General features: G+C 44.6%; 2 protein-coding genes across 8 annotated transcripts in view; one reads left to right on the top strand and one right to left on the bottom strand.

The window, feature by feature from the left end:
* TP53INP2 (tumor protein p53 inducible nuclear protein 2) overlaps window positions 1–44068 on the top strand; it is a 45291-nt gene extending 1223 nt beyond the window's left edge. The window contains exons 2-5 of one of the 3 annotated variants that reach the window (XM_077832253.1): window positions 20931–21110; window positions 27034–27409; window positions 39039–39174; window positions 43690–44068. In XM_077832253.1, coding sequence (XP_077688379.1) covers window positions 27286–27409; window positions 39039–39174; window positions 43690–43939 — 510 coding nt within the window. In that variant the 5' untranslated portion in view covers window positions 20931–21110; window positions 27034–27285 and the 3' untranslated portion in view covers window positions 43940–44068. Of the gene's footprint in view, window positions 1–20930; window positions 21111–27033; window positions 27410–38828; window positions 39175–43689 lie in introns of all 3 variants that reach the window. The other 2 variants (XM_077832251.1, XM_077832252.1) reach the window with 2 other exon arrangements.
* A 14512-nt stretch (window positions 44069–58580) lies between these two features.
* NCOA6 (nuclear receptor coactivator 6) lies at window positions 58581–130958 on the bottom strand. Of its 5 annotated transcripts, none has more exons than XM_077831876.1 (16): window positions 130820–130958; window positions 121676–121793; window positions 112384–112538; window positions 111109–111387; window positions 106884–107039; window positions 105783–105905; window positions 102210–102338; window positions 98250–99065; window positions 94195–94341; window positions 92131–93238; window positions 84430–84551; window positions 80153–83095; window positions 77245–77313; window positions 74685–74721; window positions 62590–62738; window positions 58581–59163 (listed from the first exon to the last, which is right to left on the bottom strand). In XM_077831876.1, the coding sequence occupies exons 4-16, from the start codon at window positions 111341–111343 to the stop codon at window positions 59117–59119; spliced, it is 6081 nt and encodes a 2026-aa protein (XP_077688002.1). In that variant the 5' UTR covers window positions 111344–111387; window positions 112384–112538; window positions 121676–121793; window positions 130820–130958; the 3' UTR covers window positions 58581–59116. The 5 variants fall into 5 exon arrangements, with proteins under 5 accessions (XP_077688002.1, XP_077688006.1, XP_077688003.1 ...); XM_077831880.1 differs by having other exon boundaries at window positions 80630–83095; XM_077831877.1 differs by lacking the exon at window positions 121676–121793 and having other exon boundaries at window positions 130820–130933.
* Window positions 130959–144179: the final 13221 nt, after the last annotated feature.

The raw sequence follows: 144179 nt of genomic DNA, 5'->3' as shown, positions 1-144179 counted from the left end.
AAGAGAAGGGGAGGGGAGCAGAGAGCCCGTTTAGGTCATAGCAGGCGAGTGGGAAGTGTACACCCCAATCAACTGCAGGTCAGAGGGGTGACGTGCTGCGGCTGCTGCTTTGGCTCAAGCTGTTTCTCCGAGCCAGAGACAGCGGCTTATGCTGAGACGATCCAAATCGGGCCTGTCTCTGTTCGGCTAATACACTTCTCTCCCGCAGGCGTTTACAGTGGATGGGCAAAGCGAAGTTGGTGTCTGGCTTGTTTCCTGATCGATTTCCCATTTCTTCCCTCCCCCCGCCCCCTGCTTCACTGCAGTTAGCATTGCTCGCTTGCATGCACAAGAGAGCGCGAATTGCACCAGATCCGCTCGGGTTTTGGCAACCAAGCCTGCCTAGGGAAGGACAGAGGCTTTCCAGAGCCGTGGTATGGGCACCACGGGGCTGGGTGTTTGTCCAACCCTTCTTTGGAAACTGGCAGTGGTGCCAAGGAGGGTGGCTCCTGGCTCGCCTCCTCCTCGAGAACATAAACAGGAACAAAGCCCCGGCTCCTGGAAGGGGGCAGATTTCTCCACCCCCCGTCCCCCCCCCTCCCCCGCGTCTGCAGAAAAAAACAACTGGTGGCCAGTTGCACCGCTCCAGTCAATACCCCCTTGTCTCTATTTGTTGTTTGTTTCTCCACCAACGGATTAAGATTAAAGGCGGATCTCTATTCCCATTGGCTGGAAGCCTGTGGTGACGTGCGCGTGATTTGCATATGACATTGGAACCCAGCCCTCCTCCACAACACATACTGAAGTTGTCCTCTTTTGACCTGTGCTGAGGGATGTAATGTCCTCAGTGCTGGTTTGCAGAACATTCCTTTGACAGCTTTGTAGGCAAAAGACAGTGGGTAATATTTTTATCTTTGCCTTACCGAGCAAGGCAAGGTCAGGCTGCTCAACTGAATAAGGCTGAGCAAGGGGGGAGGGGGGGGAGATATTAATGCTCACCTTTGATCTAGGAAGTTATCCTTAGCACTAGCTACACTGCTAGCCAGAACTCAGAGGTTGCTTCACTGAGCTATATTAATGGCTATATATAATTTGGTACTGTCATTGGCAGATTAGCAAACCTAACCTATTTTTTTTCATACCATTAAGATGACAAAATGTTCACCTATGCCATAGTACTTGAGTGAAATGAAACGCTACGGCTGGATAAAAATGTTCCACATTAAATATCCTTTAATACCTAATCAGTAATGCAGATCCTAGATTGCTCCATTAACTAGAAAAAATAAATAGGAAAGTTATTTTAGTGGTATGGCGGCTCCATAAATATAGCTAATACGGGAGGGGAGTGAGAAAATACTTTAAAAACATTATTTGCAGCTGCTTGAGTAGGTCTGAAACTCAAAAACTTTTTGAGATCAAACAACTTTCAAATGGATCCCATGCAAAACTGGTGTAATCCCTTTCTTATAAGTTATTTGGGCTGGAAATGCTGCCATCATGAAATGCTAGTTATAGATTTATTTAAGCTAAATCCTGTACATCCCATATTATTGAAGTTTTGACTAGTTAGATTTTTAGACCCCGATTCAGCAAAGCACTTAAGCGCATGCATGAAGTCTTATTAACTTCAGTGGGATTTAGGCATAGGCTTAAATGCTCTGCTGAAGGCCCTGGTGTCTTTCATGTTAGGCCTTAGCAGATTGACCGATGCAAATACCAGCACTGGCCCATTGAAGTGTATGCTACAAACCTCTCTGCACTATGGAAGTTTACAGAAACAGCCACAAATCTCACTGTTCAGCTGAACTTGTTTAGATGCACATTAGCCCTACGGCAGGCAAATTCTGGCTGCTGGACTTGTTCTTACCACTTGCTTTTCAGGTGGTTAGAAGTCATTAGATCATCGTCTACTCTAGGGGCCAGATTTTCATAAGGGCTTAGCAGTCAGCAGCTTCCTTTAAGTCACCTACATTATTAACTGGCCAGAGCAATAGAAGCTGCGAGATGCTGAGCCCTTGAAAATCTGGCTCTAGTTGTGGGTTCTTAGCAATGGGGAAAGGGAGTTTAGCTTCGGTTCAGCAGTGCTAGAACTAGTAGAAGCCCTGGGGTCAGAAGTGTGGGGGGGAATCATTTTGTAAATTTCCCTATTGTAGACAGAATCTAAGGGCTAGATACATCCCCCACCCACTCAGAGCCCAAACCAAGGGCTAGATGCCATTTAAGCATAGGGAGATTAAAGCACTGTCCCCGCTACAAGAAATACCCACTGCTGACCAGGGATGTCAATAATGGGCACAGCTGAACAGGTATTGACCATGGTTTTCTGCAAGCGTAGACAAGGACATGCTCTGTATCAGAAGCCGTGATTAAAATTTCTGTGGGGCTTTGTGTTCTGCCCAGGGGCGAGTTTCACCCTAGTCCTTCCCTTCCTTAAAAAGCTCTCCTTTTCCACAATACCTACAAACAAAAAACTTGACAATGGTTAGGCCACTGGTGCACTGGGACCACAGCCCATCAAACTAACCAATATTGTCATCGTGTTTCCTTGTGTTCCCCCATCAGCTGGTGTCCATCTGTTGGATCATATTTCGATTGTAAACTCTTTGGGGCAGGGATTGTCTTTTTGTTCTGTTTGTACAGCACTTCACACAGTGGGGACCTGGTTCATGACCAGGGCGCCTAGGTGTTCCAGTAATAGAGTAATCTAGTTTATAATTCTGCCACATTTAGTCTCAGATGTATTAAAAAAACAAACAAAAACACAGCAACTTTGCCCTTCAGTAAGTTCCCCCCCACCCTTCTTCCCAATAGCAGCAGAGACCTGCTTAAAAAAAAAAATTCCAATTGTCACAGTAAACATTCCATGGTTTACATCAAAATCACTGAATATCTGAATGAATGTATGAGATGCCAGCAGTTTTTCTTTAAGGAATAATTTTGCACTAACATCTAGTGCTTGCCACCAAGAGTAAAGACATCTGAGTTATAATAAACCATGCACCCACAGAGCCCTACTTGGGTGCTATGCAGATACAGGGCTCCAAGCCCATGGTACTCATTGCAGGATTGAGACCTTTGTATCTTGAAAGTAAAATGTTCCAGATAAGCATTCAGGCTTATGCTTTTACATAAAAATGAGCTATTGGCTTGTTCATCCCTTGCTATACATATACACAGGTACTCCTATTAATATTGTTACATATCTGCATCAAAAGGAGACCAAGGTGGCTTCCAAAAATCCACACGCTAAACCATGGTGCTTTTAGAAAAGGAGGACTTGTGGCACCTTAGAGACTAACCATTTATTTGAGCATAAGCTTTCGTGAGCTACAGCTCACTTCATCGGATGCATTCAGTGGAAAATACAGTGGGGAGATTTATATACATAGAGAACATGAACCAATGGGTGTTACCATACACACTGTAAGAAGAGTGATCACTTAAGGTGAGCTATTACCAGCAGGAGAGCGGGGGCGGGGGGAGGGGAACCTTTTATAGTGATAATCAAGGTGGGCCATTTCCAGCAGTTGACAAGAACGTCTGAGGAACAGTGGGGGGTGGGAATAAACATGGGGAAATAGTTTTACTTTGTGTAATGACCCATCCACTCCCAGTCTCTATTCAAGCCTAAGTTAATCGTATCCAGTTTGCAAATTAATTCAAATTCAGCAGTCTCTCATTGGAGTCTGATTTTGAAGTTTTTTTGTTGAAGAATTGCAACTTTTAGGTCTATAATCGAGTGACCAAAGAGATTGAGGTGTTCTCCGACTGGTTTTTGAATGTTATAATTCTTGACGTCTAATTTGTGTCCATTTATTCTTTTACATAGAGACTGTCCAGTTTGACCAATGTACATGGCAGAGGGGCATTGCTGGCACATGATGGTATATATCACATTGGAAGATGTGCAGGTGAACAAGCCTCTGATAGTGTGGCTGATGTGATTAGGCCCTACAATGGTGTCCCCTGAATAGATATATGGACATAGTTGGCAACAGGCTTTGTTGCAAGGATAGGTTCCTGGGTTAGTGGTTCTGTTATATGGTGTGTGGTTGCTGGTATTTGCTTCAGGTTGGGGGGCTGTCTGTAAGCAAGGACTGGCCTGTCTCCCAAGATCTGTGAGAGTGATGAATTGTCCTTCAGGATAGGTTGTAGATCCTTGATGATGCGTTGGAGAGGTTTTAGTTGGGGGCTGAAGGTGATGGCTAGTGGCGTTCTGTTATTTTCTTTGTTGGGCCTGTCCTGTAGTAGGTGACTTCTGGGTACTCTTCTGGCTCTATCAATCTGTTTCTTCACTTCAGCAGGTGGGTATTGTAGTTGTAAGAACGCTTGATAGAGATCTTGTAGGTGTTTGTCTCTGTCTGAGGGGTTGGAGCAAATGCGGTTGTATCATAGAGCTTGGCTGTAGACAATGGATCGTGTGGTGTGGTCTGGATGAAAGCTGGAGTCATGTAGGTAAATACAGCGGTCAGTAGGTTTCCGGTATAGGGTGGTGGTTATGTGACCATCGCTTATTAGCACTGTAGTGTCCAGGAAGTGGTTCTCTTGTGTGGACTGGACCAGGCTGAGGCTGATGGTGGGATGGAAATTGTTGAAATCATGGTGGAATTCCTCAAGGGCTTCTTTTCCATGGGTCCAGATGATGAAGATGTCATCAATGTAGCGCAAGTAGAGCAGGGGCATTAGGGGATGAGAGCTGAGGAAGCGTTGTTCTAAGTCAGCCATAAAAATGTTGGCATACTGTGGGGCCATGCGGGTACCCATAGCAGTGCCGCTGATTTGAAGGTATAAATTGTCCCCAAATGTGAAATAGTTATGGGTGAGGACAAAGTCACAAAGTTCAGCCACCAGGTTTGCTGTGACATTATTGGGGATACTGTTCCTGATGGCTTGTAGTCCATCTTTGTGTGGAATATTGGTGTAGAGGGCTTCTACATCCATAGTGGTCAGGATGGTGTTATCAGGAAGATCACCGATGGATTGTAGTTTCCTCAGGAAGTCAGTGGTGTCTCGAAGATAGCTGGGAGTGCTGGTAGCGTAGGGCCTGAGGAGGGAGTCTACATAGCCAGACAATCCTGCTGTCAGGGTGCCAATGCCTGAGATGATGGGGCGTCCAGGATTTCCAGGTTTATGGATCTTGGGTAGTAGATAGAATACCCCAGGTCGGGGTTCCAGGGGTGTGTCTGTGTGAATTTGTTCTTGTGCTTTTTCAGGAAGTTTTTTGAGCAAATGGTGTAGTTTTTTTGGTAACCCTCAGCGGAATCAGAGGGTAATGGCTTGTAAAAAGTGTTGGAGAGCTGCCGAGCAGCCTCTTGTTCATATTCCGACCTATTCATGATGACGACAGCACCTCCTTTGTCAGCCTTTTTGATTATGATGTCAGAGTTGTTTCTGAGGCCGTGGATGGCATTGTGTTCTGCACGGCTGAGAATATGGGGCAAGTGATGCTGTTTTTCCACAATTTCAGCCCGTGCACATCAGCGGAAGCACTCTATGTAGAAGTCCAGTCTGTTGTTTTGACCTTCAGGAGGAGTCCACCCAGAATCCTTCTTTTTGTAGTCTTGGTAGGAAGGTCTCTGTGGATTAGTATGTTGTTCAGAGGTGTGTTGGAAATATTCCTTGAGTCAGAGACGTCGAAAATAGGATTCTAGGTCACCACAGAACTGTATCATGTTCGTGGGGGTGGAGGGGCAGAAGGAGAGGCCCTGAGATAGGACAGATTCTTCTGCTGGGCGAAGAGTATAGTTGGATAGATTAACAATATTGCTGGGTGGGTTAAGGGAACCACTGTTGTGGCCCCTTGTGGCATGTAGTAGTTTAGAGAGCTTAGTGTCCTTTTTCTTTTGTAGAGAAGCAAAGTGTGTGTTGTAAATGGCTTGTCTAGTTTTTGTAAAGTCCAGCCATGAGGAAGTTTGTGTGGAAGGTTGTTTTTTTCTGAGAGTATCCAGTTTTGAGAGCTCATTCTTAAACTTTCCCTGTTTGCTGTAGAGGATGTTGATCATGTGGTTCCTCAGTTTCTTTGAGAGCTTGTGGCACAAGCTGTCAGCATAGTCTGTGTGGTATGTAGATTGTAATGGATTTTTTACCTTCAGTCCTTTTGGTATGATGTCCATCTGTTTGCATTTGGAAAGGAAGAGGATGTCTGTCTGTATCTGTACGAGTTTTTTCATGAAATTGATAGATTTCCACTCCATACGGCTAAATTCAGTGTCTTGCATAATGACAGGTTTCAGAGTAGCAGCCGTATTAGTCTGTATTCGCAAAAAGAAAAGGAGGACTTGTGACACCTTAGAGACTAACCAATTTATTTGAGCATAAGCTTTCGTGAACTACAGCTCACTTCATCGGATGCATACTGTGGAAAATAGAGTGGGGAGATTAATATACACAGAGAACATGAAACAATGGGTGTTACCATACACACTGTAAGGAGAGCGATCACTTAAGGTGAGCTATTACCAGCAGGAGAGCGGGGGGTGGGGTGGGGGGGACCTTTTGTAGTGATAATCAAGTTGGGCCATTTCCAACAGTTGACAAGAACGTCTGAGGAACAGTGGGGGGTGGGGGTGGGGGGAATAAAGATGGGGAAATAATTTTACTTTGTGTAATGACACATCCACTCCCAGTCTCTATCCCAGCCTGTTGAAGAAACCCCAGACTTCTGGGTAATAACTTGAAGTCCACTGTTGACTTTTCTCTACATACAGCATGTAATGCATTAAATTTATCCTCCGTGAAGTGCCACTGACTCCAGTGGATTTATATCAGGGACAAATTTGACCCATTGGGTGTTGCTTTCAGCAAAGCTGTTTTCACTGTGGGAGTTGCAGTGTATTTGTGTGCCCAGGGTTTGTACTTCCCTCAACTTCTCACCCACAAGGGTGAGAATACCCCTGTGCCCACTTCAGTGACAGAACAAAATCTATCAACTTCAGCGAGGTGTTGGGACAGGATTCTTAAAGGGATGCTGCCAAGCATGACATTTCTGGGGAGGGTGTAAAACCCCCCACACCTTTCTTTCCCTCCACCACAAGTTATTTAGAGTGGTTATTTTGTCACTTGAAATAGCTATAAAACTCATGTATGATGTTTGTTTGCGTTCTGCATTTCACTCAGCTTGGGGAAAAACTCAATAGTTTCATTTTTCTGGTTCTCCTGCACAATGCCAGAGTGTCTTGGTCCACAGTATGTGAGCGATCAAAGCAAAAGTGGTCTTCTCCACTGAATGTAAAACTTACTGATAAAAAACATTTTTCTTCATATTAGATTTCCCAACTTCAGAGCATCTCTTCAGCATTTAATAACTGATAAGGCCCCGAGCCTGAATTCAATCTTCACAGACTGACCCTTGAGCCCAAGTGACATGCCACTGGAGTCGATGGCTCTACATAGATCCTAATCCTGAAATTGGCTAACTTTGGGCATCAATTAACATGGACAAAGTTCCCTTTGGGAAATGCATTAGTGGATTTAGTTCACTGTTAGTTGGCAGCCACTTATGGACACTGAGGTTGAGCTGCAGAGATTTTTTAAATAATGATGGACTAAATGCACTAACCCAGCCTTGCAAAGCTGCTCTGAAAACTTACGAGCCCAGGAACAAGGTCTTCTCCCCCACCCTTTGCTGTGAAGACTGATGCTAATGAAGATATTGATATGTCACTCACCCGTCCAAAAAACTTATTACTGTCTGGGTGACCACAGTGCTGGAAGGCGGCATAGAGCTCCTCACCCTATCTCGTTTGCTAGAGCAATAAACGTAAAGTATGTATTGCATCCCCCTTCAGCGGCTATTAGCCTTACTGCTGTTGCCATATAATGGAGTTTTTCCTTTAGCTAGTGGTGTTTAGAGGTGTGTGCCATGGCATCAAAGGTCCCATGCTCAAGTGCTGCTGCTGACCTACGGGTGAGGGCAATTACTCAAGCACATAAAACACAGGTGTGGTCTTGAAGAGCTATGGGGTTAATATAGTTCCCAAAACCATCTGCTTAAGAATCCTGTTCTAGTTAAATGTCACAATCCCAAGATGTTCTTTCATGGCATAGCATTTTGATCTCCAAGAATAGGACGATTATAGGCACCAAAGGGAAGAATTATTTGTGTGTCTTTTTTTGTAGACATAGCTGAAAACAGCATTTCCCAAGAGCATCATAGGCATGCACTCGATTGGTGCCTCCAATGCATTATACCGACGACTGTACGGGGTATTCTTAGCTCAGCTTCGGAAGAATGTAGTGTTTGTCGTCAGTCCCTGTCCTGCTGTGTAGTATTTATGGAAAGTTTCTGGGATCCTGGTGCCATTTTCTGAATAGTATTACAGCCTGCCATTCGAAATCTGCTGCCCCTGTTAGCTACGAAGAAACAGACTCCCACTCCTAGCTTCAGCAGCATTCCTATGCATCATAGGTCTTTGTTGCCATTCCTTTCTCCTATTCTTAGCTTCTAGGGCTATTTGCAGAGACAGTGATTCACAAAACAAAGCTAATTATGTATGCAGATCTACGGGAAAAAATAAAGCCTATAAACAAGCTCTTATCTGAATCTGTTTAAGTGCTTAAAAATATGGAATGGTTAGAGTTTTCAGAAGAGTGATGACAAATGTAACCCTTAAGAAGCAAGTTTAACCTTCAGGGGGTGTCATTTGAAGACTGCTTATTTTCCGCGATGGGTCTGACCACTGGGAATTGCTGTGGCAGGGAAGAGGTAGCCTCTTGGTGCTGGAAACCGAGGGCGGGCCAGGATTCAGAATTCTGACTGGTCCTCTTCCTTCTGTTGGGGCCACTCCAGTTGGCCCACCTTCCTTTGCTGCCAGTTCCTGAGTCAGTCTTAAGGGTAAGGGCCAACCTAGGGAAAAGGCAGTACTGACTGGAGAACAACCTATACAAAACTGTGGAAAATTCTGCATGGGATTAGCAGAGTGGCACGTGGAGAGGAGAAAAACCCAGAGGAATTTATAATCCTTTGAGGGCAGATAAGGGTTAAGGTAGGTCAGGTCGTATCTTGTGCCTTGAGACCACAATAACAGTCTCCCGCCTCCGGAGCCCCAGCCAAAACCAAGTGTCAGCCAAAATGTTGTACCACAGTGATTGTACTTGCTCGTATACAGGGGAGAATGGGGTGTTTCTTCTGCATACAGTGAGTTGCCGCTCTGAGGCTTGAGGTCGATGTCTCACAGATGGCACCTTGTATCACACAGAACTTGGTGGCACCAGCCCCATCTGTGTTTGGTTTTTTCCCCCCTCTCTCTCCAGACCAAACACAACGAAGATTTTGTCCATTCACCCTTAACTGTCAGACTGTGAGCAGATGTCCCCTACCCAGGGTCATCCACAGATAGTCTGAACTGTCACTCCATGGCTAGCTTCCTTTGCAGCTGGGAAGGGGGAGTAGATTTATGTACTCCAGTCCCTACTTCACACTATGACACTTTGCTCCTAGACTCGAGGAAGCGATGCACAGGCAGGGCCAAGGCTGGACTGCTCACCTAGCCAAGTGATGGGATGCTGTCCCAAGCCTACAGGAGTCTGCAAACCTGTGCGGTTTCTTGGAGGAGTTTTCCCTGGGTGCCCTACACAGTGCTCCACAAAGCAGCTGTGGAGTTCTGTTAAGAGAGAAGAGTTTGTGGGGAGTTTATCACTGTCTTTTACACTGTGCTAAACACTAGAACTGGTTGGAAAGAATTAGGGGAGGAGTCTTTCCCCTGTGGAAAAAGTTTGACTTTTTTTCCCAATCAAAAGTCAAAAATTGGAACTGTCCATTTAGGAATGCCATCATAGTGCCTCTTGGAAGTTGTAGTTCATTCTCCCATTCTCCTCTGTATGCTGGCCTCAGTGATACGACTGCATCTCCCACAATATGCCAAAAAGTGTGTCCCCTTTTAGGGAAGTTTCCACACACCCACCTTTAATTTCAGTTAGATGGATGTAGGTTTTGCAGTTGCCAAATGCTGTTAAACCATGTTGTACCCCAGAATTAGCTGCATTTCACCGGTGGGTGAACTGATTCCTGCGTATCTATTTGGAGACAAGAGACTGTCGTTACTCTGAACACTGGAGTGGACAAAGCATCTAAGGCCATCTACATTACAAGAACGAACTTTGGGGACCTAGTTACAACAGATGCATCTTAGTGTAGACAGGACCCAGCAGCGTCTCCACAACTGCGATAAAAACCCAGACAGCAGAAGAGCTGAAAACCAGCTCCCTTTGACAGAAGAGAGTATTTTTTTCAGCCATACTGGCAACCGAGCCCCACTCTGGCAGCTCCTCTGGCACGGCTATACCATCCCCAGCCCTGCTATGCAGCTGCATCTTCTGAGTCCTGTCCGGGGTCTGTACAGCAGCCCCGCCGGAGGACAGGGCTCGGGGGGAGGGGAAGTGGTACAGCTGTGCCAGAGGAGCTGCCGGCATGTGGTTCTGCTCCTTTCGCCGCTGCGGTTCCCAGGATCGCCCTGAACCGCAGGCCTCTCCTGGGAACTGCGGGCCAAAGGAGCAGAACGTGGGACTGCTGGGTGGCTGCACGCCAGTAGCTCCTCTGGTGGGGCTGCTGTACAGACCCCGGACAGGACTCAGGAGACACAGCTGTGTGGAAGCCCCACCCGGCAGCCCCATGTTCTGCTGCTCCTTGTCTTTCCGGTACGCCGTACCGGCTGTAAATAACTTATTGGTACAGCAAACTGCACTACCCTACTTGCACCACTGGTGGGCTGTACTGGCAAAAGTGCAAGAATCACACACGACACAAACATGCCCGGAAGCGTCCTTCACTAAGCATGACCCTTGTGCATTCTTTACAGTCAACCTTGAATGACCAAGCTTGGCATCAGCTATGCCTGATGTTGCAATAGGAGTTAAAAAAAACAAACAAAAAAACCCGCTGTTTTGGCCAAGGACACCCAAGCAACCCTATCTCTTATGACAGGTCTTTCAGGCTCTTATCTCTCTGTGCAGGAGAGATAAGGACCTCAGTTTGAGGTTTCACTTAAGAGATCATCAACTAGATGGAATTCAGTTTCTCTGCCTTGGAAGGCTGCCTCTGAAAGCCCAAACCTGAGATTCCAGGGCATTTCAAACCTGATCCCTAGGCAACTGAGCCACCCAAGTCATTCTGCATTATCTTGTAGGGCATCCCCTGGATTACACTATGTAAGATTGGCAGGCCACTCAGGAGGTCTTCACATAAAGTGGAACCTGTTGCTGTAAGTGCCTTTTGTTAACTACTTCCCCCTTCCATTCATTGTGGAGGTTCATAGATGGGGGTAGGGAGCAGGAAATGAAAGGAACCTGCTCACCCATAAAGTAGTAACTAGTCTGCTCACGGTGGGCATGTCTTCACTGCAGAAGTAACCCTGATGGCTGGCACCTGGTTAACTGAGCTTAGGTGTGAGCAGCCATACTGTCAGGTTCTACCCAGGTTACCAGTACTGCACTCCCCCCATGTGTCATTAGGACTCCTGGGGACAGGGCTGATGAAAGGGGGACAACTTTACTAGGGCCCCAAGCTAAACAGCCCCCCCCCCGAACATCTCAGGTCTGTGTAAATAAAGTGGGGGAAGTGGGCCCCAGATTTCTCTCGATGGGCTTGTCTGGGGGCATATCCCATGGGTCTTTGCACTACAATAAGCTTAGCAGCTGAATTCCTGGTGAATTGTCAGATAACTAGTCTGTTTGCCTGGGCCCAGGTGGAATTGTGGAAGGCTCTGGAGGACAATCATAACTTAAGTGATTTAATTTGTGTCCTCAATGCTAGGTGATCCAGTTACCAGCCTAAGTGAAAGCAGCACCTAGGTTTTAGTTTACAGCTCCAGCTGGGCCAAAAGCACCACCAAATCTGGGCAAGAGGATGGCGTGTGGGGAAGGAGGAGGGCTCAGCAGCAACTCCCAGGTTTACTTTGCAGTGAAGACAAACCTTGTGTGTGTAGAAGTGGCCGTACTAGTGCCCCATCTTCTCTCCTTGTGTTTATTTTGCTTTAGGCTCAGGTAATTGTAACAAACCATGTGGGTCTAATTCCTTCAGGCAAGGAGCTGAGACCTACTCACCAGGGGGGATTCCCTGACTCTATGGGAGAAAGGAGCAAGTTGGAGGACTTAAGTGTTAAACTCTAGCTTGGAAAAGTGCAGCACTCAGAATCCCCTCCACCAGGTGCATCACCAGGGTTTTTAAGGCCCCTTTACAGACAAACTGAGGAAACAATTTGCTGCTCTTTCTTTAGCATCCAGTGGTTCAGAATAAAACACTTGGTGAGGGAGCGAGGCGGGGCACAGTCACTTTAAGACACAAGTAGCATGTTACTGCTATCCCATCTTCCCCAAAGGGGGAACCAGTCGACAGCAATTTCTGAGGGTGTTGCTTAGTTGGTGTCAGTATGGGCAGGTTCCATAAGAATAAGCCAAAGGCCACCCCACTTTCCCTTTTGCCTTGAGCCAGGCCTGGTGACTATCCTCACACAACCACTTATTTCACACTAGCAAGACCCCCCGTCAAGCCAGTCTACAGTTAATACCATGGGGGCCAATTCATCAGCTGGTTTAAGTCAGGAGAGCTCCATTGAAGTCAGTGGCACTATACTGATTTACAACAGCTGGAGATTTGGCCCAGAGTCTGCATTCCCATTAGTAAGAACCCCTTGTGCCCTTACTGAAATCGGTCTTCCACTGGACACACTGACTGGTTTGTTGTTCCAGGATTGCTCAGAAACATGATTGCCTACACAGGTTTGTTATTGTAGGGTTGCTCATGGCAAGCACTGGGCTACTGATAATTATTAAACACTTAAGACATCGTTCCATGGCCTTTAACAACGGATAAGAAAAAGCAATTTTGGGGCCTACTAGACCTAATTGTAGCTGCCTAGCTGGCAAAGGCAATAGCTTCAGGAATATAGAGCCTTAGACAGTGGCTAAAGCAGGGGTCCGGGAACCAAGAATTTTAGTGTCCGACTCTGCCAAACTCACTGTGTAACTTTGGACATCCAACTTAACCTATCTGTGCCTTGTTCCCCCCCCCACCCCCCAAACTGAGAAATAGGGATACCACTTCCCTGCTTGGAGGAAGGTTGAGCATCAGTTAAAGTCTATATTCCAGAGTGTTGGGGTTTTTTTTGTGGGGTTGGTTTTTTTTTGGGGGGGGCATAGAGGGAAATGAGATTTCCATTATATACTCAGATGGCCTAGTTTATAACTCAGCCCTAAAATTCACACAGGCAAGAAACTTGCTATCTTGGGGGGCAAATCTCTGAGCAAAATGCAGACTTTAGAGCAACAAAAGAGAAGGTCTGTGCTTTCAAACACTCTTCCGTTCTAGGATCTCAGAAAACTCCTAGGTTCTTTAAACCAGAATGCTTTGGGCTATTCGTCTGGTGTTTCCAGAGAGGCCATGTAGAGCTGTGTTGCATCTTACAAAAACCTGGACAAGATTGCCCCTTCACCATGGTATCCAAGTGCATTTCGTTTTTATTCCAGTGATGGACTGATTTTAGATGCATTTCACATGGCTGTAAATTATAAGACAAAAGACTGCCTCCTACTTTGGGCCCCGATTCAGCAATGTACTTAAGCACCTGCTAAGCTTTACAAATATGCTCAAGCCCATCCCTATTTAGCAAAATGCTTCAGCCCATGTTTAAGTTCTGCTGAAGCCAATGAACATGCTTCTGTGCTTTGCAGAAGTAGGGCCCTTGTAAATTAACTCGTAGAGGACCACCAGACTCTTCCTCTTCACAGACTCGACCTAGCTCTCCATCCCCATCTTCCTTTTGCAGGACCAGTCAGTGTGCAGTAGATTGCAGAATGGGCTAGACGTTAAGTTTGCATGTTGTTCTGCAGCAAACATCAGTTAAAAAAAATAACCTATGGCTGCAATTCAATATGGGACAACTGCCAAGGGAAGTCCACGTGTAGGCCTAAAAGATTGTCAGTGACCTTATAACTTAGGCCATTTTCACAAGCAGTGCAATTTAAGGACACAGCAACCCCTGTGGCCTTGGTTATCAACCAAATTCAACCCCGGTGTAACACCTCTGAAAGTAATGGAGTTACACCAGGGATCAGTTTGGATTTAGAAGTATACTCGTGTACAAACACCATGTTGTTTAACAGTTAAGGCGGCTCAAGATAAACAGCCAGCAACATAAGCAGAAAAGAACCTAAGCAACCAACAGTTACCTTCTGTTGTATAGTCAACAAAACACCGAACCTGTGACAATTGATAGAAGGCATATGACCAGGTCCTCATCCTGCTTAAACCAACTGAGGATCTGGCCCATAACCCTTAACCAAGCCTTTCAACATATTTGTTTTAGATCTTCTCTCCTGATCAGTTTTGTTAATTAGAAGGAAAAATCTTAAGATTTAGAGGGCAATTTAATTGGAGTGATAGAGAGAGAGAGAATTCTCTCTCACACACACCTATCCATCACTAGGGTTGCCAATCCTCCAGGTTTGTCCTGGAGTCTCCAGGAATGAAAGATTATCATGTGATGAAGCCTCCAGGAATACATCCAACCTAAACTGGCAACCCTACGTTCACATCGGGCCACAGATTGGGCTGTGTTAGTTCTAAACTTTCTGTACAACTTGCTCACATGACAGAGGACATGCAAAAAGACATGATAAAGTTTCAGTGCTATATTGCTAGAAGGCAGGGCACAGTTCCATGGTAAAATTCAACTGACTTCTGCTCTTGGCAACATGTGCCTTTAGCAAACGTAGACATGTTCATGAGCCTTCAGATGACTTGCTGATGGAATCTAGTACCTGCCATGCTGTAAAGAGGAGCCACCCGCATTAAGCCATTGTAACAAAACCATGGCAACTCAGGAATGATCACTTAGATCTTCCAATGCTGCTGTTGATGGGACCTTAGATCCTCCTGCTGCAAAAGCAAGCTGCACTGCGCTTGGTCTACCCTGCACACTTTTGTCAGTATAACTACGTCCACTCCCCCACCCCACAAGGGACACAACTATACTGACCAAACTCCCTATGTAGGCAGTGGTACGTCATCAGGTGGGCACTGCCCATTGACATAGCTATCGCTTCTCAGGGAGGTGGAACACCTACACCCATGGGAGAAGCATTAGATAGAGTAGTCATCAAGCTCTACTGCAACTTGTATGTGTAAACAAGCCCTAAAGCAGGGTTGGATTAAAGCAATCTGGCATCCTAGGTACACCCCTTGCCACACCCCTGTTTGGGCTCCTACTCGCAAGCCATCTGATGGGTTGGTGGGATGGGGTGGGCAGGTTGCCACATCATCTCCTTTGGGGGCCTGCTGGGTCTCCCTGGACCACCCAGGCATCAGGGAGTTCGGGTCTGTCAGGAAGGAGGGGGAATTTGTGCCCCAGCCACCCACAGGCCTGTGTGGTGTGTGAGGGCTCCGGCAAATACCAACCTAGTACAGCCAGGATGGAGTGGTGGTAACAAGGGACCCCTGGAAAAACCCCAATACCACTCACCTCATTCTCTGCTGGGGCAGTGTTGTTAGGGCTCCTTAGAGCAGCACCTCTGAAATCAACACCGTGGAGACACATAGGGTAGGACACACCTCAGAGCTTTTTTCCAGGCTTCCAGCGCAGTCAAGCAGGCAGCTCTATATCAGTTACGCTCAGGTTGTGTTTTCAGGCTTGTCTTCGCCTCCATGAGAACTAGTCGTTTTCTCCTTTCACCTGAAAGCCGGGAGTCAGACATTGCCTGACTCCATGGCACTCTGCATAGCCTTGTGCCTCAACCCAGCTCTGCATGAAGGAGCTGGACAGGGGATAGCATGCAGATCACCGTTCTCAGACTAACTACAGACATCTCTTGCTGGTGGGCAAGATGCTTCCAGGCTGTGTCCTTGGTCCACTCAGCCTCCCTCCCACTCTGGCAGGGCCTCCTTCACTTTGCTGGCTGCTGTAGCCACTGCATGTGGAAGAGGAGTTGAGGAGCCACTGCTCCTTTCCCTGGGTGTGTGGATGCGGAGCCATGCTGAGGAGCAGCCAGGAGCCACTGAGGAAAGAGCCAAAGGAGAAAGGGAACCAGAGTGAGGAGAGGTGGCTGGATGGGAAAGACTGAGGGGCTAAATAGGAAAGGAGAAGAGAATGAGACATTTTTAGGGGAGGTCCTGGAGAAAGATGCACTTCCCTCTTTCCCTGCACTGAGCTAGACGGAGGGAAAGAGAGAGGAGTGAAAGAAAACCAAACACTAGCTAGGAAGGACGCACCATGGTAGGAGCAGAAGGAAGGAGTGGGGTGAAGGCTGGGAAAGCAGGTATAATGCAGGATATAGAGTAAACTCAGTTTAAAACAAATTATTCACTAGACACTCAGCAATGTGATATTAGACCCAGGGCATGTGGAACTGCAGACAGCATGTGGAGCTATCTGCCTCTGGAGTGTAGCAGATTGGACCAATGCCACACATCACAAAAACAAGAGTCCAGGGAGCAGCTTACAAGCTTTATTTCGTCCTGCCTCCTACACCCTGCAACTTACTAAAATACTGTGGCTGGACTGCTTGGACCTGCCTGTGTCCCATGGACTCACCAGGGGGCTGGCAGCTGCCCCTCTGATCTCCTGACTGGAAGCAGGAGTGCTACAGGCCTGTCCCAAGAAGGGGAGAGCCCTCTTAAGTCAAGCCTCTTTTGGGGCCTGACCCTTTGCCCATTGATGTTAATGGTGCAAGATCATACCCAGGCGGCAGCAGGGGTCTGCCACACACCCCTAGAAGTCAGGGGAAGACTCCCATTGATTTCAGAGGCTTTGGATCAGGCTCTAAGTCTGTGTGCGCTCAAAAGCAAGGAACCAGCAACCCAAAGTAGGTGGCTCCTCTGAAGGTGGATAAATGCCGGTAGCGTTGAAGCCTGATTAAAGGAACAACTGCCTGAACTGACAGCACTAGTAACTGACTCAGCGTTAAGCTCTTAGACTTTCTGGGGCCAGTGTGAGGGCACTGGGGTGTAATCAGAGGCAATGTTCTAGACGCCCTGCCCCCCATGCCAATGTTCACACTGCAGAACCACTATGGGGACACCTATAAGAACAGACAAAGGGTGCTGGATTTTTCCACCACTCTTTGGTTGGAAGGAGCCAGTCTCATGAACAAGCTGGATTCATAGGAGTCCAGCGTCAGTCTAGTCCACTCAGAAGCGTGGAGGCTCACAAGCCAAAATGCAATAGGTTGGTCTTATTTCCACCCTGAGCAGCTTGGCATGTTCCCTTTCAAGGGCTGGTTATGTGCCAGCTCTGAAGTCCACAGGAGCCCACCATGAACAGCCTCTGTCGTCTGCATCAGGTCAGAATGGGTCAGTTCCTTACCTCTCATGGAAATGGCTTCCCCTTCTCCCCCAGCCAGGCCAAGCACTGTGGGAGAGCCACGTTCAGTTGCATCCCACTCTGCTCAGGAAGTTGGTAGCCAAGGCCTCTCTATAATGTGAACCACAGATCCTATTCCAACCCTCCCTATGCCCTTCAGAGGAGCTCTGTGCTCCGGACAGGTGCCAACTGCGTTACCCAAGTTGCTACTTCCAGCCCAGTCCACACCATGGCACGAACGCAGCTCCTCCCTCCATCGCCTTTTCCAGGGTCACTAAGTAATGGTGTCAGGAGGGAGTTGCTGACTGGACTAAGGGCTTAAAATCCTTCACTGCCCTTAATAAGGGCCCAGCTGGGCTCGTTGTAAGCAATTTCAAAGGCTGGGATAGAGCAGGTTTTAAAGAGACTCAGAGACTCAGAGAAGAGTCATTTCACTCACCAACATCCTTTCCTCCCAGCCCCCCTCATTGCTGATCTGAGCTGTCAACAACTGTCACTTCTGATCCAGAACAGTGCTCTGCAGTTATCTAGTGACCTCCAGCTTCAGACATGGGGAGTGGAGGGGGAATTCATCCCAGGGCAGAGGGCCCATACAAGCAACAAGTCACTGCTTACGCCCTGCCCCATGCTGAGGCCTGTTCTGGTGCAGGTTTCACTCTTGAGAGGGCGCTCACTTCTTCCCCCTTGCCCCTTCTTTACAGATGGGGATATGTGTGTGTGGGGCAGGGGGGTTATGCCAATATTTTCAGAAGTGGCCATTGATTTGGGGCATCTGAGTGCTCAGCTTGTGCCCCCTGGGAGGTGGTTTGCAGAGCTGTGGAGCACCCACAGCTCCTCTTCAAGTCAGTGGGAGCTAAAGATGCTGAGAACCTCTGCACATCAAGCCCAAACTGTGTCTTAACACCCAACACCTGAGCTGCTCCCCCAGAATCTCCCCCCCCTTTGGAGGACTCAGCAATAAGTGACTTGCCCAAGGTTGCACAGAACCCAGCTCTCCTGACTCATGGACCAATGCGTTCACTGCTGAACCAGCCTTTGCTCTTCCTGCAGCCTCTGCCCAGTTCACCTACCAATGCCATGTGCCTCTGTATGTGGTCATCATGATTGCCTCCCTCACAGTGCTGCACTCTCTGGGCTTTCATTATGCCCCATCATGTCCATATAAAGCACCAGCAGACACTTGACTGACGGGTTTAAGAGGCAGGAGATGGCTCATTGTAAACAAGGAAGTGTTTCTTTTCGGGCTGAATCTTGCCATTGTTCCATGGAAACCCTACGAAGGCAGCAAGAGTTTGTGGGATCAGCCACTAGTGATGGGAAAAGCCAGGAAGACACCAAGTCAGGGACATCTGGGTCAAGTATTAATCTATTTCTGAACGGTTGCCAGAGCGAGATGGTGGTTCTTCCATTGGCCTGGGAATGAGAGCTGGGTTCTCTAATGCTAAGTCCCTGTACGAAGCTGGGTTGGCACTTTCTGTCTCGGCCTCACAATACCCTTATATAGGATTGGTAGATTCACGCTTCTGAAGGACTGTACTGTCTGCATTTGCAGAGTAAACTCACAGAGTGATAATCCTGGGGCTGATCCTGCAGCATGAGCTCATGGGAGTAATCCCGTACATGTCAGTGGGCCTATTCTGGATAGAGCTCCATGCAAGGAATGTTATATGGATTCTCCTCTTCTCAGTACATGGAGGGACTCCACAATTTAAATGAGACGCTCTAATGGTTTGTAACATGCAGAGGGCTGCTACAGGAACCCTAACAGGGGCAGCTTGAGTGCATGTGTATTGAGATCAGGAACTAACGTAGACCAAACGTGTAGAATCAGGCATGTGACGGTTGGAGATACCAGCAGCTTTGTAGACGAGAGAAGATGGCCCTCTTCTCATAGGGAGAATGACATTGTTACTGGAGTGATGCGACCCTCCTTCTTCCCTAGCTCTACAACCCCATTTCTCAAATTCTGTAAGACTTCAAGCACAACTTTTTTCTAATTGAAAGCTGAGTTCCACCCATCTCTTGTGTCCTCTCCACGTCGCCTGCATAGCCGTTCCCATCAAGGTGTTTACGTGCCATATTGATTAGCTTTGATGCTGCCAGTTACACAGTGTTCTCCAGCCTTTCATAAACAACGGAGCAAGTCATTAAAGTGCTCCATTGTGCTAGTTAAATAGACTGTGCTTAAGCCGTGCCCCTATCTGGAGACCAGGCCTGAAGGGCATTTGTAGCCAGTGAATGGAAAGCTTCCTGAATGCTTTTTTAGAATAGTTGAATGCAAAAAAGTCCAGCTTTACTGCAGCACCAGGGATCAAGTGCTCCATGGTCAGCAGTTCAGGTGGTTCATATGACCACGTCATGCCTCTGCAGTATTTTTTGTTCCTCTGTGTTAAGTGTGAGCTGTAAGATGTCTATCAGGTTATTAAATAGGATGAGGTTTAAAGCCCTAGATTTGCAGAAGGCTGAATGTCAACATTTGTGTTGACACAAACCTGGAAAGTGTCAGGTGGCTTTACACCCAGAATGAGTTTATAGACCAAATGCCCACAAACAGGGATGCCAGACCTTAGCCTTCCCAAGGAATGCAGCCCAGAGCCTACGGCGGGGGTCAGGGCAGATTTAAGGGCCAGTCTATACTCCAAAGTGGAACCATGTCAAACAGAGAAACCATATTGTAACTAGCTCCCCCAAAGCAATTACATCTGCACTGGAGATTGGTACTACCAGGGCACAGCAGGCCTTTGCAGCAGATAAGAGGAAGCAGAGTGCAGTGGGCTAAATCCTGGCCCATGGCTCTATCCCCTCTGGACACACAGAGAAGATGGAAAGTGGCTCTAACCGGGCAGCTGGACCTTCATAAGAATAGCCATACTGGGTCAGACCAAAGATCCATCTCGCCCAGTATCCTGTCTTCCAACAGTGGTCAATGCCAAGTGCCTCAAAGGAAATGAGCGGAACAGGTAATCACCAAGTGATCCACGTCCTGTCACTCATTCCCAGCTTCTGGCAAACAAAGGCTAGGGACACCATCCCTGCCCATCCTGGCTATCCACTGATGGACCTATCCTCCATGAACTTATCTAGTTCTTTTTTGAACCCTGTTATAGTCTTGGCCTTCACAACATCCTCTGGCAAGGAGTTCCACAGGTTGACTCTGCATTGTGTGAAAAAATACTTCCTTTTGTTTGTTATAAAATGATGAGGAGCAGGTTTAAATATATAGTTGGGATTATATTTTTCAATGTGCATTACTTTGTCAGGTAGTCTGCTGTACACTATGTTACTTGATTTACTGGACCTGGGAGAGGTGTGCATACATGGGTCTAAACCTGGGACTCAGCCTAAGGTCCTGTGGCCACAGCATTTGCCCGAGAGCTGTGCTTCAGTCTCTCAGCTTTGTTATGTTTCTAGCCCTCATAGTTGAGAAGAAAGCCTTGAAAGCGTGAACTGAGTGTAACTGGTGCAATATTATCTTTCTGAGCCTGCAAGATTCACCACAATGACCTAGAAGTCCGTGTACAAAAATCCACATTTGATTTTTTTTTTTTTAAAGAGAGATGAGGCTAGTCTAAAACAAGTTGAATTTACTAACACAAGAGGTCCTGCCTTCTTCATTTCCATGCTTAGTACATTAAGCCTCTGTTTGTAAATATTTAGATGAAGTGCTGCAGAATTTCCAGCCTGCTGCTCCAGAGCACCTCAGAATCCTGGAATCTTGTTACATCTAGATTTAGCTCATCTCAGACTACCCCGGTACTTACTGCATGCTCGGTGGTTTCATGTGGGCCAACAATCCACCTCTAAGAAAGCACTGCACCCTGCAATAGCTCAGTCCAGGTTGGTACCATAACCCCCCACCCCCATAAATGTACAAATATATCAAACCATGGCCACAGATTCTCCATTGTTGGTGAGCCTTAAATACAGAACCTTAGCACCACACACTCCAGCCCCTACCACATGAGGTAGAAAGCCAGCTTGTAGGAGAGTCACAGTTCACTGAACCTCATTACGGACCTGATCCAGAGCCCATGAAGGTCAATGGAAGTCTCTCAGTGGTCTTTGAATCAGGATGCTTAAGAGGAGAGGCAATGCAGTGTTAGTGGAGGTTGCTCAGGTGAAGGGACAGCTCACCTGGGGTTTGACTGTGCAGGAGAGGTCATAAGCGTGGAACGAGAAAAGCACTGAGCTGCTGCCCAGTTGCTCTTGCAGCCCCAACTCTGGCTGCACATGCTCAGGAAGAGGCTCTGAAGAGCTGCTTTGCAGGCAGGGCAGGCTGTAAGTAACAAGTTCTGGGGCCAGACACTAGCAAGGGACAGGGACACCATCAGGCCAGCGTGTTACACAAAGCTGTTGTGGGATGGCTGGTTACACAAGCCAGTTACCACTTCTGTCCCCCAGATCTTTGTGTTAGCAGCTTTCAGGTCACTCTGCCTCAGAAGGGATAAGGGCCAGTGCCTCACCTTCACCTGCTTAGAGTACCCACTTTCCTTCAGGTCCACCATCTCCCTCGGCAGAATGGGTGGGTTGGTGCACTGGGATCTCTGGTTATTTCATAAGCTCCCCTTCGCAGGGATGCGGGGGTGGGGCGCAAGGAACAAGAGAGTTCACACAAGGTATAGAAACAAGTTCTGTCACTTGCTGTCATGGCCTCAGTGGTCTGTCTGGCCCTCTTCAGACCCAAATGTCTATCACCTGAGGGGCACTGGTTTAGTCCTTGGCCTCTCAATGCGAGGACTCCCCATGCCTCAGGGCTGGGCTGCCATTCTGCTCAAGAGTCCTTCTCACCCTCTCCCCTGCCTCAACAGTCCCTCAGCCCCGGATGAGAAGCTCCAACAAGTCACTCTGCAGGCAGGGGTCCCTCACAGCCTTCTCCCTAGGCCTGTAATCCGTCCACCACCCTTGGCCAGCGTTGTCTACTCACCCCTCCAGGAGGCACAACTGAAGGTGCAGGGGAGTCTGCTCCCTCCCTCTACACCAGGCTCCAGCTCTGAGGCCCTAAATAAGGGAACAGCCATCTACTCCAAAGTCTTCCATCCCCACAACTGTCCCCTCAGGTCTGCTTCCCACACTGCGCAGGTGGGGCCTCTTTGGCGTTTACTTCAGGCCTTCTTCCCTCCACACTTCCCTAAGTCTGCCCCAGACCCTTCCTGGCTAAGCCCCCGTCACGTTCTGCCCTCAGGTCTCTCTCCACAGAAATGGGGGGGGGGTTAGACCAGGCAGCATTTTTAATAGCAAGAACGGCATCCAGCCCGATCATCAGACCCAGCCACGTGACCCCACTCCTATGCGGGATTCAGGGAACCCCAAACACAAGGGACCCAATTCCCTTTGAGGGGCAGCTCACCCTATGACAGCCACCTTCTCAAACTAGAGTCCTCACTTGCACAAACATATGCATGCAAAGCAGGGAAATACATGCAGAACTGTGTCTTGTGGATGCAACTTCAATTTCCCAAAATCTAGCCCCGACGTGGTTTTAAATTAACTTTTAATCCCTGTTTTTGTCTCATTTGAATGTTTTTTTCCTATTAATACGTCACACCTCCCTTCTGTAGGTCTTCAAGATCTTTATTGACAATAATAAAGTTCACCTCACCCCCCTCTCCAAGTTAGAGAATTAGTTTCCCCATCAGTAAAATTGGGATGATAACAAGGCATAATATGGTGAAATGCCCTGCCCAGGGCTAGAGGCAGGAACTGAACAATGATTGCCTGGCTCTGAACACTATGCTGTAATCACTAGACAATGCTTCCTCCCAGATCTAGAAAGAGACAGACAAACTCAAGTATTCAGCATTGGAGTGTAACTCTGTTTATTTGACCTTCTCTCCCCTTTAACGTAATGGAGTTGTCAGAGGTCGTTCTGAAGGAGCCAATTCTATGCTGTGCCCCCAGGAGATGCAGCCACGGGGAAGAGGCAAGGGAAAGGTGGCATTAAGTCATCTTTACACTCTCTGAACTCTGTGGTGTTCAAAGGATTCAAATGACCCCTGATATAAATGAGAGCAGCCCCAGCTGTTTAAGTTATCGCAGTCCTTGAGCTGCCTATAGACTGTAGTGCACCCCAGAGTCCCTGGAGCATTACAGGCCTGGCCGAGTCTCATTCCTAAGCTGTTCTCTCACCTTCTTTTGTCTTTCCGTTCAGTTTGTCTCCTCCTAAAACCATCACATGCAAAAAAAACCAAACCACCAGGATAGTCCCACAAGTTCCATCAGGACATTGACAAACCACCACTCATTTCTCTCTGCTTGGGCATTAGACCCTTTCCCCTAGCCCCTTTGTCTTGTTTATTTAAATGATAAGCTGCTTGGGGCAGGGATGGGACTACTTTGTTTGTCCTAGTACAATGGGGCATTGATCATGGCTGGTCTCAAGGCACTACCATAATAGACAATATCCCAGGGTTTGGCACAGGGGCATATTGGGGCTGCTTATGGCAGGCCAGTTCTTGCCCAGCCACCTGGGACACATTAACTGGCCCTTTGCTCTGCCAGAGGAGCCAGATCTTGTCTCAGTTGTTCATAGAGTAGCCGAGACTCTGCTCTATTCTGCTACGTAGTTTATTGATTTGGGAAGAATATGTACGACAAGGTTTGTATTACACACCAAGGTCGTTGTAGAACTTGACTATAACATCACTGTAACGAACTAGCTCATGGGCTTTTTGTCGGGTTATTTTCTTCTTACTACTATACAGAATTCTAATTACATGCACAAAACCGCATTACAAGAGTGGTATTAAAGTAGCATAGCCAAGATTGCAGTAGCTAGGAAATGCCAGGCATTGCCTATGCATTTCCTGTCACCTCCTCATAGCCTGGGAAGGTGCTGCAACTCCCCTGCCTTAGTTTCCCTTCACTCAGAGCTCCTCAAATACTCCACACAGGCCAGAGGTATCAAAACAAAAAGTGTCTCCCTTCTGGGGTCCTCCCCCAGTCAAGGGATCCCACAGCCCTCCACCAGAGGCTGTCCTCTGCTCCAGGCCACCTTCTTCCAGTTGGCCCCTCTATCTTCCTCTACTCCAGCTCCCCCTGGCCCTACACAAGCAGCAGAGACTCACAAAATAAGCTCAAAAGGAAGAGTCCTCACCCAGCGTCTAGCTAGCAGAGCCTCTCCTTCCCAAGGGTCTGTCTTCCTGCTCGCCAGCAGCAACTCCTCAACTTCACCCACAGAAACCTTCTTCCTCTCTATAGCCATCTGGTAGCCCAGGCCTCTTCCTTATCCACCAGAGACCTGATCCAGTGTGGTGGCCCACAGGTCACATGACTTGGTTAATTTTCCCAACCTGGGGAGGAGAGTTGGCCCCCAGTCTCCTTGCCCAGCTAGTCCCAGTTCCTTTCTTCCTTCCTGGTTCCTTGTCCAATCGCTCTCTTTCCCTCCTCTGGCCTCCAATCTCCCCCACCATGTTCTCCACCTCCACAGGCTCCTGGTCCCAGTCTCACCCTCCAATCTCAGTGTGCCTCTTCCCGGCCACTCCCATTTCTCCCCCTGTGCCCCAGCTCATCAGCAGATCCATCTCAACCCCTCCTTCCTCCACCCCACAGGTTCTCAGTCCTAGTCTCCATGCCAGGCAGTCTGACTCTTTCCTCTGGATCCTTATCCGGTCTCCGTCTCCACCCCACCCCAAGCTCTCTCTTTGATCTCCCCAGCTCCCAGGCCTAGTCTCCTTGCCCAGCCAGACCCAGCCTTCTTGTCTGATTCCCACTCCCAGTTTCCCTCCCACCCCAGGCCCCAGTTTCTCACTCAGCCCTGCCAACCTGTATTTAGTCTCCCCCTTCCCCCAGCTCCTTGGCCCACCTCCCCCCCGACATTGAATGAGGCAGCTTCCTCTTCCACACTGTTCCTTTCTGTCCAAGGTATGAATGCAAATGCAATGGAGATGGGCCAGCACACACATGCTTTTGGTTCTGCAAAACCCCATTGGTTCATTTTCTTTCCAAACCCAGGGTGTCTTGGATGTGGGTCCAATTTATATCAGCCTGAAAAATCTGGGCAAGAGGGTGGTCAGATTAGTGGCTATGCCATGTTTTCTGCACTCCAGCAGGGAAAGGACTGCTTTGAGGGCATGGAGCAATGAAACACTTTTCCTGCAATCTTTCATTACTCATTGTTCCCAGGGTAGATAAATATTAAATTAAAACCCGACCTCATCCCTTAGCACAGCCATTGGTAGAGGTAGTTAGCTCTTGGGCAGCAGCCTATCCAGTGGAGAGAGCAATGGACTAGGAATTGGGAAGTCTGTTCTCACTTCTGTCACTTAGCAGCTCTATGCCTCAGTTTCCCCAGCTGTAAAATGGGGATAATGATACACAGCTTTGCAAAGTGTTTTGAGGTCTAAATATTTATTAGAACTGGACAGAACTGGTGGACTGACTCAACACATTTCAGTGAAAAATGGGGAGAACATGGCTATTTGTAGTTGCTATTTATTATTTCCTTGTGTGAAGCTACTTCTCTGTCTGCAAAAGAGACATTTAGCCAGTTTAACAATCCTGCCGGCTGAGATTTACAGGCCAGGAGTTGCCTGTCAGTAGATGCCTGCTCCAGGTGTATATATTTAGTGTCTCGTCTGTTTCCTCTTGATAAGAGGTGAATTCTGTTGACCAAACCCCAAGACCTAATTCTAATCAGCTTCCCAATAGGATCATGCCGTTATGTCCTTTCAAATCCCTTTCCAGTTTTTCATCTGCTGCCACAGATTCTGCTGTGTAAATCTGGAGTAACTCCATTGAAATCAACAGGCTCCAGATTTATGCCAGGTGGATGGAGATCAGAACCTGGCTCAGGGTCTAATTTCCACCACTGTAATTAAGATTTATTGGACCCCCCTCCCTCCAACACCTCCAACTCTCACCCAAGTAGGAGCACACAGTGGGAAGACACGAGGATGTGCATGACTCAAGGGGTGACTATCCCCCCCAATAGCTGTGAACCAAACCTTAAGCCTTGTTTGGTTAACTCACCGTGGGGGAAAGGGATAGAGGGTGGCCTGGTCATTTTCACTGCCTTTTGGCTTCCTGCTGCTGCACAGAGGAAGCAGCACTGACATAATACAGGAAAGTCTGTTCTCATGCGTTTTCCAGCCCAGCTCTGCAGTTAGGACTGCATCATGTGCTCCATGTGACCATCTGAACTCTTGAGTGTTTGTCCAGTCCAGCCCCTTTGCCCATTCCTAGCTTTTCATAATGATAATATTTGCCACGATATCATACTTTTCACCCCTAGATCTCACAACACTTTTCACAGATGGGCAAGTGTCAACAGCCCCATTTTACAGAGGGAACTGAGGCACAGCAAGGGAAAGTGACTTGCCCGAGGTCACACAGCAGATCAGTGGCATGGCGAGTATTAGAACCCAGGTCTCCTGACTTACAGTCTGCTCATCGCTTATTCCTTATATAGTGCCAGAGAGCTAGACTGCACTTTGCAAACTCTGTGTGAGCACCAGTACTAGGCTGGTTTGTTTGCTTTCGAGGAAAATAGGTCAAAATGAATAAAAGCAAAAGGGAGTAAGGGGAAGGTTATTGCTTGAGGCACGGGGAGGGGAAGGGGAACGCTGAGTGAACTCGGCATTGCAGGAGGTGTCTGGGTGGTAAAAGGGTGATGCTATCAGAGAACAAGGGGCTGCAGCGACTTGTCCTTGAGATCCACATCAGGGTTTCTTCTCCCTCCTCCCTGCAGCCCATCTGAATCCCTCGTGATGCAGGAAGCTTTGGCTTTCCACAGGGCATGAATGAATTTCTCCTTTCTTCGCAGGCCTTTGCACTGAAGCCAAGTGAAGAACCTCATGATTGCACTATACATAACTAGACTCAGCTAAGCTTTCGCTAGGAAGGAAGGGGTTCCTGCCCTTCGGAAGGACTCGCCCACCCAGACAGGACTCTTAAGCGTCACTCTCCCACCCGGCACCACCAGCAACGTCCATCTCCATCTCTGAGGCAGGCACTGGACACTGGGTTTTCCCTCTCTCTTCCCATCAAAGCTCACCTTGGAAACCATTCCCCAGCCATGTTCCAACGCCTCACCAGCCTCTTCTTCAGTGACAGCAGCACACCCGAGGGCCTGGAGGAACCCAAACCCTTTGTCTCTGAGGAGGAAGAAGAGGATGGATGGCTCATTATTGACCTTCCAGGTGAGAAAAGCAGAGGGCGGGAGAGTGGGGGGCACCACTTAAGAGGCCTCTTGTTTCACCATAGGCCTAATAATGAGTGAACAACTTCAGATAATATCCATCCCTTCCCACCCCTGCCTCTGAAGCTTTCACCCAAGCCCCAGCTGAACCTCCAAGGTTCTGAAGGGTCTGGTTAACTACCCCCATGCCCCATTATTATCTTTCATCCTTACTCTTCCTCTGGCCATGGCAGGTCCCACTTCCAGGTCAGTGAGAGGAAGGGTGGTTCAGTGGTTAGAGTGCTAGTGTAGGATTTGGGAGGTCTGGGTTCAAGCCCCTGCACCCCAACAGACTTCCTGCGTGACCTTGAGCAAGTCACTTAGTCTCTCTGTGCCTCAGGCTGCCAGGGGTGTTGCGGGGCTAGCTAAATATTATGAGATGCTGTGGTGATGGAGACCACGCATGTACAGGAGAGAGCTGATGGGCAGTGAAGGGGTAGCTTGCCCTGCTGCTATCTGGGCTACATATGGAAAAGCAAAGCACCTCATGGCAAAAGTACTTTAGGTTGGTACCGCGGTCGTTCCCAGCCCTACAGCTCACAGTAGTGACGCTGCAGCCCTTGGGGCTGTAGTAACCCTGCGGACTTTGAGGATTACACAGCTGTGAGTGCCGGACCTTGCGACATGTCTCTTTTGCAGTGCCTGGAGGGGGTGTTTGAAGGAGACAAGAAGAACGAGGGGAATTTCACCCAACACATGTGCTCTGAGTATGCGGAGAGAATGTGGGTTTCTCTCCCTATCTGCCCTGCCCCACTATCCCTCTGCTGGTTATAAATCATCTGGAGGCTAGTGCTGCAGGAGTTACCTCCAAGGGGTGTGAGGAGAGGAGACCTTGAGGATCTTGAGAGCAGCTGGGAGCCTGGGATCAACCCCACTAAAGCTGACAGTGCCACACACCACCTGCTCCTGGTTTGTTTGCTTGGAGAGTTCCTAGCACGGCAGTGAATTGCAAAGCAAGAGGCTGGAGTTACGCTTCTAACTTCACTGCCAAGCCAAACACGGTGAATCTGGAATCACTCATTCGATCGCTCTCCTAAACTGACCCAATCAAGAGCAACAGTCTGGGTTGGACACTCTGCAGCTGGGTCATTCAGGATTGCGCAAGAGAAAGCTACAAGCTCCCGGTGGCATTACTATCACAGAGAGCGAGAGCATGCAGGCAAAGTGCCAAGGGATCTCTCACCCGCGCTGGGGATGCCCAGAAAGCATTTTCAGTTTAGCATCTTGCCTGAAGGATGAATATCCAAAGGATTCTGAAACCCATCCAGAAATCGAGGCCCCCGCTAATTCACATACAAATCAATTGGGCAAAGGTTCTGAGGTATTAACTTTACCTGTACGATGAGCCCTCTGTTGGGTGTAATCTGATTTAAAAGGTTACCGAAGATCTCTTTATGTTCGTTTAATCAAAGAGTATTTTACCCTGGTGACCTAACACAAACTCATTTGGCACTTGTTTGTGGACTGTTCTCCCAGAGTTGGGAACAGACATGAAGGATACGGAGAATGCCCATCCTCTCCCATGACCCTTTTAAAAACCAGTGTCTTATTGAAAGCTAATGTTTCCCAGGCCTTTCATTTCTTATTGCTTTGTTCATTTAATAAGAAACAAATTTTAAGATTGGAAAATACTGTTGTTTTTGCCAATATGTTTGGTTTTTTACCCTATTTTCATTTTCCAAGCCATTGGGAGCGAAGCATGATTTAAGAACAGATAGCAAGTTTGGCTGCACCCCACAGTTAGAATTTATATATTTTATCCAAGCCTCTTAATTAAATTGTTGTGCCCAGAGCAAACTGTGAACACAAATGAGTAGTGTGTAAACACTTATCTGCCAAATTTGGGGGTACAAATGGGTGTCTTAGAGCTGCCAGCTGCCCAGGTAGTTTGTTGTGGGCAAAACGTTGTGATCAAAGTTCGTGGGCCAAGTTGCTCCTGGGACAACAAATGATTCTATCTCTGACCAGAGACTCTATCAACTCAAAGTCACAGATCTGAGTCTTCTTAATTTCGTGACATATTGCTCTATAGTATCATCAGTTTTTGCATGCATGTAAAAAAATGGTCTCTCTCAAAGGTTTTATTCCTTTTTGGCATGCAATGTTCCTCAGATTTAGTCAGTATTTTATTTAACTCCATGCTTTAACCATCTTCAAACATTCATTTGTGGCATTAAAGCCAATGTGTTAAGAGAGAGACTGCTCTGTGAAGGAGATTTAACTTTAGAAAAATTCTCCAGATATGCAGGGCAGCAGAAGCTGTGAAAGCACAAGCTAAAGAGCTGGATTCACCAGAAGAGGTGATCCATGTATTAAGTACAAAAGAATATAGCTAGAATAGGTCAAATCAGAAAGTGGAACTACTTGTTATGAAAACCACTGCTAGGGGGAAGACTGGGTACAAACTGTCATGTGGAAGGTGTGGATCACAGCATGGCCCCAAATAGTGTGTTGCCTTTGGGAAATTCTGTCATAAATGTGGGGCAAATAATCATTTTGCAAAATGCTGCAGATGCCAAATGCAGAAAGCATTCGGTTGAAGACAACATGGTTGAGGAATTTTTCATAAACATACTGAAATCAAGCAAGCCTGATGAAAGGGACTGGATACTGCCTATGACAGTGAATGGAACGATTATTCCACTGAAACTGGACACAGGAGCTCAGGTTAACATTCCGTCTGAACAAGATCATGAGAGACTGAAGATGAGGCCAAAACTGGAACCAACAAAAATAAAAGTAGCTGGTTATTCTGGAACAAATATACCAGTGAAGGGGAGGTGCATTGCTAGCATCAACCATAAAAACACCACGTACTGGCTCCCATTCATTGTTGTGCCAAAGGAGGTGACACCAGTTTTAGGCCTGGCTGAGGTTGAAAAACTCAGTCTGACAAAACAGGTGCTCTCACTACATGATCGTACCGTACCTGGCTAGGAGGCACTCTTTTGGAAATACCATGATCTGTTCCAAGAGCTGGGCTGCTTGCAGGGTGAACATACAATTCGGATAAACAAGGAGGTCCCTCCAGTTGTCCATCCATGTAGAAAAGTGCCATTTGCACTCTGTGATAAACTCAAGATTGAGCTTGCAAGGATGGAAGCAACGCAAGTAAGACAAAAAATTGAGGAGCCAACAGAATGGGTGAGCTCGCTGGACATTGTGGAGAAAAGGAATGGCCACCTACGCATATGCTTAGAACCTAGAGCCCTCAAAAAGGCTATAATAAGAGAACATTTCAAACTACCAACCAGAGAAGAGATTATGGCTCAATTTGCAAATGCACAATATTTCAGCAGAGGGGGCTGGAATAAGTTGTATAGTGGGGGTGCTGAGAGCCATTGAACCAAACTGTAAACCCTGTATATGATGGAAACCACTTCAAGCCTGGGGGTGCAACAGCACTCCCAGCACCCCTAGTTCCAGCACCTATGTTTCAGTAAATTGGATGCATCCTCAGGATTTTGGCAGCTAAAATTAACTGAAGAACGCTCAAAATTATGCACATTTAATACCCCATTTGGAAGATATACATTCTTACGCTTACCCTTTAGCAAAGCTTCAGCCCCAGAAGTGTACCACAAAACCATACGTATGATCTATGAATGTATTAATGGTGTTGACACCTCAATGGATGATGTCATCATCATCTGGGGCTCAGCGTAAAAGGACTTTGGGAAGTACTGGATGCAACTGCAGCTGCAAACCTCAAACTAAACAGGGAGAAATGTGTTTTAGGGGTTACAGAACTGACTTTTGTTGGGGATGTTATTTCCAATGAAGGTATAAAACTTGATAAGAGGAAGATTTCAGCCATTGAAATGATGCCACATCCCCAGTTGAAGAAAGATGTCCAGCAGTTCTTGGGAATGGTGAATTATCATGGAAAGTTCATACCTAACCTATCTACAAAAGCAGCAGCTTTGAGAAAACTCCTAGAGAATAAAAATGAATGGTGTTGGGGTGCAGAACAGGAGGAATCATGGGAAGGTTTAAAACAACAACTGATACAAAAACCAGTGTTGAAATTCTATGCACCAGAAAGCCCTGTTAAAATCTCAGCAGATGCTTCACAATCTGGGTTAGGTGCCATGATTTTACAGAAGTATGAGGATTGTTGGCAACCAGTGGCATATGCATCCCAATCACAGACTGAGGCAGAAACCAGATATGCACAGATTGAGAGGGAGCTTTTAGAAATATTGTTTGCCTGTGAGAGATTCAATCAGTATATTTATGGACAGACAGTGGAAGTTGAAATGGACCATAAGCCCTTGATAGAGTTATTTAGTGAACCGCTAAATGATTGTACCTTAAGGATTCAAAGAATGATGGTAAAGCTGCAAAAGTATGATTTGATTGTGACCTACATGCCCAGTAAATTCACGTTCACTGCAGATGCACTTTCCAGAGCAGTGCCTCCCACGAAACCAGAGAAGACTTTAGAGACAGAGATACAAATCTATGTAGATCTGATTATAAAGTCAGTTCCCGCAGCTAACAGGAAACTGCGCCAAATAAGAGGGGAAACAGAGAAAGATGAATCACTGGGGCTAATAAAAGAAGTGATCGTTAAAGAGTGGCCTGAAAAAGTAAGGCATTGCTGTCCAAGTATGAGGGACTATTGAAATGGCAGACATGAACATCCTCTGATAGATGGCGTGATTTTCAAGGGCAGTAAGGTCGTAATTCCAATGAACCGCCAAAAAGAAATGCTACAGAAGATCCACGAGGGTCATTTATGAATTGTTAAGTGCAAACAACGAGCACAAGAAGTGCTGTATTGGCCGTGGATCAATCACGGCATTACTAATTTGGTAGGAAACTGCTTTTCCTGCTTGAAATACAAGCCATGTCAACCAGCAGAGCCTCCGAGACCTCATCCAGTTCCACAAAGGCCTTATGAGAAGGTTGGCGCTGACTTATTTACCTGGCAATTAAAGGATTATTTAATAATCCCAGATTATTATTCTCTGTATCCAGAAATTCACTCACTGCACCGTACTAATAGTAAGTCAGTGATAGTCAGCATGAAGGGAATCTTCTCCAGACATGGATTCCAGATGAAATCTTTAGTGATAATAGGCTGCAATTTTCCAGGGCAGATTTTAGGCAATTTTGTCATAAATTGGAATTTTCATCACAAAACATCAAGTCCAAACGATCCCCCATCAGACGGACTTGTGGAAAGGTCTATATGGACAGTAAAGAACCTTATGAAAAAGATTTTTAACAGTGGGGGTAATTTGTATAAAGCTGTACTGGTTTACTGAAGTACACCTCTGGAGAATGGCTTTTCTCCAGTTCAACGGTTAACGGGAAGAAGGATCAGACCTAATTTACCAATCACTGATAACTTGCTGAAATCTCATAACAATGAAACCATATGGAAGGTGAAAGAAAATCATAAATGGAAGCAGATATTTTATTTTGACAAAAGGGTCTGTGACCTCCCCTCTCCTAACCCAGGTGATAGAATGTGCCTGAGGAATCACACCTCTATTGGGGCCAAAGAGGTAACATTAAAGAACAGCTGCATCCAAGGTCTTAGGTGTTCCAGACAGACTAGGAGGACACATTTCGACAGTAATCGAAGGGATCTAAGACTAATCCCAGAAAGTTCCAAGACATTGACAGTCAATGTGGACTTTGGCATTTCCCAACTGACTGATCATTTATCATCAATGGGAGAAGGAGAAACGGGCTGGAAGCAAGAGAACAACTCAGCCTCTAATGAAAGGCTGATACTGAGAAGATCAGAGAAGGAGATTAAACATCCTGAAAGACTCAGAGACTTGCCAACCTGTCAGGAGAAGGGGTATTTGAGGAAAGTGAGTGGTAAAGACTCACTCCAGAGTGATGTGCTGGTAATCTCTTCTCTCTAGATAGTTGACATATTGGTTTATGGAAATGTACTAGATGGGCTGCGAATTTAATGCATGTGTTATTAGATAGTCGTTAACTGTTTATATATATGGATAGAAGAGCTAATTGGGCTTTTTTAAGAGGGAAGATGTAGAGATATGTTTGTGGAAGATTATAATTTAGAGACACTCCCTTATAAGGGACAGTATTATGAATAGAGGAATTTAGAGACGTGCCCTGGAAGCTGGGGTTGAGAACCCAGTGCAGCTGTGCACAGCAGTTCACCACAGAAGTTCTCTAGTTTATTTGATTCCTTTTTCATTCACTGGTTTGTTGTTTAATGAACCCCAAGCTCATTACATGCATCAGCTGATCTCTGTCGGGATGGTGCACAATGGAGGCTCTCAGAAATCATGCTTCCCCTCCCCCGGAAGCTCTGGCACTGCCCACAGGTTACTGGGCTAGATGGACCATTGGTCCAACCCAATATGGCACTTCTTGTGCGCTTATGAAGGCAGTTTTGTTTGTCTAGAAGTGAAACTATTCCCAACACCGCTTCAGGCCGCACGATGGCTGGCAGTCCTTTGCAGCAGTGATTGGGAATAGTTTCACTTCTAAGGCCATTTTGTTCCCCTAGAAGTGAAAGTGAAACTATTCTCAACACAGCTTCAGGCCACGCTGCCGTGTCTAGGTGATAACACTGAGTCCCACTTAGAGATTGCTATTTAAGGTTTACCATTTTCAGCCCTGACCTTGCCCACAGCAGTTGTCAGCAGCAGGTCCAGGGAGACGGGGCTTCTCCATCTTAATTAAAATGGTTTGTGCCTTTTCATTTTGGCGGTAGATCAGCTCACTCAGCCATTTGCAATGACTGCTTAGGACCGTTTGCACAACTTAAGCAGAGAACTTGAGAAACAACCCTCTGTGCACTGCCTTTCTATTCCTGCCGCTGCCTCAGCAGCCTCTTTATTACCAGAGTTACTCTTCCTTTTCAGATATTTTTAGATATCCTGGAAAGAGACTAAGAATAAAGCTACCAACTGGCACAAAGAGCAAGTCCTGGTTGTCTTATCATCAGGGCACCCTTTGCTTGATGGAAGGAGACTGAAGAGAGCTAGTCTCTCTAACCGTGAGCTAGACCCCTGGGATCAGGTGTTGCCCCTCCCTCAGAAGTATTGGGCTGGCCTCGCTCTTATGAAAGTGCCCAGGTGGTGGTGATGGGTCTAAAAGCCACAGCACGGATGAGACTTTAACCTTCCCTCCCAGTTTTTTAGCAAGCACTGACATTTGACACCAGAAACAAGCTGGAACAGGGCGACCAGATTTTTCCAAGTGAGAAACTGGGCTACATGTCTTGGGAAGGAGGAGACAGTGCAGTGCATGGCTCGGAGAGCGTTCCTGGGGAATCAAGAGGGTGTACATGGGACTGCGGTGGGCAAGGACTGACTGGGAGGCTGGTCTGGCCTGCAAATGCCCGATGATTCCTTGGTTCTGTGGGATGTCTGATGACTCATTGGGTGGAGGAGGTGAGGTCTGCAGCATGTGGGGAGGTCTCTGAGGCAACCAGGCTCAGCCACCCTGCTGTGAGTGTCTCTGGCTCAGCGAACCAGAAGCTCCTTCAGGTAGCCTAAGCCTGTGATGGTTTACAGGGATGGGGAGAGGAATGGGGAACATCAGATTTTGTCAAACTGACAGAAACTCCAGGACAGGCCCTGAATGCCCACGTGTCAGGTGCATGCACGCATCCTAAACAGTCCCCTTAACAACCAGCAGTTGATGTCGTGCAGGCCACAGCCTTCTTGCTAGAACCCCACCAATGGGCCCCTGAATATAAATCCATGGTACACCCATATCTTCAATACTTCATTCAGATGTGGTCACCCCATCTCAAAAACGATATATTGGAATTGGAAAAGGTTCAGAAAGGGGCAACAAAAATTATTACGGGTATGGAACAGCTGCCATATGAGGAGAGATTAATAAGACTGGGACTTTTCAGCTTGGAAAAGAGACAACTAAGGGAGGATATGATTGAAGTGTATGAAATCATGACTGGTGTAAAGAAAGTTCTTATACATCAAAGGCTGATGAGCTTTTCCTCTGCATTCTGCCTGCCTGTCAGGGATAAATTTATTCCAGCCCTCTTTTGGAGCCTGGAGTTATTCAAAACACTTGAAGGCTAAGCTGGCCAGGTCCACCCTATGAGCTAAAACTGTAAGGACAAAGGCCCAATAAGCCACCTACATAGGGTTAAACGTTACTCACGTCTTTGTCCCTTGCTCACTGCCTCGTTTCTGTGTGCCGAGTCACTTAGCTAAATCATTTCAAATGGGTCCCTCCTTTCCTTCTCCAGCCCCAACCTGGGCTTCGCTTTGTGAGACCCTCACACAACTGATGAACCACTTGGACCCTGAGGGTCCAGGCCCAGCTTTCAGAGGGGGTTGGGTGTAGCAGCCAGTAGCGAATTGGGGCAGACCAGGAGAGCAGCAGTAGGCAGCTTGAGCCGGGATGGACAGAAGCATCTTCAAGCTTCAGTGGGGGTAGGATGGGGAAGAAGAGTCTATTGGGATAGGTGGAGAGAGGGGAAAGTTATGTGGCTGGGTATGCTGCCTCCTAAGCACTCCTTGTGGCCCAGAGTGGCTCTGCCGCATCCTGCCTAAGTTTCCCCTTCTGCTCAGGACCCCTTAAGAACTCCACACAATCCAAAAGGTTTAAGACAAAATTCCTCTGCTCAGCTTCTACTTTGCTGAGCCCAAATAAACTCTTTTCCACGCAGACGCCAGCTGCGCCCAGTTCCCCCTACTGGAGGGTCTGTTGTCTGTAGTTCTCCACCATCACTCCCCATTGAGGCATGTCACAGGCCTTCTCCCCCAAGCTATGCAGATTCACATAGGTTCCTGATCCTGGAGAGGAGCCTTCTTCACCCCAACATCAGAGGCTGCCTCTTCCTGCTCTCTGAGCTGCTGGAGGTCACACCCCACATCTTCCCTCTTCTCCAGCTTCTGACTGTCTCCCCCTGGCTCTGTTTGTCTAACCCTCCCATCCTGGTTTAATCACGTGACCGTCTCTCACATGACTGAATTCATTCTCTCCACCTGGGGCAGCAAATCAGTGGTGTCACAGGTGGGCTGAGCCCTTTCTCCCTTTAAAGGGCCAGCCCCCCTGTCCCAGGCTGGGAAAGGAGGCAGGAAGAGTCTGTGCAAAAAGCAGAGTCCTACATGCCCGTGACCTGGCAGGATCACGCACATGGTGCTGGTTGCCCAGCCTGAATGCCTGAGTACCACAAGCGCAAAACCAGAGGCCAGTCTGACCTATGTGCCCAGTGGAAACTGCAGCTCACCTGGGAATTTTCGGTTCCTCTTCCACTTCCTGTCACAGTTACACTTATTGCCTGTCTGGAAGGAAGCCTCCATGGGAACCCAAGTGCTTGGGGGATCAGAGGGTTGTTTAGCCAGGATCCTCCCCTCTCCTCTCAGTTACACAACTGGTTTGAGCAGTAGAGGTTCCAAGAAGAAAAGAAAAACAAGCAACCCGAACCACTCCAAACTTATCTTTACGTCTCTAAATAATCTCCAGACAGGCCTCTCGGCAGCTATTAATAGCCCAATATCCAGGGACCGAGAGAATGACTCCCTGCTGCATGGAAGTCTAATTCTGGACCAGCGTAAGCCCTTTGGAAATATGTCCCCTGAAATGAAGTCTCCCATTGGCTGCGCTCTCCCAGCCCAAACGGCATCGCCCCTTTCGCCCTGGCTGATGAACAATTGACCCAGCATTTTTGAAATGATTATTTTCCCAGAATTTAAAAAAAAGACGATGGCTGTTGAGGATCTCCAGTCCTTTTACAACCGCCTGTAAGGAAAGAGTTATTCTGCCCTTTGTACAGAAGGAAAAACTGAGGCATGGAGGGTATAAGTCATTTGCCAAAGGTTGCACAGGAAGTTAGTGGCAAAACAGAGGGTAGCAGCCAGGATTTTGATTGTGACTTGACTTTGCTTTAACCACTACTTCACACTGCCTCCCATTGTTATTATGGTCATCCATAAAATTCATGCTGGCCTTAAAGAAATTAATACAGAGCACCTATATAGCATTTTTCATCCGTCGATCTCCAAGCAGTCTACAAAGGAGGCTAAGGGTTTCTAACCATGCCTTACAGCTGGGGTAAGTGAGGCAGAGAGATCAATGGTCTTTCCCAAGGTCACCTAGTGATTCAGTGACAAGGGCAAGCAGTAAATCCGGATCTCAGCTCTCCCAGCCCCCACTGGACCACAGTGGCTCACTGTAGGCAGATGCATCATTGATGGGACTAACTGAAGCCATCAGTGTCAAACTAGGGATGGAAAGTCTGCCCAGCACCTTGTGCTTTCATATTTCTTTCTTCCCTTTGTCCTGCTGCAGACATGCATTCCGCTCAGATTTCACTCATCCTGCCAACCCGCAGAGGGGTTGAACACTAGACTGCACAAGTAGATCTTTGCTCTGGGCTCCCCCTTCCCTAGACCAGCCCTCCAGTAATCTCTTGATGCCTGAAGCACACTGAGGAGCTCAGCAGAGGTCAGGGCAGTCCTGACTGAACCTAGCCATAATAACATCTTCCTTCGCTATAACACAGCCAATATGAGAGCGAGAGCGCCCTGGAATCACACTCTTCCACCGGAGCTGCAACAAACTGATGACGAGAAACAGGGAGAGGAACTAACAGATTAGAGACAGTCTGAGCAGCTCCATAAATTATGACACGGCTGCCATTTAGGTTTAGGAAGGCCCCATCAACATCACAGCTATGATGGGGTCCGGGGACCTGGTTAGAACACAGTGCTAAGTTACAGTGTTGGCCACATCACCTTAGACTGTCCAGGTTTAGAATCCAGTTCCAATATGCCGTTAAACTCCATCTCCACCACCAGCTCAGGGAGCACGCGCCTTGGAAGGGAGTCTCCAGTCTCGAGTCTGGCGCTGCCATAACCATGTAGCCTAGCACTTGGGAATGCTCCGCTTGGATACAGGAAGGCGGAAGAAGCCCTGCAGGCACAGTTATGGGATAAGGTTCCTCCTGACTCCTGCCAGTCCGCGACTGGGTTAGGTGGGCTGGACAGAGCACGTCTGTCCGAGAGCAAAGCACAAGCGAGACCAGTCCCCCATGCTTTTCCCTATTGGTGCTCTCATCATTCTTAGCGGTCCCTCGGGCACACGGATGCTTGGCCGAATCGAGGTGGCCGTGCTCTGCTGTGGTGGTGTTTTTATTTTGCATGGTGGTTTATACTTCAGTAAAGGTTTTAATCGTTTGAAAAGAAAGAAATCAATAATGCAGTTGGGGTGTCATTTTTACTAATAATGCCCCCTTTTTCTCCCTCCCTTCCCCCCCACCCCCACTGTATATTGTATGTGTGTGTCTCTCTCTGCTTCTTTATTCTTCCCCCTGCCTGCCCTGCCCCCACTCTGCATGGCTTCAAACTACCGTGGTTTTTTTGGCTGCTCCCACCTTGTGGATGGTGGTTCTTGTCTCTCATTAGATAGTTACACTTCAGCCCCAAGCAAAGAGCAGCGGGTAGGTGAGAGGGATTCCGTTTGCACTTTCAAGTCCCGTCCTGGGTCCCCCACACCTACCACTTCGTCGCCCCACTCACTCAGTGACTGTGTCAGCAGGCCTGTGCCCTCCCAGCCCGACCCCTGCTTGATGGACGAGAGTTGGTTTGTCACCCCTCCCCCCTGTTTTACTGCAGAAGGCCCTGGCCCCGTCAGGTTGGAGAGCAGCCCCATGGAGGACCTCTTGATTGAACACCCCAGCATGTCCGTCTACGTCACCAGCAACAGCATTGTGGTGGAAAGGGAGAGCCCTGACGAACCGATCAGTGAAGGGTGAGTCCAGCCTGGGTCGCTGTGGATAGTAATAATAGTACATGGTGTGTCTGTAACTCATGGCAAAGGCAGACAGGTATCATCATCTCTGCTTTCCAGCTGGAGAGGCAGAGGAATGGAGGCGTTAAGAGACTAGCCCAAGGTCACACTGCAAATCAGTGGCAGAGCTGGGATTAGCGCGGCAGTTTTGGGGAACAGGCCTTGCCCAGTGGCTAGGGCGCTCTAGGTATCCAGGCAATGCCATCTGGCTAAAACACTAAAGAGAGACTTTCATATTAAGGGTGGGAGGATCGTCCATGGTCTCTACAACCTTGTCTCCAGGGGAATGTTCTTTCCTTACAACATTAATTTTTGGCCCCCGCAAAAGGATTTTTGTTTGTTTTGCTTTTTTCATCTGGGATCCTATCCCACTTTCATTCATTGGCTTCGAAAGCGACCGAACTCTACACTGGAAAGAGTTAACATGGTCTAAGATTCATGCGGGTGCCTTCCTATTTCGGATTAACTACACCAGTCCTGGCAGTTCTCCCACTGCTGTCCCACATTGCATAGCTCCATGCCTGGACTGGCTTGTCTGTTTCCCTGCCTGCCCTCTGTTGCTCTGGGGGCACCTGGGCTGGCTGTCCTCTCCCTGTTTAACTGGCAGCCAGGCATGCCCCTCTGCAATTCCAGCTTGTGGAGAGTTTACACTCAGTCACATACCAAACCATGCCTTGTGGTTCCACACGGACCTGTCAGGAGGGCCTGGACGTCTCGCTTTCTGGGGAGAGGAGCATGTCCAGGACCTTCTGAACAGCAGTTAATTGAATGCCAAGATCAACAAGCTGGCAGAGAAAATGCAGGAGATGGGGCACCCCTTGGTCATGGCCAGGGCAATGGGAAAGCAAAGGAGCTCTGCTATCATGGACCTACCCAGACCACCCCATATTCATATTGGTGAACGTTCCACAGTAATCACCTTGACCTTGCTGTTGTTGAACTTGGAGGACTGATGTGGGGGCAAGGAACAGGCACATGGGTCCCATCCGTGGCTCCTATACAATTTGGGAGCCCTCCATTTACAGCCCTAATAGTTGATCTACCCCCACCAGCCTGACCAGCAATTGAGAGTGGCAAGCTTCCAGATGTTGGTGACCCGGCACTTCTCCGTGCCGAGAGGAGCTCTCCTGTTCCACCACCGCAGCTCCGGAGCGAACTCCACAGAGATCTCCGGGAAAGGAGCCTTCCCACAGCCTGAAGTACTGCCTCCACCAGTTCTCCATTACTCTCCTGTCCCACCAGTCAGTGCTATAACGTTATTAGCAGGCCCCTGGCCAAGCTGTCAGGATTGTCCTCCCCACTTCCTGGGGAGTTAATGGTAGAAGCCAGCATGAAGCATCCTGATATGCCCCCCATGTCCCGTTATGTTGTGGTCATGGGCAGTTTAACTTACATCTTTACTGTGTGGCTTCTTGATCTCCCTGTCCCATCCCTGTGGAGCTCAAGAGCAAAGAGCCTGCCATCTGGTTATGGACTTCCCTCCTTATCGTCTTGATGATGGATGGATGCGTTGATGTCCCTGGATGATGCTACAGTGACAGAGTGGCTACATCACTTACCCAACATCTAATTCATTGTGCAGTCAGAAGTCATAAACCAGAAGAAGTCAGGACTAGTTTGCCAAGCCCAGAAGCAGAGCTCAGTCCGGTGAAGTCACTCCAGGAAAGAGTCATACCGAAATAACTGTTCAGTTTCATCCTCCTCCTCTAGCCATATTGACACAGCATCACTGTGTGTGAATGATTCCCCTTTATCCCCAAGTGCCCCTTGGTACCCTAGCACCTTGCTTACCATCACTTCCCCTCTCAGCTCGAAGGACTCCATGACAGGCTGTCTTGCCTCAGTCATAACTGCCCCCCCCCTTGGGGCAGGTTTATTACAAACAGTGAAAATAATCCATAGCAAAAGTCCCCAAACATAGTCCATTTATCACCCCAGTGCACCTAGTCCATTGACACAACACGTACTGCGCTCCAGCATCTTCCACAGCACCTGGGCTCTTCATAGGTCCTCTCCTGTCCTTCTGTCAGGACACCCTTCCAGCTGGAGTGCAACTCTGCTCTTCCCAGTGCCAATCCCCCCTGTCCCTCGCTGGCTTCTCAGCTGGGAGTTCGTCCTCACTTGGGGAACATTCGTTATCCCCCCGTTTCATTAATCTCTCATCTCAGGCAAGCCAGCAGGGAGATGCTTCCACTGTTCCCCTGGGTCCTCTGGCTCCAGTTCTCCAGGAAGGAGAGGTCAGCTGATAAGCCCCTCCGGCTGCTCCCCTGCTCTCTTCAGAGATCTCCTCCCTCATCCTTATTAGCCCCAGGTGCTGCTCCGCCCTCTGAACTGGCCAAAGGTGGAGCACCTGTTCTGGCACAGGGGGACTGGACCTGCTTCATTTAAAGGGGCCAGCACTCCAGTGACACTGCAGCTCTCCTAACCCATCCAAAGCTACCTGGCTGTGTGGCTGCCCGTACGTGTGTGGAGCAGTCTGTTCATATTAATGACAGTCAGGGTCACAGCACTCAGCCGTGTTTCCTCCACGCTGCCGGGCAGCGCTTTGTAAATAGTCCTTGTTCTCAAACAATGGACCAATTATGGGATACTAGGGAGCTTGTTCGTTTGAGCCCAAATCCCAGAATTCCAGTGGGTTCCAATAGACACCCCACAATGCACTGCAAGAAAAAGCCCAGAATGCCGGGCTCCTAGCCGCAGAACATTGCACCGGGGATATCTGTCCAGAATGGTGCGCAGTTATTTCCAGAAAGTACAAAGCTTTGTGAATGCAGTGATTGAGAAGGGAAGTAGCTTAAGATGGCATAAACAACGCAGCGTGGGCACACTCTTTCAGTCATACCACCTGTATCATTACAGCAGAAAACCAGACGCCGAGAAAACGATCCTGTGGCAATAAGGCTTTGGAGTAGACATGGCTCCACTCACTTTTCGCTGGTGTCTCGGAATTTACCACGTTTGCTCTTTAGGAAGGATATTTATTGGCTTTTCCTCCTCTTCTCATCCACATCTCCTCCACCCTGGTCCTGCAGTGCAGTTCTAGTTCTGAGTGCAAAATTATCCACTCTGGAATGCTGTTCTTCCTGCAAATTGAGCTCTCCTGGGCATCGAACCTTTCCCCCCCACCCACTTCTAGGCAGAAAAATAACCCCAGAGAGGGGACTAAAGCCCACTCCTTTTCCAGGAAAGGGGACCCTCCTGGGAGACAGCAGCAATCCTTACTTCCAGTCCCACACATTCTCCCATCAGCAGCCTCAGAGTTCACAACCAATGCCCGGAAGTGCAGCCACATGGCAAGTTACAAGCCACACAGGCTGCTCAGTGTTTCGGGACATGTTACCAGAGTATCGCAACAGCACATACACACCAAAGGCAAACTGGGCTAAGGCCCAGCCGTGAGCTCAATGGCTTTTGGCATTAACACTCCATGGGAGTGTGGGCCATATACATCGTTATTGTTTATACAGCACCACAGAGGGGCATTGCCCAGTTCAAGAGCAAATTCCCCAGGGCAAGTCTCAGAGGACGACGCTGAGCATCATTGGCTGGGATTTCATTTGCCCTTTGCAAACTCCGCTTTCATCGGGCCAAATTCTGATCCGGCTGGAGTCAGTGGAAGTTTGAAGGCAGAGGGTGAAATATAAAGCAAAATGGCTACAAATAATAGTTAAAAGTAGGGAGGAAATGAGGAAAGCTCAATTTGCCCTTGATTTCTTTCATTGTTGGAGGAGCACTTCTGCTGACCCAGCAGCTGGCTTGGAACCTTTCTTCTCCCCCTGAGTCATCTGTGCTAAAGGAACCTGGATTAACCACGCCAGTCATTTGATCCGGGCAAGTCCTGTTCCTTTTAACAACTCTGCTTATTGCAGACTGGCCTATGGACCAGTTCACTCGTAATTCCATTGGCCTTGTAAGGGGCTTTTAACAGCATTGCTTACAGGAGACAGCAGGCCAAATTCAGAGGTGATGAGTAGGGGAAGGGTCTCAATTAAATGCCGATTACTAAATCAAAGGGAGCGTAAGATGGAATAATTTGCATGCTGAGCGGTTAGAAGAAACCACCTTAGAATCGCCTCTAAATTTGTCCCTGTCTGTGTGTTTGTCTATAAGACACGCGTGCAAAGGCAGCTAAGTGGCTATTAAGGGGATGTCAGCCTGGTTAATACGAGCATTTTAAAGAATTAACCGCCATACTGATCTTGGAAAAATAGCTTTATTTCCATGATGCTATCACCATAGTACCACATGCCACCTCCAACGGAACGATTCTTGGTTGTGCTGAGCAGGACGTGGGGCTCATCTCTTCTTTTGTTGTGTGAGCATTTTCACATTTGACTCAGAAGGGAGCTGTCAGGAGTCTCGTGTGACTCCAGTTGGCAGTTGACCCCTTCGTGCCCAGGGGAAATGCAAAGCGGTGTCTCTCCTATCTGAGGGCATCTTGAGCTTGACCATTAATGAGCGTGTCTCTCTCTCTAGGGACGTGCCTGAACCCCGGCTGGAGCGCCGCACCCCGCACCACCCCACCTCCCTCACGGCAAAAGCTGCCATCTTGGAGAAAGTCAGCCAGGTCCGTCGGATCCAGCGGGCAAAGCAGCTGGCGGAGAAGCACAAGCTCAGTCAGAAGGTCATGCAGCGGCAGAACCGTGCCAGAGAGCGCCACCCCCGGTGGGCCAAACACCAGGGCAGCTTTGTCTACCAACCATGCCAGCGCCATTCCAACTACTAAACTACTGCCGGAAGTCTGCACCGTGGGGCATTACCCTTTTAACTCTCAAGCTTCACCTCCCCTCTCGCGATGCTTTCCCCAGCGGAGGTGTCTTCATCCTTTCTCTGGAATAAACCTATCCTCATGAGAGACGCGTTTCAATTTCTTCTGAACTGGTGATGCTCCACCACGGATCCTTGCTGGGCTCTCCTTTGGTTTCACTCCCCTTTTTACACTAGTGTGTACATTTACTTACCTATTATTTTCTTCCTTCTCCACTTCAATACCTTGCCCTCCTCTCCTCCCCACCACTGCAGCTTTCGCTTTGGTGCTGAGCAGGAGAGAAAGGCGGCACGTCACCCTCACGTAACCTAACAACGTGGGGGGACAGCTTTTAAATGCCAAGGAATGGTTTAAAAGAATCAGTGCTAAAGTGTCTGGAAAAACTTGTGTCCAACCAGTTACCCTCAGAAAAACTATTCCTAATGAGAGGTATTTCCCCAGCTCCCTGCCTCTCTCCTCAATACTTGAGTAGGTTCTTCCAGCTACTCTTGCAATGCTTACCAGTATTTGAATTCGAATTTGGTGTTCCCAATGAATGCTCTACTTTTCACTAAGCTTAACACCAATGTTACACTGAATTTATGGGAAGGTGAAGATGCCCCATCATTTCCTTTGTCCCTTACCGTTGTATTGGGAGCCTGTGACATCAGTGCCTTTCTTTATGACATCACACTCTTCTCCACGGAACAGATTGTGATGTCACAAATGGAGATACCAGGTTCAAGTGCAAACTGGAATGAAATAACAAAATTGGCCCAAATTCCAGGAAAATGTAACAATTTATGTGGAATAAGGACCATTCCCCTCTCCCACTTTAAAAACTGGACTGTATATCAGATCCTGTCTTTGAATTAACCTGGGAGCTGGGATTGTGGTGTCACTGATGATCCTTACTTGCATGCTGTTATTATCTAGCTGTCTGTTCAGAGGTGCCATGCTGGAGTAAAAGGAACCCTGCGTGAGCATCTCCTAGCAAACCTTTAAGACCTGATTTTCAGAAGTGTTGAGGATCCACAACTCCAGCTGAAATCCGTGGCAGCTGCAGCTACTCAGTGCTTCTGGAAATCAAGCCTGTGCAGTATTACTGTAGCCCTTAATTCCCCACAGCCTTTTAAAAAGAGTGCAAAGTCCATTTTATTATTCCGGTGCTTTCAGGTTACAGTCAGGTGTCTTACAATGTGTTTGGCCCACCCACCCCAAACAGCTTTGCTTAATGGACAAGTGTCACAGCTCTAAGCAGATTATTGCGTGTGGAACACAAGGTAGAGATCAGGTGGTCTTTAGAAAGGCTGAACAAATCTGCCTCGTGAAATGGTCAGGAACATTCACTAGCTTAAGCAAAAAACAACAACAAGAACCAACCCCCCCACAATGACTTACTTTCATTTTACAATGATGAAGCCCTTAAAAAGCTCTCATCCACTGAAATAAATAATTCTCATCCCAGGCAAGAGGCTGGGCAGAAATCTGTGGGGGAGGATTATCTGATTGATTGTAAACACCATATTAGATCTTCAGAGCCAATGGCTGAGCAATGAAGGAGGCGGCCTACCCACTAGACTGGGTGGTCGTTTCCTCGGTCTGTCCAAATCACTGGATTTCTGGCAAAAGGCTCTCCCTGGGCTTTTCTGGTTTTGATGCCCCAGGGAAGCCAATGATCTGTATGTGTCCAAACAGGTCTTGGTGTTTTTTACTTTCAGTCAAAATCTGGACCCTTGGAAAACAAACCCACAAAGCACATTGTGTAAATCCCACCACCTCCAGGGAGCTGTTAGAGGAGCCACTGCCAGCGGACGGGTCCAGCCTCAGTGCCAGGGAAGGGCTAGGGGAGAGCAGTCCCACCATCCAGCTCTGAGACATCCACAGAGCAGCTGCAGGGCCACCACAGCACTATCGGGCCACGTTAGTGCATGGAAATATTGGCCTCTGAGTAAACCCCAGCTCCCTTTGTGTCCTCCCTAAGGGGCCCTCTTTGGGCTGACGCATCTTTCTGACAGAAGAGAACTGGGCATAACTCCCTCCCCTGGGCATAACTCCTCCCTCTCGGATTGGCCAGAAGGCTTCACTCAAAAGAGACACAAGGCAGCAGTGAATCCCAAGGGCTCCTAGCATTGTCATCTCAGTGCTTCCAGCCCACCATTCGGATGATGATACTTCTTCAGCATGATCCTCAAGCTAATGCTAGGACATAACCCATCACTCAAACCTCCAGGCGTGGCAATTCTCCTTCACGCTAGTATAACGGCCTGTGATTTGCTGCCCCGTCCAGGGCTCGAGAGGACAGTACAGAAAGGGGCTTGTGCATTAGTCACAGAGGTGGTAAAGTATGTCGAAGCTGGTAGCGAAAGGATGTGAAACAAGAGAGGAAGCAAGAGAGATTGGGGAGAAAAGAAAGGCAGGAGAGAGAGGAGGAGACAAGAAACAAGGATGGAAACTGGAGCCGTTGAGAAGGTGCAAGCCCAAGGCTGAGAACTGCATAGCACAGAACTTGTGCCTACTTGGATGGAAAAAGATACAAGTCTCCCAAGAAGAGGTATATATGGCAGCGCCCCTATTCCACAGTTACAGGCAGGGCTAACGCTCACTAGACTGATAGTCCCTACAGGACTATAGGGAGTTTCTGATGGGAAATAAAGTTCCAGGCGTTCAGCCCAGTTGAGGAATTTCATCTCCATAGTCAGAATGGGCTAATAGAGTAACCCCCGGTTAACTGCACTAAAGATTGTGCCCTGTGACATGAATAGCCATATTCATCCCTGGTGGTTTTAATACTGCTACACCACAGCTGGGTTTGGACCAACATGTTTATCCTTAAAAGGCCACTGTCAAGATTAAAAAAATCATACATTAATAATACGAGATTAGTAAAACCACAAAGCTGTCTGAAAATCACATTCCTCCATTAATGCTCTTTCTTTACTGCTTGCACTTCACTCCCCGGGGGAATGAAACTAGACTATCCACTTCCCATTCACAGGCAGGCTCGCGTTCCAGTGCTCAGCATTTGCACAATGCTGTTGAGTTTGAGTTTCCACCATGCAAGGCCATGTTGAGCTCCAAAAATAAACCACTTTCACTGGAATTTCTTCTATGAACCGTGATTCAAACCTTTACCTTCATAGTAGGTTTTGTGAAATTGCGTTTTTAAAAATAATTGTAAACAGTGGGCCTCCACCATGTGAGAGCAGCTTTTAAAATGTCTAATAACTGAGCTCTTGAGACTTTTGAGAGGCAATAAACTTACAATTACCAGCCTCCAGGAATGGAGGCTAACAGACCTGGTTAGCCCAGAGAGTGGCTAATATCATTGTGCCTGCAGGATCTAGCTAAAATGCCGGTGCCATGGGAGCTTCTAAAAATACGGAGACAAATGGGATTACTTTAAACATATTTTATATTTGTTGTTCTTCAGCGTAATCAACCACTGCTTGAAGCAGCCCTACTGTCTCTATCACTCTCCCAGTTTGGCTTTTGTTAAGTTCTGCACACGACTATTGTTAGTGTCTCCAAACTCAAAGCCCTGCGGCCCTCATGACACAACTGAACAGAAAGTTCTCACACAGCATGGAAATAAATTCTAACCCGCCTAGAGAAATAAGAGCAGTGCCTGGCAAAGATTAAAAACCAGTAACATCATCCTGTACTAATGGAAAGGATGCTTGAGGCAGCTATTTCTGATTGAATCATTGGTGACTATAGTAACGAGAGATAGCTCCCAACCAATATGCTGGACCCGAACACCTCCCCACCCCCAACACATACAAACCTTGTTGACGTTCCAGCTGGCCCAGAGCTCTGTAGCTTGGGCCCCTATCTAATAGGGACCTGATTTTTAGAACCTGATCCCTGCTTTCATTGAAGTCAACGGCAAAATTCCCACAGAGCTAGCTAGGATCAGCTGTTTGTTCCTCTTTGCTTTTGCACCCTTGTCAGCAACTGGAGAGGCAGCTGAGCTCATGTGCACAATCTCTTGGCAAGACGGTTTAACAGCAGTTAAGAGAAAGAGAGAGAAGCCAGTGTTATTTCCCACGGTCTGGATGATCCCCACCCCTGTCGGTTGTTTGATTCCAGCTCCACATTGTCTCCACGTGTTGGAGCAGGGAGTAGCGTGATAGAACTTCATCTGCTCACTGCTGAAGGTCCTACCAGGTTAAAGATGGCAACACGTCTATTATTTCATTTGCAGCCAACTCCTTACCGGAGACTGGCAACGTCTTGACTTAATGGGACGTTTACAGCTGTTCACATCCTTGGTTTCCTATTAAATGCCTTTTTCTCAAGTGAGCCCTGACGCAAGTTGGGACTGGTGCATTTTACATGAATGCCGACTCAAGTTCCTGCAGAGGCGAGGAGAAGCTATTGCCTAAGCACGTCAATGTCCATAGTAGAGTTAAGAATTTTTTAAGCAGCAGTGTAGGAACAGGGTTAAATTTTGGATGCTCATCAAGTCTCCTCCCCCCTGCATCCCCTGTTCAGTTCTCCTTTCCATAGGCTGTTTGGTCAATGTGTTTTGCAGCATTAGGCTGTTCCATGCAGATAAGGTGGCTTTAGAGGGAGATTTCCTTGCTGGAGCAGCCACCAATAAAGAGCGGTATGAGGTCAGTAATTTTCTGCCTCCCGGCCAGCTACCACCTGTTACTGATACACAGTTCTACACCTCCACTTACGACATGCCTCAGGCACTCTGCAAATGACAGTGATGTCACAAATTTAACATGCTGATGTCACCCGGGCCCAGAGCCCAAAGCCCCCATAACGCTTGTGATATTTGGAGCTGACCATTGTGTCTTGCAGACCAAACAGGTGCCGAATGGCTGCAAGAGAGAGAGAGAGAGAGCAAAGCTTCTTAGAAACACAAATTGCTTTGGGGAATGCTACTCACCTTGTACACCTTACAATGCCCGTGTCTGCTAAGCTGCTCGCAAACATTTCTCCCAGTAAGAGAAGTCCCTCTTTAAAAGCCTCCCACCCTCGCTAATTGTCCAAGACAGTGAAGCAGAAACTACCCAATTAGGACTTGATCCAGCAGCAATTGAAGTCAATGGCAAAGCTCTAGTCACTCTCAGACTAGACCTTTAAGTGCTGTTAAAACAGAGGCACTGAGTCCAATAGCCCGACAATTGCCTGTTTCAGTGGTGGTTCATTTTTAATGTTTAAAGTTGTTACTTAAGTTCTATTCTTTTTAGACGGAGAATGCAAGGAACTTTGCTTGGATGTCATCGTTCTGCACAACTGCATCATATTATCCCTAGTCAGCAGGGGAAACCAAGCAAAACTACCATCCCACTTTATATTAAAAGAGTTCAGAAAGGGTTAATCAATGATTAATAATGTTTTACTGAGCGGTCAAACCATTGTTAGACAGGTCACTAGGTTACTATTACCATGGCTTACAAGCATCTAACACAGACTGTCCTCTCTGTAATGTGTTTACAGTATCTATGAATCATGTATTAACCCTTTATAAGTTGATTATAAATGCACCTGCTATAAAGTGTGACCAAATATCTAATGCTGTGGCAGAGGTGTGTTCACACTGTGCTTGGAGGTGCCCTGCAATTTGCCTGTCTTATAAAAGAGCGATCACTAGGAGTATTGGTCTGCTACCAAATTTCCTGTCCTAGTTCTTTAACGGTCAAGCAGAGCCCCTCATGCTGAGGTTGGATGGCTCTCCTTTTATCTTAAAGCAAACAAAAGGTGCTTAAAACACAGAACCTTTGTGTTCATGTGTGTACATATTTTAAAAACCCAGAGTGGATGTACGGTGTTGGTTTTGGTTTTGCGTTCAGTATTTCCAGTTGGCGGTTAGTTGTGTGATTCTCCCAGCTGAAAGGTTAAACAAACCAACCAACCTCTGGCTGGGAGAGTGTTGTTCTGATCTCCTGCTTTAATGGCTATGCTGAGTTTTCAGTTTCTTTTTTATTTGTGTAGGGGAAATTCCAGCATGGACTCAGGGACAAACACGTGCATTGGGATCTTTAAAAGTCCATATTTCAGAACCATTTGATTCTGATGCATTCTTTTATTTCCTGGGAGGCTGTAGATAGTAATCTGCATGTCCTAAAGGAATCTGTGAAACCTACTGGGATGTCTTTTTATTTTCTTAGCATGAATTGCTAGTACAGGCTTCCTTTTGGAGGAGGAAAAGGATTCGATTGGCACCAGTGTAACAGATTTAAAGTTACAAGTGTCCACATACTAGCTATGGGGCCACCCAGTGGCACACCCAAGTCACTCATGTGGGTCCCAGGAATCACATGGAAGTTATTAAAATGCAATTTATTCCTCCTCTAGGCCAGTGTTATTGGAAATATCTAGCTAGCTATTTTTAAGCAATATATTTTGAGAGGGCATCAAAGCCCCCAAGGGTTTGGGGGCAATGCCAAGAGCTCAGAGGCACAGGTAACAACGGATCTGTGCTCTATACAAATCACAAACTCTGAGCTAGATCTTGCTCCCAGCGGAGTCAATGGTCAGGCGGGTGCAAAATGGTTTGGAAAAAGTGCGTTGAGAGTAGGGAGGGAGCACTGCGACGGTTGTTCGCTCTCTTAGGAATAATGTCATTTCTGATTTTTTTTTTTTTAATATTTAAAAAAAAGACACTGGATGGAAAATAAAGTGCTGGGGGCACGTCTGTTTAGAAAGTAAGGTTGGTTTGGCTCTTGCTTTCTCAGCGGGCTAGTGCCGAGGACACAGCTGGCATGGGCAGTGCAATGGAGTAGATCCTCTAATAGGTCTTGCCCATCTTTAGAGCCCAGGAGCCAGATCCCTCTGAGGTACTATCTCCCCCACATGACCCAGGAGAGCTCTCTCAGCCTGTCAGGCTCTATGCAAGGGGCGGGGTAGACGGGGGGGGGGGGGGAGGAGCCAGGGGGATGACGGTCATTCCCCCTCCAACTGGGTGGAATGTACATGGAAAGGGCAAGATGGCCCCAGGCCAGATTCTCTCTTCTGCAGAGCTCCTCTCCAGGGGAGCCAGGGCCAGAGCCAGTGTGGAAATACAGCCTCTGCCTGGCTGACCCTGGCTGCCCAGAGATTCTCCCACAATTAGCCTGGTGTAGAATCAGAACCCACATCCTCTGCCATGCAGCAGTAAATCCTGCCCTTCTTAATAGCAGGGGGTGTGGGAATCTCACCCTCTTCCCCCGCACACCACTGGCCCTACTTTTTTGAAGTCAACAAGAGGTTAGCCGTTGACTTCAGTTGGGTCCCAGGCAGCCCTTCAGCATCCATCAGAAAGCTGGCGAAATGCGCCCTCCCCCCCCTTTTTGTTTTAAAACATGAATGTAGGGCCAAGTCTGAAGCCACATATTCTAGCATTCTGCATATAACATACCTCCGAGGCAGCCCTAGCAAAGTGATCCTGGTTCAGGGGCTGAATTCAAAAGCAGGTCACAGCAGCCATTTCAACCACTTGGTCCTTGGTCACAAACGCACAAGCAGTCCGTGATGCTAGAGTCTGCCTCCTACATTTTGCCCGTGTTCCATTTGCATTTAAAGGGTGCTGAGGAGCTGCTGGGCGACAAGCTGGGTGCCATGGAAAGCACATCCGCCAGCAGAGCTGTCCTGGAAATCCAGTACTTCAACACCAGCACCTACAAGTACCACTTCTGTGAGGCATCCACGCTGCTGGGAAAGCCCAGCCTTGAGGAAAGTCAATTCGTTCTAGCACGGCCCCTTTCTTTCAATATCGCAAAGTATAAGTTTAGGTATGTAGCTCATCCCAAAGTTCCTCTCTTTAGGACCCTGTTATTTCTCTTTGTATATTTTAAAGTAGTGTATAGCTGTATGTGGAGCAGTTTTCTTTTCTCCCCCCCAACCCCATGTGGGGAGGAAATCCATTAATGTTTCGTGAAGACCATGCAAATTCCCCTCAGATGTAAAAAGGCCATGTTTGCAAGGGCGCCTGGCTAGGATAATTCCCAGCCCAAATCCCTTGCATGGACTGGAGCTGAAATTGGTGGTTTCCAGTTATGGAAGACGTGGGTTTTTTTTAACAAAAGAGAAGGGCAGATATTTTTGTTATTTAATAAATAGACAAATATGACTGCAGTAAAAAGTGAAGGTTTGGCAATGGTCACTAAACTGTAGCTAACAAAGCGGTCACTTCCCTTGATAGTGGTTCTCCACCGTTTCCATAGTGTAACGCTATATTACAACTGAAACAATCTTTGGGACACCTCACCCATCTAGCTAATGACACACACGGCTTGTTGGAGAGCCCCAGGTTAAGCACACATGATTTAAAATAAGATGGGAGACCAGCATATGTCTGGATGATGCATCTACTCCCCCAAGCTCTGAACTTCTTCAGGAATGCGGCCATTCTTTCATGGCATGGATACCTAAGAGTACAGAGAATAGTATGATGCCATTGCCTGCACTGAGGGCTCACCGCTTGCTGTAGTCAGCTGGTTACTTTCTTTTTAAACAGATTGAATTGGAAAAGAGGAGGAGAAGTTAAACTGCTTGAGGTCAAGCGTGTGGAATTTCTTCTGTAGCCCTAGGGCACCTTTGGAGCCTCTTCTGTAGACTCTCTGGGCCGCATCCTCCTTGTCCTCCACTTTAACCCCACTGACCTCTCTCTGGCCACTTTGACTCCCATGTAGGATCAAAGTCAGGCCAACCATAGTCTGTCCTCCTTTAGTTTCAGGTGCTTCCTCTAGGCCATTCTAGAAGAACCTTTGACTATTATGCAGTTTGGTGACAAAAGTGGTTCATAGGCAGGGCTTGCTTTCACATCAGGATTGACCCGTTCTGGAAGGGAAGTTAAAGTAATTCCCCAGTGTGGTCAAAGCTTGAGGGAAGGGGCAGGCAAGGGCAAACTGGTTATGTTCACCGCTGTCCATTTCTCCTGCAGTGCAGCTGTTCCTGTGAGCTATCAGAGATACAGCCATTCTGTGAACACCTCCTTGGCCCAGCTCTCATTCCACTGAACTGTCTGGGAGTTTTGCCAATGGGAGGGGGAAGAGGGAGATCAGAAGAAAGTCTATTTTTAAATAAAAATGGGGGGGGAAGAAGAGGAGGAAGTTCTCTGGCATAGTTAGTAAATCACTTTTGTTTTGACGTGTGAGAGTTTTGTGAACCCTCATAACCAGAGGAGATGCTGCCTCCCCGTCTGCTCACCCCCCAAAAGGCAGCCTGGCACCTGCAGCCTGGCAACAGCGGGCAGCTCTCAGAGTGCAGAAGTGAAAGGGTGATAGCACTCTTGACAATCAGAAACACAGGGTCAGATTTTTAAAGGGCCTCGCTGTAGCCTCTGGCTTTATGCCTTGATGCAGGTGCAAAAAGGCTCTTTCTAAAAACGTTAGCTCATGAAACTTAATTTAAAAAATAAATCTTTCATTTTCCCCAAAAAGACGGTTATACAAAAAAGGAACGGCTCCATCTAGTATCCAAGCTGATGCTGACTTATTCCTTCTTTGCTCAATAAACACCTGCAGCTTCAAGTTCTTTCCACCTCCCTACCCCCTTTGTTTACAAGGAGGTAGAGGATGTGGGTTAGTACCTGATGAAACATTCAGCCCTTACCAGTCTAAACCCACTTGGGCTGCACCAACTTCCCTAATAATAGGTCTGCCTGATTAGGCTTGGAGATCTGTCAGGCTCATTGTTCTAGCTCAGCACCTGCTGCTTCTCCACACTAGCTGCCTGCACCTAGGGGGTTCTTCTGTCAGAGGGAGTCTACGCTAGCCCTCGTCGTTAACAGCCTGCTCAGCCTTCCCCCAGGGAGACTCAGATTCTAGATGAAAGCCTGGCTCCAGTGAAGTCAATAGCAAAGCTTCCTTTGACTTAAGTGGAGCCAGGGTTTTACCCTTTATCTCCAGGATGTGGGAGATCCTATTCCTTGTGGGTAGAGCAGTAGCAGGTAACTTATACAGGGTTCACCTGTATGAGAAACCCCAAACATCTTTGCTGTTCCAACTCCTTCGTGCCTAAGAGCGAGCGGGGGAGCAAAGCAGACCATAAATACAAACTATTTTAAACACCCAATTCTCACTGCAAACATGTATCTAATTCACTTTTGTGCTTTCAAAATCGGGCTTTTACCGCTCCTGAGACAAGGGTACAGCTCACACTGTAACAGCAACATAGTAATATTCTTTTCTATTGTATCATAACTGTATCTGTAATGTAGCATTTGAGTGTTGCAATATCTTGTGTGTATATATATATATATATATATATATCTACAAATCTATAGATATATATATATCTATCTCAACGCCCACAACTAGGTATTATACTCATAATACTCTCCTATATGCATTATACCTCTTCATAGTGTATTGACTGTGTATGTGCCTTTCACCCTTTTGCATGGTTTGGTAACCAATTAGGGAACCATAGTTAAAAGTCCTATGCAAAAAGCGACTGGGAATTTAAATTAAAAAAAGAAAATAAAAAGAAATAAATCTGCAGCTGTATGTTATTTTGAAAAAAATAGATCTGGGATTTTCAAAGGAGCCAACAGAGTTAGGCCCCCAAATACCCTTTATTTTGGTACCTAAATCCCCTATATACCTTTGGGAACTCTTGCTTAAAATTGGATTTCCCACCAGTTTGAGGGTGAAGAGAGAGTATAAAGATGACATGACTACCACCAGCGCTTTGCCAAAACACACTGTGTATTAAAAATCCATTTTTTCTCCCTTCCAAAGGCTTATCTAAAGAGAAGGTACTATTTGGTTTGAAAGGGTTGCCTTAGACCTTCTTAAAATGAGTTTGAGAACATTTTCTGGTTTTGCCACCTCCTTTCCCCTCCCTCCACACCACCCCCAACACTCTGACAAGCAGCACATTTTGAGTGTGTGCGCATTTGACCTGCTTAGAGCACAACCCAGATGACCAAGCAGATTAAACTCCTAGTAGGGTTTTTCCCCCAGCTCTGTTCAGCTGAGAGGGTGATTTAAACCTTAGAATCTATTGTATGCCTTACAATAGCAGGAGAACTTTTAAAACAGGGGTTTTGAGAAGACCAAAAAAAAAAAAAAGCCCCATTTTCTACATCACTTATACTGTAGGAACGGAAACCTAGTTCAAACCAGGAAGCTAACAAAATACTTCCTTATTGTGTGTTACATGTTAAAGCAATGCAAGCAAGGCTCGTAGAAAGAGGGAGTCTACTTCATGTAGAATACTGTTTAAACATTTGCAACATGTTGACAGAGTGAAGGACACGACTTCCTGGGATATGTTATGTGGTGTGTGTGTGTGTGTGTATGTAACATGGTTTTGGTTGTTAGATTGTAATGCTGTCCTGAAAAAAAAAAATCTAATATAAAGGAAAACCACAAGAAATTAAAAAAAAAATTCTATATATTTAAAGCATACTTTGTGTGCGTGTTTTAAATCATAAAGGGAACCAGGTGCAGTAAAACTGGTTACATCCACCATTCAAAATCCGGTAGGGTATTTCACTGACTGTAGCAAGTATTTGTTCCCTGAGGATGGTTAAGCACTGCCCTAATGAGGGAAGCACCAGCGTTTTACATGTCTCTACAGGTCAGAACACAGGATTTCAATTTCACAAGCCTGCAAGAAGTTTAAATAAAAAGTAGTAAAGTGTCATGCTGCTAATCACAGTTCTTGTCCATGCAGACAGTGGGAATCTGTTGGAAGATGTTAAAATAAAAACCTTCAGCTCAAAGTGATGCATTCTTGATAAAACACATCTCAGTCTGGGTACAATGGCAGGAGACCTTAAACTGAGTTAATAGCCTTCGTACTAATGGCCTTTTCTGAGGCTTGATGGAGAATACTGTCATTAAACAAAAGAATAGTAAGCTGCAGAATTTTGCTGCCATCCAAAGTGGAGGGTAGGTTTTTTTTCTAAGCTATCTCTGCACAATCATATGTTTATCTTTATCACAGCATCCCACTCACATGATGGGTTTCATTTTAACATGTTTACAAGAGGCATCTGGGCTTAGTGAACTCCGGAGAATGGCACACTGGCCTCTCTGGAAGGGAGACGGCACCCTCAGCAGTAGAGCAGGAATCAGAAACAAAGCTGGTTAGGCTGAATATGGACAGGAGAAGGCAAAGAAAATGGGATAGAGACAAAAGGATGCAAAGCAGACAAACCTCAGTGACAGGGTGGAAAAGAATGAACTTGACACTAGCTAGTAGACTGACTATAGCAGTAAAATTATATAGGTCTAGTAATATTGGTAAATTTCCCTGCATAAATGAGCCCTAAGGGTTGGTAGGAAACTCAGACTAGATTTGTTTTTTCCTCTCCCACAAGCCAGGTGGCAACCCTACACTGATCATCTCCACAAGGCTGCCTCTTTGATCAAACAATTTCCACCCTATGTAAATCCCAAACTAGCGCTACCAGCAGAGGTTCATCAGCTCCCCTTGCCTACAGAGCACACGGAGGGATAAATAATGCAAAAGGTTAGTGCATTTGCACCATCCACCACAGCCCAGAAGGGTGCAGAGAAGAAAGAGGGTGTCTACTTCACCTAGAATACCGTTTAAACATTTGCAACATGTTGACAGCTAACTGCCCTAGAGTCAGAACAGAACGTGGCAGTCCAAAGACACATTCTGCAACATTTTATATGTGGAAATCCTAACCACAGGTGCCGGTTGAGTTACACACAGTCAGAGTCTAGGATCTCCAACTAGTGGTGAGAGGTGCTTCAGGAATAAGGAGATACGTTTTATATTAGATATCCAGAACAAAAATGGGGACTAAGTCACAGCCATTCTCACAGGAAAAGCAAATTTAGGGGGATTGAATGACTTAGCGGACTGGTTATGAGATACAGCACTTCTCACCTCAAGGTCAAAAGTGTCCAAAATAGTTCACATCTGAGGGTGATTTAGGGGCCTCTAAGTCTTGTGGTTTTGCTACAGCTTCCATTCATAAAAAAATTCACCATAACTGACTGCCTTGCTGGCAACCTCAGCAGCAAGGCCAAGAATGGCACGGTAAGAAACCAGATTACCCCTTCCTCATAGGTCTGGTCCCTCAAGTTTTAGGCCCATTGGTAGGGTTGTGTGGTGAAGACTGCACTGCCATTACACAACTTGCATCTGTTCTGTGGAAAAAGGGGAGCTTAGTTTCCACAAATATCACCCCAAGAGTTTTCACCAGCATAACAAATAAAATGTAAGGCAACACTTAAAGAACCTATAAATAAACCTAAGGTTCCCACTTACACTAAGGTTTTAGGGAAACTGACACGTATGACATGTGGAGCTCTTCCTGGGTCTGATCCTGGTCTCATTGAAGTCACTGGGAGTTTTGCCATCAACTTCAATAAGAACAAAATCAGGTGCAGTGTTATCTCATAAGCAGGAAAACACAGAAATAATAAAACAGCTTAGTTTTACATCTTACCTCGTTGAAGATGGTAGGATTTCAAGGAAGCAGAAGTGTGGAGGTTGGAAGTGAAAAGGTAGAATAATTGCCCCTTTTCAGGGTTTTGGCAAAATCTCTGTGAGCCATATTGCCTGCCACTGGCTCTTCAATATCCCTGCATCAGGAGTGGGTAGATGTTTTTGGGGAGAAACTGATTTTATACAGTAATCCAAGGTATCAAAAGAGCATGACTGAATGTGACTCTCTGGGGGAAGTTAGCGGTTTCAGAACACAGGTAACATATACTGCCCTTTGGCCCTAGCCCAGGACAGAATTTTTCCCTCTGAAGTTTTATATGCAAAAAGTTCAGCTTTCTGGGGCAGCCCCTGACCAATCAACATTTGGCATTTTTGGCACAAGACAGCTTATTTGCCACTTGATGTTCCACAGACCATTTTTTACAAGGTGCAATATTTGTCAGAATCACTTGTGTGCAAGGTAACAGGAAACCTAGGAAGACTTGTGTCTGAGGCCATGCCTACACTTACCTAGATCGGCTGCTGCGATCGATGCAGCGGTGTCAATTTAGCAGGTCTACTGTAGACCCACTATATCGATCGCAGAGTGCTCTCCAGACAACTCCAGTAGGTACTCCAGCTCCCTGAGAAGAGTAAGCGACGTCGGCGGGCCAGCATCTCCCAGCGACACAGTGCGGTAAGTCAACCTAAGCTACGTCGACTTCAGTTACGTTATTCACGTAACTAGAGTAGCGTAACTTAGGTTGACTTACCGCGGTAGTATAGACAAGGCCTCAATTTCTTACCATGAAAGATTCCCAGCACACTAAGGCTGACCTACTTTCTCATGTAGTACACGTGAACAAGTCACCACTGAGCGCAGAATACTTATCCAGATAAAACTTCCAGGTACCAGATTTCAGAAAGTCTCCAGACCGCATTCTTCTGTGCAGTATCTTCCTCTTGGTGAACACTTGGACATGGAGAAAGCTATCTTTTGGGACTCTTTGGTCCATATTAAATGCATGCATCCTGAAGGCTGGGGCAGTAGGCTTTGAATATTTTCGTGCTTTGCAACAACAGCTGCACTAGTTAATTCATTTGTGGTTAAACAAATTCCTCTTTAAAGCTCCAAATAAGGAGCTTGTAGGCCTAGAGCTTCAAGTAATCCACTCAATCTTCCTGTACAGTACTATGCTGCTGCTAATAATAATACAACCCAAATTATAGGGCAACAACATTTATTTAGAGCATTAGGGATTCCACATTATACAAACCCTTCAATTTATTTGTATTTCACTGGTCCGTTTCTACAACAAATACATCAGATCTACTTTATAATAAAAATATTTACATTTCCAAACAAGACAGGGTTTGCCTGTAACCCTCTTACTGCTATTCACATACAGTACTTAAAACAACAGCACAATACATCGTTTTAATACCTAAAAATGGCAACCCTGTAATCTAATTTTTTTTTTTAATGAAAAGTGCAAACTTAGAAATAAGTTTACAACTGCCTTTCCCTCCCTCCTCCCTTGCATTTCTTACAACACATTATCCTAATGCGCTAACTCTGGACTTCACCTTCCCATACCAGAGGGTTTAACAATAACCCAATTTTATATCCATTTATTTGTTTTTAGAAAAAAAACTTGTACTTACTGGGAACAGTATAATATTCAGATGACTCTACTGTACATAATTTTATTCTTTTTTCAAAAAAAAGAAAAAAATCACAACTCAAAATTGCTACTGGTAAATTCACACTCATTTGCAAGTCTTGTGTTTCCATGCAGTACTTTACTTGGATTTTCTTCTTTTTGACTGCATTGCACTGGCATTCGTTTCTGAAATTAAAAGGAAAAACCTGTGGATGCTAAGCTAGTAAGCCTGTCAAGAGAGGCACACACATTGCTTTTTTTTTTGTTTACATGTTAAGAAAAAACACTGTGGGGGAGGGAAATTCAGACTGTGAGCACCAGAGAGGAGGGATTGTTTCTCATCTTGAGTTTGTACAGCACCTAACCCGATGGGTCCCTGATCCTGACTGAGGCTGTTAGGGAGATAGGACAATTCCAAATAAATAATGATAATAAACTCTAAGTAGCTTCTCTTACAAGGATGTGTGCAAACAGCCTCCCCGCTCACAGGGGTGTTTGAAGGCTTAACATTTGCAAAGCTCTAAGATCCTTGGCTGAAAGATGCTGTGTAAGTATTATTACCGTATTAGCTCTAGTTATGATTCTGCCATCTTGCAAAGCACTGCCACAAGAAGAAACCCATAAAACATTAAACATGGCTTCAAGAACTTGAACTACACAGTTACAGGTACAGTGCTTAGGCACTACAGAGATGGGTGCAATAGGAAAAAAGTGAATGGTTTTTGGAATGTGCCTTTTAAGTGCAGAATCTGTTGGTCCCACTACAGAGAGGGCTTGAGTCCTGATGTAACACAACTGTGTATTAAACTCTTGCTTTTGCTTAATGTATGGCTTCTGTAGGGAGAATCCACTATGTCTCACTAATAACTTGCATAGCAAGTTACAAAATACTGTAGCACTTCAGCAGAGGAAACAGAAGTACTTACAGAAGCTAGAGAGAAAGCAGAGGTCATTTCAAGTGCACTTAAAGTGCACTCGCAATTTCCATTTTAAAGTGGTAAGAAAAATATTGAGCAAGGACAGAGGGAATCTACATCCTTACAATTTTAACTAAGTACAACATAGTAAAAGTTTGTGATGATTCTTTGGCTCTTTATAATGTCTTCTGAAGACTATCCTTCTGTAACAATCTGCATTTTAAAACCACTGGGGAAAAACAGTGTTGCAAGGCAACAAAGCAAAAAACCAAATACTGTGTGCAATTCGGTCTCTCATGTTTAAGAAAGATGAATTTGAACTGGAATAGATGCAGAGAAGGGCTACCAGGATGATCACAGAAATGGAGAACCTTCCTGACAAGAGGAGACTTGGCCTGTTTAGCCTAATAAAACAAAGGCTTAGTGGAGATATGTTTGCTCCCCATAAATACATCAGAGGAATAAATGCCAGGGAGAGAGAGGAGTTATTTAAGTTAAGGGCCAATGCTGGCACAAGAACAAATGGATATAAACTGTCCATGAACAAGTTTAGGCTTGGAATTAGACAAAGGTTTCTAATCATCAGAGGGGTGAAGTTCTAAAACACCCTTCCAAGGGGAGTAGTGGGGGCAAAAAACCTAATTTGTTTCAAGACCGAGTTCAATACATTTATGGAAGGGATGGTACAATGAGATTGCCTACAATGGCATATGGCCCATTCGTGACTGTTATTAGCACATATCTCCAATGGCTAGAAATGGGACTCTAGATGGGGAGGGCTCTGAGTCCCCAACAGAACCTCACCCATTCAACCCCAACCCCAGATATAGCAGTCAGTTGTACCCTGAGCATTTCAGCAAGATTCAACAGCCAGAGAATTGTTTCCCAGATATCTATGTGTAGGAGCCAGAGGGGGGACATGCCGCTGCTTCTGGGAGCCGCACAGAGCAGCCCCTTACCTGGCTCCCTGGCTGGAGCGCTAAAGCGGGGCAAGCCTCAGACCCAGCGGGAGCTCGAGGGCCAGATTAAAATGGTTGGTGGGCCGGATGCGGCCCACGGGCTGTAGTTTGCCCACCCCTGCTGTAGAGCCACTTCTTCCAAAATACCTACAAGAACTAGCAAAGTATTTCTCTTCCAACGATCTCTTTTACTCCATCTTACTGTGCACTAGATTCTGTTTAAAGAACTTGCATCTCCTCTCCTATCCCTCACTGCACAGTGTCTGAAGTCAGTCTGTATGTTTCTTAGTGCACAGATTGTGTTTTCATTTGTAATGAAAGGCACCTAACACGTTCGCGAGTGCATTTAAAATAATAAATACACTTAAAAAAAAGTTCTCAATCACTATTAAAAGGTAGAACAGACAGGAGTATGCACAAATGACAAACTTCTTCCAGTTCCATCAGTTAGGTGAACGTATGTATGCTAGTCAAGGGTGTGAAAAAGCCATACCCTGACTGATGTAGCTATGCTGACCTAACTCCCAGTGTAGATGCTGCTATGTCAAAGGAAGAATGTTTATGTCAACATATGGCCTGGTCCACACCTAAAACAGGTCAACCTAGCTATCTCACTCAGGGCTGCGAAAATGCCCTGTGCAATGTAATTAGGTCAACCTGACCTCCACTATAAAACAGCTTGGCTGACAGAAGAATTCTTCGTCGATCTGCATATGATCTCTCAAAGGGGTGGATTTATTACAGAAATGGAAAAACCCCTTCTGTTGCTGTAGTAAACGTAGAGCTCCCCATAGCTACTGTCATTTGGGGATGTCGTGTTCTTAAACCAACAGGAAACAACGAAAAGCAGTACAGCAGTTACTCGAAGTATTCACCTATGGCTGCGATAGCTCCTGTACCTGCTTGTGCCCAGCTCTGCTCCTGCCTTTGACCCAGACTTGCCTCACTCCAGGTAACCCAGCTCTGACCCTCAGCTCTGGCATCTGGTCTCTGACTTCTGCTCTGACCTGCGACTCCAACCACTAGGACTGACCACCTACGTCTCACTCACTGAGACGTGAACCAGGCATTCTACTAGTGAACATGTATGTGCCACACACATGCTGCATACTTTGTTCTAGACCACAAGCCTTAGAGAAATAAGACACTCCAGCAACTGCTGATGCCATGGGTTAATATCTGTAACTTTAGGATTTCACGTATTCTTGGACAGAACAGCTGAGGATCTGTGTACTAGCACACGTCACTCTTAGATGGTCATCGAGGCAGAATTCTAAGAATGCCTGAGCAGCATAACAAGACAATTTGGATTTCCAAAAGCAGATCACACACACGAAGTGAGACAAATGCTTACATCTTCTTTCAGACTGTAGGAAAAATGTCACTGTCTTGCTTGAGTAGAGTTCTTTCAATGTCTGCCCATTACTGCAATAGTACTATATTTTAAGAATACTAAGTTTTTTTGGAATGCTATGTGAATGAGTACTGCAGAGAAACTTAACAGTGGAAAACGTGCATACAAACAGATTTACTGCAGGTACTGAACTATGTAAACTTCGAAACTCCAGCCTGTGTCTAACTCATCAGTACTAACTCTAGGGTTAGGAGCATACACTGCACACAATATTTACTGGCTGTAAAGTATAGACACGGTACACTTATTCAAACAACATTATTCTTTTGGAAACTACTTCACTTCCTACCCACTCCACAGTAAAGATGTCTGTGCATTTTACCTTTTGCGGTGCTAGAGGCAGATGATGGCCTGGAGGACCTCTTGCGCTGTCCATTCTCCACTGTTTCCTGTGAGGCAGCAGATTCCTCTGTTCTTGAATTTCTTCTACTCGGAGTTTTAGACTTTTCACAACTCTCTTTTGCCTCATTACTAATAAAGTGAGACAAAATAGTTCTGGTGAAGAGCAAGAATAATTTTTTAATGCAGTTCATTAGACAAGCATATTGGTACCAGTTCCGGACCCTTAGCACTGAAGATATGAAATGCTATGGATACGGGTACAGAATATTTGCAACATTCAAAAGACTGAGAAATTAGGTATCTTTTAAATGGTCAGCAGATATCACCATTCCTGAAGTCTAGGAAAAGCCTTAAGTTACATAAGAAACTGCTATAATAAGGAAATACAGAACTGAAGTCACAGATGAACACAAGGGAGAATTGTGAACTTTTAAGAAGGGACTGTTGTCAACTATTCTGTACAACTAAGAGTTGCTTCACTAATCTTTCTAAATGATTTATTCCCAGACCAAAACAGGCTTTAGTAAGGTGGGTTTAATGCTTTAAAAGAATTAACAACAAAGTGCAGTTCTGCCATGAAAAGTTATTCTACAATGGTACGGTGGGGCGCCACATTTATTTTCCCTCACACCAGATTAGCAGTGCCGTGATTACATTTAAAACTGTTTACTCATTTCTACCAGCCTTGCAAACTCATCTTGTGCTCTGGGAATTAAGCGAAGTTATTTTCTTCTCATACACAGACACTAGTAAATTTCACGGTTGTATGCAGTGGTTTTGCAGCCATGTCGGCCACAGGATATTAGAGAGACAAGGTGGGTGAGGTAATACCTTTCATTGGACCAATTTCTGTTGGTGAGAGAGACCCGCTTTTGAGCTACACAGAGCTCTTCCTCAAGTCTGGGAAAGGTACTCAGATTGTCACAGCTAAATACAAGGTTGAACAGATAGTTCAGCACGTATTCTAAGGGACCATTCAAGATGTAGTGCCCCGTCAACACCCCCTGTAATCATCGGATAAAAAGGGGAGTCAGTGGGTTACAGATTGTTGTCATAAGCCATAAAAATCCAGTGTCTTTATTAAGACCATGACCAGACCCTAGCAGAACAGATGCAAAACCTGCAGACATCTCTCCACTGCTACAATGATCAACATCCCGCACAACACACCTTTCAAGGTCCGTGGATCCTACACATGCTATGGTGTACCTTCTCCAGTGCACTAAATGCCCCAACAACAAGTATGTGGGTGAAACCAGACAATCTCTGTGCTCTTGAATGAACTCACAGAGAAAAATTATAAAAAAGACATAACACCCTTCTGCTTCCCCGTATCACCTATGGGTGAACACTTTTCACGAAGCGATCACTCTATGTCTGACCTATTAGTCCTCATCCTCAAAGGAAACCTGCACAACACTTTCAAAAGGTGAGCCTGATGCAAGACACTAAAAATCCTGATTTTAATAAAGATGCTGGATTTATAGCTTATTACAACAATCTGTAACCCACTAACCCCCCTTTTTGTCCTAAGACTACAGGGATGTTAACAGGCCACTTCACCTTTAGAATATGGGCTAACTACTCATGCTAAACTATCTATTCAACCTTGTATTTAGCTATGGCACTCTAAGTTACCTTTCCCAGACTTGAGGAAGAGCTCTGTGTAGCTCGAAAGCTTGTCCGTCTCACCAACAGAATTTGGTCCGATAAAAGATATTACCTCACCCACCTTGTCTCACCAGTAAATTTCAACAGGCCAAATGAAGCCCTCAGTGACATCTATGCAACCCTATTGTCTTCTGTGGGTTCACAAGGTAACTAAGTGAAACCAATTAAACAACTCTGTTGATTAACATACAAGGAACAGAATTCACATCATGCCCTCTTCATGTGACGTCTCTGCAGGACTAACAAGAATAAAAATGTATTTTAGTCAGCAGTCCTGAGTCTGAAAAAACACACAGAGGAGATCTGTAGAGTACAAAGGTTCTATTTTTACATAGTCACTTCTAAGAGGAAATCCTCATTTTAAGAGAGAAAACTTATACAAGTTCGTAATTTTAACAGCTGATGTCTGAAAGCCAAGGAATTCAACAGTCAAGTTACAAAGACAAAAAGGCACAGAACATTGGCAAGCATGGAAGGGCAGAGAGAACATAATCAGGTAGGCAAATAAGTATCCCCATTTTACATATGGGAATACAGTGACATAGAAAAGCTAAATGACTTGCCTAAAACATAAAACAAGTGTCAACACTAGGCTTCAACCCAGTTCGCCAGATCTCATATCTAACCCACTAGATCAGTGTTTCTCAACGTGTGGGCTGCAACCCCCAGTGGGGTCACCGGAAGGATTTAGGAGGAAGCAAGTAGGGCCAGCACTAAGGAGTAGGTTTCAGAGTAGCAGTCGTGTTAGTCTGTATTAGCAAAAAGAAAAGGAGTACTTGTGGCACCTTAGAGACTAACCAATTTATTTGAGCATAAGCTTTCGTGAGCTACAGCTCAGTTCATTGGATGCATTCAGTGGAAAATACAGTGGGGAGATTTATATACATAGAGACCATGAAACAATGGGTGTTATCATACATACTGTAACCAGAGTGATCACTTAAGGTGAGCTATTACCAGCAGGAGAGCGGGGGCCGAGGGGGAACCTTTTGTAGTGATAATCAAGGTGGGCCATTTCCAGCAGTTGACAAGAATGTCTGAGGAACAGTGGGGGGGGGGGCAGGGGGATAAACATGGGGAAATAGTTTTACTTTGTGTAATGACCCATCCATTCCCAGTCTCTATTCAAGCTTAAGTTAATTGTATCCAGTTTGCAAATTAATTCCAATTCAGCAGTCTTTCGTTGGAGTCTGTTTTTGAAGTTTTTTTGTTGAAGAATTGCAACTTTTAGGTCTATAATCGAGTGACCAAAGAGATTGAAGTGTTCTCCAACTGGCTTTTGAACGTTATAATTCTTGACATCTGATTTGTGTCCATTTATTCTTTTACGTAGAGACTGTCCAGTTTGAACAATGTACATGGCAGAGGGGCATTGCTGGCACATGATGGCATATATCACATTGGTAGATGTGCAGGTGAACGAGCCTCTGATAGTGTGGCTGATGTGATTAGGCCCTACGATGGTGTCCCCTGAATAGATATGTGGACACAGCTGGCAATGGGCTTTGTTGCAAGGATAGGTTCCTGGGTTAGTGGCTCTGTTGTGTGGTGTGTGGTTGCTGGTGAGTATTTGCTTCAGGTTGGGGGGCTGTCTGTAAGCAAGGACTGGCCTGTCTCCCAAGATCTGTGAGAGCGATGGGTCGTCCTTCAGGATAGGTTGTAGATCCTTGATGATGCATTGGAGAGGTTTTAGTTGGGGGCTGAAGGTGATGGCTAGTGGCGTTCTGTTATTTTCTTTGTTGGGCCTGTCCTGTAGTAGGTGACTTCTGGGTACTCTTCTGGCTCTGTCAATCTGTTTCTTCACTTCAGCAGGTGGATATTGTAGTTGTAAGAATGCTTGATAGAGATCTTGTAGGTGTTTGTCTCTGTCTGAGGGGTTGGAGCAAATGCGGTTGTATCGTGGAGCTTGGCTGTAGACAATGCATCGTGTGGTGTGGTCTGGATGAAAGCTGGAGGCATGTAGGTAGGAATAGCGGTCAGTAGGTTTCCGGTATAGGGTGGTGTTTATGTGACCATCGCTTATTAACACCATAGTGTCCAGGAAGTGGATCTCTTGTGTGGACTGGTCCCGGCTGAGGTTGATGGTGGGATGGAAATTGTTGAAATCATGGTGGAATTCCTCAAGGGCTTCTTTTCTATGGGTCCAGATGATGAAGATGTCATTAATGTAGCACGAGTAGGGGCATTAGGGGACGAGAGCTGTAATCACTCAATTACAGATCTAAAAGTGGCAATACGTCAACAAAAAAACTTCAAAAACAGACTCCAACGAGAGACTGCTGAATTGGAATTAATTTCCAAACTGGATACAATTAACTTAGGCTTGAATAGAGACTGGGAGTGGATGGGTCATTACAAACAAAGTAAAACTATTTCCCCATATTTATCCCCCCCCACCCTCCACTGTTCCTCAGACGTTCTTGTCAACTGCTGGAAATGGCCCACCTTGATTAGCACTACAAAAGGTCCTCCCCCCTGCCCCCCCACCGCTCTCCTGTTGGTAATAGATCACTCTGGTTACAGTGTGTACGGTAACACCCATTGTTTCATGTTCTCTATGTATATAGATGTCCCCACTGTATTTTCCACTGAATGCATCCAATGAAGTGAGCTGTAGCTCACGAAAGCTTATGCTCAAATAAATTTGTTAGTCTCTAAGGTGCCACAAGTCCTCCTTTTCTTTTCACTAAGGAGTAGGAAGCAGGGAAATTGCCTGGGGCCCTACACTACAGGGCCAATTTACATGTTTCAGTCCCATGGGGGGCTGAAGCCCTGTGCCTCCAGCTGTGGGGGGCTGAAGCCCGAAGCCCTGAGCTTAAAGGTAGGCCATCACAATTTTTTCTAGGGGAGTCATGGTTTTTTGTTTTGTTTTGTTTTTTTTTAAGTCCAAAGTGGGTTCCCAGCACAAAAAGATTGAGAAACATTGCACTCTAGACTAATCCATTAGATTAGCGTTCCACATGTAGGTCCCTTAGCTTCTGTTTTGCCATCTGTAATTAGTAAAATAAAGATAATGCTAATTATCTACTTCAGAGGAGTGTTGTGAGGCCTACCCAAAGAACATTTGTAAATGTTTGTAAGTACGATGTCTAGTCACTGGCAGAAGTGGAAATGGAACTCCAGAGGTCTGACTCCCCATGCCTGTGATTAATGCACAAGACTGTGTGACATCTGAAGCTGCCACTGCAGCCACCGCCCTTGTTGCTTTCCCAGGGATAAGGAAATCCAAAACAGCCAGAGAAAACCCTTCCTGAACTGCGTATGACCTTTAGTACTCTGTATGAGGCAGGGCTCTCCTAATGTGTGCGATACCTATGCACAGTTCTGAAAGTCCACATTCAGCTTGGGAGGATTCCTTAACGCCATAAAAACCTGACTTGCAGAACTTCAGTGGGGTTCATAAAGTGACACACTGCCAAAAAAGGCATTACCTGTTTCCGAGTCACTAATAACTCAGAAGAAAGTTCTCTTGAATGCTTTTAGATCAATGTCCTAGAACAGTGGTTCCCAAACTTGTTCCGCCGCTTGTGCGGGGAAAGCCCCTGGTGGGCCGGCCGGTTTGTTTACCTGCCGTGTCTGCAGGTTCGGCCGATCGTGGCTCCCAGTGTCTGTGGTTCGCTGCTCCAGGCCAATGGGAGCTGCTGGAAGCACCAGGGAAGAGTATGAAAATATTGCTTGGGCATGTAGGAATGAAATCAGGAGGGCCAAATCGCACCTGGAGCTGCAGCTAGCAAGAGATGTCAAGAGTAACAAGATGGGTTTCCTCAAGTATGTTGGCAACAAGAGGAAAGCCAAGGAAAGTGTGGGCCCCTTACTGAACGAGGGAGGCAACCTAGTGACAGAGGATGTGGAAAAAGCTAATATGCTCAATGCTTTTTCTGCCTCTGTCTTCACTAACAAGGACAGCTCGCAGACTGCTGCGCTGGGCATCACAACATGGGGAGTAGGTGGCCAGCCCTCTGTGGAGATAGAGGTGGTTAGGGACTATTTAGAAAAGCTGCACATGCACAAGTCCATGGTGCTGGACGAGTTGCATCCGAGAGTGCTAAAGGAATTGGTGGCTGTGATTGCAGAGCCATTGGCCATTATCTTTGAAAACTCGTGGCGAACGGGGGAAGTCCCAGATGACTGGAAAAAGGCTAATGTAGTGCCAATCTTTAAAAAAGGGAAGAAGGAGGATCCTGGGAACTACAGGCCAGTCAGCCTCACCTCAGTCCCCGGAAAAATCATGGAGCAGGTCCTCAAAGAATCAATCCTGAAGCACTTACATGAGAGGAAAGTGATCAGGAACAGTCAGCATGGATTCACCAAGGGAAGGTCATGCCTGACTAATCTAATCGCCTTCTATAATGAGATTACTGGTTCTGTGGATGAAGGGAAAGCAGTGGATGTATTGTTTCTTGACTTTAGCAAAGCTTTTGACACGGTCTCCCACAGTATCCTTGACAGCAAGTTAAAGAAGTATGGGGCTGGATGAATGCACTATAAGGTGGGTAGAAAGTTGGCTAGATTGTCGGGCTCAATGGGTAGTGATCAATGGCTCCATGTCTAGTTGGCAGCCGGTGTCAAGTGGAGTACCCCAGGGGTTGGTCCTGGGGCCGGTTTTGTTCAATATCTTCATAAATGATCTGGAGGATGGTGTGGATTGCACTCTCAGCAAATTTGCAGATGATACTAAACTGGGAGGAGTGATAGATATGCTGGAGGGCAGGGATAGGATACAGAGGGACCTAGACAAATTGGAGGATTGGGCCAAAAGAAATCTGATGAGGTTCAATAAGGATAAGTGCAGGGTCCTGCACTTAGGACGGAAGAACCCAACGCACAGCTACAGACTAGGGACCAAATGGCTAGGCAGCAGTTCTGCGGAAAAGGACCTAGGGGTGACAGTGGACGAGAAGCTGGATATGAGTCAGCAGTGTGTCCTTGTTGACAAGAAGGCCAATGGCATTTTGGGATGTATAAGTACGGGCACAGCAAGCAGATCGAGGGACGTGATCGTCCCCCTCTATTCGACATTGGTGAGGCCTCATCTGGAGTACTGTGTCCAGTTTTGGGCCCCACACTACAAGAAGGATGTGGATAAATTGGAGAGAGTCCAGCGAAGGGCAACAAAAATGATTAGGGGTCTGGAACACATGACTTATGAGGAGAGGCTGAGGGAACTGGGATTGTTTAGTCTGCAGAAGAGAAGAATGAGGAGGGATTTGATAGCTGCTTTCAACTACCTGAAAGGGGGTTCCAAAGAGGATGGATCTAGAGTGTTCTCAGTGGTAGCTGATGACAGGACAAGGAGTAATGGTCTCAAGTTGCAGTGGGGGAGGTTTAGGTTGGATATTAGGAAAAACTTTTTCACTAGGAGGGTGGTGAAACACTGGAATACGTTACCTAGGGAGGTGGTAGAATCTCCTTCCTTAGAAGTTTTTAAGGTCAGGCTTGACTAAGCCCTGGCTGGGATGATTTAATTGGGGATTGGTCCTGCTTTGAGCAGGGGGTTGGACTAGATGATCTCCTAAGGTCCCTTCCAACCCTGATATTCTATGATTCTATGAATATAAATCAGAATTTAGGAACCGTAGACAAATCATAGGGGACACAAGGAGAACTTTATGGACAGCAGAGTGAAGGACAATAAGAATTGTGGGTTTTTTTAAAGTATATTAGGAACAAAAAGAATACCTAACAATGGTATTGGACCATTACTGGATGAAAATGGTAGAATTATCAATAATAATAATGCAGAAGTGGAAATGTCCAATAAAAATTCTGTTCTGTATTTGGACAGATGATGTAGTCATATCATATAACACTCTCTCCATTCCATTAGTATCTCAGGAGGACGTTCAACAGCTGCTACTAAAGTCAGACATTTTAAAATTGGCTGGTCCAGATAACTGGCATCCAAGAGTTTTACAAGAGCTTGCAGAGGAGTTCACTAGACCAGTGGTTCCCAAACTTGTTCCACCACTTGTGCAGGTAAAGCCCCTGGCGGGCCGGGCCGGTTTGTTTACCTGCCGCATCCACAGGTTCGGCTGATCGCGGCTCCAGGCCAATGGGAGCTGCTGGAAGCAGCGGCCAGCATGTCCCTCGGCCCACACTGCTTCCTGCAGCTCCCATTGGCCTGGAGCAGCGAACTGCGGCCACTGGGAGCCGCAATTTGTTTACCTGCCGCGTCTGCAGGTTCGGCCAATCGGCTCGGCCTGCCAGGGGCTTTCCCTGCACAAGCAGCGGTTCTCAAACTGGAGGTCGTGACCCTCAGGAGGTCATGAGGTTATTACATGGGGGGTTGCGAGCTGTCAGCCTCCACCCGCAGACCCCGCTTCACCTCCAGCATTTATAATAGTGTTAATTATTTAAAAATGTGTTTTTAATTTATAAGGGGGGGTCACAGTCAAAGGCTTGCTGTTGAAAGGGGTCACCAAACAAAAGTTTGAAAGCCACTGGATTATAAGATGGCTAACTGATAGGGCTCAACATGCAGTTGTAAACAGGGAATCATCATCTAACAAGTGCGTTTCTACTTGGGTCCCACAGGGATCGGTTCTTGGTCCTACCCTATTAACATTTTTATAGATGACTTGGAAGAAAACAAAATCATCCCTGATAAAGTTTGCAGATGACAAGACTGTGGGAATAGAAAATAATAAAGAGGACAGGTCACTGAGTGATCTGGACTGCTTGGCAAGCTGGGAACAAGCAAAAAATATGTGTTTTAATAGGGCTATATGTAAACATATACATCTAGGAACAAAGAACATGGCCAAACTTACAGGATAGAGGACTCTACCCTGAGAAGCACTGACTCTGAAAAAGATGTGGGGGCTGTAGTGGATAATCAGCTGACCATGAGTTCCCAATGCGATGCTATGGCCCAAAGGGTAATGCAATCTTTGGATGCATAAATGGGGAATCTTGAGTAGGAGTAGAGAGGTTATTTTATCTCTCTATTTAGCAATGGTGTAACTGCTGCTGGAATACTGTGTCTGGTGTCCACAATTCAAGAAGGATGTTGATAAATTGGAGAAGATTCAGAGAAGAGCCAGGAGAATGATTAAAGGCTTGGAAAACATGGCTTATAGTTAGGGACCTACCAAATTCACAGCCATGAAAAATGCATCACAGACTGTGAAATCTGGTCTCCCCCTGTGAAATCTGGTCTTTTGTGTACTTTTACCCTATACTATACAGATTTCACAGGGGGAGACCAGCATTTCTCAAATTGGGGGTCCTGACACAAAAGGGAGTTGCAGGGGCGGGGGTCGCAAGGTTATTTTAAGGGGGTCGCAGTATTGCCACCCTTACTTCTGCGCTGCCTTCAGAGCTGGGCAGCCAGAGAGTGGTGGCTGTTGGCTGGGCGCCCAGCTCTGAAGGCAGCGCCCTGCCAGCAGCAGTGTGGAAGTAAGGGTGGCAATACAATACCATGCCACCCTTATTACTATGCTGCTGACTTCAGACCTGGGTGGCTGCTGTCTGACGGTCCAGCTCTGAAAGCGGCAGCACAGAAGTAAGGGTGGCAATACTATACCATGGCATCCTTACTTCTGCACTGCTGCGAGCGGCAGCTCTGACTTCAGAGCTGGGATCCCAGCCCAGAAGCCACCGCTCTCCAGTTGCCCAGCTCTGAAGGCACCGCCGCCGCCAGCAGCAGCACAAAAGTAAGGGTAGCCGTACCGCAACCCTCTTTGACAATAATCTTGAGACCACCCACAACTCCTTTTTGAGTCAGGACCCCGACAATTACAACACCATGAAATTTCAGATTTCAAGAGCTGAAATCATGACATTTATGATTTTTAAAATGCTATGACCAGGAAATCGACCAAAATGGACAGTGAATTTGGTAGGGCCCTACTTATAGTGATAGGCCCAAGGAGATCAATTTATTTAGTTTAACAAAGAAAAGGTTAAGGGGTGACCTGCTTACAGTCTGTAAGTACCTACTTGGTGAACAAATATTGGATAATAAGCTCTTAAATCTAGCAGAGGAAGTTCTGACATGGCTGGAAGTTGAAGGTGGAAAAATTCACACCAGAAATAAGGTGTAAATTTTTAATAGTGAGGATAATGAGCCATTGAAACAATGTACTAAGGGTGGTGGTGCATTCTCCATCGCTGGCAATTTTTAAATCGAGATTGGATGGTTTTTCTAAAAGATATGCTGTAGGAATTATTTTGGGGAAATAATCTGACCTGTATTATACAGGAGGCTAGACTAGATAATCACTATGGTCCCTTCTGGCTTTGGAATCTATGAAGAAGACAAACAAGCATATTTGGAGTTCCGAGACACTTTGGAGTCACATAATGTGCCAAAAAGAGTTAGGAAAATGTTCAAGTGTGGTAACCTCATTTTGTGAGCCCTCATATCTCCCATATATCTAGTTTGTTAGCCTCATTTTTTCAGAAAAATTCTGCACTAGAAGACTCTCTCACCCACGAAATTTCAATTTAGCTTTGCTGAAGCTAAAGGGAGATTATAACGGTAGGCAATCTCCAAACTTAACTATGCAATTACGGTGAGAGCCCAGTGCATGCAACAAGATCGTTTATTTTAAATAATTAACTCAGCAACAGCCCCTGGAACTCTCCATTTTTTTTCTGCTGCCTTTGAGGAGGGCTACCTAAGGAGGATTCTGGGAGGTGGCTCCGACGGCCGAAGGCAGCTCCGGTTCCCCCCTCCCGGCCAGGAGAAGCCCCAGAGCCCGCAGAGGTTTATAGCGTTAGCCCCCATTTAGAGGTTGGTTCTCCCCGCTATCCCAATGAGCCCAATGTGGGCAAGGTTTACCATTTGTCCTGGCTAACAGCTATTCTGTTGTAGTTAGAAAAGCATGAAAGATATGATCACTAGTCTCAGCATAACTATCTTCTCTCTGTCAAAAGTCTAGCAATATTTTTATCGTTAGATACTCCAAGAGTCAATTTAAGGTCCCCACTATTAAAAGGTGTGGCCCAAAACATCAATAGACCAGAACTATCATGAAAATCATACTTCATCCTGATGTTTAACCACCTGAGTTACATGGACAGGTGCTGGCTAGTGTATTCAGTATGTTTTACAAGACTCTGCCAATATCAGTTTTCGGCAGAATAAACGCTAGCAATCATACCCAAAGTTCTGTTCAGGCTGACATACAGAAGGGGTTCCCCGATCTGCATCTGAAGGAGGTCTCATGGTGACCTCCATGAGATGCTTCCTGAGGCAGAGAGCCCGACCCTTCTTCCGTATGGTTGAGGAAGTACTGACAGATACTGCACCTGGCCCTCTCCCAAGCAGAAGAGCCAGTATTGATGTTCGTCGCTGACAGAGAAGGAATGCGGGCAGGAGGCACAGATTTTAAAGCCTGGGGCATAGTACAGTACCCATGTTTGGGTACCGGGGCAGGGAGAGCAGAGGCAAAAAACAGGCCCCCAAACTAGCTATTCTACTCTAAAATGACTAGAAACTACCTAAAAACAATAAAAACAGTACACACCTATAAAAAACTAACTATATACAAGTTACTGGGTACAGGGGCGCGTACCTATAATCCCAGATATTTGGGAGGCTAGTGGATTGCTTGAGCTCAGGTGTTCTGGGCTGTGATGCGCTATGCCAATCGGGTGTCCAGTACCACTGACAGCCCGGCCAGTGGGTGACTGAGGGAATGGCTAGAACAACACGATGTGTTGTGATTAGCGCTCTCTCTCTGTGAGGGCTGATGGACCGATTGGACAAGGTGACAAGGCAATATGCAAGTTTGTTTGAGGAAGTGCATCACAAGCAAACAGACACCAATCATTCTGACCTGGACTGTGCAGTGATGAGAGGGAACTGGAGACGCAATCAGTCCACCCCACCCTTTATCACCTTGGAGGAAACCATGAGTCGAGTCAGGGTACCTGTGCAGACCAACGGACACTACTACTTTTAAATTCTTTGGCTCTGGACACATGGTGCACATGCATAAACCCTCAGCGAAATATAATAGGGACCATCACTCGAAGAAGAACTGATTAATAATGCTAAGGTATATAAACTACTTTCAAAATTGCCTCTGCAGATCCCCACTTTTGGGAAGTACACACCTACAATGATGCTGGTCTGGAATTTTTTGGAAAGCAGTGACCATTGGAACCCTACAAGGATCCTCACATAGAGTAGAACCTAAATGTATATAAGGGAATGCTGTCCAGAGGTGTTGGGGCACATTTGGGAGTCTTAATGCAACAGTATCCCACTTAAATAACACCTGGGCGAACCAGTCTGTTCAGTAGAGAAAACAGATGTGTGGCCAAGGAGAATAAAGAGGCTGTGGCAATAAAGAATTTCTTGAAAGTAGTGTGATTAAGGCAAAGTCAAAGAGAAACAGACATCCTCCAAAGATAGCTACATTCATCCTGAATCTATAGCGACTATCTACTTACCTTTGGCAAGCAACTATTGCAGCATTTGTTTCAAGTTCTGCAAGAGAAAAAGATATATTTCTAACCCTCTGCCAAAATATATACACATTAAAAATCAGATATCTGGAAGGTATGTGACTGCTACCCGTAATATACCCTTTGGGAGAAAACTATGAAACACACTGTAGGATTCTCTCACAACATTTCATGGTAATGTTAAAACACAGCAGAAATACACACAGGCACAGCTATAGTTTAAGAAACCTAGACTAGTTTTAAATATTCTCAGTGTAACATCCAGTATAACTTTTTTCTCATTAGAATAACTTGATCCCACCCTTTGCCTCAAAACACACACAACCCTTCAGGCACCATTACTTATCTCACATCACTTACCCTAAACTAGGTTGGTAAAATAATTTCCCCACTTTACAAGACAATCGTTGCTCTCAAACTAAACAACCCTATAGCTAGAAAATGCCATACTGGATCAGACCAGCGGTCCAGCTAGCCCAGTATCACATCTCTGACGATGGCTATCACCAACTACATCAGAGAGAGGTACAAAAAACCATGGAGAAGGCAACTGTAGAATAGCCTACTGACGGGGAAAGGTTTTTCTTAACCTTCATTTGAGTTAGTCTTTGCCTTATGCCATGAGGCATGAAGGCTTATATCCCTTCCAAAGGGGTTTCTTTTTTAAATCTTGAAAGTATAAGTCAGGATAGTCTTCATATAAATGTACAATCCTTTTTTGAGTCTTGCTAAGCTCCTAGCCTCAAAGATAGCTTGTAGCTATCAGTTCCACAGTCTTATTGTGTATTGTATGAAAAAGTATTTCCTTTTTTCAATTTTAAACTTGACATCTTTCAATTTTATTGAATGTCCTCCTTGTTCTTATATTATGAGAAAGGATGACTAGAAGCTGCTGGTCTACCTTCTTCATACCATTCATCATTTTTTATAACTTTTGCATGTGCTCCTCTTGTATGTCTCCTCTCTATGGTAACCAGTCCCATTTAATGAGATTTTTTCCAGGTCTCTAATCTTCTTGTTGCCAGTTTCTGAATCTCCTCTCCTTTAGCTAAGTCTTTACTGAGACAGGGTGCCCAGATCTGAACACAGTATTCCAGAGCAGGACATGCCATTGATTGATATAATAGTGTTCTAATTTAATATAGTTTCAGTATTATTTTCCACTCCATCCTTAAATATCCTAAAATTTTGTTCACCTTTCTTAGCCACTGCTGCACAAAGCACTGACAATCTTTTCCTTTAAGAATGCTTTAACAATGGCTGTTAACTTCTGAATTAAATGTAATTTTTCTACAGTGTGTATCAAACCTGACAGTTAGAAAAAGAATTTTTTAAAAACTCACCAAGAAATAAGGGGAGTTGGCTTATCAAACCATTGGATTTATATTCTTGTCTGACCCGCAACAATAGAAAAGCAAAACAGACTGAATATACTAATCTAGAGCAACAGACTGAATTTTGAAATTACTAGAAATTTTCCTTCCATGCAGAATTCTATGGGCAAGGATAATATTCCATAGTAAAAAATCAGAATAGCAGTTTCTTCATGTGAACTCCCTGTGACACCCACATCCCCCTGGCCTGATGAGCAGAACATAACCCCAAAGGCATGCCTGCCTGTAATTGTTTTCTTTCATTAAAATTGATGTTTTTGAACAAGTCAGTGCAGTCTTTTCTTCAGGTCCCATTTCCAATCACACTAAGGCCTCAATCCTGCAAACACACGTGCTAAACTGTACACATATTAATGGTCCCATCAATGAGAGTGGAGCGACTCACATGTGTGTGTTTTTAGGATTAAGGTGTGTTTGGGTTTTTAAACAGAATTTAATATGTTTATTATCTTAGATAATAGCAAATAGCTCTTCCCAAAGGCAGCAAGAAAAAATCGACCAGTGCAAACACTGCTATGGGCTCACTAAAAAAAGAGTAGAAAAGAAGTTAGATTTTAGGGCCGGAATTTCCAAAAGGATCAGGTACCCAGCAGCACATATTTAGGTCTCTAAGGATGCGGACAGATTTTCAAGAGCACTCAGTTTCCCATTTAGGCACCTAAATGGATTTCAAGGGTCTTCAGCACCCAGGAGCTCCCATTTAACACCTCTGAAAATCATCTAGGTATCTAAATGGGAGAACTGAGCTCTTTGGAAAATCCAGCTCTTAAAGTTGATGGCTGAGACTTTCAAAGCTGTCCTGGGAGATTTAAATATACCACCATTAAAATAAATGGAAAATGTGTCTAAATCCCCCATCACTACTTTGAAAATTTCAACCTACATTTCAAAAAACAATAGTCTGTTCACATAAACTAAAATTAAGGCATGCAGGACAAAATGCTTAAACAGCAGGAGCCACCCCAAGCTATCATGCTGATCATTCCCATAAATTTATGAAATAACTGTTTCAATGATTAACAGTATCAAAATTGTTTCAATAAGGAAGTGCTTACAATCAACAGAAGGCAACTGCTTCCCAGAAATGCAAAATAATGCAAAGTTGTATATATAACGCATAGGTATATGCTGATTTCCACAGTAAAAATTACCTGTTCTTTGAATAGCACTTTCTGGTGTTGCAACTGGAGTTTCCTTCTGGGTTAAATGTTGTGAAGACGCTAAGATAAAAGGGAGGGAAAAGTCAGCACTGGTTCACTTTTCTTTTGAAAGCAATTACAGAACTTTTTGCCTTGCACGATCCGCCCAGCCCACACAGCAATATGGTAACCTAAGACACTGCATCTAAGACTTTTCTTTTTTGGGGTCGGGGGGAACGGGTGGTGGTACAAAAACATAGGAGAAAAAAAATCTCTGCTTGTTTTTTGCATTAAAAATTTTGGATTTCTCCAATCCATATAGAGTTTGTTAGGTTGGAGAATTGGTGAAGTTAGACATCACAAGAGATAAAGGACTGAAAAAGTGAAGGGATTTTCATTTAGATTTTTTAAAATTCTGGTCTCTCTGCAGTTTTAACAATGATATGACTCTAATACCTAATGAACATTTGGGAGAAAGGATGTCTGTTAATGTTCAACACTCTTACTCTTTCAATTAAATTGCAAAAGTTCAAAATACATTGCAGAGATTCTCAAGAAGGCCTCCAGAAAAACCAACGAAGATCTGACTTAATATTCTTTATGCTACTAAGTTAAAAATAAGCAGGGGAAAACAGCCTTGTTAGAAAAAAGCATGCTACATAATTCAAAAAAAAAATAAACCCAAAAGTGTTTAGGTCCGATTTAAACAATTGACTATATAACTTTAAAGCCATAAAATTATACATACATTTTGAGAGAAAACTGAAAACTCAGTTCTTCCTTTAACTACATGGCAAGTCTAATTGAAATTCTGTGTTCTTCCTTCAGTGGCTGATCCCACCGCCAAAATCTAAAGCGGCACAGAATACGTAGCTATCTACCTCTGCTTTTCAAGTCGGTGAACTCAAGTTGCAGGATAAAGACAATCTTGAACTCAGCTTCTTCACATATAAAAAGGCTTTTGCTTTCACCTTTAAAATACCATCATCTCTGGTGTGGAACTGGTGCAGCAATCATCAGCCCTTTTAGTATTTCAAAGTTAAATGTTGCCACACCACATTATGGGTTTGCAATTACTGCCTATGTTACATAACCAGGTGGGCTGAAAAAGGTTACATGGCCTTCAGAATGTTAAAAAAAAAAAAAAAGGTGGGGGGTGGGGGGGTTCCTGTTACTTTTCAGTGAGATGTGGAGTTTTCAAGTGTGGAACTGCAGCTTTCTGGAAACATTAGAACTATCTATTTTGTACTCTTGATATAAAACCTACATAATTCCAGGGGTTATATTCCCACAAACTAACAAGGTCACTCTACCATATTATATTTTATGCTTCCAATGAAAGCTCCTCTCTCTGTAACTAGATTACCCATCTGCTCCCATTCCTCTTCTCGGTATTTATTCCACATACTGAAGAAAAGGAGCAGCAGCAAAGTCACTTGGAAAGTAACACAACATTGTTTGCTACTAATGTTTTAGAGGAAGATTGTCATGGCTAATTTTTGTTACCAGCTTTTTTTCCCCATTGTGGAATAATGTTAAGACATACTTCTAATTATCTGATAAAGCTATCAATAATACTTCAGGTGAAATTGTGGCCCCATTCACATCTATGGAAAAATTCCCATTCAATGGTGTCACGATTTCAATCCTGGTGTCCAAATATCATGATATAAAGCACTAATGGGAAACGCTTCCGAGAATTTACTTCAGAAGCTATTTTATTTCTATTCCATTTTCAGGGGGACTATGAAAAGGACAGCAAAAATTAGCTGGATCATCTTAAAACCTGTTCAGTTGCTTGAATAGTAACCGTGACCAAAAAACCCCAGGTTAGACATCTTTTCGTACTCAAATGAAATTTACTCATAATTACATCTCGCTGTTTGTCTCTCTGAAACGTGGATATTTAAACTCACTCCTTTTAAGTGAAAAAAGAGATTATTAAAAAAGGTGCTGCACATGTATGGGAATTAACCGGTTCCGGAAAGGGTTACCGTGTTTAGAATGGGGACCCCCCTGTGCTCATGCTCACAGTTAGTCTTCTTACCCACATTTACTTCTTTGGGACAAAAATTGTACTTCATATCGTACTTTGAAAGAAAAATCACTCTAAACGTAATACAAAAACATAATTGCGTTCTCTGGCAAGAATATTTCCAATCCATGCAGAGTTTTTCTGGTTGGAGAATTGGTGAAATTAGAGGTCACAAGAGATTAAACAACAGAAATCGTATGTACACCTTTTATCATCTTTACAGGTGTTCAAATACAACTTTTCTCCCTACTTTTGATCTTTAAGTGAAATTACTCATGTATTATAGCATCAGAGCATACCTCAATTGAAATCTCATGTTAAGTATTTTGCTTCACAAGAGGATTAAGGGGAAGAAATGGTTTTGAGCACGTAAACTTGTATTTTGAACACAAATATCTTTCAGAACTACTGCAGGTAGCAAGAAAAACTATGAATTTCACGTAATAAAATTATTTTAAAATTGGGACTATTTTCAAAAGCTCAGCAAGCAGAAAAAATTAATACAGCCTCTTAATACACTCAAAGACTCACATAAAACTGAACTGAAATCACAATTTTTATGAAGACACTTTTTGTTTCTGTTCCAAGAGGTGACAGAGAGCAATTCTCTTAGGTAAGAATTGAGTTAAATGTGGGAATGAGAAAGCTTATTTCCATTAAAAAAAGTGTATTTTCAGTGTAATGTTACAAGCACAGTTATACCATTCAGATGCTATAAAAACAATGCTCCAGGAGCAGCAACTGGGTTATATTACCCTCTGTTGAACTGTCTGGATTTTATGTTAATTGCAAATGCATATTCCTAAAGCTCCACGTATCAGCTGAATTTCTGATTCATAATTGTAAGAGGTGGTGGGAGAATAACAGTGCACACAGAGTACGTACCTATATTCTGTGGCAATTCCTGATGTGCTCCTCCTTTTTCCTCCACTAAGCCAATCCCAATTTGCTCATCTGGTAAACCACCACGATTACTATTAGTGCTTGGAGCGGTGGGTGCAAGCTCTGAGATTACAGGAGTGGTTACTACCGACAGTACATTTGTGGGAGGAGTGTTGCTTGATAAGCTTGGAGATACAGAAGCAGATACAGTAGCAGCCGTGCTAACACTCAAATTCCCAGGCCCAGAAGTGCTCTGTCTTAGAAGACTGAGTGCTGGAGGTGTTACAGTTCTATTGTCTAGTTCTACAGGTATTTGCTCTGTTCCCAGACTATTAGGGACTGATATTTCTAGCCCCTGGCCTTCAACTTCTCCATCCAAAGAATGTTGTTCCTCCCCTTTTTCAAGGGAGCCTGTAACTTTTTTACATGCTTTGGTCAGCAAAAATTGACCAATCTTGTCCACTTTTCCCTTTCCCTTACCGGATGAAACTGGACTTCGCCTGTTTCCAGAAGATCCCGGACTACTTGTTAGAAGAGATGAAACCACAGCTCCAGACTGTGTCACCGTTACAGAGCACTGATCAGCTGATACACTAGCTTGAGAACTGGACTCATCTGGGTTAAAATCTTTGACTTGTTGAACATGAGGATGTGGAAGAACATTTGAAGATGCCATAGACGGGGGAGAAGGAAGCTGAATAGGAGCTGCCAGTGGATTAAGAACCAGTGACCTGCTTGTTGGTATACTAGGGACAGGACTATTAGGAGGAGCAGGCCCTGATGAAAACTTTATGTTCTGTGGTATGTGCAGAGGACCAACAACTGCAACTGATTGAGGCATTAAATTAGAGTTAGAGGTCAATGGTGCAGTTGGAATTGTACTTGGCTGAGATCCTTTCATAACCTGAATGATTGAAGATGAGTTTATAAAAACTGGTGTAATGAACTGAGGCCGGGAATTAGACTGAACTGCTGATTGTCCCTCAGAAACCATAACTTTGTTACCTACATTGGGCATTGTGACGACAGTAGAGACTAATGTAGGCTGCAAATGAGATGGCAATGGTGTTGATGTGTTAGCAGAAGATGTAATGGGGTTTGAAGTTACAAAAACTGTTATCTGATTGGGTGGTAAAGAAGTCGAAATAGAGGAGGAGCTAACAGGTCTTTGTATTACTGGAGGGACATTCTGTGTAACATTTAAATTCATCTCTCCTAGTTCTTGGTGCACTTGAGTTGAACAAGCTTCATTATTCTGAGGCAAGCTTAAGGAACTAGAAAGTTCTTTACTTGAAGAGGAATCCTGTAGTGGAGGAACAACAGCTATCTTCTTTAGCTCTTCGCCAGAGGTTACCATTGATGGTAATTCAAGACTGGTGAGCCCAGGGGGTTTAATGGTTACATTGGGAGCTCCAGAATTATCAAGAAGTTGACTTAAGGAAGTTGGTGCCTCTCTCATAGACTTATTTTCCTCTAAGCCGGGAAGCCTGTTGGTATCTAAAGATGGCCCATCTTTTTTTGATTGTTCTTCAGGGACCAAAATTTTGATTTCTTGGCTGGGAATGCCTTTTAGTTCAATATTAGGCTGGTCTTTGTTACCCTGGACAGCCTGTGTACTCTGGCATTCATTATCTTGAGAAACATTAAGGGTCTCTTTGCTGTCCTCAGGAATGCCAGTCATAACAGATACAGAAATTGCAGGATTCTGAGTATTCAGCATGTTGTTATTTGGAAAACTTGTTGTCGCAGGCGTTGGCAAAGAAGTTGGACCAACTACCATGTTTCTTTGTAATTCCATGTTTTGCAAAAGTGATGGGTTCTGTGGAGTCGGCAATGCTAATTTAGCTGCTTTTGAATTTTGTCTGCCAGGACTTGGCGTGGTTTTCCTACTAGATCCAGGACTGGACCTTCTGCTATTGCTTGGACTTGCTCGCTTTGTTCCTCCAGTGTTGGCTTGCTTTCCTGAATTGACAACAACAGTATCCAACTTGTGTGACTGTGGAGCAGCAAAACCAGACTGATTGTTAATTGTGAGATTTGATGGGGCTTGTCCAATGGCCTTCAAGGTAGTTGGATTAAGACCCTGCTGATCAAATCCTCTGTTAAGATTAGGCCTTGGAGGCAAAGGAATATTAATTTGGGGAGGAAAGAGTCCCGCAATAGAAGCATTAAGTCTCTCTGGAGATAAGCTTATTTCTGAAGGTTCTGTGCTAGGTGGACGATTATTAGGAGTCTGAGGATAGTATGGTCTTGGGCTTGCTCTGTTTGGGGTTTTAGGCCTTGAAGTTTGAGATGGGGTGGCAACATTTGGGAAATGGTGTGTATGAGAGCCAGGTAAAGAATTAGATTGTTGTTGAGGACTTGCACCTTGGGAAGCTGAAAGTGGAGAAGGTCCAGGTTTTGGCCCCGTCATCATTAACTGAGTTTGTGAAACTACTAAATGAGAGGTCATATTATTTTGAGCCCCTGATGCTGGCAGCCCATCAGCTCCATTTCCTTCTGCGAGAGAGGGTACTGATGAAACTTCTCCCAGGGGTGAACTGGAAGGATTCTGTACATTATCTTGGTAAACCATCTTTCTTGCACTATTCCCCAGAGGAGGATTGCCTGGCAAAGAAATTCTCTGCTTATCAGGAGATGGAGGTACTGATCCAGGACCTTGTAAACTAACCATTACTGACATGTTACCACTCTGCTGCATTGGCATTCTTTGAGTCTCTGGATTTAAAGGGCCCCTAGGTGGATGAACACCATGTGGCACAGGAAGCCTGACTGATTTAGGATCCTGTTGCATCATAAGCATCATCATCATTTGTTGCTGTTGCTGCTGAGTTGGTGGCTGTGCCTGGGGTGGGGGCGGCTGCTGCTGCTGCTGCTGTGCATGTTGCATAAGTTGAGGTGGCATTTGCTGAAGAGGCCTTTGTTCAGCTGGCTGAGACGGATAACCTAAAAACAGACCCAAAAAGACCTATAAGTTATTCATTCTTAGACACTTCAGAAAAAACAGTATTTGTGTGACCAGCTCCAACAGATAAATAATGTTCCTTTTGTATCACTGTAACATGACAGTGTTCTCTTTAATTAATAGCTACAAGTTTATACTCACACCTGGGTTACAAACCACCCCGGACAAGAGCCATTTTACTGAGGGAAAAGATTTAACAAAAACAAATAAAAAACCCACATGGCATTTATCAGTGCCTTGACGGGGCTCCAGGACCATGAATTGCAGGAGGCATGTAATTTTACTATAGCAATCAGTGGCTATCACTCTGGGTCTACTTCACCTGAAGAGAAAAGTCTCTGCAGTGGCTTTTATACCGATGTTTTCATAGGCGAGGGTGGAGGTGAACATTGCCTGTATTTACACGTCTTTGAAATGGTGAAAAAAATTAACAGAAACTGCGGGACTCTGAAGATCACACTCGTGACTGCAATTCGATACCTTCAGGGGTACATTGCAAAATCCCACACCATATCACATAGCCAAACAGCAAAAATGGTGTGGTGGTCCTAATGGCCAGTATGGTTTAACATCTGAAATATCCTCTATCTGCGGTCTGTATCCTGTATAAGCTGGGAGGATAAACCCAATTAGGTCTTTTACTTGTACTTCTAATTTCTCCATGGCATTATTTAAGAAATACATAACATATCAATTTGATGTACTATAGGCCCTAATGTTAACAATTAGATCGCTTCTAAAAAAAGACAATGAGCAAGTCTGTCTCCATCAATAATATCTTTCAAAAATAAGCAACAAAAACAAAAACTTCTACTTTAGGTAAAGAAATCAGTCTTTAAAGACAAATGTTATCTCTGACTCTATGCCCTCTAAGACCAAGAAGAAGACAAAGACTTAAAAATACAAGCACAAAGAAAAAAAAACAGGTAAAATAATAAAAATAAGTCCCAAATGGATTTCCAAATCAAATACAAATCTCTAAGTTTCACTGAAAGAAACATGAAAGCAAAATGAATATTGGCCAAATAATTATAGTAAATTTCACAGGTTAAAATGTTATCCCTGTATAATCCTATTTAATTCAATAGGATACTCCAGGTATAATGCAGACCAGAATTTGGCCTTAAGTGTTCAAATACAGATTAAAGCTTTAAATAAAACAAAACATTTAGACAACAAGCATCAATTATTTGCTAATGCCTGATGTCAGTTAAGAAACAATATATATCCCCATATAAAATATTCCCATAGTCAAAAAATACCGTATCTCATATTTGTTTACTACATTATATGATCGTGTTAAGAAACTTATCACCTGGTGGTCTGTTTGTGAAATCTGAAAGTTTGGGGCCAGTGTTCTCTAAATTCATTCCTTGCTCTCCAGGCAACGGTGGCTGATCAGTCTCCTCCAGGCCAGCTGGACGTGTTTCTGAAGAACTTAAACAGAAATAATAAATAGTAATTAAATGAACATTCACCAGTTCCAGAGCCAGTGCCCAATTTTGTTCCAAATTTGCTTGAATTATTTAGGATTGAATAATAAAAAATCCTTAGCATTTATGTAGTATTTTTCATTCATAGATCTCGAAGTGCTTTACTTAAGTGGGTAAACATTCCCATTTCACAGCTAGGTAGACACAAACACAGGTTAAATGACATGCCCAAGATCACACACAGAAAAAGGAGTAGAGGAAAACAGAACCCATGTCCCCAGATTGCTTGAATAGTTCTCTAATAACACAGTGACAGCTATAGCGTAACTGCATATGGTTGGTAGAAGAGTTTAATTTTTGTAAAGGTCCTGTACCATGATTTCCCATATTATACTCATAACAGACTAGTTCCATATCTCACAGTCCTCTATCAAGATTCCAGAAAAAATTTGTTGAGATACTAGACTTCAAAGGCTGTTTATTCAGAATGTAGAGATCTGTAGATGGTGAATACAGAGGCTCTGCAACTTGGTCACCAGGAACTCAATTATATATGGTTAAATTCTGCAGAAACAGTACCAAAATAGTCAGTTTGGCCATTGTATCTAATCCTTTCACAGACACTGAAAACAGCCTTTTCCTAATATAGAAAACAGCCAATTCTATGGACATCAAACATACCCAGAGGGTGTCCACTGCCAATATAACCTATCTGTGAGAAAGCTAGGGCAGAGATGGAGACTGAAGGACCTCAGCTGCTTGACAGCTATGCATATACATTTAAGATGAGGAGAACCTTAACTATATGAAAGCTCCAAGTTAAAATTAAAGTGAGATCACTTCAGCAAAAGAGGGGAGCTGTTACAGTAGTGAAGAGGTTCCCCGCCCTTCCTCTACTCCCCCAATAATCTGAGCTGGAAGTGAATGTCAGTGGAATCCATTCTCTTCCTCAGCAACTTACCTTAGAGCCAGGGAGAGAAGTAGGGAGGTTGCAAGGTAGGGGCTGCAATGCTAGCAATTAGAGCTAGTACAATGGTCTATAATGTGATGCACCATTTGTTAAATTGGTTATTTTGCTATTCATAATTTTGACAAGTATAAAACACTCATATAAATGTTTATACTTAGGTAGCTAACCAGAAATTTCAAGTTTTTGAATTATAATAGGTAAAAAAAGCAACATGGCATCTCTATGCAAGAAAGAGCCTTAAACCCAACCAAATAACCCTATTTGTAAGTCAGTTCCTAAAGATCATCGTCAGACAACTGCTGATCTACAAAGTATGTTGTGGAGAGCTTTACAAACACACAGCTAAGATTTTTGTTTGCTGTGTGTATAGCAATGACTAATAACTTATTTGAACCTTAAATAGCGTGTATGGCTGAAGTTCACTATGCACACTAAGGCCATGTGTGCATTATGGGAACTATAGTGGCACAGCTACGACACCAAAGCTATGCTGACATAACCCTGTAGTGTAGACAAAGCCTACAGTGACAGAAGGGTTTTTCCATCACTGTAGAAACCCCACCACCTAGTAGCTAGGTTGACAGAATCCTTATTCTGTCAATCTATCTGCATCTACTCCAGCAGCTGGGTCAGCAAAGTTACAGTGCTTAGGGGAGTGGATTTGGCACATCCCAGTGCGCTGTAGCTATGTTGACCTACATTTTAAGTGTAGATTAGGTCAAAGAAACAAATGATTAATTACATACAGAAGTACTGACATGTGGATGGTAGAGAGGCAGAATGAAATATTGATTATTTGAATTTCACCCACACTCATTTGGATTTAAAAAACCCATTAACAGATTATGACAAATCCAAAAATCTGAACCTAATGTTTCAGAATATGCAAACCCTTCACTACAGAGCTTCAGCTCTGAAACAAAACATTTAATTTCAAAAATCCTATTCTGAGAAACAAAAGGCAGGGAGTACCCCTCCATAAAGGGAAAGAATATAATAAATAATAATAAAATCCAGCTGTTATCCAGTGCTTTTCATCAGTAGAGCTCAAAGCACTTTATGAAAGAGATAAAAATATCATTACCCCTCTTGTATAGATGGGAAAACAGACACAGTGAGGTGAAGTGACTTGACCATGATCACTCAGCAGGCCAATGGCAGAGCTGGGAATAGATCCCTGATCTCCCAAGCGCAGTCCTCTACCCACTAGACCACACTGCCCCACTCTCACTTTGGCTCACTAGGCACTACTGAAATATACATACAGCAATTAAAAAAAGATTGAATTAAGACATGCAAAAGTAAGATCAGAGGAAAGGCACAGACAGCAACAGCCCTAGGCATCCGGCATACACATGGCTCTAAAGTGACCCACCCTTTTGTAAGAGGGCTCACATTTGCAGCATTTGGTTGTGGTAAAAATCTTTGGTTTTCCATGCATTCTGGGAAACCACGACCTCCCCACACCAACCACCTTGAGTGTAACCAGGAACGTTCCCTTCCACTTCCAGTTAAAAGCACTCTGACCCTTTATCAAATGACAAAGTCCTCCAAAATCCTCCAAAATCCTCCTTCTGTCCAGCAGTGCTTATGACTCCATCACCTCATAGCTGCTAAATCCTTCTTACCAATATGTACTATATTATTGCAGGTGTCATCTCCACATAACTTGCTTCATACAGAGTTCTGCAAATCCTAAAGCCTTAGGTGCAGATTTATACAGTGCATTATTGTTTACATCCTGTTGGTGCCTTTGATGTGCGCTGTCCCTACACAGGGGAACATTCACTGAGCTGTAAGGAAAATGTCTAATTAAACTTAGATTTAGTAATACTAAGCCTATTTAAAAAGTTTGCACTAATGAGCAAAATTTCTCATAGCTGAGCTATGTAGTCACCCTATGAAGTAGCCCTTTTTTTCTCCCGCTACTCCTCAACATCCTTCTACACTGACCTCTTAAGGCTGCAGGTCAAATATTTCTCTTAGAATAAATCTTCATTCAAGTGTTCTGCTCACTCATGAACTGATCCTCAAAACTGCATATTGGACAAACTATTTTTAAAGACACAGTTAGGCATTTTCATACTCTAATATGGTATCAGTTCACATACCAATAACTATTATAACTTTTGGCCACTGAATTAATACAAGTGTAATTTCCAAAAGAAAAAAGAGACATGGAAACCTTTTTAAGGACCATCTTTTAGTTCTGTGTCTGTATAGCATCTGGCACCACAGGGCCCTGGTACATGATGAAGTTCCTTAGGTGCAATGATCATTTTATACATATAAAAATAAAAAAAGTGCAGATCACACTAGTACTGTTTTTAGTCAAAGTTCACTGCTCTACATTCTTCCCTATGACTTGCATGGAAACTGCTCTGTAGCTTTTAAGGAGAAACTCTCTGCAAAGAAATCCTTCTGGTGTCTGATGCATGAGGAGTTAATATAAGCCAAGTAAATTAAGAGTAAAAAATTTTAGGCAATCACTGGAAGGACTGATTTCAAGACAAACCAAGTATAAAGCTTCTCTAAGCAGCTCCAAGTAGCTAGATGGAGAGGAAGGGCAGAAAGAGAGAACAAACCTGTTTTAGCTATGAGAGTAAAACTATGCTGAAGGACAGCAAGGCAAAAGTTTGGAATAAAATGGAGTACAGCCATACTCTTACAATACTACTGACTGCTCAATACTAAGCCAAACAAAATTTAGAATCAAAATGCTATGCTGTATAAAGGTTATAGAATTGTACTTTGTAACAGCCAGGCAATGATATCAAAGCACTACAAGAAAATTCAGTACAGTAGTAAAACAAATCTAAAGATAGTAATAATCGTTGCCACAGCTTAATACAAACAAGGTGCACGTAGAATTTTTTATCCCTATTTAGAAGGCTATCAAGAGAACAAATAGCTTTATGTGGCATTGTAATTCCAGAGGACAGCTTTACAAATCCATATATTGATGTCTTCTAGGCTCATAATGAAGCCCAGTGACCATCAAGGTGGCAACCAATGAAAACAAAATATTAACATTGGCTTTCTTTAAAGTAATGTTAATTATTAACAACTTTACTTTTCAGAAAACATGCCACTTTTTTGTTCTATTCTGCATTATTATTTTGTTGTTGCTGAGGGAAACAAGAAGGGCAACTAAAGCTTCTGTTATTTTAAATTGCCGTACAGTGCTACTGGGTGCTGTTAAACAGCTGCTGTGTTTTATCCAAGTGGTGGCTGAAGTGATATCAACAAATTCCTCTCCTATAGCGAGTAATAATTAACTACTGTTTGTAAAACACTTGGAAATCTTTGGACGCCAGGTGCTGGATAAAAGTGAAACATTCTGATAAAAGGGAAAACAATTATTTGCAACAAATAAATCGGATCCTTTTCAAGAAGGTCATTGTATTAACTGAAAGTGTGATTCTTTCTATGGAATGTAGAAAGATTCAGACATTTCATAAGATTGTTAGAACGCTCTTTGATACCGGGATATGATACCATATTCGGTGCATTTAATTCCACTATAAGCCGCTTTTGTTGTAACACTTCAGTTGCTTTCGTTCTCAAGGATTAGTTCTGAAGAATGCAACAGGAGTTTGAGACACTGTACAAACATACATACACAAAATACATTAAAAAGATACAAGATTGCAAGGTCAAACACTCAGCAATTAAGATATGCCAAAATTAAGGTTGCCTGCGCAGCCTTGATTTGTCCCCCTTGTGCATATGCATTATGATGCAGCCTTAAATTACATGAACATATAGTATTCTTTCCACAGGACCCCTGCCTCATTCATTGCACATGATGAACCTGTTCTGGGGATAAATTAGGGTTGTGTAGTGAAAGAGAGTGTTGTCTGTAGGACCCCTGCTTCATTTGTTAATGAAATTGGAAAGCATGCAGTGAACGAAGCAGGGAATTGCAGGAAAAGAAAGGATGGGCTCATGGGTAAGGAAGTTAAATGCTGCCTTGGAGAAACTGATTTGATCCCTGCCTCTACCACAGAACTCCTACATGGTGCTGGGCAAGCCACTTGAACCAATAACTTTTCACAGGTGATCACTGATCAAGTATTCCTAATTTTCTGGTGCCTGATTTGAGACCCTGGAGTCTGATTTGCAGAAGTGCTGAGCACCCAAGGCTGCAACTGAAGTCAATGGGAACTGTGCTTGGCACCTGAAAAATCCATATCCTTAGTGTCTCAATTTGGGCACCCAAAATTAGTGGGTACTTCTGACCTTAATCAAGCTGTGCCTCAGCTCCCTATCTGTAAAAAGGCGATAAAAATCACATCTCAAAGGGGTGTTGTAAAAATAAATTCATTAATGTGTGTGAAGCACTCAGATACTGTAGTGATGATAACTATAGATCATCCCATGAGGAAATTAATAATTCTGTCTTCAGAGCAGGATTTGGATAGTGTGGAGTAAGGCAGATCCGGGGCCACATATTGAACAATGAGGAGAAAACAAAATATCCAACAGCTTCTCATTAAGTGAGCACCATGCATTCTGTGCAAGACAGGGCTCTTGTGGGGGAAAAAATGTGTGTGATATCATGTAATTAAAAACTGTACCATAATGCATATGCAGAAGAGGGACAAATTAAAGTTTTCACAGGCAAATTCTGGCATGTGCTAACTTCTGAGTGCTTGTCTTTGCAACCTTGATAATATTCTTTTAATGTAGCTTGTGTGTGTATGTAATTTCCAAGGTTTTTAAAAAGTAAACAGAAAAATCAGAAATTCTATCATGTGGCTTCATACTGAAACCAACATGGGTCACAAGCAAGGCTGAAACCCTCAGATCCATCACGGATCTTTTCACTTGAACTAACAGAATTAACTGATAGCAGTAGTAGACTATCATCCTGTATGTGGACCAGTACTAAAGGAGGATGGGATACTTTGCCAGTGGGTTGCTGACAGCAGAGGAATGGTCAGATTCAGGATCTTGTGGGCACAGACTTCTGACCATTCCTCCCAAGCATGACCCTTTGTGCCCTCTCTCTTCCAACCTGTCCCTGTCCCAGTCTTGTCTCTTCCCCACCCCTGACTCTTCATTCCAATCCCATTCCCCTCTCCTACCCATTCCTAGTCTCCACCCCTCAGACTTGTCATCTTCCAAGTCCCAGGCTTCTACCCCAGCCCCTCCCCCAATTTCCCTCTTCCCTGTCAGCCTCCACTCCCAGTTCCCTCTCTTCCCCGCCATAGGCCCAGCTCTTGCCCCTCTGCATTTGAATCAGATAGCTTCCTCCTCAATACTGCCTGGGCCCAACAGTGGGGATATTAAGAGTAGAGAAGAAACAGTCTCTCTGCTTTCACTTCAGGTGTCCAGACCTGGCACTTCAGGTGTCCAGGCCTGCAGCATCTCAGAGCTGCAATTGCAGGGAAAGCCCTATTTTGTCCCAGGCTGAAGCATGTCCAGTGAGCACAGAATCTTTGGAGAATTTAGCTGCTAAAATTTAAGAAGTTTCAACTGAGCGTGTGCAACTTTGATTTTTTCAAGGCTTATAACTTGTCCAAATTCAGACAGATATCCATGAGAACAACAAATGGCATATCCCTGACACAAATACCACTCGTGCCAATGTCCATCCCGGCCTCAAAGAATGGGAGCACCAGACCTTTCCAAAGAAAAGGTTGCCAGAACTGTTTTTTAACGTGTAAGCAAAACTATGTATTTTTCTTTAGCCTTTTTCTTTGAAATGGCTGAACAATTTTGGCTAAAGTTTTCCAAAACATTTTACACTTAGACATAGCATGGAAAGTTTGCCAAACTAACCATTTAGGTTCAAAGTTATATGTGATTGAAAACAGGATCTTATAATGGAATAAGTTGAGCAATCTTAATAACAGCCAGCCTAATTTTAAGAAGATTTGCTCATTACAATATTTTATAGCTACAAATAAGGGGTTTATTGATGAATGAAGCTGAGGTTCTATCCCTGATCCACTCTAGGGGGAAAAGGCACCAGGTTGAACAGCTTTAAGATAATGACGGCTCACGATCATTATTTTAGGTGTGGCATTGGAACCCTCAACAGATGTATGCACACTAATTAGCAGCACTTCTGAAAGTGCCCCTCAACCTTTCTCACTGTGGCTGTCATGCTGTATAAGCACGAATGCTCCCTCCAAAGTCCTGCAGAGCTGCTGCTTCTGTTGCTGTTATAGAACAACTTGTACACCTTCGATTCCCCTCAGTCGGGGGCACTGACACAGCAGTCTCCCATAGGCCCTTCAGCTGGAAGATGCCAACATTACGGTAACAGTAAAGTCTGCTGCAGTTTCCACGGTATGCATCTGATGAAGTGAGCTGTAGCTCACAAAAGCTCATGCTCAAATAAATTGGTTAGTCTCTAAGGTGCCACAAGTACTCCTTTTCTTTTTGCGAATACAGACTAACACGGCTGTTACTCTGAAAACTGGGATGATGGCCAATTTATTTTTGTAGTTTAATTCCCTACCCACGCTCACCCTGAATGAGGCAGAGCTGTATCATTTAATCTTCCTTCAAAAATGCTTTTGCTGCAACATGCAAACGTCTAGGATGGGGAGACACACACACACATGTCGTCTTGCTGAAAACAAGAGAATGTTAAACTTACTTAGTTTGTTCTACTTGCTGATTATTTTTCTTCTTCCTTGGAGGCTTTTTCTTTTTGGGTTTATTGGCATTCTGATTGTTCTGTTTGTTGTTCACACCAAAATGTCCAGCAGATATATCACTTTGTAGCAAGTTTACCAACAGCGGACTTGTTAGAGTGACATCTTTATTGACTGGAAAACCAGGATTTTGTCCACAGGAAATCTGATTCCCATTTGGTGGTCCACTAAAAGAGGCATTAAAAGGTAGCCCATGTCCAGTAAAATGACTCCCCGAATTATTATTGTTTCCTTGCATTGCCTGCAAGTGGGAAGGCACCATATTTGGTTGCTGTATGGGAACTTCAGGTAACATCTGTGTCAAGCTTACATCACTGTTTGTTGTAGTAACAGAATCCCCATGTTGCTGAGACACGTGGGGGCCAGGTACTGTGGGTCTTAAAACCTGTCCTTGAATTCCCATAACCTGAGAAGGATTGCCATTTACAGGGCCTTGCTGTGCCATGGTGAACTGCACCATGTTTCCTTGCATATTTGGGGTTGGTCCTCGCATTATTTGAGCTGGCCCCGTCATAACATTAGATTGGTTTTGAGTATTAAATGGTTGTTTATTGCCTTGCATCTGATTGGTCATCATCTGTTCCATCATTGAGTTTTGCTGTAGCAAGACCTGGCCTTGAGGTCCCATCATTTGATTATGTGTCGTCATCATCTGTTGGCCCTGCTGGGGAATCATTTGCTTGGGTGGAGTCATCCTTTGTGGTGAAGGACCAAGATTTTGGTTTTGGGGTGTTACCATCATTTGGCCTTGTGGCATAAGCTGGGCTCGAGAAAGTATCATCTGGTTTTGAGGATTTAGAGATCCTTGAGCCTGAATGTTCACCATTTGTGCTTGGGAGGGTACAATTTGCTGATGCATTCCCATAAGCTGAGACTGTGGTCCTTGCTGAGGCTGTCCCTGCATGTTGCCCAGATTAACTTGTGGAACTCCACTAGCACCAGCCTGCTGGTTGTTTATATTTCCATGAAGTCCCATTAAACCGGTCTGCATCAGATTTGGTGGGCCATGTGGTACCTGCATCTGATTTTGAGGAGGGCCTCCTTGACCGCCTTACAAAATATGAAAAATTAAAAGTTAAACATTAAAACTTGCACTGGCAGTAGACACACAAATAACTTAGTTAAAAGAGAAACACACCAATTTAGTTACTTTATCATTTATTTTACCAGTGATTTAAAATATTTGTCAACACATTCACAAATTTCTGCCACAACATTTGACACTATGGCAGATAGTCACATGGAAGTGAAAAGGGCCAGGACTTAATCCAATCCAGTAAGTGTGTTAGTTCCTACATAAACAAGCTTCAAATCTTGAAGCTATTCCATAATATGTTTCATAATAAAGACAGCAACATATGAGGAATACTGACAAGATGACATGATCAGAGCTTGCAGAACTGAGAAGAAAAGTCAGCCTAGAGGACTATATTTGGCTCGTGATTGAAGCATTAAAAAGGAAATTGCCTGTAATCAAAAGAGACAAAAATGTGACTGTCTCTAAACAGGGGTAGCTTTAAAAGTTTATTGGAAGATGAAAAGTTTTAATAGAGAATACGCGGGACTATATTTCTTCTATGACAAAGATAACACATATTGTTTTAAACTATACCCAAGATTCTTCTTGTGGGGAGGACATCCCTTCTGGATCTTCCCTTTACTGTTTCTATACTCAGAGACCCAGTGTTGAGGAACAATCTTCTTTTCAGACAAAGAAGGCTGGATGCAGTTACCTCTGGAGCTCACAAGCAACACCACTCTGAGCAATGGCAGATGGGGTTGTTTGAGAAATGAGGAACTTCCTGTGCTTGCTGTCACCCTGGAAGCTAAGCATACTGCCTCTGCAGTATTCCCAGCCCCAGCTAGCAGAAATTATATAAAATTGGCAAGAGTAGAACATTTTTGCTGTACAAAACTGCCTACATTAAAGGAGTAAAAGTTAATTACAGAATAAAGACAAGTAAACAAATTTTGAGGCGTACAGAAGAAAAATACACTTGACACACCTGGATGTTGCACATTTTGACTTGTTTGTAGCTGAGGGGCTCCACTGCTCACAGGTGTACCGGGTACTGTTGAAGGCACCTGACTTTGCATGAAGTTTTGATTAGTTTGCCCTCCAGGGAAGCCAGGTGGGAGGCGCTTGGGCATTCCTTAATACAAAACATTTATTTATTAGTTTCTGTAATTTGGTTACACGAGCGCAGACTGACAGAGTAGCTCTTCCCATCAAGTTAGCAAGGACAGGTATCAACAATCAGGAACCAATGAAAATCAAAATATTCTAGCAGCTCAGTTCTTGCCCATCTTCAGTTTAGGAATTTCCAAAAAGGCAATGTAATTTAAGATTAAACAGGAAACTATAGCAACTTTGAGTTACTGGAAAAAAAGATGTTTGTGCTGGTGTACTTATAACCTTGAGCACAGTTTATAACAGCTGTCTGCTTTAACAAACCTGGGTAAGAAGCTACTGTGTCTTGAATCAAGTTGTGATTACCTACACTGTATTTCCTACGTACACCATTATTCATTCACAAAGCGTAGATTTTCTAAAAACTGAAAACCAAGTATGATGCTTTACAGTACTCTTATCTCCTTATTTTTTATTGAATCTTTTCCTTCCTAATCACGCCCGGTATACAGTCAACATACACACTGAGTGTGTGGCAATTTCTTGTGTTCTTTAGCATTGATTATGAACTCCTGGGGGCAGAAACTTTGTCTGTTTACAAGGCCCCATGCACACACCTTTTGTCACTATTTGTGTGTGTTTGGAGGGAGGGGTAGTTTTGGGGGTTTTTTTTAAACGCAACTTCTAGCCCAGGGTTGGGCAAACTTTTTGGCCTATGGGCCACATCAGGTTTCCAAAATTGTACAGAGGGCCAGTTAGGGGAGGCTCTGCCTCCCCAAACAACCAGGCGTGGCCCAGCCCTCACCCCCTATCTGACCCCGACCCCGCTTCTCACCCCCTGGTGGTCCCCAGGACTCCTGCCCCATCCATAAACCCCCATGCTCTGTCCCCTGACCATCCCGGGACCCCCCACCCCTGACTGCCCCCTGCCACCCCATCCAACCCCTCCTCTCATTCTTGACTGCCCGCAGGGACCCCTGCCCCCATTCAACCCCCCTGCTCCTGGCCCTCTGACTGCCCCAATCCCTATCCACGCCCCCGCCCCCTGACCACCACTTCCAACTCCCCCGCCCTCTATCCAACCGGTGGCTGGTGGTGCTGCAGCCGCACCGCCCAGAGCACCAGGACAGGCAGCTGCGCTGCCCGGCTGGAGCCTGCCACGCCACCGCGCGGCACAGAGCACCGGGTCAGGCCGCGGCTCTGCAGCTGTGCTGCTGCCCAGAGCATTGTGCCGGTGGCATAGTGGCTGAGGCTGTGGCTGCGGGGGAGGGGGAACAGCAGGTGAGGGGCTGGGGGCTAGCCTCCCGAGCCAGGAGCCAGGCAGGAGGGTCCCGCGGGCCGAATGTGGCCTGCAGGCCATAGTTTGCCCACCTCTATTCTAGCCTCAGAAGAAGATGGAATTTAGCAGTCACTGCTTTCCATTTATCCCTATATATCAAAATAAGCACAATCTAATAAAAAGACTCAGGGATAGATTTAACTCAGATGTTGACAATTGCTTGGTCTTCCATCTCTATATTAAACATATTATTTTAACAATTTTTTCCTCACATTGATCAGGCTACTTTTGTCTTCCTTCACACAACAAAACATATACACAAAATAAAGACGTCTACTTTATTTACAGGTTATTATTTTTCAGGTTGGTAACTCTGCTTGGTTACACTTAACCTTTAAACTGTGAGAATGAGTGAGTTCTACTAATTGTGGTCATGATCTAAACCCAGTGTAAGGGGTAGTGCAGCATTGTGCTGCCCCTGGAGTAACCCAGGAGGGCAACTATAATTCAGCAAGTCACAATCTTCTTCCTGTTTTCCCTGCTACTCCAAGAGGGAGTAACTGTGCAGAATCTATACCTGGCATAGCACACATTCGCTGGTATGCCAGCACAGCTATGCCAGTTGGTATATTGGGGTAATAGAGCCAAGGCTCTACCTAGTCCCTGCCCCATTTTCACCCACCTTAGCGAGGGGTGGTGTAAACGACTCTGCAGGGCCCACTTCCTCCTCTTGCACATCCTGTGTTGTGGGTAGCTGGCACACAGGGGCATAAGGAGAAGCCTTGCACCTACTTAAGCCTCTGTACCATTGAGCTAGCAAGCCACAATTTGACACTCTGGCCCCACTGAGTTCCTTGCAAATTAACAACATTCTAGCACATTTAAATAAATCACTGGGACATATATAACTTATAAGTCAATCATTAATATTTCATGACATCAAGATTACTGGTCAAGTCTGAGACCTAGCTGCAAATCTTGAACAGACACTCTTTGAAATAAACTATGGAAGGACTGTCAACTCCTAGTAGTTTAGCAGGAGTTAAAGTTCAACCACTCAGAACTCAAACACAGAAAAGTAAAATCTTAAATAATTTTGCTATATATTAAATCTAACCTTCAGTTTTTACTATGCTAAATTAAGTAAGCATTGAATAAAATATATGCATATATTTGAATTATTTATAAAGCAACATAGATGTATATGGTGCTGTGTAAACAATGACAGATCCCTACCCCCACCCCGATGTGCTTACAATTTAATTCAGACATAATGCAGCAAGGGATAACTATGAACAAAGGAAAGAGATAAGAAGCAAGATCCTCAGCAGGTGTAAGTCAGCGTGGCTCCACTGAAATCAATAGAACTATGTCAATTTAAACCAGGTGAGGATACAGTAACCCATGTCCTCACCGTGGACAATAAGAAGATCTGGAAATAAGTTCAAATTATATTAATATCTTGCTAGTTGGTTGTGTCTTTATGTGAGATGTTTAAATAGTTATTAGAAAGAGTAGGATTTTGTGTTTTTATTAAGTTAACATATTAAGAATTGAGGGGAAATATTTGACAAGATTATAGGAGTAGAGGTCAAGGTTAAGACTACCTATCTGGAAGTAGTGAATCCTGATGAGGAATGAGGAGACGACAGTGGCTATTCTAGGTAAAAGGGGATCTGGCATCAGAAAGGGTAAAGAATTGCCTGTGGGTGTTGGAGATGAGGGAAGTTGCAAGACACAGGCCCATGAACAAGAGCATGAAGAATTTGAATCTGACACAGAAGGAAATCAGACACAAAGTGCAAAGACTAAACAGATGAGAGATTTGGTTGGAGCAAGAGGCATGGAACAGCCTATTGGATAGGCTTGAGGTGTACGATATGAGAACCTGGGAAGCCACAGTGGATGGTGCATTAGGCAAGGAAAGAGATTACTAGAGTATTGACAAAAGTTTTAGCAGTAGGGATGGAGTTAGATGGATGTTTTTGGAAATAAAAAAACGCAGCAGGATTTAGCAACAACTTGAATGTTGAGGAGAACAGATATGACGAACTGAATGCTGCCATTCAGGGAAATGCTGAAGGAATGTTCAGAGAAAGTATGAGATCCAGTCTAGCACAAAACTACAAACGCCTAAAAAGTAGAAAAAGTCTAGGAGGAGGCTCTTGAAGGCAACAGACAGGTGGAAGACAACAAGAAAAGGGATGTGGGATCTGGCCAAAAACAGGTCCTTAGTGCCTGTAGTTAAAGTAGTGTCTGGAGTGATGCAGTAGAAGCAGAGGACCAAGAAGAGAGCTAAAGAGGAGAAAACTGAGGAAGCATGAGTAGAAAAGAGAAGGAAGAAGATAGTGAGGGAGGTGACGTCAAAGGAGGTGTGAATTTTAGAAAAGAATACAGTAGCATACCTTGAAGGCAGAGAGAAAAGAGTGCAAATGTTAGGAAGGGGATGACATGGAGCAAAACAAGTGAGGAGAGAGTCATGGGGACACATCAGCAGTTTGAAAGGGGAAAGCTGAGACAAGTTATTTACTTATTCAATGGAAAGGGTTTTTAAACTACCTTTTTTAAAGTAACAGTCTGGATATAAATTCTAGCTGTCTTTTTATAATGTAACTTTTATTTTTGATGACAGAAAGGTCTGATTTTCTTACCTCCTAAGCCAGGATGTAAACCTTGTGGACCTTGGTTTTGCTGCTGCATCACCATGAAGTTGGGGGGTACATTCCCCTGTTGCACCATAGGATTACGACCAGGAGAACTGACAGGCTGTTGAAATCCCTGGGGAAGTGCATTATTCTGAGGAGGCCTTGGTCCCATCTGCTGCTGTGTTTGGTTAACTGTTGGAGAAGATGCAGGAGATCCCTGCTGGAAGGAGGAGGGAGAAGAAGCAGGAGATTTGCTGGTTAGGTGGGGTTGCTGTAGTGGTGTAGGAACCCGTGAGGGCCCTCCCTGGAGATTTTTCATCTGCGGAGCAGTAAATTGACCAGGGTTGTTCATTTGAGAAAAGTTTGGATGAGCCTGAGAGGCTTGCTGGCTTCCAAAAGGGTATGGAGGTGGAGGGTGGGAGGGAGTCTGGACTGTTGCTAAAGATGGCCTTGCTTGGAGTTGTTGCTGCATTTGTCCAGGCAATGGGGCCTTTTTCCATCCCTGGTTTACTGTCAAAGTACCCATTGTTCCTTGGCTTGGTGGAGGTTGAAGTGCTCCTGAAGGCAGCTGGTTCCAACCAGGAGGAACTGGAACCTGAGCTGGGGTAGTAAATGAAGGTCGAATACCCTGTTGTGGCTGCTGATGTTGCTGGGGGGGACGTGGCTGCAGCTGTGGCTGTTGCTGCAGTTGTTGAAAGTTAGCTGGGTTCATTTGTCTGTTTACAGGAACTGATTGCATTGAATGGATCTGAGGTGCTAAAGAGCCAGATGGATGATTTTGCTGCTGGATAGTTAGTCCAGACAAGAGTGGATCCATTGAATCTATTAAAATAGCAAACAAATGTGACAATAAATAATACACTGCAGCCAAAGATAGAAAACAAGAAAGAGTAAGTTACTTGCTTGCGTTTGTTTTCTCCTCTGAACTTGAAATCCAATAAAAATTCACATTCCAGCATTCCAATTTTCCGATGTATAAAATAATTAGTACACTAAAAGAAGCCAGAATTTCTGGCAACCTTAAGAATCTAATCATAAGCATTGTGAAAGGTATAAATACAGTACTGTGGTCTCCAAGAACCTATTCTTATATAAGCCTTATATATATTTACTGGGACCAAAAAACCTCCCAACTCTGAAGTGAAGATGGAATAACAAGAAATTATGAAGGTAGTGTAATTAGATAACATTTCCAGAGAAGTAGTTAATATTTTCTGTAAAGAAAAATGATAATGTTTTGCTTTTGCTTTGTGCCTTACATCAAAAGGATTTTAGAAGCACTTTACAAAACTGGACAAGAATACTGACTATTTTAAAAAGGGGCAAGTCACTTAACCTTTCTGTGCCTCAATAGTCCTAAACTCACACAACTTGCAGTGGCAAAACTAGGCAGAGAAAATCAGGCCTTCAACTTCCAGTCGACTTGTATTGAAAAATTGTACTTCCCAAAGAGGCGTATTTGCTTCTCATTGTTGCCTCAACCTACACATCCTTTTCCTAGCCCTACCTACCATAGTATTCATGATCGTTAATTTATTATAGATTCATATATAATTATATCAAAATGTAAGCTCCCCAAAGTGATAAGGTCCCCATGCTGAGAAGTTCCACACCCACCAATGGCAGTGTATAAAATAAGAATTCTAATGCAAAAGGCCAAGGAAAGGAGACTCTAGTAGGAGCTGCACCTCTGGGGGGTTGGGGGTGGGGGGGAAGAAGGGAAATCAGGCCACTTATTTAGGTGCCTAAATATCTTATTTAGATAGTAGCAAAGCTGAAAATATATTAGATGTTTCCAGACATAACATCCCTATCCTAAAGAGTCTAAAAAGACAAAGGTAGACAGATCCACATCACAAAAATGCCATCACCCTAGCTGGTAGTCTCAGTAATGAGACTAACAGTATGTCTATGCAAAAAAAAAAAAACAAAACAAAACAAAACAAAACACAAACACCCAAAAAAGAAAACACCATGGCATCAAGTCTCAGAACCTGAAGTCTACAGACTTGGGTTTGTGGGGCTCAGGCTATAGTGCTAAAAATAGCCGTGTGGATGTTCTGAGGCGGGTAGGTCTCATAGCCCCATCAGGAACATCAACATGGCGATTTTCAGAGCTGCAGTGAAAGCCCAAGTTTGTAGACCTGGGCGACACACCCTGGCATCCCAATATTCACCACAATCATTTAATTAGGATACGTTTTATACAAAGTGTGCCTTGTGAGATATCATGCTAGAAGTCTTGATTTGTTAGACATTAATATCTCGTTGGATTGTATGTGCTATCGTCATATGTGAAGTTATGAAGTTTGGCTATGAACGTGTTACTGAAACATGTTGTAAGACTGAAAACACCCACAAGCAGCCTTTTGGGTACAACAGTAAAAAAGACCAAACAATCCTAAAAGCTTATTGAGGAAATGCAAACAAGCACAAGGATTACCCCAGGAACTGTGTACAATAGAAACCTCTCAGAAACAGCACGACAGAATGGGAACTGTTTGACCCAGGTCACAGCAAAAGAGCTTTCCAGCAAGTGGAAAGAAGATATAAAAGGGGGACAATGACATCATGATAAGACCTCACTCTCCCTACAAAAACACACTTGGAAACACCTGAGGGGCAAGGATTGAACTGTTGCAAGTGATGATCCCAGGCTAGAGGAATTTTTAGCTTGTGTATGAAAACCTGGGAAAGCCAAGCTGCAAAGCCAAGGCAGCTTGTGCCTTAAGAATCTGCCAGCCTGTTTAGGGTGAGAATTTGCTAATTCATATCCTACCTGTCTACTGTGTTAAGCTCAATTTGCGGTTTTGTTTATTTACTAAGGTAATCTGCCTTGATCACTTATAATCACTTAAAATCTATCTTTTGTAGTTAATAAACTTGTTTTTGTTTTGTCTAAAACCACTGTGTGGGGAAATTATACCTTGGGGCAGAAAGCTGTTGCATATCTCTCTCCACATTGAGGGAGGGGGGCGAATTTTAGGAGCTTACGCTGTACAGTTTCCTGTGCAGTGCAAGACGGTACAACTTGGGGTTTACATTCAAGAGGGGCATGTCCTAACAACTGGGAGGTGCCTTAGCTAAGCCTTCCCAGGCAGAGCTGATCTCAGCATTTGTGTGAGAAGCTGCAGGGGGTGTGTCCCTATCTGTGTGTATGCTGGTGAAAGAGGAGAGCGTGGCAACTTATCACAGCACCACAGTGTGAAAGGAAGCCCAGGCTGGTGGGTCAGGCGGGCTCAGTGGTACCCTGGTTCCAAGTGGCACCCTGTTATACTGGGCTCTGGGATGCGCTGCCGCTGGTGTGTTTTTGCAGTGTAGATATACCCTAAGAATTGACAGCACACAAAAACTATATTATTCTCTGACCCTGAGTGGTGATCCCTCCAGGCAGAGAGGAGGAACAACAGTGTGGGGAAGCTTTCCTTTCCAGATGCAACTAAAAATATTTTAACAGTACTACAGTAAGAAACAATTCTGAAAATGGTCATCAAGATTTCTGTTACTAAAGGTTTTTCTAATGTTTAAAACCTGTAGAAGAAACCTTTCCAGGTAATGACAATACTTTCTTCCAGTGAAGAAATCATTCAAGGAGGGGTGTCTGTTAGAAAAGTAGGGGGACAGCCCTGGACCAAATTTTGGTGATATCCTTCAGAGTGTACTCATGTCTCTGTATGCTGAAGGAAAAAGAAGTCAGAAGTACTTTGCGGTAAAAAACTGTCAATAACAATAGTTGTATGTAGTGTTATTGTAATCTCTTTTATTCAACCAACTTCTGTTGGTGAGAGGGACTAGGTTTTGAGCTTACCGAGAGCTGAAGAAGAGCTTTGTAAGCTGTGTAACTTTGAAAGCTTGTCTCTCTCACCAACAGAAGTTGGTCCAATAAAAGCTATCGCCTCCCCCTCCTTGTCTCTGTAACAGCGATAGTGACAGACAAATGCTATTGCTGTACATGTTCTTTTTTACCTGACTGTGAAGCAGGTCGAGGTGTCCTGGGCTGCAGCTCTGCATTAGCTCCACTTGCCATCATAGAAGAGGAAACATTTCCACTCTGGGACATCATAACAGTTGCAGGGTTGTTCATTCTTATTAACCCTAGAAAATTAAAAATCATTATTTGTTAGATCTTAGATGCAGTTGGTCATATTACTGTACCTACAATGGATAACACTGGTTTCAAAACAAAAACAGTTAGAATAGCATTATCAATTTTTCATTAAACAAAACATTTCTTTAAATGTAAAGAATTCTTCCCCAAGAAAAGACTCAAATTGAACTTACTTAATGAAAACTCCACTCATTTTAGTCAGCTTATCAGTCTGAAAGTTTGCGAAGTACGAAAATTCTCACTAGTAATAAAAGGAGGTATTTATACAAAGAATATTTCGAAATACTATTGGAATTTCTGAACCTACCACTGGTGGCATCTACTGTGCTAAAAAAAAAAAAAAAAGTGATATCTGACTCAATGGCAATATGAAAGCTTCACATGAGAAACTGAAAAATGTGCTTAGCTACCAGAGCAGAGGTGGGCAAACTACGGCCCGCGGGACCCTCCTACCCAGCCCCTGAGCTCCTGGCCCAAGAGGCCAGCCCCCGGCCCCTCCCCAGCAGCCTCAGCTAACTGCACCGCCGGCGCAATGCTCTGGGCGGCAGGGCTGCAAAGCCGCGGCTGCCTGTCCTGGTGCTCTGGGTGGTGCGTCTGTAGAGCCGCCAGCCACCGGTGCTCCAGGCAGCGCGGTAAGCGGGCAGAAGGCAGGGAGCACGGATGATTGGATAGAGGGCCGGGGAGTTCAGGGAGGGTGGTCAGGTGGTGGGGGTGTGGATAGGGGTCAGTGCGGTCAGAGGGCGGGGAACAGAGGGGTTGAATGGGGACAGGGGTCGGAGGGCAGTCAGGAAGGAGAAGGGGGGGTTGGATGGGGTGGCGGGGGGCAGTCAGGGGCAGGGGTCCGGGGACAGTCAGGGCACAGGGAGAAGGGGTGGTTGGATGGAACAGGGGTCCCAGGGGGACAGTCAGAATGAGAGGAGGGGTTGGATGGGGCGGCGGGGAGCAGTCAGGGGCAGGGGTTCCGGGGGTGGTCAGGGGACGGGGGGTGGGGAGGTTGGATGGGGCGGGGTCGGATAGGGGGTGGTGGCCAGCCCACACCTGGCTGTTTGGGGAGGCTCAGCCTCCCCTAACCAGCCCTCCATACAATTTCGGAAACCCGATGCGGCCCTCAGGCCAAAAAGTTTGCCCGCCCCTGTACCAGAGTGAGGAGCAGGATATAAAAATAGATTAGATGAACTAATATTTCTCTAGGATGGAAACTTAACTGGCATAAACTTTTGATTAATTTTTAAAGTGCTTTATGACTGTTAAGCTAATATTTTACTGGGATGGCAATTTAGTCTCTTACATGTGACTTCCATATTGACATTGATTTGCTTATCACTTTTTCCAGCAAGATGGTCACCTCCCTTAGTGTGTTCAGAAATACCAAAAGGCCATTCAAAGCATGTTTTCATGTGTCTAGATCTGTAAATAAAACAAAACATCTACAATGTAAATAAAACATTTAAGTTTAACTTATTGCTTTGGTACTGAATCAACAGGAAAAAAAAATCTGTAGCAGCCTAAATCTTACAGTGACTGAACTATTAACCAACAAAGCTATATATATATTCCTCCTTTTATTTCTGGGGAGAAGCATTTCTTACCCTGAAAACTTCAGATTCTAGGGTAAACAGACAACTTTATTCCAAATGTATTCATTAGCTTCTCTCTTCAAAGAAAAATTAGCTTTAATTAAAGTAAAAATTTGAACTCAGAAGACCTTTGAAAAATGTGCAGCTGACGTTTTTGGTAATATTGAACCAAGTAATAATGTATAATGCACTTTACACATTCAAAAAGCTGTACAAACATTATCAAAATACACCTTGCAAAGTATTCATATGTATTTTCTTTGTTACAGATGAGAGGCAAAAGAGGTAAAGTGACTTGCTCAAAGCCACACTCCAAATCAGTGGCAGAACCAAAATTAGAACTCAGGACCTGAGGATTACAAATTCTCATGTCATTCCTCCAGACTACGTAGATTCCTCATTGACAGAAATATTATTTTAAAATCAGAATATGTTAATTCAAAGTGATTTCTTTCCTGAAGTCTTCAACCTCTCTGCAGAATGGATTTGTAGTGGGAATGGTAGATTCTTCCCTTTTCTTGTGTTAGGAAAAAATGGCCTCAAGCATCATTGGCAGTCCTATCCTCCAAATAATAAAAAAGTCATACAGTTCAAGGAAAAAAAGGGAATGGAGAACCAGTCTCACTTCCACGAGCCTGTGGCAAATATACTCTAGTTACAATAATGTACCTTTGATTTTTTTTTTCTGTGCTACACAGAAGGTAAAAACAAAACAAAAAACACTTATCTAAGTGAACTTTTGGGAAAGTATTCTGAATCCCACACATACAAATCTAGCTCCTAATCCCATAAAGCTTTAACCATGTGCATAACTTTACACAAATGTAATCCCATTAACTTGAACAGGACTACTCACTTGTAAGAAGTTACACATATACTCTGGGCTCTAGAAAAGCATTAAGGAGATGGAGAGAAAAGGACCATATGAAGAGATATTTGGAGAAAAAAACTTCATGGTTTCACTCAGGCTGAGATTTTTCAAAAATGTCTACGGGAATTAGGCACCCAAATCTCTAACTTTCCATGAAAAGTACACTGAGACCTAGGAAATGAAGCTCAAAGATTTTCATAGTGGAAGTAATAGTCTATTTTACATTTTTTGTTAATTACAGTGATTTAACTACTCTTAAATTAACCAGATTTCCACCCACAATTTGCAATATGTAAATTTCTTTTCCATTCATTCCAGTGGATAGCTACATTTCTCTTGTCCAAATCTACTGTACATTAGAATGTCAATGAAAGCTCCCTATTTGTTAATTTTTTAAAAAGTTGTATTAAATCCTATTTTAATTGTTTTAAAATTATTTACTTTGCTTTGTAATTAAATACAACTATTAGAATACTTTATTACAGAACGATTTTCCTTTAACTTATTCAGTAGTGTGACTTCCTGCAATTTAAGGGTTATACTGGCATGATAGGATAATGGATGGCATATATGCAGTTTTTGTTTAAGCATACAACTTGGATGAGAAATAGTTCTCCATTACAACAGTGTTAATGTACAGGAAAACAGCCATACTAAAGCAGCAGTAAAACTGAATGAATAATGCAAAAATGTATTGTGGGAATCTGTGCTAATTTTCATATGAATTCACTTTTCTGTGATCATGCACCTTTTGTATTCACTATCTGGACATTCAACTGAAATTTACTAGCATGGCTACTTGTGGGAAGTAACAACATACAAGTATTCACACACTGGATATTTTACATGGGATGGGACACTGACAGCAGGGAAACTGGTATGCATATTGCTTATTGAAGTTACAACTCTACTAGCAACTGTTGCTACAATCATGATAAGCTTAGTAATAAATGTAATAATGTGTAACACTAAATTTAACTTACCTTGGCCACTCTGAATGGGAAATCCTGTCTCCATTCGTATTGAATTGCCTGCTCCCATGGGCCCATTAATCCTGACATCTTGACTTCTATTTTGACCTAAAGCCAAGTTGATGGCACCTTCACCTGGAAGTAATACACAATCTATGGAGTTAAATTATATACATGGGGTGGGAGGACAAGGGAGAGGAAGGAACCAACCTAAAAAGCAGCATTTAAAGATGGTGTCAAATTTTGAGCTACTTTGCACTTTGGAATATAGGGTGATTATGTAACACACACTACTCTTGCCCACTCCTCAAGTATGCAGTCAATATATTGAAAATTGAATTGTGGCCTTTAATAAGCGAAGAATGGAGCATCCTGAGGCAAAAAGACTGACAAGCTACATGCCCTGGGTTTGAACCTTGCATACTGTGCCCTGGGCTTGTTCTTGTAGGATCAGCCAGGAGTGCAACTCTAATTATGAAAGCCACTGATTTTAAGAGGAAAGCTTCATCTTAGACAACAGCATGAAAATATGCAATTTTTTTTAAAAAAGATAATGGCTAATCTACATTAGAAGCACTACAGTGGCACCGATGCAGCTGCGCCGCTGTACCACATCTGGGGAAAATGCTCTATGATGTCAGGAGAGAGCTCTCCCGTCAACATGATAAAACCACCTCTACAAGACGCAGTAGCTATATCAGCGGGAGAAGCTCTCCTCCCGACACAGCACTATCCACACCAGAGCTTAGGTTGGTGTAACTTATGTCGCTTATTCACACCCATGAGCAACATAAATTATACTGACATAAGCGGTAGTGTGTACAATCCCTCAGTAACATGTTGGTAATGACATTCAGAAACACCTTCTACAGAATTTCAAACTCAAGTAACTATTACATGTAAACTTACCCCTGAAGGAACAAACAAAGTAAGTGTTGTTTCAATACAGCTACAGAAAAATGGACTGCTTCAGAAAACAAAGGAAGACATTTCTCGAAACTAAAGTTTCAGAAGGTCTGTGAAGCCCATTCTCAAGCACAAAAATTGCTTATCAATACTGCAGTTTTAGCACAGCCACAATTTTAGCGCCTCTTAACAAGAGATGTGACGTACCTTCAATCTGAACAGAGAGAATTCCCAAGTCACGGAGCTGCTGGTTGTTGCTCTGAGCCAGAATTCGCAGCCGCTCTGCAGCTTCACGGGGTATATTAAATGTAACACGTACACTGTTCCAGGGTTCTACCTTCTGCAATTTTAACTTGTTGGATTCTTAGTTAAAAGAAAAATAAAATGGAGTATTAAGTCATTTTTTAAACAAACAATGTAATAGCGTACCAGAACAAAGATGAAAACCGAGCTACCTATTTGGCTTTCAAGATTGTCAATGGTTATTCCAATATGTGGAGATGGGGAAGTTTTCCATACAGCTGTGTAATCATGCCAAACCATACCAGTTATTTTCCCAAAAAGTCAACTTCATAAAGAACCACAGAGATGAAAACCAGCACACCATGGCCAACATAGTAACTCAGAGAGGCTATCAGAAAATTAAAACTTTTTTTGTGTAGACTGGTTTGAAACGGTGTAACTATTCAAAATAAATGGCTATACAGAGAAGCAGAGTTCCAGACTGAGTCAGTTTTTCATTCCTGTAATAGTCTTCACTATATATGTGGCTCTGAAACTTACCAGTAGCATCTATGAAGAATACACATCCTTAACTTCAACTAACTTGCTTAACCTCCTTTGGTATACTCAACTCATATTTAGACAGCATATACAACAAACATATGTAAAACCTACAAGTTTTTCAGAAAGCTAGCTACATTGAATCTATTCAGTCCCCTCTACGTAGATCATCAAATATTGGAAAAGTAATAGGTAGGAACCAGAATAGATAGGTGAAAGGCAAATCATCCTGGATAAAGTTATTTAAGTTATACTTATCCAAAGCATGTCACTATGCAATACATTAAAATCATCTAAAAATTTTATTCCTAATATAGATGTACAGAGCTATAATTTTTAACTTGTTCAAGAAAGTCTCTTTACAATTTGGACCTATGGTTGCTGTTTCCCAATCACTTGATATTTTCCCCTAGTGACAAAAGACTTACTAAATTTGTTAATTATTTATTCCTTAATATCATATCACTTGTGAATGTAATAATCCATCACTACCAAGTGCTTAGTGTCTCAGCCAAATGATTAGTGTAACAGCAGAAAGACATCTCTATTGTACTGTTTATCCTCTTTCGTATCTGCAGACATTGCCTCAAGGGTAAATTATTTAATCCTCCCTTTCACATTGATGTAAAGAACTAATTCTTCTGCCATTTCCTTTTCTTTCATCAATAGCTCTTTATTGTTCTATCCTATTAAAAACCTTGTTGGATCTCATTTTATACTTCTAAAAAACATTTAAAAGATCTCATTACTGGTTTTAATATACCTAGTTATTAGTGATTCATTTTCCCTTCTTGCTTTTCAAATACTATTTATCTCAGGTTCTTATACACGTCTCACAAAGATGCAGTTTATATCCCCTATACTTTCGGAGCTCTATTTTGTTCTAAAAATCAGCTTAAACAATTTGCCACTCGTTCACATTAATTTTAAAAGTTTTAGTTTCACATAGAACCATGCATTTTTAAAACCAATTCCTTCACTTCTTCTAAAGCACCTATTGCCATAGTTTATAATATATGCTATAACAGAGTGGGATTTGCTCAAATTAAATACAGATCCACCCTAGTGCTTAAAGGCAATGAAAAGACTCCCAATGTTGGATCATATTAAAGAAGTTTTGTATTAAAATCACAAATGTGTTTGATTCCCCATAGTTTAAATTCCAGGGTATTACTAATTAAGAGGTCTCCTGGTTTTTGGTACTGTTTCTCTCCCTCTATGTGTGAAACTTGCAAGCTGCTAATTGTGTTAGTACATTCTAAGACAGAGTCTGTTCTCAAAGCAAGTCTCTGTAACAACAACTACTCACACAGAGAGAGACTCAAAGCAATACTCTGTAACAACAGAAACAGCACCCAGAGAGTCCCCACCCTTTTGTTGTATTCATCTCGCTTTGTTAACAATTGTGATTAAAATAGAGATAGAGCATGTATGTGGATGGATGCTTGGTGTGGATAATAACTGAATGACCAGGGAGGTGCCAGCCTAAGAATCCAGTGTCCATCGGCTGAAGAAGGCGTCAAGTGGAAATAACCAGGGGGCCCCGGGAGGGCAGACTGGAATCCACCCAACAGCCTCAAGAATGGGAGAACCAAAGAACAGGATAACATCTGGCAGCACAGAGCAGTCAGGAATGAGCCATCTGCTGATTGATTGAGCAACAGCACGATGAAGCAATTCCCATAGATTGGCACAGGAAGAAATTCCTATAAAAATGCACTCTAGAAAGTGAGAACTTTGGGGTCTGATTCTGCAAACCAACTTTCAGGAGCATCAGATGAGCATCTGGCAAGGCCCTGCTCCCTCCTCATGTCCAGGCCACTTGGCCAGTGGCTTGTCATGAGCAACTCTAAGGCTGGTAACTATGATAACAACCTTGCAGAACGTGTGTGTGTGAATAAATATGAAATTGAATGGAATGTTATAGCTGTAACTAACTGCTTACTAGAATTCTTTCTGTATTCACAATAAATGTGGCATTTTGCCTTTTCCCCTTTAATAAGATCCTGCTGGTTTTTATTTTATTGGTATAACACCAATTCCCACTGAAACTGATGGATCAGTTCCTGACTAAGGTACAGAAGGAGGAGATTAACACGAGGTGAAAAGGATTTTTTGGGGGAGCACTCTAGAATTGGTAGATCAATTACATTATAATTACTAATGACCCTACACTGCGGAAAGAGGTCCAGGATAACGCAGGAAATATTTAAAACTCTGACCGATAGCGTAAATGGGCCAATATTCAAACACACAAAATTGACTAGATGGAATAGAGGGGTCGAATCTTAATTCAAACATGTGGAGCGAGAAAAAGAACCTTCCACAGAATCTGAGACAGATTTCTGAGAGTCTACCTCCCAGAGAATCCAAAGGGGTGTAGCACAAAAATATTCCATAGGGGAAATGCATTAAGGAGAAAGAGCCTCTTACAATAAAGCATGTCTTCATGGGGAAATTATACTGGTGTAAAAAAAGGTGTCATTTTAAACTGCTATAGTTATATGGGTATAGCCTCCTTATTCAGTTTATCTTATGTTGCTTGGGAAGAGGTTTAAGCTAAACCAAAAAATCCACTTATATTGGAATAAGAACATCCACATAGGGGTTCATACCATTAAAAAACTTAAATTTCGTTTATAGCTTAATTTAATTATATGTGGTACAACTGGTAAAACTTTGTTTAGACAAACCCAAAAAAGAGTAAAATTCCTTACACAGATCTTTATTCTAGAGAACTAAAGTTCTCTAATAGCTGGAAAGAACCTTAAAAAGTCATAGTAAGCCTGGTATCTACAAAAAGTATGCAATAAAAACTATTTTAAAAGACTATAAGAAATGACTGACAAAAATAGTGAAGATCCTGGGGAAAACCAGCACATATTATGGACCTCTTTGCTGGTATTAATAGCTACATTAAACGGAAGCTGTAGGAAGTTTTCAGCTGCATACACAATTCCAAGGTATCTCAGAAAATCTATGGGTGCAGACAGGACATGGGCCACAATACTATAAAACAAATATGTATGTAACTTTTGGTGAAAAGAGAGTTAAAAAGTTGACAGTAGGATAGGGGAATTCAATAAGTGGGAGGAAAAATGCTGAACTAATAATACAATCATAATGATATTAAGCAGCTAAAGAATTTCAGAACACGTTTTCACTCTATGCTGTCCAGAGGAAAAAGTACTGTAAACTTTTACAAAAAAAAATAATCACAATAATTTATTACAGTCTAGAGCAGTGGTTCCCAAACTAGGAGGGGGCCGCTTGTTCAAGGAAAGCCGGTTGTTTACCTGCCACGTCCACAGGTTCGGGCTATCGCGGCTCCCACTGGCCACGATTTGCCGTTCTCAGCCAATGGGGGCTGTGGGGAAGCGGCACAGGCCAAGAAATGTGCTGGCCGCCCTTCCGGCAGCCCCCATTGGCCTGGAGCGGCGAACAGCGGCCAGTGGGACCTGCGATCAGCTGAACCTGCAGATGCGGCAAGTAAACAAACCAGCCCGGCCCGCCTGGGGCTTTCCCTGAACAAGCGGCGCCCCTAGTTTGGGAACCACTGGTCTAGAGTACCTTAATTTAGAATAGGATGTGCATGTGTGAGAGAGAGAAAAGGAAACAGAAGTTGAAAAGTGACAAGAAAATGGATTACCCATGTGTAAGAGACCAGGTACATTCTTCAATATGATATCCAGTTTCTGTTTAAAGTCTCTGTCATCTATATTTCCTTTAAAAGCGACAAAGATGGTGGAACCTTCACAAGTACCATCCTGTTTCAGGTCATCTTCTTCCAGTCTGGAGTCAAAATCCACCTCTAAGTCTTCCATAGTTGAGGAGAGCAAGGAAGTGTAGGTTTCTTTTAAGTTAGGTAGATCATCCAAAACCATGGCTATTTTCCAGCAATGCAAGCCAGTCAGACGTTAAGGAGATGCTTTGAAGGAAATAATAATAATAATGCATTGTAAAATAGGTACAACTGGGCAACTAAACCAAAACCATGATACATAATCTGAGCACTAGAAATTATTTTCTAGGGGAACAAGGACAGTAAAGTGCTATTGTGTTACATTTCTTACATGTGATCCCAGTGCAGATTATTCTAAGATACTGTGGTACAACAGTAACTGTCTGTTGGTCCAATAAAAGATATTCTTTCACCCTCCTGGTCTCTTCAAAAGAAAGCAGAACTGGAAGAGAGGGAGAAGGGCAGCAATCCTGAAGCTGCTCAGAAGACCACCAATGGCCTCCACTACAGCTGGAGATATCATTGCTACTCCACCGTAGTGTCTTCACCACTACCACAACTCCAAACACACCATTTTGAGCAACAGATGGTAGGATACAGGTAGCAGCAGTAGAACTAAGGCAGCATGCTTCCAATTTTTTTCCCTTCTCTCTCTAGCCACAAATATTTAAAGCGTTAAAGAGGAGACATGAATCAGGCAGGAAGAGTTATGGTAGACAGAATGGTCCTTGCACTCCGATGTAACTTTTCTTAATTTTATGCAGCTATATATGTAGCACTAACAGTATGCTTTATAATTTTATATTGATATTGGCCCTCAAAAACTTCTATTATAGCTAATACCTGTAGTAAGATTTTCCTAAAGCATTACTAGAGGGGGACCAGCCAGTTTGATAAAGAAAACCAATACGGATTCAAATTTAGAGGCAACCATTGCAAGAGAGTTAGGTGTGAGTGTCAAGGTGTCCTTGTCAACAGATATTTTGAGCAGTTCAGGGCACCTTGGAGAAGACTAATTATAAAAATGAAAACAATAGATGCCAAATCAGAGAAGGCTACAGAACTCTTTGAAACCCTGGCTGCTAAAGTTACAAAGAATACAGACAGAATAAAGGAGCCAACTTTTCCACTGCCACCATGGAAAGCACACAGAGGCTGCCAACAAGAAAATAAACAACTCACCAGGCGACCCAATATCAGGGGCTGCAAGACAAACAAGCTGATCTCGAAAATCGTAGCCATCGTAATATCAGGATTGTTGGTCTGCCAGAGAAAATTCAAGGGAGTTGGTTCACAGAATTCTTCAGAACTTGACTATCAGAAGTACTCAAGTTGACCTGTAAAGGTAACCAGTTAAAAATCAATTACACTCTCATCCCAGTACCAGAAAAGGGAGAGCACCTGGTATTGATCCCAAAGCACTACTTTGCAGACAAAATGCTTGTGGTTAGACACTGCCAGGAAATTGTAAAATTTAAAAACATTCCTTAAATAGTTAGTTAGTTCTCCAATATTTTTATATGGAGATAGAATGAAATGGCAAGTTTTTAACCAAGCCAAAGGCAATTCCAGGGTTTGAAAATGCAATAGGTACTCCTTTACCCAGGAGTCATAACAAAAGTCATAGCGAATGGAAGTCCACAATCATCATCTTACCCAACAAAGCTTACCCTTTGGCTAGCTACGCTGATCTATGAACAGATGAGACTTGAACCATCCTTCTTTACAAACTGCAATATACATATTTGGATTTGACAAAGATCTTCGGATTCCTGACAGACCTAGAATCTATTTGGGTCCTTAATGCTTGGTTCTTTCCACTTGGTTTTGCGTGGCTGACATTCTACTAATTCTTGTTCAATGTTCCTGATATTTTTATTTTATGCAATTTGTAGCTCCAGCAATAAACCCTACTAGGATACAGTTAGGTCACAACTGTAATGTAAGAGCTTGTCTAAATGGCAAGGTAAAGGGCATTAGAAGGGTGTGATTCGTAAATTGCTTTAATATGCTAAGCTCTGACTGTCCTGGGTAGACCGTGCTGGTGCAAACTAAAAGGTACCTAGAACACACCAGCAAGTTCTACATGGAGCAGTTATCACACAGCACATTACAGCACTTGACAAATCACACTCTTCTAATGTGCTTTGACCAGTTAAGAGGACCCAATTCCTGAAAGTCATTGTTAGCAACAGATGAAATTTCCTAACATAGACAGGATTGTAAGGAACACACCGTTTCAAGGTTAATACGATATTCAGAAGCTCCTATCAAAACCTTTATAGCTCAGAACTGCTGACTTCACGTCAGGATATACATCAGTTTTTGGTAGCAGTCCAGTCTCTTAGTCTGCATGAAAACTACAGGGCAGAGCTTAAAGGTCATTTGCGAAACGGGGGGGCGGGAGAAATGAGTTGACCCCTTTCTTAAAAGGAAAAGAAAAACCCACCACCATCTGGAAGAGCTTTTTAAAAAAAATAAGATGAGCTTAGACTTCTGCTGTATATATATTATGTATATATTTAAAATACACCCAAAAAGTATACCAACAAACTATTAAGGCTGTAAAGTCCAGCACTCAGAAGTTAGGAATGCCAGAATTAAGACTGTACCTTAGTTCACGCCCCGTGTGTGGATACATTAAGATACAGTCTTTAATTACATAATTGCATACTAATTTTACTATAGGACCTCTGCCTCATTCAAGGCACAGGATTGATGGTGTTCAGTGAAACCTTGTTCTGAAAACAGAATGATTATCTCCTCATGGGCTTTTCCATGGTGCTCATCACTACAGTATCAGAGTGCTTCACAAACACTAATGAATTTATTTTCACAACACCCTTGTGAAGTGAGTTAGTATATTACCATTTTACATATAAGGAACTGAGGCACAGAGCGATTAATGTCATAATGTCAACTAATTTTGAGCGCTTAATTAGGATCCGATTTTTCAGAATACTCAGCATTATATATTGCCAAAGAACAGCTTCCATTGACTTCAGTTGCAGCTGAGTGTGCAAGTCAGGCACTCAGAAAATGAGGAATACACATGCAGTGCCCACTTGTGAAAAATCTGGTTTAACTGACTTACGTAGGAACTCTGGTAGAGGCAGGAATAGAATCCAGTTCTCTAAGGCAGCATTTAACTGCTAGAACCATGAGATCATTCTTTCTCTTCCTGCCATAGGCACCGACTCCATGGGTGCTCCGGGGCTGGAGCACCCACAGGGAAAAATTAGTGGGTATTCTGCACCCACTGGCAGCCAAGCTCCCCCCACTCACCCCGACCGCACCACGTCCCTACTCCTCTGCCTACCTCTCAGTGCTTCCTGCCTAGCTGCTGCCAAACAGCTGTTTGGCGGCATGCTGGGAGGGAGGAGGAGGATCGGGAACGTGGTGTGCTCAGGGGAGGAGACGGGAAAGAGGCGGGGCCGGGACAGGGATTTGAGGAAGGTGTTGGACTAGGGGCAGGGCAGAAGTGGGAGGGGGCGGGGCAGAAGTGGGAGGGGGCGGGGCCTCGTGGACGGGGTGGAGTGGGCGCAGGGCCAGGGGCTGATGGGAGTTGAGCACCCGCCAGCAGGAGCAGAAGTCAGCGCCTATGCTTCCTGCAGTCCCCTACTTAATTCGCTACACATCTTTCAGCTTCTGCAGCAAACAAAGCAGGAGGCCTAAAGACAACATCCTCTTTCCCTATAGAACCTTGATTCATCCCCAGGGCGGGCCCATCCTATGTACTGAATGAGGCAGGGGGCCTGCGCAAAATAGTATGCGATCATGTAATTAAAGACTTTATTATAATGCATACTCACAAGAGAACTGAATTAAGAATGCACAGGCAACTATAGGCCTACCATTTCTTAACTTTGCAACCTTAATGTTATTTCAATATAGTTGTGTGTGTGATACAATATGCACACATATGCAGGTCTTGTTTATATTCCTCCTGGAAGACACTAGAGACAATCAAATGCCAAGGACCAGTAGCATGACAACGCACATATTAAAAGGAGTGAGGAAACAAAACCTGGAACAATTAAGAGATTTTTAGTTACTGTTTAAAACTGTGGTTTTTGTTTTATTGTGTATTTTTGTTTTGTTTACACTTATTAAACTGACTAAATGCCTGAATAAACTTCTGGGGGAAAACATCTCTAGAATTCAATACACCTGCCTTAAATTAAGACTTGAGAAAGCCCCACTATCCTTCTCTGCACCTTCAGCAGGAAAGTAATAAGAACATAAAAACTGCCATACTGGGTCAGATCAAAGGTCCATCCAGCCCAGTATCCTGTCTGCCGACAGTGGCCAATGCCAGGTGCCCCAGAGGGAGTGAACCTAACAGGTAATGATCAAGTGATCTTTCTCCTGCCATCCATCTCCACCCTCTGACAAACAGAGGCTAGGGACACCATTCCCTACTCATCCTGGCTAATAGCCATTAATGGACTTAACCTCCATGAATTTATCTAGTTCTCTTTTAAACCCTGTTATAGTCCTAGCCTTCACAACCTCCTCACATAAGGAGTTCCACAGGTTGACTCTGCTGTGTGAAGAACTTTTATTTGTTTTAAAACTGCTGCCTATTAATTTCATTTGGTGGCCCTTTGTTCTTATATAATGGGAACAAGTAAATAACTTTTCCTTATTCACTTTCTCCACACCACTCATGATTTTATATACCTCTATCATATCCCCCCTTAGTCTCCTCTTTTCCAAGATGAAAAGTCCGAGCCTCTTTAATCTCTCCTCATATAGAACCCATTCCAAACCCCTAATCATTTTAGTTGCCCTTCTCTGAACCTTTTCTTATGCCAGTATATCTTTTTTGAGATGAGGCGAGCACATCTGTAAGCAATATTCAAGATGTGGGCATACCATGGATTTATATAAGGGCAATAAGATATTCTCCACCTTATTCTCTATCCCTTTTTTAATGATTCCTAAAATCCTGTTTGCTTTTTTGACTGCCGCTGCACACTGCGTGGACGTATTCAGAGAACTATCCACGATGACTCCAAGATCTGTTTCCTGATTAGTTGTTGCCAAATTAGCCCCTCATATTGTATGTGTAGTTCGGGTTATTTTTTCCAATGTGCATTACTTTACATTTATTCACATTAAAATTCATTTGCCATTTTGTTGCCCAATCACTTAGTTTTGTGAGATCTTTTTGAAGTTCTTCACAATCTGCTTTGGTCTTAGCTATCTTGAGCAGTTTAGTATCATCTGCAAACTTTGCCACCTCACTGTTTACCCCTTTCTCCAGATCATTTATGGATAAGTTGAATAGGATTGGTCCTAGGACTGACCCTCGGGGAACACCACTAGTTACCCCCAGTGATGAGCTGCCAAAATCTTAACAACCGGTTCCCAATAAAAAGTTCTGATTTAAGGGATGTGCCCCAGTATGTATTTTTTGTACCAATAGGGTTACCATATTTCCATATTTTCCCAGGAGGAATTTTTAAAATTTAAAAATTTAAGCGATTTAAGAACCAAAAAGCCTGACCTGTCCGGGAAAATACGGATGTATGTTAACCCTGCCTAAAGTACTTTTTTTAAAAAGATGGGCCTGAACTAGAAATGAGCTCCGTTTCACATGTGTGGGTCCCCGCCACTCCCTGGGGGGTGTGCTAGGGTGACCAGATGTCCCGATTTTATAGGGACAATCCCGATTTTGGTGTCTTTTTCTTATATAGGCTCCTATTACCCCCCACCCTCTGTCCTGATTTTTCACTGGTAAATATCTTGCGACGACGGCTACAGCAGGGCCATGCGAATGCCTCTTCTCACTTTTAGGTGACATTGTGAACAAGAAGCAGGCAATAACTTCATCTCCTGCTGTCTGGTCACCCTAGGGTGTGCACATGTGTGGGTCCCAGCTGCTCCCTGCCCCCCTCATTGAAGCAGGTGTGCAGGGTTACTGTCCTGGGAACTGCAGGGCACCAGTGGACGTGGGGCCAGCTGCAGACAGGGGTGTGGGGCAGGGCTGGCTGTGGGCAGGACAGGGGGTGCAGAGTTAGCTGGAGGCAGGGGGTGCAGGGCTGACTGCGGGCAGGGCAGGGGGTGCGGAGCTGGCTGGAGACAGGAGGGTGTGGGGCTTGTTGCGGGCAGGGGCTGCAGGGGTGGATGGAGACAGGGGCAGGCTGTGGGCAGGGGCGGCTGGAGACAGGGGCTGGCTGCAGGCAGGGGGTGCCTGGAGACAGGGCAGGGGGTGTGGGGGTGGCTGGAGGCAGGGGCTGGCTGCGGGCAGAGTGGTGGGTACTCACAGGGAGAGCAGCAGGACACAGCCCAGGCCCAGCAGAGCAGCCGGGGACCCACCAGGCAGCAGCAGGAGCCCCAGGGCCAGGGGAGCAGCAGCAGCAACAGGGCTCGTGCCCAGGGCCAGGCGGCAGCCCACATGCCAGCACCCCTGGCAGCCGGAGGAGGAATTACATCACTTCCCAGCCAGAGCCCATCAAAGCCTCAGCGGCCCCTGCAGGGAAGCAGGTTAACAACCAGTTCCAAAACTGCTTCAAAATTTAACCACTGGTTCGCGCGAACGGGCTCCAGCTCACCACTGGTTACCCCTCTCCATTCTGAAAATTTACCATTTATTATTGGTCAGACACGATATTGCATGTATTTCTAAAGCTTTTTTTTTTCCCTCCCCAAAACAACTTTCAGGCCTTCTTAGTACTCATGAATAATTAAATAAATAAAATAAAGGCAAAACCCAATATTCCTTCTTTGCAAATCTCTTTCAATAGGCAAACAGGAAGAGGCGTTGGAGGTAATTACAATGATGCAGCAAGCAAAGTGTGGTGGAGTTCAATCAGTGTTCCACAATATACAGAACTCATTCCATTCTAAATAGCTGTTTAATCCTGTGATTTCTCTTTCAATCTCTCCCATTATATCTGAAGCAGCAATCCTTCACAGACTGTGGGTCAAACAAACCCATGGCCCTTTTAAATTGTGATATTAGAATCTTCAGAAGAATGCTGCAGCTCATATTGCAATACATCATCCAGATCTTAACATACCCAGATTTGACAGGATTTGTGAAAATTAGGGATGCCAAGCGATTAAATTAATCACAATTAACTGTGTGATTAAAAAGATTAAATGCACTGTTAAACATTAATAGAATGTCATTTATTTAAATATTTTTGGATGTTTTCTACATTTTCAATTATGTTGATTTAAATTACAACACAGAATACAAAGTATACAGCGCTCACTTTATATTTATTTCTGATTACAAATATTTGCACTGTAAAAAACAAAAGAAAGAAAATTTTTTCAATTCACGTAATACAAGTACTGTAGTGCTATCTATTTATCATGAAAGTTGAACTTACAAATGTAGAATTATGTACAAAAAATTACTATGTTCAAAAATAAAACAATGCAAAACTTCAGAGCCTACAAGTCACTCAGTCCTATTTCTTGTTCAGCCAATCGCTCAGACAAACAAGTTTGTTTACATTTGCAGGAGATGATGTTATTGCCTGCTTCTTGTTCACAATGTCACCTAAAAGTGAGAAGAGGCATTCGCATGGCCCTGCTGTAGCCATTGTCGCAAGATATTTACATGCCAGATGCGCTAAAGATTCATATGTTCCTTCATGTTTCAACCACCATCCCAGAGAACATGCGTCCATGCGGATGACAGGTTCTGCTCGATAACAATCCAAAGCAGTGCAGACCGATGCATGTTCATTTTCATCATCTGAGTCAGATGCCACAAGCAGAAGGTTGATTTTCGTTTTTGGTGGTTTGGGTTTTGTAGTTTCCGCATTGGAGTGTTGCTCTTTTAAGACTTCTGAAAACAGGCTGCGCACCTCCTCCCTCAAATTTTGGAAGGCACTTCATATTCTTAAACCTTGGGTCGAGTGCTGTACTATCTTTAGAAATCTCACATTGGTGCCTTCTTTGCGTTTTGTCAAATCTGCAGCAAAAGTGTGCTTAAAGCGAACAACATCTAGTGAGTCATCATCCGAGACTACTATAACAAAATCGATGGCAGAATGTGGGTAAAACACAGCCAGAGACCTACAATTCTCCCCCAAGGAGTTCAGTCACAAAAGTAATTAACACATTTGAGTGTCATCAGCATGGAAGCATATCCTCTGGAATGGTGGCTGAAGCATGAAGGGACATATGAACGTTTAGCATATCTGGCACGTAAATACCTTGCAATGCTGGCTACAAAAGTTCCATATGAATGCCTGTTCTCACTTTCTGGTGACACTGTAAATAAGAAGTGGGCAGCATTATCTCCCATAAATGTAAACAAACTTATCTGTCTGAGCCATTGGCTGAACAAGGAGTAGGACTGAGTGGACTTGTAGGCTCCGAAGTTTTGCATTGTTTTGGTTTTGACCATAGTTATGTAACACAAAAATTGACATTTGTAAGTTCAACTTTCATGATAAAGAGATTGCACTACAGTACTTGTATGAGGTGAATTGAAAAATACTGTTTCTTTTATTTATCATTTTACAGTGCAAATATTTATAATAAAAAATAATAGAGTGAGCAGTGTACACTTTGTATTCTGTGTTGTAACTGAAATCAATATATTTGAAAATGTAGAAATACATCCAAAATATCTAATAAATTTCATTTGGTATACTATCCTTTAACAGTGTGATTAAAACTACAATTAATCGCAATTAATTTTTTTTAGTTAATCGCAGGAGTTAACTGCAATTAATCGAAAGCCCTAGTTAAAATTAGAAGCACGGCAGACAACACTTCACAGGTGCTAATATAATATAGTTTCCTAAATCTGAAAGGATCACAGGCATTGTTTCACTTGACAAGGAAAAATCATGCTGAATGGGCGTTTTGAGCTTTTCTTTACATTTGGGTTATGATGTAAGACTACATCTATACTGTACCATAGTGCGGACTATGGGGTGTGATTTGCAGAGGGCACCAACGGGTTGTGCACTAACTGCCACATGTGGACACTGCTCACACAAACTAAAAGGTTTGCATTAACTACCTGGTTTGCATTAACACAGTCCTGTTAGAAAGAGAAAGAAAATGACTGTTCCACTGAAGATACATGTGTAAACAGCTACTGGACCAGAGGCTGCAGTCCAGTGATTAGGGCACCCACATGGGAGATAGGAGACGCAGGGTCCACTCCTTGTTCTCCAATCACTCTTTCATTATTTATCCACAGTGGAACAGCTCCAACAGGAGAGATTGAGGGAGCCCCTCATCAGAATATCTCACAGCTCAGTGGTTAGAGCACTCTCCTGAGGGGTAGGAGACCCCTGTTCAATTTTCTCCCCCAGCAGGGAGGAGAGACTTGATCCTGGGTCTCAGATATCCCAGGTGGGTGCTCTAGCCACTGGCCTAAAAAGTTAGAAAGTGGGTACCACAACCTCCTCCTCTTCTGGAGGTTTTCTGTGGATTGAGGCAGGTGCCTAACTCACTCCTGCTAAGAAACTACTTAGGCCCCTAAGCTGCCTGATTCTAGGAGAGGGGTTCCCACTTGTGGATTGCTAAAGAGAGATAAGCATGGAAGCCGGACAGCAGAGAGTTGCCTATCTCTGAGAGAGGGAGGGGGGTTAGCACACACCCCACTGTCAGTACCTCCCACTGGCTAGCTTAGGCAGCTCACCACCCTGTATACTGACCTTTTTGGATTGCATTCTAAAATGTCTCTCTCTCCTCTTTCACTGCATAGGGTGCCTAACTCAGAGTTTGTGGATTGCACTGTTATTCCTGTGATACTCTAGACACCTAAAGGTTGTAAAAGTTGCCTGCTGTGATACTCAGTGTTGTAAAGCCCAAGTTCCTTCCTGAGCCCCACCCTCACTACCTAATCAAGTCTACAAAACACAACACCACCACCACACTTAGACAACTGACTGTCCATGACCACATTGTATGGCTTTATTCCAGGCATCTAAGAGCACCACAGTTATAACACATCTAATCTATTAAAACTTTCGCCATATTGCATCACTTTTGGCACAAATCCTGTAAAAACTTTAAAGAAGTAAACGGCAGTCTGCTCTGTATTAATACAGCATGCACAAAAAGCAGAGGCAAAGAGGAACCAATGTTATAATGCATAAAAATTTCTGAAAAGAAAAACTCAAGTATATACTAGATTTCACTTTAGGAAAAAATGTTAACGAGTGTTTCGTTTCAGAAATGTATACAAACTGTCACTTACTGAGCTCTAACCTTTGCTCCCCATGGCAATAGGGACTGGGAACATCATGCAAGCAGCACAGTCCCTCTCACTGAAAGGAGGGTGTACAGGTACATACTTCATGTTGATCACTTGTAACCCCATGTGGCAGACTGAAAAACCAGCTCCAGAGAGAACAGATTCCTGACCTCCACTTCAAAAATGAAGTCACTGTGACCAAGGACCATCGAGTTGAAAAAAGATTTTTTGTTTTTTTTTAAGAATGGAAAACAGAAGACCTCAAAAAGCCACACATACGCTTTTACTTACCAAGATGATCCCCCCAGAGACTTCCTTAATTTATGCCATTTATGCAGCTCTTTGTTAACCCCAGACTACTAAGTATTTTTAAACAATAGTATTCTCCAGCAGTGCTCAAGCGAAAACCCTGAAAGAAAACACAAAACAAAAGAAGTAGTCTATATGATACAAATCTATCCCAAAATAGCCAGTGTTTTTAGTGAAAAAACTTTTTTAAAATAATAAAACACTGAAATATTTTACTGCAAAAACCAAAACTGCTTACCACTTGTATTTATAATACAAAATATTTTGTAGATGGTAGGAACATAATTATTGTGCTGATATTAGAATATAAATGGTATAATTCATAAAAATTGAAACTCAGTAATTGTGACAATTTCAGGATATTCTCTAGGAAAATTCTGTGCCTGCCTCTACTATTCCTCTGGAGTTGCTCACTAGGAAGGATGACCCCAAAAACAGAAACTGAGGAAGAGGTAAGAAGAGACTGAAAGCTCAGAAAGGTGGAGAGCTTCAAGTTTATATGACATCTACTAGCCAGACACCAATACAAAACAGGATCCAGGGCTACCACCAAAGCAGAAAGCCAACACTGTCTCCTTCCCAGCAGCTGGCAGCAGGGAGATAGGAACCTCACTAGAACACTGCCCTTGGAATTAGTTAGTGGAGCTCTGGTCTCCCTCCCTATCTTTCACATGTATCTTTGAGCTCTCCCTCTGGGTAGATGTTTAGTAAATTTTTCAAGCCCTGCATACTTAGAAACACGAGTCAAAAAACACTGCAGAAGAAGTTACCATCTTGGCCTGGGAGGTTAGGTATTAGGGCTGTTGATTAATTGCAGTTAACTCAAGTGATTAACTAAAAAAAATTAATCATAATTAATCGCAGTTTCAATCACACTGTTAAACAATAGAATAACAATTTACATTTATTAAATATTTTGGAATTTTTAACATATATTTTCAATTATATTGATTTCAGTTACAACACAGAATGCAAAGTGTACACTGCTCACTATATTATTTTTATTACAAATATTTACACTGTAAAATAACAAAAGAAACGGTATTTTTCAATTCACCTCATACAAGTACTGTAGTGCAACCTCTTTATCATGAAACTTGAACTTACATATGTCAATTTTTTTGTGTTACATAACTACAGTCAAAAACAAAACAATGCAAAACTTCAGAGCCTAAAAGTCCACTCAGTCCTACTCCTTGTTCAGCCAATTGCTCAGACAAACAAGTTTGTTTACATTTATGGGAAATAATGCTGCCCACTTCTTATTTACAGTGTCACCAGAAAGTGAGAACAGGCATTCATATGGGACTTTTGTAGCCAGCATTGCAAGGTATTTACGTGCCAGATATGCTAAACGTTCATATGTCCCTTCATGCTTCAGCCACCATTCCAGAGGATATGCTTCCATGCTGATGACGCTAGTTAAAAAAATAATGCGTTAATTACATTTGTGACTGAACTCCTTGGGGGAGAATTATAGGTCTCTGGCTGTGTTTTACCTGCATTCTGCCATTGATTTTATGTTATAGTAGTCTCGGATGATGACTCACTAGATGTTGTTCGCTTTAAGCACACTTTTGCTGCAGATTTGACAAAACGCAAAGAAGGCACCAATGTGAGATTTCTAAAGATAGTACAGCACTCGACCCAAGGTTTAAGAATATGAAGTGCCTTCCAAAATTTGAGGGAGAAGGTGCGCAGCCTGTTTTCAGAAGTCTTAAAAGAGCAACACTCCAATGCGGAAACTACAAAACCCAAACCACCAAAAACGAAAATCAACCTTCTGCTTGTGGCATCTGACTCAGATGATGAAAATGAACATGCATCGGTCTGCACTGCTTTGGATTGTTATCGAGCAGAACCCATCATCAGCATGGACGCATGTTCTCTGGGATGGTGGTTGAAACATGAAGGAACATATGAATCTTTAGCGCATCTGGCATGTAAATATCTTGCGACGATGGCTACAGCAGGGCCATGCGAATGCCTCTTCTCACTTTTAGGTGACATTGTGAACAAGAAGCAGGCAATAACATCGTCTCCTGCAAATGTAAACAAACCTGTTTGTCTGAGCGATTGGCTGAACAAGAAATAGGACTGAGTGACTTGTAGGCTCTGAAGTTTTGCATTGTTTTATTTTTGAATATAGTAATTTTTTGTACATAATTCTACATTTGTAAGTTCAACTTTCATGATAGATTGCACTACAGTACTTGTATTACGTGAATTGAAAAATATTATTTCTTTTGTTTTTTACAGTGCAAATATTTGTAATCAGAAATAAATATAAAGTGAGTGCTGTATACTTTGTATTCTGTGTTGTAATTTAAATCAATATAATTGAAAATGTAGAAAACATCCAAAAATATTTAAATAAATTACATTCTATTATTGTTTAACAGTGCAATTAATCCTGCAATTAACCACGATTAATTTTTTTTATTGTGAAATTAATCACAATTAATTTTTTTAATTGTTTGACAGCCCTAGATGTAATGTTAAACACAAATTGAGACTTGAAGTGGCAAAAATCTACAGGGTCTCCACCTAAGATGACACAGTGCCAGGATTAAGTAACAGTTTAGGTAGAAGGTCACGTGCATAAAGACTGATCTCTCTCTCCAAATAATGTAGTAAGAGGGATGGCCAGAGACATTGTGAGACAGTGAAATAATCTTAAAGATCTTAGGTAGAATTATGATACATTTGAGAGAAGTGCAGTTGATGTTTAATACTTTATTTTAAACACACATCAATATTAGATGTAACTGATCACTTGCCAGGAATTTGCTATGTGAACTGCAGAGGCTGAGGTGAATTGTTATGAAGTTCCCACAGTGGATGTTTTACACTTCCCCTTTATGCCTAGCATTAATGGTATAAGCCACCATGGCTAAACTTAACTTAAAATATTAGGAAAAGATAAGTTCTTGGCGACCATCCAGAAGTTAATGGCTACAATTAAGATTATCATAATGTTTAAATTAGAGTTTGTAGCAATAAATATTAAACAGGTTCGAGAACTGTTGACTGTTTATATTATTCAGCCAACAGCTCTTCCCATAATCCTGGTTTCAGAGTAACAGCCGTGTTAGTCTGTATTTGCAAAAAGAAAAGGAGTACTTGTGGCACCTTAGAGACTAACCAATTTATTTGAGCATAAGCTTTCGTGAGCTACAGCTCACAACTCACGAAAGCTTATGCTCAAATACATTGGTTAGTCTCTAAGGTGCCACAAGTACTCCTTTTCTTTTTCCCATAATCCTGAAACAATAAAATTTTGCAAAAAAATAATAATAATCTTTCTTCCATATTTCCACAATGTGTGAAAATGCAATTTGTTAGGATGTAGGTGATCTTGGGTGTGAGGCATATTGATATGCTTTAGTGGAATTGTATTATGTTTTAAAATTCCATAATCTTCTTTGAAATTCACTGAAAAGAGTGATTCTAGATGATGTCCCTTGACATAGTTCCATCACCTGAGACATTGTAACTTTTATTGTACATAAAGCCAACTGATCAACTCAAGGCGTGACCAAAGAATAAGGAAGAGAGGAGGTAACTTTGGAAACAAATTCCAATTGCAACTAGTCACTTACCTAAAAAGACTACTATTTTCACAGGTTAGGTCCAAATAAAGGGAGATTTCCCGCCTACCCTACCCTGCCCAACCCTGCCCATTTATCACAAATTAATTTGAAGTGTCACCATTGTTCTTGGAACTGGCATCCTGTAAAACTGAATACCCGAATTGTGAATTACAATTAGCCAAATTGCTAGCGTCATGTGAAAGAGAACATTTCCATTTGGAAACCATACAAATACAACTTTCTGTTCCATAAGAAAGCCAGGGTTTTATAGTAATGCAGCATTTCATTAAGATAAACAGGCACACTCAAACAGTCATTAAACATACACAGTGAAATAATCAGTTAATGTATTTTTCTGAAAATAAACTGTGCTTTAGTTTGATTTTCCAAGTGCAGCTAAGGAACTAATTTTTAATTATGGAGAGATAGCTTGTCACAACATTGACTATGGACTTTCTACTGAAAGGTCACTTTACCCACAACTAAACAGATTTGGCTCAAGGTTCTCGTAATTACTTCTGCCAGAAAAGTCTTGGTAGTATTTATAAAATTTGGGTGTAATCAGACCAGGAATTCATGTTTTGAAATAAAAAGGTTTTAACTGCAAGCTTTTTTGCCAACTATTAAGGACAACTTGGCTGAAGAACTCCAAATCTGATTTATTCTGCTGTCCCCACTGTGAAAGTATTCTATGAACAAGTCTGCAAAAGTCCAGAAATTCTAAAATAGTCCATGTTTTAATGTACAAAAATACAGCACTAAGATACTACGAACAATTTGAACATCAAAGCTTCTGCATGAGACTGACAAATCCAATTGCCAGCAGCAACTAAGAGAATTTTCCCTGACAAGTAAGAAGGCATGTCAATTTTTGCACAATGTTAGCGTTCATTTTTAAATACATGTATTTTTAATCTTCAAAGTTAAGGTCTTTTTGTACCTGAGCCCACATACTGATGTGTTCCTGATTCTGCAAACAACACTAGTGTCTTCTACTGCTACAGCTTTGTCAGACAGAGGAAGAGTGAAATTAGCAAGACTGTTTTAAGAAAGCTGTGATCAGCAGTGAAGCTGAGAAGAATCATGTCAATTTCATTTTGCCACTGTCTAGGAAACCTATGACCCATAGGAGAGGCAAACACTGAAGCTGTTCACATGAGAGGACCAAAAGAAACAGAGAGAGAGAGAAAGAGGGAGTAAGAGATTTTCCTATGCTGCAGCCAAGAGACTAGGCAAGGAGCATCATAGCAGAAAGCTCCAAATGCACAACTGTCAAGAAGCTCCAGAGTGGAGGGAAAAGAGTTAGAATTCTCTCTCTCTCTCTTCCCAACAACCAGAAGCAAGTTTGAGAGGACTGAAAAGGGAGAGGCGGTGAAGTGCAAGGAGACTTAAAATTTTTCAGATGCCTATTAGTGCAATACAAAAGGTACAGTCCCACAGAGGGCCCAGTACAATGTTGGATTTATTTTTCAAAATTATTTTATTTACACTTATCTAAAATTGCATATCCAAGGCTTGCAGTTACACAGCACTTAGTAGCCAGAGTGAAAAATATCTGTACCCCTCCCACACATGCACACAAATTGAACAAACTCAAAATAGAGCACTCTCAATCCAAAATAAGCACATTATACTAACAGGTGTTAGTTTTAACTTTTTAAACGCTAAACAAGTTGTCACCTGGTTATAAGAGACTGCCCTCCTTCCCGTGTCATACTGCATCAATAAAAGTAAACTGAGGCACTTAATCTGGAGCTCCCTCATGATAAAAAAGGAGACAGCTATTACCAGGGTATTATCCATGCATTCCCCTCCATTCTCAAACTTCCTCCAAGTCCATTCAGATGCATTAACCTTCCAGTTACACTGCAATGTTCCACTGTTTTTCTTTCTTTATTTTTGTTGTTGTTGTTGTTGTTGCAGTAGTAAATGTATTTACTGCTAGTGCAACCAGGAAGTTAGCAATTTAGCTATGACGGAATGAGCATGTTTTTGTTATTTTGGATTAAGGTAGGATACTGTCCATTTTAATTGTACGGGTTTCCAGAGCAAAGGATGGGGGGCCTGCAAAAAAACCCAACACTAATAATAGCATCCGCACTGAAAGGAAATAAAAAAAATATTGAACTCTGGTGGACCAGTGGGTTGGAAGGAATTCAAGAGTCAAGGATCTCACCTTAAAAACCCTGCCACCAGCCCTCCTGTTAAATCAGAATCTTGTCTGATCTCTCAACTCCAGCAGTTTCACACAAGGAGAGAGACTGATTTTAAAAGATAGAATCCAAAATAGTTAGAGCTTCATGAATTTAACACGCCACCTTGGATTAGACCTAAAAAAGCAATTATAAACTAGCATGCACCAAGGAGCACTGCCCAAAACACACCTTCTGCAAGAAGCACTGCTACTCTAGACAATCACAGAGCTGAAAAGGGGTGGCAAGGTTACTACTTGGAAGGAGAAGTCAGTGCCCTATGAAGCAGAGATGAAAAATGTATATGCTTGGCCACTTCTACTATCTAGACAGCAGCTGGAGGTGGGAGGCATGGTTTCTCAGCAGGGTGCTGCCCCCCTGGACTTCAGTGATGCACATTCATTGACATCTTTTGTATTGGCCTCAGGCTTACCAGATCTAGTATGTTTCAAGCCAGTCTTCCCCCAATGTTCTCAAAAGTTATTAAAGGACCTTATGCCTGCACACAGTATAATGGGGTATGAGACTCATTTTCAGCGTTGAGTATTATACTGTCCAATGTTCTACATATTAGCATGTATACAAATTCACCACGGGAACAACCTATATAACTACAAATTAGCTTCTAAATAATGTAGTCTCTCTTGCGTAGGACAGAAACAAAAGCATCTTACCTACTGTACTTCAAATACACACCAACAACCTGTGCAACCCCTCTTTCCCAAATACAACCAAGTGATATCAGAATCTTCCAGTCATATTAACCCTTTGGCATCCTCAACAGTGCGGTTCCCTGCCGCTGCACACATCACAAACCCAGTACACCTACACAACTCAACTATGATTCAAACCATTACCTAGAATGCAGTGGATCTAGTACAAGAAGTCTAATATTATAGACTTTTTAGATATTATAGATTAACTGACAAAACATACTGGTTTTAATATGTTTAAACATTCATACTCAAGGTATACAGGGTTTAGTGGTGTCAACTCGGTGTCTTACTCAGACTTTTACTTACCTTACATGGACAGTGTCCAGGGCAGCATTGAGGTTGTTTGTTGAAATGTAACTGTGCAGTTCCACATTTTTAAGTGTTAGGCCATTGAACGTTTAATCTTAGTTTAGAAATGCCTGGCTTTCCAAAGTGTTTTGATTTTTGTTTTTAAGGGAGTAAATAACTATACCCCTCAGATTTGCCACTGTTATTAATGTAAGATTACCACATAAGCAGCAAGGCCACCACAGACAGTTCCTCTCCTGTAAGTTCTACCGAGGGGCAAGTTTGTCAGAGCATTACTGCCCCCAGAAGTAGCAACTGCAGGTTTCTCTTTAGGGTAAGTTTTAAGCCTGCTGAGGGACACTTTTATAAGTCCCAAGAGAATAGGAGGACTGTGAGCAGAAGCCAGAGTATGGTGCAGAAACCATGAAATATGACCTTAGTAGCAAAAGTTAGGATCACAGAACTACCACGCAAAAATGTCATGGTAAAGCCAGGACATTCTACGTTAATGTTAAAAGGAAGCAATACAGTTCAATGGATAGGATAGTAACATAAGGAGTCATGAGATTCATGTTCTAATTCCCAGCTCTGCTGTGAACTTGCTGTGTAACTGTAGGCAATGAGCCCAAAATGATCAAAAGCAACCACGAATATTAGGTGCCTGACTTGAACATCGACTATGTTCCTGAGGTGTTGACACACAACACTCCACATGAAGTCTATGGGAGCTCAAAGTACTCACCACCTCTGGAAAACAAAACCAAAAAAATAGACCATACGTGTCTAAAAGCTGAGCACGCAGAAGTTGCTGTTTCCATAATTAGAGGCCACTTTTGATCATTTCACTCTTTGTGGCCCAATTTCCCCATCTAAGGATGAAGAATGATGCTTAGGTCCTGGATACCTTAATATCACCTTTGTAAAGCTACAGTGAAAAATGCTCATGAGGGTTTAATATCATTATGATAACAACTTCACCATTATAGAAAAGACTGTATCTGAGATATTTTCCCTTTAAACTTTAAGTTATGCTAAGTATTTGCATCTTAATTAAGATGTGCAATATCCAACTTTAAAATCCAGACAAGGCTCACAGGACTAAAATTGAACTTGTCATAACCAGAATAGGGAGCACAACTGCCCAAGCAGGACACCCTTATGAAATCAGAGAAACCCAGAACCCACCATTTTCTATGACCAGGTCACTTAACGCAGTTAACTTTCTAAAAATAATGCAGACCTTACAACAAGAGGACAGAAAGTTGCTCTATTAATTTATTTTTAAAAGGGGTGAAGGAGGATTAAACTAAATGCATGAAATATTGCCTGTATTTGTTCAGAAACTAGAAATAGGAAGGATAATGGATCAAGAAAGAAAAGTTACAGGATCCACCAATCCCCATATGCAACAGTGTCACTGACACAAGTAAAGGCAGGATATTGGATCTGAGGGTTGAACAACCTGTACCAGCCCAGCAATGCTATGTTCTTTGAAGTTTAAGTGATGACATGAACATGAATGGTCTAGCCAGTTCAACATTCAACACCCTCCTACTAAACTGTGCTGGATCCAGTTTAAGGTGTCCATAACTGCAAACTGCAGATGTAAGAAAGCCAGTAGACAGACTGACAAGACATGTACCGATTCACAAACAAAGCATACCAACTTTGCTGCAAAGCTACAGTGCTGTGTTAACCCCCTAGGGAGAATGCTAGGAAACTGACACAAGTCCTCATCTCCCAGGTGGCTCTGGCTCAGACCTGGTCAAGCTGCTGACTGTGAATAACTGAGCCAGCTTTGTTCAGGGATCCAGGAGCACCACGACAGCGCAGGTGTGGACACTGCTGGGGCACCGAGCAGGGGGGCAGCCCCATCTCAGACCTGCAGTTTCTATACACGCTGGGACTTTCACAGGACCCTAAGGGAGTTCGGCACCCAAGCCACACTGAAATTCAACAGGAGAAGGGCGCCCCACGCCCTTAGGGTCCTTTACAAATCCCCGCCTTTAGTCCACCTGAGGGGCACCCCGCAAGGGGTGAAACCCAAGCGAGAGCCCAGCCCCGCTACCCGCAGGAGCCGGGCCCGGGCAGCAAGAGCGGGGCCAGCCCCCACGCGCGGAGCCAGGCCTCGGCCCCCTCCCCCAGCCCCACGCTCCCCCCTTCCCCGGCCCGGGGCACCCCCGAGCCAGCCCGCTCTCCGGGCGCAGCCCCGCTCCGTGCCCGGCCTCTGCCCTCCTCGGGCCGGGCCCACTCCCGCTGACACTCCCGGCCCCGCCTCCGCCCCCCGGCCCTGTCAGGCCTACTCCCCGCGATCCCGCGGCCCGGCCCCGCCCTCACCTGGGGGAGCCTCCGCCGTGTCCGCGGCGGGCAGCGGACGGAGGACCCGGCCTTGGGCCCGTCGCACCGGGGAAGGGGTCGGCCCGCTAGCTGCCAAGCGCCCAGGACACCCACGGCAGCCCGGCCGCAGCTCCGCCTCCTCCAGGCCACGTGACCGAGCGGGAGCGCGCCGGGAGACTGGCCAGCGCGCGCGTCGCGGCCGCTAGGAGCGCGCCTGTCGCCGGCCCTGGCTCTGCGCGCGCCGGGGCCGGAGAGTCGGGGAGCGTCTGACCCCCCCCGCCGTCACCCCCAAAACACACAGCCTGACCCCCTCCCCCGCTGAGAACCTGACCGCCCCGCCCAGACACCCCCAAAACACACAGCCTGACCCCCTCCCCAGCTGAGAACCTGACCGCCCCGCCCAGACACCCCAAAACACACAGCCTGACCCCCTCCCCCGCTGAGAACCTGACCGCCCGGCCCAGTCACCCCCAAAACACACAGCCTGACCCCCTCCCCCGCTGAGAACCTGACCGCCCCGCCCAGTCACCCCCAAAACACACAGCCTGACCCCCTCCCCCGCTGAGAACCTGACCGCCCCGCCCAGTTACCCCCAAAACACACAGCCTGACCCCCTCCCCCGCTGAGAACCTGACCGCCCCGCCCAGTCACCCCCAAAACACACAGCCTGACCCCCTCCCCCGCTGAGAACCTGACCGCCCCGCCCAGACACCCCAAAACACACAGCCTGACCCCCTCCCCCGCTGAGAACCTGACCGCCCAGCCCAGTCACCCCCAAAACACACAGCCTGACCCCCTCCCCCGCTGAGAACCTGACCGCCCCGCCCAGACACCCCCAAAACACATAGCCTGACCCCCTCCCCCGCTGAGAACCTGACCGCCCCGCCCAGACACCCCAAAACACAGCCTGAACCCCCCCACTGAGAACCTGACCGCCCCGCCCAGACACCCCAAAACACACAGCCTGACCCCCTCCCCCGCTGAGAACCTGACCGCCCCGCCCAGACACCCCAAAACACACAGCCTGAACCCACCCACTGAGAACCTGACCGCCCCGCCCAGACACCCCCAAAACACACAGCCTGAACCCACCCACTGAGAACCTGACCGCCCCGCCCAGACACCCCCAAAATACACAGCCTGAACCCCACCCCAGCTGAGAACCTGATCGCCCCGCCCAGTCACCCCCAAAATACACAGCCTGACCCCCTCCCCCGCTGAGAACCTGACCGCCCCGCCCAGACACCCCCAAAACACACAGCCTGACCCCACCCCCGCTGAGAACCTGACTGCCCCGCCCAGACACCCCCAAAACACACAGCCTGACCCCACCCCCACTGAGAACCTGACCTTCCTACCCAGACACACACCCAGGGTACAGCCTGACCCCCCGCCCCGTGAGCCTGACCCCCCCCCGAGAGCCTGACCGCCCCTCCCAGACACCCTCAAGGCACAGTCTGACCCACCCCATGAGCCTGACCGCTCTGCCCAGAGACCCCCAAAACACATAGCCTAAATCCCACCCACTGAGAACCTGACCGCCCCGCCCAGACGCCCCCAAAACACACAGCCTGACCCCCCGCACTGGGAACCTGACCACCCCGCCCAGACACCCCCAGGGCACAGCCTGACACCCCCCGCACTGAGAACCTGACTGCCCCGCCCAGACACCCCCAGGGCACCGCCTGACCCGCCCCGTGAGCCTGACCGCCCCACCCAGACACCCGCAAAACGCACAGCCTGACCCCTCCCCCACTGAGAACCTGACCGCCCCGCCCAGTCACCCCCAAAACACACAGCCAGACCCCCTCCCCCGCTGAGAACCTGACCGCCCCGCCCAGTCACCCCCAAAACACACAGCCTGACCCCCCCCACTGAGAACCTGGCCGCCCCGCCCAGACACCCCAAAACACACAGCTTGAACCCCACCCCAGCTGAGAACCTGACCGCCCCGCCCAGACACCCCAAAACACACAGCCTGAACCCCACCCCCGCTGAGAACCTGACCGTCCTACCCAGACACACCCCCAGGGTACAGCCTGACCCCCCGCCCCGTAAGCCTGACCCCCCCCCCCGAGAGCCTGACCGCCCTTCCCAGACACCCTCAAGGCACAGTCTGACCCACCCCATGAGCCTGACCGCCCCGCCCAGACACCCCAAAACATATAGCCTAAACCCCACCCACTGAGAACCTGACCGCCCCGCCCAGACGCCCCCAAAACACACAGCCTGACCCCCCCGCACTTGGAACCTGACCACCCCGCCCAGACACCCCCAGGGCACAGCCTGACACCCCCCGCACTGAGAACCTGACTGCCCCGCCCAGACACCCCCAGGGCACCGCCTGACCCGCCCCGTGAGCCTGACCGCCCCACCCAGACACCCGCAAAACACACAGCCTGACCCCTCCCCCACTGAGAACCTGACTGTCCCGCCCAGACACCCCGAAAACACACAGCCTGAGCCCCACCAACTGAGAACCTGACTGCCCTGCCCAGACACCACAACGCACAGCCTCACCCCCCCACTGAGAACCTGACCGCCCCGCCCAGACACCCCCAGGGCACAGCCTGACCTCACCCCGTGAGCCTGACTGCCCCGCCCAGACACCCCCAAAACACACAGCCTGACCCCCCACACTGAGAACTTGACTGCCCCGCCTAGACACCCCCAAAACACACAGCCTGACCCACTTGCCACTGAGAACCTGACCACGCCGCCCAGACACGCCCAGGGCACAGCCTGACCCCCGCCCCGAGAGTCTGACCGCCCCGCCCAGACACCCAGGGCACAGCCTGACCCCCCCCCCCAGAGTCTGACCGCCCCGCCCAGACACCCCAGGGCACAGCCTGACCCCCTGCCACCCGGACAGCCTGACCCCACTCACAGACAACCTGACCGACCCGCCAGACACCCCCAGGGCACAACCTGCCCCCCCCCTCCCCGGAGAGCCTGACCGCCCCGCCCAGACACCCCCAGAGCACAGCCTGACCCCCACTGAGAGCCTGACCACCACCACCCCCAGACACCCCCAGGGCACACTCTGACCCCCACTGAAAGCCTAACCCCCCAATGTCCCAGGGCAGTGTCTGACCCCCCTGAGTGCGCCCCCGACACCCGCAGGGCACAGCCTGACCCCCCCACCGAGAACCTGACTCACCAGATTCCACCTGGAGCATAGTCTGACCCCCCTCAAGTGGGCCCCTGAGACCCCCAGGGCACAGTCTGACCCCTCCACTTGGAGAAACTCCTGACACCCCCAGGGCACTGCCTGACGTCCCCCCCCCCCCAGCATCAAAGACATCCCTTGGGTTGGGGACCTCCCCTCCAGCTGCTTGGGAAGACCCCTCAGTCCACACAGTGAAGAGGAGCAGGAAGGAAGATCATTCCTCTTCTCCATGGAGATAGCACCACTCCACAGCCACCTCCATTCACCCAAAACTCCTTCCCTCCCCCCCCCCATACACCACCCGCTTAGCCTGAAATTATGAGAGATTCCCGCTCCACCCCTGCTGAGAGATCTGCACCCCACCATACATCCCTTCACCCCACTGAGCCAGGCTTTGCAATGAAACCCACATTAAAAGCCCTTCCCCCACCAATGAGTGAAACTTGAGGAGAACACCCATCCTGCTCGGCACTTAGAGTGACCAGATGTCCCAATTTTTTACCAGCAGTCTCGATATTTGGGACTTTTTTTTATATGGGCTCCTATTACCGCCCATCCCCATCCTGATTTTTCACACTTGCTATCTGGTCACCCTATAGGCACCCCTGATAACTACACACCACACCCTATGGCAGAATTGTACCTTTAACAACAGTGTACTACGTGAGAGGAAAATCTCCCTCCCAGTCAGTGAAACAACAAAAGTTTTAAATACTGCCCTAAAATGTATCTCACTTGAGGAGCAGCCCCCCACAACTCCAAGCCACTGAGACTTGCCTCATACCTTATGACTTAGGATGCTGTTGGTTTTGTAACCAATTCTGTAAATAAACAGAAGGCATTTCCTGGACCATGCTGTAAAGGAAAATGGAAACCTTTACAGAAAACTAGTAGGTAGTAATATGTGAATACCGATAGTGCTTCCCTCTGAGGATCTCAAAGCACTTAATAAACATTATTAGATCATGCCTCACAACATCTCTCGGGGGTAAGTATTGTTAGCTTTGTTTTACAGATGGGTAAACTGAGACACTTAGGCCATGTCTATATTACCGCTTTTGTCACTATAACCTATGTCGCCCAGGGGTGTGAAAAAAACACACCCCTGAGCAACATAAGTTATACTGACAGAAGCGCCGGTGTGGACAGAGCTAAGTCAGAGGGAGAGCTTCTCCTGTGACATAGCTACTGCCGCTGCTGAGGGTGAATTTATGATGTCCATGAGAGAGCTCTCTCCTGCCTGCATAGAGCGTCTACACATGCAATCTTACAGTGGTGCAGCTGCATTGGTACAGCTGTGCCGCTGTAAGCTTGCTAGTGTAGACATGGTCTTAGACTTGTCAAAGGTCACAATGGGGATTTTTAAAATGTGTGTGTATGGAGCTAATTAGTAGGTCCTCAGTACTGCAAGCTGTTCCATATGGGCAGATCTCTGCACTTGTATGGAGAGCCAGTGACTTCAGTGAGTCTTTGCAAAGGATAAAGGTCTACCTGCGCAGAATAGCTTGAAAGATCAGCAGCTACAGGATTTTGTGCCTAATGCTACAAACCTGTATTCATATGAGTAGTGCTAAGGTGATACAGGACGTCTGTGACATTGGGAACAGAAGTCAGATCTTCTGCATGAACTCTCAGGCAACCAAGACTCAAATAGGGATTTAGGCCCAGATTCGCAGAGGTATTTAGGCTCCTAACTTCTGTTGAAATTAATGGAAGTTAGGAACCTAGCTACCATTGTGGATCTGGGCCTTATAGCTCAAGTCAACACCCTTTCTGGAGGTGCGTTCTTGGTGCTTTTCATTGGAGAACATTTGTTCATCTAGTCCCTTGGGCCCTGATCATCAAAGGATCTAGGCCTTTGGGAGTTAAGCACCTAAATACCTTTGAGGATCTGGGCTTTAGTACCTGTTTTTTTCCTCTGGGTCATACTGGCGGCCTTTGTCTGCCTACAGCCTGCTGAAAAATGAAGGAAAACTCGCTATGAGGGGATTCCTTCTGACATCTCAACAGAAGAGAGGGAGGGAGCCTCATTCAGAATCTGAGAAGAAGAGGAGTTTTAGGCACATTTAATTTTACGCCAGTGAGTTCCTGTTTGCCTGGAATATTGTTCATAAGAATAGCAGCTCCCTATGCTCTGGTTTATTCAATTTCCTATCTATTAAGGCAATGTACACATCGAACGTTTGCAATCCTGAGAAGCCAGCAATACTTAAATTTAGACCGGACCTCTTTAGGGTCTGTCATAAATATAAAGGGAAAGGTAAACCCCTTTAAAATCCCTCCTGCCCGGAGGAAAAATCCTCTCACCTGTAAGGGGTTAAGAAGCTAAAGGTAACCTCGCTGGCACCTGACCAAAATGACCAATGAGGAGACAAGATACTTTCAAAAGCTGGGAGGAGGGAGAGAAACAAAGGGTCTGTGTCTGTCTATATGCTGCTTTTGCAGGGGATAGAACAGGAATGGAGTCTTAGAACTTTTAGTAGGTAATCTAGCTAGGTATGTGTTAGATTATGATTTCTTTAAATGGCTGGGAAAAGAACTGTGCTGAATAGAATGACTATTTCTGTCTGTGTGTCTTTTTTGTAACTTAAGGTTTTGCCTAGAGGGATTCTCTATGTTTTGAATCTAATTACCCTGTAAGGTATCTACCATCCTGATTTTACAGAGGTGATTCTTTTACTTCTATTTCTATTAAAAGTCTTCTTGTAAGAAAACTGAATGCTTTTTCATTGTTCTCAGATCCAAGGGTTTAAGTCTGTGGTCACCTATGCAACTTGGTGAGGATTTTTGCCAAACCTTTCCCAGGAAGTGGGGTGCAAGGGTTGGGAGGATTTTGGGGGGAAAGACATGTCCAAACTACGTTTCCCAGTAAACCCAGTTAGAGTTTGGTGATGGCAGTGGATATTCCAAGGACAAAGGATAAAATTAATTTGTACCTTGGGGAAGTTTTAACCTAAGATGGTAAAAGTAAACTTAGGAGGTTTTCATGCAGGTCCCCACATCTGTACCCTAGAGTTCAGAGTGGGGGAGGAACCTTGACAGGGTCTGAAAATCTTCCTTTTACCACTCCTGTTTTCAAACCTTCTTCTGTGCTGCCCCCAATGTGGGAAGCCCCTCTTCATGTTCTAATCTCCACCAAACCCACAAAACCAGTCCATGCTGAAAGAAATTAAGTATTAGATTATAATCTTTTTTTTAAAAAAAAACAGCAATCAAAAAACCCCTACCTTCTCTAGGTTTCCTTCTGCACCCTGTACTCTCGTGTCTAGGTTGCAAACTCCTTGAGGCAGATACTGTTGTAATTTGTGTGTCTAGGTTAGCACCCAACACATTATCAATGCATAAATAACAATAACTAGCCAGATGCATTATTTTTCAATGGAAGAGTTTAACTGATGGTATGATACCATATGTGATGATTTGTCATCACTCTACCCTTTGAGCTAATCATGTAAATGCTCTAATTTCATGATCTGGCCCTGGGAGACTTGTCTATGTAGACAAGCTGGCTTCATAGAATCATAAAATATCAGGGTTGGAAGGGACCTCAGGAGGTCATCTAGTCCAACCCCCTGCTCAAAGCAGGACCAATCCCCAATTAAATCATCCCAGCCAGGGCTTTGTCAAGCCTGACCTTAAAAACTTCTAAGGAAGGAGATTCTACCACCTCCCTAAGTAATGCATTCCAGTGTTTCACCACCCTCCTAGTGAAGAAGTTTTTCCTAATATCCAACCTAAACCTCCCCCACTGCAACTTGAGACCATTACTCCTTGTCCTGTCCTCTTCTACCACTGAGAATAGTCTAGAACCATCCTCTCTGGAACCACCTCTCAGGTAGTTGAAAGCAGCTATCAAATCCCCCCTCATTCTTCTCTCCTGCAGACTAAACAATCCCAGTTCCCTCAGCCTCTCCTCATAAGTCATGTGTTCCAGACCCCTAATCATTTTTGTTGCCCTTCGCTGGACTCGCTCCAATTTATCCACATCTTCTTGTAGTGCAGGGCCCAAAACTGGACACAGTACTCCAGATGAGGCCTCACCAATGTCGAATAGAGGGGAACGATCACGTCCCTTGATCTGCTCGCTATGCCCCTACTTATACATCCCAAAATGCCACTGGCCTTCTTGGCAACAAGGGCACACTGCTGACTCATATCCAGCTTCTCGTCCACTGTCACCCCTAGGTCCTTTTCTGCAGAACTGCTGCTGAGCCATTCGGTCCCTAGTCTGCAGCTGTGCATTGGGTTCTTCGGTCCTAAGTGCAGGACCCTGCACTTATCCTTATTGAACCTCATCAGATTTCTTTTGGCCCAATCCTCCAATTTGTCTAGGTCCCTCTGTATCCTATCCCTGCCCTCCAGCGTATCTACCACTCCTCCCAGTTTAGTATCATCTGCAAATTTGCTGAGAGTGCAATCCACACCATCCTCCAGATCATTTATGAAGATATTGAACAAAACCGGCCCCAGGACCGACCCCTGGGGCACTCCACTTGACACCGGCTGCCAACTAGACATAGAGCCATTGATCACTACCCGTTGAGCCCGACAATCTAGCCAACTTTCTACCCACCTTATAGTGCATTCATCCAGCCCGTACTTCTTTAACTTGCTGACAAGAATACTGTGGGAGACCGTGTCAAAAGCTTTGCTAAAGTCAAGAAACAATACATCCACTGCTTTCCCTTCACCCACAGAACCAGTAATCTCATCATAGAAGGCGATTAGATTAGATTAGTCAGGCATGACCTTCCCTTGGTGAATCCATGCTGACTGTTCCTGATCACTTTCCTCTCATGTAAGTGCTTCAGGATTGATTCTTTGAGGACCTGCTCCATGATTTTTCCAGGGACTGAGGTGAGGCTGACTGGCCTGTAGTTCCCAGGATCCTCCTTCTTCCCTTTTTTAAAGATTGGCACTACATTAGCCTTTTTCCAGTCATCTGGAACTTCCCCCGTTCGCCACGAGTTTTCAAAGATAATGGCCAATGGCTCTGCAATCACAGTCGCCAATTCCTTTAGCACTCTCGGATGCAACTCGTCCAGCCCCATGGATTTGTGCATGTCCAGCTTTTCTAAATAGTCCCTAACCACCTCTTTCTCCACAGAGGGCTGGCCATCTACTCCCCATGTTGTGATGCCCAGCACAGCAGTCTGCGAGCTGTCCTTGTTAGTGAAGACAGAGGCAAAAAAAGCATTGAGCACATGAGCTTTTTCCACATCCTCTGTCACTAGGTTGCCTCCCTCATTCAGTAAGGGGCCCACACTTTCCTTGGCTTTCTTCTTGTTGCCAACATACCTGAAGAAACCCTTCTTGTTACTCTTGACATCTCTTGCTAGCTGCAGCTCCAGGTGCGATTTGGCCCTCCTGATTTCATTCCTACATGCCCGAGCAATATTTTTATACTCTTCCCTGGTCATATGTCCAACCTTCCATTTCTTGTGAGCTTCTTTTTTATGTTTAAGATCCGCTAGGATTTCACCGTTGAGCCAAGCTGGTCGCCTGCCATATTTACTATTCTTTCGACTCATCGGGATGGTTTGTCCCTGTAACCTCAACAGGGATTCCTTGAAATACAGCCAGCTCTCCTGGATTCCTTTCCCCTTCATGTTAGTCCCCCAGGGGATCCTACCCATCCGTTCCCTGAGGGAGTAGAAGTCTGCTTTCCTGAAGTCCAAGGTCCATATCCTGCTGCTTACCTTTCTTCCCTGTGTCAGAATCCTGAACTCAACCAACTCATGGTCACTGCCTCCCAGATTCCCGTCCACTTTTGCTTCCCCCACTAATTCTTCCCTGTTTGTGAGCAGCAGGTCAAGAAAAGCTCCCCACCAGTTGGCACGTGGAATCAGAGTCCAACTGTGAGGTTTTGAGTGCCCTTAGCATCTTAAAGAATTGGAGCCTTTGTAGAGAGTAGGGGATGACGCTTTTCCATATATTGTCTAATTGGGGCTCTGTAAAATACCTTTTCCTGTGGGCTGTATATCCCTGTAAAGAATGCCGGAGCTGCCATGAACACTATACGATTAAAATTAAGCAGCCTTTTTTTGACAAAGAACCAGTTCTCCATCAGAGAATCCAGAGATCAGCTTCTCCATGCAGGTGAGGGGAAACGTTCCCCAAGGCTGGAGTAGGGGGAGGTGGCATCAGGGTGAAGTGGGTTGGTCTGAATGGGAGACTCCCAATGCAGGACTATGTAGAAAGCATCTGTAGCTGGCAGTCCAACTGTGGTGTCTTGTTGACAGTCTGAGTTTCACCTTAATTTGTCAGACCAGCAAATCAAATGTGATTCATCAGTTGCAGACACACTTGAGTGGGAGTCAGGGCCATTGCAGGAGGCTCAGAGTCAGAGGGATTTTAAGTGGGGGAATAATAAGGAGTAATAGATGGAGGAGAGGGGAAATTATTTGCGGGGAGGGAGAAAGAAGACTTTCTGTCAGTGAACTAAAGGAGGGTTGCAGGCTGAGGCAGCTGTGAAAGGAGCAGTACTGGTTGTTTCTCTCCCAACAGTACATCTTTATGCTCAGACAGGCCACCTCTACAGTGACTTGTGCATTGTGGGACAGATTCCCAGAGTGCATTGCAACTGAACTGATTTAGGAAAGCACTAGTGTGTTCATGGGGCTGCAATGCATGGCTTCTCAAAAGGTTCAGCATGGCTAGTGTGGACAAACAGAATCATTTGTCCTTTAACCAGTTGTATCTGAGCAGGTAAAATACAAACCACTCAGCTCTCTACTATAGGTCTATCCAATGGTGTCACTTCAGTGCTGCTCCTCCGCTTTCCCCCAGTAGCTGAATTTCACTCCTGAGGCTGTTCTAATTTGAGCCAAAGGGACCCAAAATATGAAGAAGTACAAAGGTGGCCGAAGGCTCCTCCATTCTGTTCCTGTGCTGAGCACTGCTTGAGCCTATGGCTTTAGTAGGGTTACTCCTGATTTACCCAGGTGGGAGTGAGATCAGAATCAGGCCCAGTGTTTTTAAGAACAGCCACAGGGATGTGTAGCCTAGGAGGGAAATTTGAGCATAGTCCTAAGAGAGGCTCTTTCTCACCTGTTTGTAAGAAAAGAGTAAATATTTCTTTTTTTTTTAAATGTTAAGAGCAGTATCCCCTTTAACACGTCGACATATACCATTTGTTTTTCCATTTGAAACAAATGTACCACAACCCTGGAAAGACATTCGTGATATGAGAAATAGAAGTGCACATTTATTAACCTTGCAAACAAAATCTTGTTTAGTTTAGTTGAAAAAGTAGAGCCTCAAAATGTGGACCCAAATTGGGGATGTTTGGATCTGGGGCTCCTGTGCTGGCTCCTTCTATAAAATACACTGAGATCTAGGTTCTTTGGGGCAGGGATTGTTTCTCACTAGATCGGGGTTGGCAACCTTTCAGAAGGGGTGTGCCGAGTCTTCATTTATTCACTCTAATTTAAGGTTTCGCGTGCCAGTAATAATAATCCATGCTGAGCTGCACCCCCTCTTGGCCCTGACTGCACCCCTCACTGCCCCAGGCTGGGGCCAGAAGGCCACAGCTGGGGGCAGCTGCAGAGCCCAGGGCCAGCGGCCTGGACCCCAGGTCAGCAGCAGAGCCCCCCAGACCAGTGGCCAGGACCCAGGACCGGCAGTGGGCTGAGAGGGACCAGTGGCCAGAACCCCAGCTGGCAGGGGGCCGGCAGCTGGTACCCCAGGCCAGCAGTGGAGCCCCTGGGACTGGTGGCTGTGACCCGGGCCCAGCAGCGAGCTGAGCGGGGCTGATGGATGGAACCCCGGCTGGCAGGGGGCTGGCGGCCAGTATCCCAGGCCAGCAGCAGAGCCCCCGGGACCGGTGGCCAGGCCCCGGGCAGTGTGCCACTGAAAATCGACACATGTGCCATAGGTTGCCGACCCCTGCACTAAATGTACATAGAGTCCCTAGTGCAATGGGGCCCCGATCTCAGTTTTGGGCCTCTAGGTGCTACAGTGATATAAATAATAATACAATGCAATCTATCAATAGAACACTGTAAAGGATGAAACAAGTACATTGTGAGTGCATAATACAAAAAGAAAACTGCATTTATTTCAGCCTTTTTTCATTGTATGTGAAAAAATACACAGATACATGTGATTTCAATACAATCAAAGTCACGGCTATGATTACAATGCATTTTCATAGGTCAGTATTTTCAAAAAAAAAGAAATGATCCTGTACAGTAAATGTGACATCGTTACACTTGTATTCATGACCATGTATGGATTTTCGAAAATGAAATACTATGTTACAATTTTGTTCTAAGAACTTAATCTCTCCATGCCCCCAGAGGAACCGCAAAGAGCGATTCCTAATCTAGAATATGTACGTGGCCTCTTGGACAAATGTGGGGAGAGGGAGTGGGAGGCAGATATGTTTTGATGAGATTTTAATTGCTTTCTTACCAATCTGCACATACTTCTGTCTAGGTAGGAAAAAGGAAGCTGAGCATGTAGCTATCGAAGTGATGGGCACAGTATTGGTTAGCTATACTAGAAGGACCAGCTCTGTGAAGTGTTCTTGCAGCTGCTGATTTGAGACCCCTCTTGTGGAGGATTTGCACAAAGCTGAGGGACTGTCCTCAGTTGGATGAACTTCCTCATTATCTTGAAGGGCTTCAGCCTGCAAGAAGGTACTGCCATTGAGGGACTTTCTCCCTCCTAAGTATCCTTGTGGAAATCATTCCCTTCTGCACAAGGGCTGAACAGTGGAGGGCTCTTTGTTGGCAGATAGCCTCATTATTGGAGGTGCCACCATTGAACCTCCTCATCTGCTCTATACACAGAGGCTTTTTTTTTTTTAAGGCTCATTACAATCTATTACTCCTTCTGAAAGCTACCCTGGCCCTCCCAATGTGCTCTTTTCTCTGGCCTATAACAATGAGAAGCCCTTTGCTGATGTATAGAACTTTCTCAAAACCATTGCAAAGTAAACATTCACCCACTATAACAGCACTTTCCACTAAGTCAGATTTTTAATAGGTAAAAAAACCCAACCTTCTTATTGCTGATTTCTGCTATAATTTTGTCCTCTATGAAAAGGTTATGAGTTTTATCTAGTTATGCTTAAGAGGCCTGATTCGTCTTTCCCTCAAACTAATGTAAATCCAGAGTAAATCTACTGAAGTCCCTGGAGTTGCACTGGTGTGAAACTGATGTAAGTGAGGGGAAAATCGGGCCCCAAATCCTTCTTCAGTTTCTGGGGTAGGCCTTGGAGTCTACAACCTTTTTGAGCAGAACTGTTCTAGAGAAAAAAGAAAAAGAGTACTTGTGGCACCTTAGAGACTAACCAATTTATTTGAGTATAAGCTTTCGTGAGCTACAGCTCATTTCATCGGATGCATAAAAGTGGAAAATGCAGTGAGGATATTTTTATACACACAGACCATGAAAAAATGGGTGTTTATCACTACAAAAGGTTTTCTCTCCCCCCACCCCACTCTCAGCAGGGTGAGCTTATACTCAAATAAATTGGTTAGTCTCTAAGGTGCCACAAGTACTCCTTTTCTTTTTGCGAATACAGACTAACACGGCTGTTACTCTGAAACCTGTTCTAGAGAAAACCACCAGCAATTCAGAGAGCATCTCCACTGCAAATCTGATAGCTAACGGCTGAACCACTTAATACAGGAAAAGGGCTTCATAATTTTCCAGTCTTAGTCAAGGAACCAAGAGCTCACTAAGAAAGGTATTAGCACAGCTATTTTGAAAACCGATTGACGGTGCTCTGACTTCCCTTATACCATTTTACATCAACATAAACTCTACTGATTTCAGTGAAGTTGCTCCCGATTTACACAGGTGTGAAATCAGAATTAGACCCATTCACTGTTTGTAGACTTGAGTGGCGGAATGAGGAAGGCAAAATTCATAGAGGTATAGATTCCAAGGCCAGAAGGGACCATTGTGATAATCTAGTTTGACCTCCTGTGTAACACAGGCCAGAGAACTTCCCCAAAATAATTCATAGAAAAACATGCAATCTGGATTTTAAAATTGTCAGTGATGGACAAATGGCTGTACTCAGTGCTTAAGCTGTGCCTGAGCTGAGCTCTGGCATCTGTAGACTTGGCAGTTCATAGTCCCAGCACCTCTGGGCTTGCTGAACCTGTTATGAATATAAAAAAAATTTACTGGAGCCCCAGCACCTCTTTCATTACAAATTAAGAACAGATTCTCCAG

Source organism: Eretmochelys imbricata, chromosome 13, assembly GCF_965152235.1.
Source record: "Eretmochelys imbricata isolate rEreImb1 chromosome 13, rEreImb1.hap1, whole genome shotgun sequence".
NCBI lineage: Eukaryota > Metazoa > Chordata > Testudines > Cheloniidae > Eretmochelys > Eretmochelys imbricata.
The sequence above is the reverse complement of the archived record's forward strand: the minus strand, read 5'-3'. Positions and strand labels throughout refer to the sequence as shown.

What these genes read in the sequence shown, in the direction of transcription:
- NCOA6 (XM_077831876.1), bottom strand. Translation starts at nt 111,343, where the DNA reads ATGGTTTTGGATGATCTACCTAACTTAAAAGAAACCTACACTTCCTTG. An exon ending in TTTACATCCTGGCTTAGGAG is followed by an intron (nt 94,342 to 98,249) that starts GTAAGAAAATCA and finishes TTTTGTATTAAG; the next exon opens with GAATGCCCAAGCGCCTCCCA. An exon ending in CAGCAAGTAGAACAAACTAA is followed by an intron (nt 84,552 to 92,130) that starts GTAAGTTTAACA and finishes TTTCTGTTTAAG; the next exon opens with TTCTTCAGAAACACGTCCAG.